At 44.7% G+C, this 144,179-nt stretch overlaps 3 protein-coding genes and 1 long non-coding RNA gene across 4 annotated transcripts; 3 read left to right on the top strand and 1 right to left on the bottom strand.

The window, feature by feature from the left end:
* The first annotated feature begins 40,193 nt into the window (after window positions 1-40,193).
* Window positions 40,194-71,434, top strand: LOC116977985 (adseverin-like). Its single transcript, XM_033028933.1, is given in 18 exon segments — window positions 40,194-40,349; window positions 45,960-46,172; window positions 46,252-46,406; window positions 50,095-50,256; window positions 51,680-51,829; window positions 51,930-52,019; window positions 52,988-53,120; window positions 56,252-56,340; window positions 60,105-60,320; window positions 60,416-60,549; window positions 60,674-60,764; window positions 61,627-61,797; window positions 65,079-65,253; window positions 67,075-67,196; window positions 67,313-67,390; window positions 67,724-67,784; window positions 70,170-70,292; window positions 70,295-71,434. Coding segments are annotated over 17 exon segments (2,178 nt in total). The 5' UTR covers window positions 40,194-40,349; window positions 45,960-45,991; the 3' UTR covers window positions 70,342-71,434.
* A 1,305-nt stretch (window positions 71,435-72,739) lies between these two features.
* On the top strand, window positions 72,740-91,557 carry LOC116977986 (retinol dehydrogenase 8-like). The gene is made up of 6 exons (XM_033028934.1): window positions 72,740-73,117; window positions 76,632-76,793; window positions 84,551-84,730; window positions 85,352-85,445; window positions 89,875-90,058; window positions 91,187-91,557. Exons 1-6 carry the CDS (start codon window positions 72,958-72,960, stop codon window positions 91,424-91,426), a joined length of 1,020 nt encoding a protein of 339 aa, XP_032884825.1. The 5' UTR covers window positions 72,740-72,957; the 3' UTR covers window positions 91,427-91,557.
* A 7,258-nt stretch (window positions 91,558-98,815) lies between these two features.
* LOC116977984 lies at window positions 98,816-108,536 on the bottom strand. Its single transcript, XR_004413347.1, has 3 exons — window positions 108,449-108,536; window positions 105,124-105,187; window positions 98,816-100,282 (listed from the first exon to the last, which is right to left on the bottom strand). It is a non-coding gene; the product is annotated as an uncharacterized LOC116977984 (long non-coding RNA).
* A 49-nt stretch (window positions 108,537-108,585) lies between these two features.
* dr1 (down-regulator of transcription 1) lies at window positions 108,586-135,617 on the top strand. Its single transcript, XM_033028932.1, has 3 exons — window positions 108,586-109,126; window positions 125,713-125,876; window positions 134,437-135,617. Exons 1-3 carry the CDS (start codon window positions 108,907-108,909, stop codon window positions 134,584-134,586), a joined length of 534 nt encoding a protein of 177 aa, XP_032884823.1. The 5' UTR covers window positions 108,586-108,906; the 3' UTR covers window positions 134,587-135,617.
* The last annotated feature ends 8,562 nt before the right edge of the window (window positions 135,618-144,179 follow it).

The raw sequence follows: 144,179 nt of genomic DNA, 5'->3' as shown, positions 1-144,179 counted from the left end.
ACAGCACCCGAGACCAGGATCGAACCCGGGTCTCTGGCGCTGTGGGGCATTAATTGTAATGCGAATATTTGGGCATCCGCTGATATACCGGGATGATTACCCAATATTACTGATTACTAAACCATTGTATTATTGATTATATATGTTGCGCCCGTTCTCCTTTATCTGTACATTGTGAGCGGCTTGCTTGCTTTTACCGGATAGCACGCAATGAAAGCTTTTCCCTGTACCTCGCTACAGGTGGCAATAGTAAATCGATCTATTTACATGTATCTGTGTGTTGTTGCTTTAACCGGTCTGTTAAGGTGCAGCAACTGTGAATGTCATTGTTCTGATGTCGCTGCACGCGACAACTAAATACTCTTGTCTTCATTCTACACTTGAAATTACCACAATGACATTTAAACGGCATTTGGACAGGTACACGTGTAGGAAGGAACTGCAGATGCTGGTTTAAACCGATAGACACAAAGTGCTGGAGTAACTCAGCGGGTCAGGCAGCATCTCTGGAGGGAAGGAATGGGTGACGTTTCGGGTTGAGACTCTTCTTCAGACTGTAATCTGTAATCTGTAATCGGTATAAGTGTAAATTGTCCCCAGTGTGTGTATGATAGTGTCAATGTGCAGGGATTGCTGGTCGGTGTGGACTCGATGGGTCGAAGGGCCTGTTTTCGCACTGTATCTCTAAACTGAACCGTGTCCGGCAAACAGGGCTGTGTAGGGCCGAGTGCCGGGACACGGTGACATCTGGCTCTGATCTCCACAAAGCCAATCACGTATCGAGCATCGCTGCAGATCAATGGGCCTCTGGTGCTTGGAGTCGGTCCACAGACACTGAGAGGAAATTGGCTGTTACTCCGGCTTTTTGTGTCTATCAGTGACTTGCAGAGTGGGCTGGACAATGAGTGATGCAGCTGGTCGCGGCTCCCCTGATCTACGCTATTCCCACCACGTATGGACCTGTCCCACTGAAGCGACTCTTTAGGCAACCATCAGGGACTAGTTTTACTAGCATCACCTACGACACCTCCGGACAACCTACGACAACCTCCGACAGCAAAAATTGTTGCCACTGTCACTTGTAGTCGCCCAAAAGATCACCTAAGTGGGACAGGCCCTTCAGGCTGCTGCTCGGTGCATCCTGGAGGACAACCAGTGGCTGCTGGAAGTAAGTACCAAGCACTGGGTAAAAACGGTGGAAGATAGTGGCCTTCAAATGGGGGTGGTTGGAGAAAGCATCCTGCTTGCCTGCTAGATTTTAACTTACTGTAACTGCAGGAAAAAATGTTCCCAATGTTGGGGGAGTTCAGAACCAGGGGTCACAGATTAAGAATAAAGGATAGACCAGTTAGGACTGAGATGAGGACAAACTTTCTTCATCCAGAGAGTTGTGAATCTGTGGAATTCTCTGCTACAGAAGGCAGTGCAGGCCAATTCACTGGATGTTTTCAAGAGAGTTACATTTAGCTCTCGGGGCTGGTGAAATCAAGGGATATGGGGAAAAACAGGAAAGAGGTACTGATTTTAGATGAACAGCCATGATCATATTGAATGGCAGTGTTGGCTCGAATGGCCGAATGGCCTATTCCTGCATCAATTTTCTATGTTTCTATGTTTGAGTATATGGCAATAAAACTCGACCACTTGATTGTGAAGATTCATGCATGGTGGAGGTATAATGTAGTCATAGAGTGATACAGTGTGAAAACAGACCCTTTGGCCCAACTTGCCCACACCCGCCAACATGTCCCAGCTAGTCTACCTGCTTTTGGTCCAAACCTGTCCTATTCATGTATCAGTCTAACTGTTTCTTAAATATTGGGATTGTCCCTGCCTCAACTACCTCCTCTGGCAGCTTGTTCCATATACCCACTACTCTTTGTGTGAAAAAAGTTACCCCTTAAAGAGTTACCTCTTAAAAATACTTCAAACAAAAAACATTGATATCATACTTCTACAATCCACTAAAACATGATTTTAATACATCAAATTAAAAAAAGTCCCTACTCTGGGAGAATATCCAGGGGGATGGGATAAGTGTAATATTAAAATAACAAGCAAGCAACATACAGACCCGATAACCCATTATTTCCTTCAGTTAAATATTGGGAAGGTAGCACTATTGTCATTTGCCTCAATTAATATGTTTGTTTACCTCACTGACTATTTCTAAACCCCCCCCCCCCCCTCCCGCAAATTCCTTTGACAGGTTGAATAGAAATGTCCACAATCTTGTTGTTTTATTAATTGAACACGTAGATGAACATCCTCAAGGAGTGTAATCAGATAGAAACTGATTCAGATGTGATGCTTAAGAGCTTGTTCAAAGAAGGGGCATATTGGAGTGACAGAGATACTTGCAGGGGAATGTGTGAGGAGGTTATTATTTGTCTTTAGTTTTAGCTTGAACTAGGACCTCTGAAGATTCAAAGTTTAATATACTAATTATGCTGATACTGACTCCAACCAACCATGTAATGAATACCATCCATTCCGGAGATTTTATTTTTCTGATGCCATTTAAACTTCACTTGGATTTCAATCACTGCAATGTAAAAGTAATTGGGAATGGGGAGCATTGGAACAAAAATTTGCCCTCGGTACATATTAATTGTAATATAATAATGCATGCATGTTGGTAGGTGCAATCAAAACAAAGATCTTTTTATCATTGTGGTTATGAATACCACAGAAAATATGATGTACTCTCAAGATCACATTTAATAGAATAATATTGCTTAAATGTATAGTAAATGGACTTTGCATTTTGGAAAAGTCCCAGCTGAGAGGAAAACAGCAATATACTGAAAATATTGGGGCTGAAAATGACTTCAGGACATTTGTTAGGAAAATGAAGGAAATGGTAACAGAATACTTGTACAGCTGAGTGAGTATAATTTTATGGATGAGAAATTGTGTTCAACCAATTGATGATTTATTTGACAAAGTAACTATCATGTTAGATAACAAGGAAGCCTTGTTATCTAACATACAAAATTTGGTCCGTGAAGTGCCCCATAAAAGATTACCGCATTAGATAAGCACCTGTGGACCTGAACGTAATAGGTTAAATCCAGGGGGTCAGATATGGGGCTTTATATGTGGGCCAGATATATTGTCAGTGCAGAGGGGCTAGGAGCAAGGCCAAGTGTGCATCCAGAGTCAAGGTCTAGAATAGTACTAGGTGTGCAGTCAAAGCTGGGACAATGCGTGTGTTCAGCACTGGGAACCTAAGCAGGTAAGCAGCAATGATCAGGGTGGAATAGGGGGCCAGGTGTAAGGCTGGACTCAGGGTCAGGAATGAGAGAAGGTATGCAACTGGAGTCAGGGTCAGGAGTAGTATCAGGTGTGCAGTGAGACCCAGGTTGGTCAACATGGGCCAAGTGTTTGATTATAATCTGATTTCCTTACATGAATATACTAAGATCATTCATGTGCTGCACCTGTTGATCAGAGCCTGGCTTTACTGTGGAATGTAATAGGAATGTAATTTAGCCTAACCTTATTCATAGCTAATCCAATTTAAAGCATAAATATTGCATTCAAGTGTAAGTTAAAAGACTCGCTACAGTATGCACCAGATTGTACAATTTCAAGCTGATAAATGCAAAAGCTCCGTACCTCCCCCCCCCCACACCCTCCCCCCCCCCCCCCCCCCCCATGTCGGGCTTGGTCTCTTGCAATTTCTTACCCGACTCTCACCCAAGATTGGCAGCCCTGCTATACCTTAATTGATGCACGTGACAATAAATGTAAACATTGGACTTCCTCTATGGAACTAATGTGCTACAATGCTGAGAACTATATCCTGTATCTTCCCCTATGTATCTTCCCCTATATTTCTTCCCCTATGCTCTACCTATTGTACTTGAGTTTGTCTTGATTCTATTTACGTGTGATATTATCTGATCAGATTGGATAGCATGCACAATAAGCATTTCACTGTATCTTGGTACACATGAGGGGCAGCACAGAGTTACTGCCTAATTCGCCAGAGACCCAGATTTTATCCTGACTACAGGCGGTGTCTGGACGTCTGCATGTGCTTGCACGTTCTCCCTGTGACTATGTGGGTTTTCTCCAGGAGCTCCGGTTTCCTCCCACACTCCAAAGACGTACAGGTTGGTTGGTTAATTGGCTTCGGGTAAATTGTCGCCAGTGTGTAGGACAGTACTAGTGTACAGGGTGATCGCTAGTCAACGATCTGTTTCCATGCTGTATCTCTACAGTCGAAAGGAACGTCGAAAGTCTAAACCTGTTCTCATCAATCACCAGCACCACACAAAATAAAGAACCTAATAATAGGAATGAAAACCTGGGGAACTGGTTCCTTGACATCTCTCTTCAATGACTCAAAGCAAATGTCAAAATTCAAAGCAATAATACAGGGAGGTTTACCGAATTCAGTAATTCGGAGGGTTTGACAAAATAAGCTAACATTTGGATAATGCCTTTGACAAACTCCGGATATTCTAAAGGGCTGGGAATCCTTTCTGGTGATGCGGGAAAAACAGCAGCCAAATGATCCCGCAAAAAAGTGAAGGTAGACAAAAATGCTGGAGAAACTCAGCGGGTGAGGCAGCATCTATGGAGCGAAGGAAATAGGCAACGTTTCAGGTCGAGACCCTTCTTCAGACTGTAAATCTGAGAATCTGCTTTTCACTGGTGTGAGTCAATCATTGATTGGACATGGCACCATGGGCTTCCTTGTCGAACAAGCCCATCAGGTAGGACTTCAGCTTCACAGTTCACCTGACAGGGCAGCATCTCTGCAAGGTGGACCTCCCCTGTCACTGCATGGAAATGTCTGCCTGGATCCTCTTCAGCTTGTGTGAAGGGATTTGTAGGGAACTAAGCACATTTAACCCCGAGGTAGAATGGACGCCCATGGAACAATGTCTGAGGAGAGTAGGGGCTTGTCCTTCTACCCCCAAAGGCTTACCACAACCTTCTCCATAAACCCCCCCCCCCCCCCACAAAGTGCTGGAGTAGCTCAGCGGGTCAGGCTGCATCTCTGGAGAACATGGACAGGCGACTCCAGAGATGCTCCCAGACCCGCTGAGTTACTCCAGCACTTGTGTCTTTTTTTGTAGTTGTAAATCAGCATCTGCAGTTCCTTGTTATTACAACCTTCTCGGTGGTTGTCATGTTGACAATGGTAAATGAAGTGAATTGGTGAGAAACCCATTGCTATAGAGGCTGACACTCACACCCCCAGATCACCACCATGGCTATTGCACATGGGGTGGAGAGTGAGAGACTTCTTCTTCTTGTGAATGAAACATAAATAAACCATAGGAATAGTTAGATCTCAAGCCAGTTGTTGAGCAGCCAGGTTGTTGTCTCTGCATCAACGTCTGCCAGGCCCTGAGCTCCATTTGGTGGGTGGTAGAGCGGGCACCCAGAGATGACATGGTTGGTTGTCTGGTGTTCTGCTCCGCATTCACAGGCTGGGCTCTGGCGGAGCCTCCATCTCCACATGCTGGCATTGAAACGCTCGACTCCAGTATGATGAGTGAGAGACCATTTGCTGTTTCTCAGCGACTGAAGCAGATAGGTCTAGTGCAGATGACGAGGCAGCATTGTCCCTGCTGCCTGAACCTTCTACATTCTGCATCACAACCACAACCAAATTCCAAAGTCAACAATGGGGGAATTGTGTGCAGTAAGGAACTGCAGATGCTGGCTTGGACCGAAGATGGGCACAAAGTGCTGGAGTAACTCGCCTGGTCAGGCAGCATCTTCGGAGAAAAATGATGGGTGATATTTCGGCCCAGAGCCCTTCTTCAAAGTTAAGTGGAGGGAACTAGAGGAAGGAAAAGGCCAGAGCAGATCAGGGTCGGCAACAGATGACTAAGGAAGGGTGGAGCCTATAATGGCCCTTCGTTTAGAGATACAGCGTGGAAACAGGCCCTTCGGCCCAGCCAGTCCATGCCGACCAATGATCCCCGCACATTAATACTATCCTACACTCACTAGGGACAATTTTTACATTTACAAGCCAATTAACCTACAGACCTTGGAGTCTTTGGAGTGTGGGAGGAAAGCGGAGCACCCGGAGAAAACCGACGCAGGTCACGGGGAGAACGTACAAACTCCGTACAGACAGAACCCGTAGTCAGGATCGAACCCGGGTCTCCGGCGCTGCATTCGCTGTAAGGCAGCAACTCTACCGCTGCGCCACGGTGACCGCCCTGGGGAAGACTGGATAATTAAGGGATACAAGGATGCGAACAGTGGAACTAGTAGGATGATTTAGGGTGGGGGAGGGGGGGAGAGAAGGGATGCAAGGGTCACTTGAAATTAGAGAAATCAACGTTCATACCGCTGGGTTGTAAGCTGCCCAAGCGAAATATGAGATGTGTTGCTACAATTGACGTGTAGCCTCACTGGGGGAATTGCAATTCCTCCCTCCCCACTCCAAATCCAGGAGGTAGGAAGGGTCTCGACTGAAACGCCACCCATTCTTTTTCTCCAGAGATGCTGCCTGTCCCGCTGAGTTACTCCAGCATTCTGTGTCTATCTTCTGTCTAAACCAGCATCTGCAGTTCCTTCCTACAAAGCTATGAAGGGATCTTTCATCAAGGCACTGCCTTTATCACAAGGCCTTCAGGGAGTCCAACATGTTTTTCGATAGCATTTAGCAGGTAAACAATTATTCCCCTGAAGTAGTGCGTAACAAGCATGTGTTTCTGTTGACAGACTTTTTGTTTAACCATGAATCGATTGATTGTATTATGCGATGGAAGTCAGCTCATCTTACAAAGAGCAAATCTCAAATCGCTTGGCCTGCTGCCAATGTTGAACTGGTGCATGGTGTATGGTTACACTCATGTGTCAAGTCAAGTCAAGTCACATTTATTTATATAGCACATTTAAAAAACAACCCTCGTTGGCCAAAGTGCTTTACATTTGTTATAAGAATAGTATAAACAAACAAACTACATACATATATACATATAGCCCTCGCTCAGTGGACGTCAGAAAAGGCTTGGGAGTATAGATAAGATCTTAGTCTTGACTTAAAGGAGTCGATGGAGGGGGCAGTTCTGATGGGAAGGGGGATGCTGTTCCAGTCTAGGAGCTGCAACCGCAAAGGCGCGGTCGCCCCTGAGCTTATGCCTAGACCGCAGGATATTCAGCAGCCCCAAGTCGGCCGATCTGAGGGACCTGGAGGTGGAGTAGTGGGTGAGAAGACTTTTAATGTAGGAGGGGGCAAGCCCATTGAGGGCTTTGTAGACATAGAGGAGGGTCTTGAAATGTATACGGAACCGCACAGGGAGCCAGTGGAGAGAGACCAGGATCGGGGTGATGTGGTCCCTTTTTCGGGTGCCCGTCAGGAGTCTCGCTGCGGCGTTTTGGACCAGTTGCAGGCAGGACAGGGAAGATTGGCTGATGCCAATGTAAAGGGAGTTGCAGTAATCTAGGCGGGAGGAGATAAATGTGTGGATGATCTTTTCGAGGTCATCAAAGTGGAGGAATTGTTTTATTTTAGCTATCGTCCGAAGCTGAAAGAAGCTAGCTTTGTGTGGCAGGATTTGCTGGGGAGAACAGGCAAAACAAAATGTTACACAGTATCTCAACACACGTAACAATAATAAACCAAATAGCAATGATCATGGCGCAGTGATCACTGTGGTGGATCTTTATGTTAAGTTCTCTCCTTCTTTTTAGTTGTGTTGTGTTCTTTTAATTATATGGCTGCATGGTAACTCAAATATCACTGTACCTATCACGGCCAGAGTGAGCAACACCGGAAATTGGAGGAACAGCACCTCATATTCCGCTTGGGGAGTCTGCATCCTGGTGGCATGAACATTGAATTCTCACAATTCTGTTAACCCTTGTTGTCTCCTCTCCTTCCCACCTCAGCCCTCGGGCTCCTCCTCCTCCTTTTTCCTTTCCTCTCCCCGCCTCCCCCTCCACCCCCTATCAGTCTGAAGAAGGGTTTCGGCCCGAAACGTTGCCTATCTCCTTCGCTCCAGAGATGCTGCTGCACCCGCTGAGTTTCTCCAGCATTTTTGTGTACCTTCGATTTTCCAGCATCTGCAGTTCCTTTTTAAACTCTTTATCACTGTACCTTAATTGGTGCATGTGACAATAAATGTGAATCTGAATCTGAATCTGAATCATTCAGGAATAGCTTCCTCCTCGCTATCAAACTATTGAACGATCCTCCCACCAGCAGTTCCGATCTTCCAACCTATCTCAGGGTGGATCTGGCACTTTTTTCTTACCTGCACTATCTCTGTATCAGTACTGGTTTTTTTGGTCACTAACACTAACATGCTGTAACCTTGTTTTCTGCCCTCTGATATTTGAGTCTTTCTACCACATGTTGTACTTGTGCATGGCGGTTATACCCATGGACAGTAAGCAAACAGACTGTAAGCAAACAGACTTTTCACTGTATCTCGGTATATGTGACAATAATGAAGCAATAACAATATTAGCTTGACATTCCGCAGCATTCGTTCTTCTGGGTCATCCTCATCGAGTCAACGGTTCGGTCAGTATCGGAGCCCTTCACCTTAGAGACAGGGAACATTGGTGCCTAAATGTCAGTGGTACTGACCCACGCTGCTCGACAAGAACAGATATGCTGCTGTAAAGCAACACAGAGCAATACGATCCTTTATTGTCACGTGTGCCTAGGTACAGTGAAATTCTTAGTTTTTCATAAGATCATAAGTGATAGGAGTGGAATTGGGCCATTCGGGCAATCAAGTCATTCAATCATGGCTGATCTATCTCTCCCTCCTAACCCCATTCTCTTGCCTTCTCCCCATAACTCCTGTCACTCGTACTAATCAAGAATCTATCGATCTCTGCCTTAAATATATCCACTTACTTGGCCTCCACAGCCCTCGAAGAATTCTGCAGATTCACCACCCTCTGATTAAAGAAATTCCTCCTCATCTCCTTCCTAAAAGAACATCCTGTAATTCTGAGGCTATGACCTCTCGTCCTAGACTCTCCCACTGCCGGAAACATAATCTGTACATCTTCTCCATCCGAGCCTTTCACTATTCTGTACGTTTCAATGAGGTCCCTCCTCATTAATTCCAGCGAGTACATGCCCAGTGCTGTCAAACGCTCATCCTATGTTATATAATGCATATAGACAATAGACAATAGGTATAATCTGGTAAAATCCTACAGCAGATTTCACCTCGGCAGTACACAAGTCGACATGTTTCTGGCGTTGACCAAGTTACAAAGCTTCTTAGTATTGTTTAAGAAAGAACTGCAGTTGCTGGAAAAATTGGTAGACAAAAATGCTGGAGAAGTCAATAGACAATAGACATTAGGTGCAGGAGTCGGCCATTCAGCCCTTCGAGCCAGCACCGCCATTCAATGTGATCATGGCTGATCATCCCCAATCGGTACCTCGTTCCTGCCTTCTCCCCATATCCCCCGACTCCGCTATTTTTAAGTGCCCTATCTAGCTCTCTCTTGAAAGCATCCAGAGAACCGGCCTCCACCGCCCTCTGAGGCAGAGAATTCCACACTCACCACTCTCTGTGAGATAAAGTGTTTCCTCGTCTTCATTCTAAATGGTTTACTCCTTATTCTTAAACTGTGGCCCCTGGTTCTGGACTCCCCCAACATCGGGAACATGTTTCCTGCCTCTAGCGTGTCCAAACTCTTAACAATCTTATATGTTTCAATCCTTCTAAACTACAGAGTGTACAAGCCCAGCTGCTCCATTGTCTCAGCATATGACAGTCCCGCCATCCCGGGAATTAACCTTGTAAGCCTACGCTGCACTCCCTCAATAGCTAGAATGTCCTCCCTCAAATTAGGGGACCAAAACTGCACACAATACTCCAAGGTGTGGTCTCACTAGGGCTCTGTACAACTGCAGAAGGACCTCTTTGCTCCTATATTCGATTCCTCTTGTTATAAAGGCAAACATGCCATTTGCTTTCTTCACTGCCTGCTGCACCTGCATACTTACTTTCATAGACTGATGTACAAGGACCCCCAGATCCCGTTGTACTTCCCCTTTTCCCAATTTGACGCCATTTAGATAGTAATCTGCCTTCCTGTTTTTGCTACCAAAGTGAATAACCTCACATTTATCCGCATTAAACTTCATCAGCCATGCATCTGCCCACTCCCCCAATCTGTCCAAGTCACCCTGCATTCTCATAGCATCCTCCTCACAGTTCACACTGCCACCCAGCTTTGTGTCATCTGCAAATTTTCTAATGCTACAGCTAAAGTCAGCGGGTGAGGCAGCATCTATGGAACGAAGGAATAGGTGACGTTTCGGATCGAAACCCTTCTTCAGACTGTGGAGCAGCAGAACAGGATTAGGCAGCAAAAAGACACAAAGTGCTGGAGTAACTCTATAATTAAGGCAGCATCTCTGGAGAACATGGATAGGTGACATTTCAGATCGGGACCCTTCTTCAGACCGTTCTTGTGACTGAAGAAAGATCCCAACCCGAGATGTCACTTACCCATGTTCTGCAGAGATGCTGCCTGACCCGCTGAGTTACTCCAGCACTTTGTGTATTTTTGTGTAAACCAGCATCTGCATTTCCTTGCTGATACGGTTTGGCAGCAATGCGGATTTGGAAGAACTGGGAAGCGGGTTGGGAGATACTTGGAGAAGAAGAGATCGGAAAATGAAGATAAGGGAGATCTTAAAAGAATGACACTGAGGTGCAGAGCATGAGAGAACCTTTGTAACGAGAGGAGCAATGGAGGTAAAAAGCCTTGGCCTCATTGAATACCCTAGATCTCCACTATTAGACGGGAGGCACGGTGGCGCAGCGGTAGATTTGCTGCCTTACAGCGCCAGAGACCTGGGTTCGATCCTGACCACGGGTGCTGTCTGTACGGAGTTTTACGTTCTCCCTGTGACAACGTGGGATTTCTCCGGTTGCTCCGGTTTCCTTCCACGCTCCAAAGACGCACAGGTTTGTAGGTTAATTGGCTTCAGTATAAATTGTAAATTCTCCCGAGTGTGTATGATGGTGCTCGGGTACAGGGATCGCTGGTCGGCGTGGACTCAGTGGGCCGAACGGCCTGTTTCCCCACTGTATCTATAAAGTAAACTAAACGAGACCTGTGTACACAAAAATGCTGGAGAAACTCAGCGGGTGCAGCAGCATCTATGGAGCGAAGGAAATAGGCAACGTTTCGGGCCGAAACCCTTCTTCCCGAAACGTTGCCTATTTCCTTCGCTCCATAGATGCTGCTGCACCCGCTGAGTTTCTCCAGCAATTTTGTGTACCTGGGATTTTCCAGCATCTGCAGTTCCTTCTTAAACTAGACCTGTGACCTTTCACAACAAATTAATAACTTTCCACCAAACCAGACCAGGCGGTTTACTGCAACACCATTCAAAACTGGTTTAGGGCAGGGTTAGAGAAACAGAGAAAAAAAAAGATGCAAATGATATTCTGTTTCCAAGTCCCGACAATAATTCCTGTTTGTGCGTGCTTGTTTCACATATATGTTTAATGTACTAACTAGTTTACTCCTGTGTCTGAGCCTTTCTTGCTACAGAAGTGGAAGCCGAATGTTTGGCAACAGGGATTGCATTTTGTTTCTCTCCTTCAGCTCCATTACTTTAAGAGCATTTATTTTGGGAATATCAGGCTTTAGTCATGGATATGGGGAGAAGGCAGGAACGGGGTACTGATTGGGGATGATCAGCCATGATCACATTGAATGGCGGTGCTGGCTCAAAGGGCCGAATGGCCTACTCCTGCACTTATTGTCTATTGTCTATTGACTCCAATCCTTACAGTGTGCCCATCTATGTCCAAGGAGAGGAGGGAGGGATTTAACTTGGGATTCTTTCATAATAATAAAGACAACACAAATCCAAATTGTTAACGTGAGCTTTATCTTTCTGCACAACATGTGGCCTTGCTTTACATTTGCCCTTGCTGTCCTGCCTCTGTAGGGAGATAAAGAAGGCGTACGGCATGCTTGCCTTTATCGGTCGGATGTACTGGGTATAAACGGAGGCTGCTCCCTCTTCTCCCCTCTCCCAACAGGCATGAGGTACAGAAGTTTGAAAACGCACACCTCCAGATTCAGGGACAGATTCTTATCAGCTGTTATCAGGCAACTGAACCAACGAGAAAGCGGTCCTGACCTACCATCTACTTCATTGGAGACCCTCGGACTATCTTTAAATGGACTTAATTTTGCACTGAACATTATTCAGGTTATTCTTTTTATCATGTATCTGCACACTGCGGATGCCTCGATTGTAACCATGTCTTTCTGCTGACTAGTTAGCATGCAACAAAAGCTTTTGCTGTTCCTTGGCACACGTGACAATAAAGGACACTAAACTAAACTAGGTTGCAGCTGTATAAAACTTTGGTTAGCCCACATTTGGAGTATTCCGGTCATCACACAATGGGAAGCATGTAGAGGCTTTGGAAAGGGTGCAGGCACGATTCCTCTGGATGTTGGAGTATCCTAGTGAAAGGAAAGGTCGGAGTAATAGAGTGATACATCATGGACACTTGCCCACACGAGCTAACATGTCCCAGCTAACCTAGTCCCACCTATAGACAATGGACAATAGGTGCAGGAGTAGGCCAAACGGCCCTTCAAGCCAGCACTGCCATTCAATGTCACTGCCACCACAATCAGTACCTGCCTCCACTGCCCTATGAGGCAGAGAATTCCACCAGAAATCCACCAGAAATCTCCTTCCACTCCCCATAAAACTATCCCATTTACTTTTAGGCACCTCTACCATAGGATACAGACATTGACTATCTATCCCATCAATGCATCTCATAATTCTATATATCTTTGTTTGATATATTTCATATATTTTATATATCAAACTCAGCCGATTCAATCTCTCCTGATAACTCAAGCCCTCCGATCCTGGCAACATCCTTGTGAATCTTTTCTGCACCCGATCTAACTGAACCACATCTTTCCTATAGTGTGTAGTGACCAGAACCGCACAGAATAGTCCGCACTTTAGACATTAGACTACAAGTGCTGTCTGTACAGTGTTTGTGCACTCTCCCTGCGACCATGTGGGTTTTCTCCGGGTGCTCCGTTTTCCATCCACACTCAAAAACGTGCAGGTTTGTAGGTTAATCGGCTTTGGTAGTTTCGTTTAGTTTAGCGATACAGCGCGGAAACAGGCCCTTCGGCCCACCGTGTCCGCGCCGACCAGCGATCCCCGCACATTAACACTACCCTACACACACTAAGGACAGTTTACACATACACCTAGCCAATTAACCTACAAACCTGCACGTCTTTGGAGTGTGGGAGGAAACCGAAGATCTCGGGGAGAACGTACAAACTCCGTACAGACAGCGGCGGTAGTCGGGATCGAACCCGGGTCTCCGGCGCTGGAAGCGCTGTAAGGCAGCAGCTTTACCATCGTGACCGTGGTAAAATTGTAAATTGTCCCTAGTGTGTGTAGGATAGTGATAGTGTATGGGGTGAACGCTGGTCGGCATGGACTCGGTGGGCCGAAGGGCCTGTTTCCACACTGTATCTCTAAAGTAAAGTCTAAAATGAAGCAAAGTCCAAAGATCAATCTGAAGAAGGGTCTCGTCCCGAAACGTCACCGATTCCTTCTCTCCAGAGATGCTGCCTGTCCCGCTGAGTTACTCCAGCATTTTGTGTCTATCTTTGATTTAAACCAGCATCTGCAGTTCCTTCCTACACATAAAGTCTAAAGACTTGACGAAAGGTCCTGACCTGAAATGTTATCTGTGCATTTTGCTTCACAGATGCTGCCTGACCCGCTGAGTTTCTCTTGGAGATTGTTCTTTGCATAAAAAGGAGAATTATGTGTTGAAGCATTTGAAGCACCTAGCCGCAGCCACAGCCGCACCCTGGTGGGTGTTAACCAGTGCTGTCTGGAGGAGTCTCTTCAGCACGCAATGCTCTAGTATCTCTTTGATACGATGGTTTCCCTCTTGGGTCTGCTGCAGGAAATAGAAAGAAGCTGACATTTACAATGCAGAGCAGTACAGTACAGGAACAGGCCCATTACTATACATGTACTGAACATGATGCTAAGTTAAACTCAGCCTAGCTCCCTACACATGATCTATATCTATACTACCATCGTAGAGTCTGTCCTCACCTTCTCCATCATGGTCTGGTTCGGCTCAGCCACCAAGCACGACATCCGGAGGCTGCAGCGAATCGTCCGATGAGCTGAGAAGGATGTTGGCTGCATCCTTCCCTCCCATTGACGAACTGTACACTGCAAGGGCCAGGGAGCGAGCGGGCAAGATCATCTCTGACCCCTCTCACCCTGGCCACAAACTCTTTGAATCACTTCCCTCTGAAAGGCGACTCCGGACTGTCAAAGCTGGTCGACACGGACTCAGTGGGCCGAAGGGGGCCATTTCTCAAAAGTCTTAAGTCTAAAGCCATTCCATGCAGGTATCTATCAGGTGCCTCTCTCAAAGCCTGCTGGACACCACTATCCAATCTGCTTCCACCACAACCTCTGGCAGCGAGTTCCAGGAACCCGTTGCTCTCTGCGTAAAAAAACTTGTCCCGTTCATCTCTGTTAAACTTTCCACTCTAACTTTAAATCTATGGGCCATCACAGTAGCACTATGGTGGAGCTGCAGTCCTTACAGCGCAAAACACCCGGATTTGACCCAGATTGCAGGTACTGTCCGTACGGAGTTTGCACATTCTCCCCCAGACCTGCGTGGGTTTTCTTCAGGAGCTCCAGGTTCCCCCACACTACAATGACGTTCAGGTTTGCAGGTTAATTGGCTTGGTTGAGTTGCAAATTGTCCCTAGTGTGTGTCGGATAGTGTTAGTGTGCGGAGATCGCAGGTCGTCGCGAACCCCGTGGGCCAAGGGCGCTGTTTCTCTAAACTAAACTAAACTCCACCAACGTTTGTGCCGTCTGCAAACTTACGTACCAATCCATCTACATTTTCAGCCAACTGTAGATAGATATAGATGTATATCTATAGATTTTTATAGATATTTGTATATATATTTATTGATCTATCCTTGCAGAAACCCACTGGTCATAGACCTCCAGGCAGAATAATATCCTTTAACCACCCCTATGTCCTCCATCTATTGTACGTGAATCTGACGATTTTATTTATGTGGATTATCTGATCTGTTTGGATAACACAAAAAAATGGAAGCTTTTCACTGTACCTCGGTACATGTGCCAATATTAAATTAAAACATGCTTTGACCATGCCGATGAGGAGGAAGTCTTCAACAAGAAGGAAAATGGGCACCACAGTGGCACAGCTGGTAGAGCTGCTGCCTTACAGCACCAAAGACCCGGGTTCATAGAAACATAGAAAATAGGTGCAGGAGTAGGCCATTCGGCCCTTCGAGCCTGCACCGCCATTCAATATGATAATGGCTGATCATCCAACTCAGTATCCTGTAACTGCCTTCTCTCCATACCCCCTGATCCCTTTAGCCACAAGGGCCACATCTAATTCCCTCTTAAATATAGCCAATGAACTGGCCTCAACTACCTTCTGTTGCAGAGAATTCCAGAGATTCACCATTCTCTGTGTGAAAAATGTTTTTCTCATCTCGGTCCTAAAAGATTTCCCTCTTATCCTTAAACTGTGGCCCCTTGTTCGATCCTGACCGCGGGTGCGGTCTATGTGGAGTTTGCACGTTCTCCCTGTGACCGCGTGGGTTTCCTCTCACATCCCAAAGATGCGCGGATTTGCAGGCAATTAATTGGCCTCTGCAAAAATTGCCCCAGTGGACGAGAGAGTGAGATATCATGGAACTAATGTGATGGGTGGCATGGACTTGCTGGGCTGATGGTCTTGTCTTTCGTATCTCTAAACTGAACTATGTATTTATGGCTAATGGAATCAAGGGATATGGGGGGAGAAGGCAGGAACGGGGTACTGATTTTGGATGATCAGCCATGATCATATTGCTGGCTCGAAGGGGCGAATGGCCTACTCCGGCACCTATTTTCTATGTTTCTACGTCTATGTTTCTAAAATGGAATCCAATTTCAACTTGTATTGCATTTGGGAACGTCAAGCAAGACAAGCGAATGCAGAATAAGTGGTCTGGTAATGAGAAGTGTGAAGGAACAGAGGGGCCTGGAGAGCAAACATGCAGATCCCAGCGGGTAATGGGATGGAGGGATGAGGTGGCTGCGAAGATTTACAGGATTCTTGTCTTTGTTCGCCAAAGCAGAGAGTATAAGAGTAAGGAGGACATATCAGCTTTGCATAAATGACAGAACTAGATGATTGCGTGCAGTTCTAATTACCTCATTGCAGGAAGGATGTGGGTATATTGGAGAAGCGGCGGAATACATTTAGAAATATGTTTCCACGAATTATAGCTGAGTCAGACGATTGGACATTCTGTGGTATTAACCTTTTCAAACGGAGCATGTTCAAGGGAGATTTACCTTAGCATTGTGGGAGGCCTGGAAGTATCGATTTTGTTTAACAGGGTTTAAACAAACAAGCATGGAATTAATCGATGGAAGATTTAGAGTAGTTGAGTATTAAGTTCACCCTTCAGATTGTGAGGGTATTTAACTTATTGCAATAAAGGATGCCAGAGAGAGAACCCTTCATTGCCTTTGGCCCAGAAATGCTGTGGCATTCTAGCTAACATTTAATAGACAATAGACAATAGGTGCCGGAGTAGGCATGTCGGCCCTTCGAACCAGCACAGCCATTCAATGTGATCATGGCTGATCATCCACAATCAGTACCCCGTTCTCCTTATCCCTTAACTCTGCTATCCCTAAGAGCTCTAATGCCCCTGTCCCACTTAGGAAACCTGAACGGAAACCTCTGGAGACTTTGCGCCCCACCCAACGTTTCCGTGCGATTCCCGGAGATTGCAGGTGGTTGCCTGAGGTTGCAGGTAGTGGAAGCAGGTAGGGAGACTGACAAAAACCTCCGGGAACCGCACGGAAACCTTGCGTGGGGCGCAAAGTCTCCAGAGGTTTCCGTTCAGGTTTCCTAAGTGGGACAGGGGCATAACTCCCTCTTGAAAGTATCCAGAGAACCAGCCTCCACCACCCTCTGAGGCAGAGAATTCCACACACTCACAACTCTCTGTGCGAAAAAGTTTTTCCTCATCTCCGTTCTGGAAAGTGCTGGGTCTCTCTTCTTCAGCCAGCACGAATATGATGGCTCAAATGGCCTCCTGCTCTGCTGTATTTCTTTACAATTCTGTGATGAATCAGCGGCTGAAAAACCACTGTCCAAAAATGAAACCACCAAAGCTTTGTCACAGATAGCAGTTTTCCTGCCTTGCAGGGCCAGAGATCTGGGTTCTGTCCAGAGTATGGGTGCAAGTCTGTACGGAGCTCGTACATTCTACCTGTGACCCACGTGGGATTTCTCCGGGCGCTCCAGCTTCCTGCAAGTTTGTAGGTTGTGTAAGAAGGAACTGCAGATGCTGCTTTAAACCAAAGATAGACACAAAAATCTAGAGTAACTCAGCAGGACAGGCAGCATCACTGGAGAGAAGGAATGGGTGACATTTCAGGTCGAGACCCTTCTTCAGAATTGGCTACGGTAAAATTGTAATTTGTTCCTGAGTATGTAGGATAGTGCTAGTCTACGGGGTGATCGCTGATTGTGGGCTGAAAGGCCTGTTTCCGCGCTGTATCTCTAAAGTAAAAAAGAGTTCTATTCAACAAGAGCATCGAAAGAAGCAGTCTGCAAATGACTCGAGTTCCTGTGGTGAGGCTGCAGAACATTAACAGACAAGGCGTACATTGCAGGTTAGCTGTAGCAAAGGGCTTGGAATCTCAAGCATTCAACTCATTCCGCTTTGAAAGCACTTCCATTCCTTAAACCCAACACAGCTTTGGATTTCAGTCCAGGCCAGATGTATTCTGCTCACAAGCAAAACAAATAAGTTACAGATAGGAAGAAACTGTATTACAAACCACAATGAGTATGTGGCCCATGTGATGTGTCTTCACTGCTAAGTACTTAAACCCATGAAATCTGCAATCTTCCTGCACAGTACTGTCAATGTAACATTTTAATGGCTAGGAAAAGTTTTGGGTCGGGACCCTTCTTCAGACTACTTTTCAAAGTTAGCATTACTTGAGGAGATTTAGCAGTGGAGCAGTAAAATGTAAACACAACGAACTGCTGGTAAGATCAGAAGTTCACAAGTGATATGGGCAGAATTAGGCCATTCGGCCCATCAAGTTTACTCCACCATGGCTGATCTATCTTTCCCACTCAACGCCATTCTCCTGCCTTCTCCCCATAACCCCAGACACCTGTAGTAATCAATCTCTGCCTGAAAAATATCCATTGACTTGGCCTCCACAGTTTTCTGCAATATTGCATAGAACACAAGTGCTGCAGTTGACCCATTGATTTATTCCAGTACTGTGTGTTCACCACAAGATTCCAACATTTGCAATTTCTTGTGATTGCACAGAACTTGCTGTGCAGGAGCATACATTACAAACTAAAACACAAAGTACTTAGACAGTAGACAATAGGTGCAGGAGTAGGTCATTTGGCCCTTCGAGCCATTCAATGTGATCATGGCTGATCATCCACAATCAGTATCCCGTTCCTGCCTTCTCCCCATATCCCCTGACTCCGCTATTTTTAAGAGCCCTATAGAAACATAGAAACATAGAAATTAGGTGCAGGAGTAGGCCATTCAGCCCTTCGAGCCTGCACCGCCATTCAATATGATCATGGCTGATCATCCAACTCAGTATCCCGTACCTGCCTTCTCTCCATACCCCCTGATCCCTTTAGCCACAAGGGCCACATCTAACTCCCTCTTAAATATAGCCAATGAACTGGCCTCAACTACCTTCTATGGCAGAGAATTCAGAGATTCACCACTCTCTGTGTGAAAAATGTTTTTCTCATCTCAGTCCTAAAATATTTCCCCCTTACCCTTAAACTGTGACCCCTTGTTCTGGACTTCCCCAACATCGGGAACAATCTTCCTGCATCTAGCCTGTCCAACCCCTTAAGAATGTTGTGATCTATCTAGCTCTCTCTTGAAAGCATCCAGAGAACCTGCCTCCACCGCCCTCTGAGGCAGAGAATTCCACAGACTCACCACTCTCTGTGAGAAAAAGTGTTTCCTCGTCTCCGTTCTAAATGGCTTACCCCTTATTCTTAAACTGTGGCCCCTGGTTCTGGACTCCCCCAACATCGGGAACATGTTTCCTGCCTCTAGCGTGTCCAAGCCCTTAACAATCTTACATGTTTCAACGAGATTCCCTCTCATCCTTCTAAACTCCAGAGTGTACAAGCCCAGCTGCTCCATTGTCTCAGCATATGACAGTCCCGCCATCCCGGGAATTAATCTTGTAAACCTACGCTGCACTCCCTCATTAGCAAGAATGTCCTTCCTCAAATTAGGGGACCAAAACTGCACACAATTTATTTGTGCTATAACTCCAGGATGAGCACCCAACTAAGAAAACCAGGCCCAAAACCAAAGTATTATCTAACACCAACTTACAATAAATGACTCCATATGCACACAAAAAAAACACAAAACAGCTACCCTCTTATTAATTAGCTCTTAAACAAAAACTAATCCTGTAGATGCAAGGATATCATTGGGTTATCAAGTGGGCACCTCCCTTCATTGGTGTTTCATTGAGTTAAGCCCACAACACCTCTTGAAGCATCAACAGTTGATTCTAACATCCCAGAGCAACCACTTCAATACCTACTCTCATCACCTATGTTACCAGTGTCTAGTAAATAAAGGAAACTGCATCCAATTAGCCTACGCTAACAAATGCTAAACACCTGCATGCTACCTTCCACTAATCCTAGCCCATCATTAAGCTTGTATCACCACAAATATCACCCTTGCACAAGACCAGGATACACTTACACAGTGTTTAAGAAGGAACTGCAGATGCTGGAAAATTAAAGGTACACAAAAATGCTGGAGAAACTCAGAGGGTGCAGCAGCATCTATGGAGCGAAGGAGATAGGCAACGTTTCGGGCCGAAACCCTTCCGGGTTTCGGCCCGAAACGTTGCCTATCTCCTTCGCTCCATAGATGCTGCTGCACCCTCTGAGTTTCTCCAGCATTTTTATCTACCTACACTTACGCAGTCTACAATTACAAAGAAATACACATACTGCACGTCATACTTTTCTGCCCCCAACTGACACTATTTCTCCTCCACCAAATCCACCTACTGCCTTGCTCAGCTGCCTCTGACGCTTGTTTCAGCCTGACGCAAACTCTGTCCGCGAATTCCTAAAAGGGATGTGGTTGATCTCGCTATGAAACCTCTACAACCCACCTCTCGCTCACCATCCTCGCTGATCCACTTCTGCTGCCAACTCTACATATCTAAGCCTTTTCCTTTCATGTGACTCATCCACTAAGTTCTCCCAAGGCACCGTCAGTTTTATAATATATATACTATCCGCTGACTAACCAACACTATATCAGGCCTGAGACTAGTACTCATCATTTCCTGCGGAACAACCAGCTTTCCTGCCAAATCTACCCGCGTCTCCCAATCATTGGCTTCCCCGTATCTGGCCTGACTCATCCTTATCTGCAAACATCCCTCCTCCGCCTTTCTCTCCCTCACGGACAGAACGAATCGCTACACTCCCAGTCCTGATGCCTACTGGATTCACCTGTGCTCTCCTCCTCTTCGATGCCCTTCAATACCCGGTTATGCAGCCAAATATACCCACCCTGAGAAAGACGAGCCCTACATCCTGATAAAACATGCCTCAACCTTGATTTGATTTGATTTGATTTGATTCAACTTTATTGTCATTGCACAAATACGAGTACAGGTACAACGAAATGCAGTTTAGCGTCTGGTCAGAGTGCAAGATAGTAGAAATAAAAATACTGGTTAAACAATATGTGCACTGTGGATGAATTAAACTGGTACATAGGCAAATAAATGTATACAGATGGGAGAGTATAAAAGATAGCTAGCGACGGGACTGTGAGTTCAGCAGTGTAATGGTGTTATTGAAAAAGCTGTTCCTCAGCCTGCTTGTGCGAGACCTGAGGCTCCTGTACCGCCTCCCTGATGGGAGGAGGGCAAATAGTCCATGGTTAGGGTGAGAGGGGTCCTTGATGATTTTCCTGGCCCGTCTCAGACACCGTTTGTGGTGGAGGGCATCCATGGCAGGGAGCGGGGCACCGATGATGTGCTGAGCGGTTTTCACCACCCGTTGCAGTGCCTTCCTATCAGCTGTGGTGCAGCTGCTGTACCACACCGTGAAGCAACCTCTGAACACAAGGGACACGCTGGAGTCCCCACCTACCCAATGTGGCACAGATCCAAACGCAAACGCCTTTGCCAGGTCCAAAAACACCACATGCAAATCTCTTCTCTCAAGCTTGGCTGTCTGCATCTGGTGTCATATTACGCTAACGTGTGCTAAGCAAACTGCGAAAACTGGGATTACTGCTTTCTGCACCGTGTTATCTGTTAACCAGTTCCTTTCCAATTAACTTGCCAGCCTCTGTGCCACTATGCTAAAGAAAATCTTGCCTTCTACATTTAGGAGACATATAGGCTTAAACTGACTTAACTCTAAAGACTCTTTATCCCTGGGAATGAAAATTCCCTCTGCTCTACACTAAACCCTTGGTATGACCTGCTTCTCCCAAACTATAGGCAGGAGCCTCCTCAAGAACCAGGTGGGCTTTTATATACCCAGTAAGGGACTCCATTCTGCCTTTGCCCACCTTATTACGGCTTCCACTTCCTTCCCCTTTGGTGGCAAAACATCAAACTTATTATTTCTCCGAAGGGTGGCATATCTGGTGGGAATTCCATTTCCCTTTTCTTTTCCTGATCCGAGTATGTCCGAGAAATGATCAATCTGAAGAAGGGTCCTGACCCGAAATATTATCTGTCCATTTCCCTCCTCAGATGCTGCCTGACCCGTTGAGTTCCTCCAGCACTTGGCATCTTTTGCTGAAAATGATGCCAGTGGTTAGGTCATACATGTCCCACGTACACTTTTTCATCATTGGCCATTCGCCTGTCGAGTTGAGGCTGATGGGAGAGGCCTTAATGAATGGAAATCTGAAAACTGCAGAGGCTGGAAATAAATCAAACCTGAAGATGGTGAAAGCAGTCAGTGGGTCAGGCAGCTTCTGAGGAAAGTGAATCATACTTTAGGGCAGCCGAGTTGCACAGCAGTAGAGTTGCTGCCTTATACCCCTGTCCCACTTAGGAAACCTGAACGGAAACCTCTGGAGACTTTGCGCCCCACCCAAGGTTTCCGTGTGGTTCCCGGAGGTTTTTGTCAGTCTCCCTACCTGCTTCCACTACCTGCAACCTCCGGCAACCACCTGCAACCTCCGGGAACCGCACGGAAACCTTGGGTGGGGCGCAAAGTCTCCAGAGGTTTCCGTTCAGGTTTCCTGGAGGTTGCAGGTGGTTGCCGGAGGTTGCAGGTAGTGGAAGCAGGTGGGGAGACTGACAAAAACCTCCGGGAACCTCACGGAAACCTTGGGTGGGGCACAAAGTCTCCAGAGGTTTCCATTTGGGTTTCCTAAGTGGGACAGGGGCATTAGAGTGTAAGTCACCCGGGTTCGATCCTGACTACGGGTGCTGTCTGTACGGAGTTTGTACGTTCTCCCCGTGTCTGCTTGGGTTTTCTCCAGGTGCTCCGGTTTCCTCCCACACTCCTACGACGTACAGGATTGTAGATTAATTGGCTTCTGTAAATTGTTCCTCATGTGTAAGATAGTACTAGTGTACAGGGTGTTCGCTGGTCGGCACGGACTCGGTGGGCTGAAGGGCCTGCTTCTGTGCTGTATCTCTATACTAAACTAAACCGAACTAAACAAAAATTGTCTCGACCCGAATCGTCACCCATCCCTTCACTCCAGAGATGCTGCCAGTCCCGCTGAGTTACTCCAGCTTTTTGTGTCTATCTCAGCTAAACTAAGCCTTTTCCTATCTTGCCGTGTTGATCGTGGTGAGCTGGGTCATGAGTAGACCCAAAGAGCTGGAGTAACTCGGCGGGACAGGCAGCATCTCTGGAGAGAAGGAACGGGTGACGTTTCGGGTAGGGACCCTTCTTCAGAGGTAGCTCTGCTTCTCTGAGCAGAGTTGGTGTGACCAACCTCTTACAGTACATACGAATGCACCAAAGGCAGCACTAATTAGTTTTAGCACTGCATGCTGGTCTTTACCAGGGTCGCAGACACAATCAAAAGCGTGGGTTTTAATGGTTTGCGATCGCAGCAGCCTAGGCAGGTCTCCTGTGCCAGATAAATGGGCGTGGTGCATCCTATTTTGTAGGCCAACTTCTTTTTCTCAATCCGAAGCAGTCAGTTAAGTGCTTCTTCCATCAAATAAGAATATAACAAGTCAGGACAGAAGGAGCCCAATCCCCCCTGGGTATAGTGCACAGAGTGAGCACTAAAGTGACTGACACTAACAAAACCGCTGATCATTTTTCCAGTCTGCAATTCCACCTCAGAGAACCTCTAATTATTGCTAAATACCTGGCTCTTGCCAAATATTTTCGGTGAGCTTTGTAGCAGGAGCAGCGGCTCTTGTGCAGCTGGTAGAGCTGCTGCCTCGCAGCGCCAGAGAGCCGGGGTCGATCCTGACCTCGGGTGCTGTCGTAGAGTTGTAGAATCACACAGTGTGGAAACAGGCACTTCGGCCCAACTTGCCCACACCGACCAACATGCCCCATCTACTCTAGTCCCACCTGCCTGCGTTTGGCCCATATCCCTCTATACCTGGCCTATTCATGTACCTGTCTAAATATTTCTTAAACATTGCAATAGTATCTGCCTCAACTATCACCTCTGGCAGCCCATTCCATACACACACCCCCCCTCACCTTAAACCTATATTCTCTGGTTCTCGATTGCCCTACTCTGGGTTAGAGACTCTGTGTGTTTACTCAAACTATTCCTCTCATGATTTTGTACACCTCTATTTAGCTCACCCCTCATTCTCCTTCTCTCCAAGGAATAAAGTACTAGCTTGCTCAACCTCTCTCTATAGATCAGTCCCTCGAGTCCTAGTAACATCCTTGTAAATCTTCGCTGCGCTCTTTCCAGCTAAACAACATCTTACCTATAGCACGGCTTCCAAAACTGAGCGCGATACTCTAAATGTGGCCTCATTCGTCTGTGTGGAGTTTGCATGTTCTCCCTGTGAACGCATCAGTTTCCTCTGGGTGCTCTGATTTCCTTCCATATCCCAAAGACGTGCGGGTTTATGGGTTAAATGGGGGGGGGGAGGGTCTGTAAAAATGCCCCCAATGTGTAAAAGTGGATTCAAATATGGGACAACATAGAACTAGTGGCAACAGATGGTTGAATAGACTCAGTGGGCCGAAGGGCCTGATTCCATGCTGTCCCTTTTAATCAATCAATTTCAATCAAGAGTAACCTGAAAAGAATGAATTTCGGGTTCAGCAGCTTTCGTGCTTTAAAGGGGAGAGAGGGCAGGAGGGTGAGATCGCAGAGTGAGTTTGTAAAAAAGCTAAAGGAGACATCTGTAAAGAAATTGGAGGGGAGGATCACACAATGGTTTGTGTTTCATAATGGTACAGCACAGGAACAGGCCATTCGGCCCACAGAGTCTGTGCTGAACATGGTGCTAAGTTAAACCATTCTCCTGCCTGCCTGCCTGCATGTGCTCCATACCCCTCCCTGCCTTAATGCCACCATCGTACCTGCCTCCACCACCACCCCTAGCAGTGAGATCCCGCAATGTCTGTGCCAAACATGATGCCAAGTTAAACTATTCTCCATAGCCCGCATGTGATCAATATCCCTCCCCTCCCTGCCCTAAACACCGCTATCGTATCTGCCACCTCTCTCTGTGCAAAAACGAAATTGCCCCTGTACCTCTCCTTTAATCACACCTATTCCAAAGGGCGAGGAGAGAATCGGGTCGCTAAAGGAAAAGCGACAGAGGTAAAAAAAACCTCTGTTTTTACTATTTCCAAAACCGGAGCTAAAAATCAAAATGGACGGACGGTACAGTCCCAATAATTGGAAAGAAACCACATCTGGGCTCTGAAATATAGTGCCGATCGTTTGATTAATTCGTGGCAAAGTATGTTTAGGATAGCGTGCCATGCTCATGCATTTAGCAAGTCAAGCACTGGGCCTGATTAAAGGCTTTAATTACTCCAGGTCAGTTGCCAAATATCTACAACAGCCCACAACCGTGATTGCCAACAGGCAAATTCTCCCGCTTGTCAACGCTCATTATTTTTCCCATGGTTACACAGTACCCTCCTTAATTACACTGACGTGCCCAGTGAAGTGTAAAGTAAAGGAGTCTGTACCAGTCAGGTGTGGAGTCAGCACAGGAGACATTATTAGTATTGTTGTCAAAGAAAATACTTGGAGTTTCCGACCAACGTTCCATGCTTTCTCTCAATAGATTTTTTACGGTATAATTCAGTTGGTTGGAATACAAATTATATATCTGGCTAGAGAAAGACACAAAATGTTGGAGTAACTCAACAGGTCAGGCAGTATCTCTGGAGACCATAGATAGGCGACGTTTTAGTTAGCACCCTTCTTCAGAAGGGCTAGATTCCTTTATATCCCCCTTATTCAATTCACTGAATTGAGGATTCAATTCAATTCAATGATTCAATCTCTCCAACGCGAGCATGATTCACAGAAGGATTGGGAAGTTGCCAATTATGTGGAGTGAGCCAGAGTAACCCAAGTGGTTGGTTGGGGGCAGAAGCCTATAGTCCTCTCCTCCCTCTCCGTGGTCTTTGTCCATTAGCTGCTATAGATAAGGCTGGTAGGTTGTCGCCATTGTAAGATACTGTGCTGTGTGGCTGTATTCTGCACGGTTGCTTGTTCCCAAGCTTGCAGTTCAGAGCTTGCAGCTTACTGAGTGGGCGGCACAGTGGCGCAGAGGTAGAGTTACAGCCTTACAGCACTTATCGCACCAAAGACCCCGGTTCGATCCTGGCATCGGCTGCTCGTCTGTACGGTGTTTATACATTCTCTCCGTGACCTGCGTAGGTTTTCACTGAGAACTTCGGTTTCCTCCCACACTCTAAAGGCATACAGGTTTGCAGGTTAATAGGCTTGGTATTTAATGTGAATTGTCCCTAAAGTGTGCAGGATAGTGTTAGTGTGCAGGGATCGCTGGTCGGTGCGGACTCGGTGGGGCGAAGGGCCTGTTTCTGCGCTGTATCTCTAAGCTAAACTCAGTGGAAGACCACGAGCAAGGATTGTGCTTACTCAATGCTTTGCTTCCAACTGAGCGACACTGAGAGAAACCAGCTCATAAAGCACCACGCATTCCATCTGGACAAAAGCATTCAGATTGTTATTTGTGCCTCTACCCTTTTGTTCCAGTAATCTGCAGATGACTGGTACAATTACTGTGGAGCAGTCCAATCCCATAACATTCCTTCATCGCCAGCTGACAGCAGGCATTAACTGTGTGACGTTTCGGATCGAGACTCTTCTTCAGACCTGTCCCGCTAAGTTACCCCAGCACTTTGTGTCTGTCGTCAGTTTAAACCAGCGTCTGCAGTTCCTTCCTACGCAGCAGGCTTTATCTGATTCACTTCCACCGCCAAGGTCAGCAAACACAGCGGAGAAGGAGAAGAAGAAAAATAGGAAGAAGGTAGAAACCAGGAACTGCAAATGGTGGTCTACTAAAAAAGCCACAGAGTGCTGGAGTAACTCAGCGGGTCAGGCAGCACCTCTGGGAAACATGTATAGGTGATGTCTCGGGTAAGGACCCTTCTTCAGACAAAGAGAAGACATGTAAATGCCTTCTGAGGACTGAAGAAGGAGATAGGCAACGTTTCGGGCCCGAAACCCGGAAGGGTTTCGGCCCGAAACGTTGCCTGTCTCCTTCGCTCCATAGATGCTGCTGCACCCGCTGAGTTTCCCCAGCATTTTTGTGTACCTTCTGGGTACATTATCACCCGTTGAGATAATTTACGTACAGAGAAGATGATGGCTTCCGAGAGATGACTCTTTGGAAGTTCACAATGTGGGCAGAGCTGGAGGTCTCATGTCCCATTTTGTTGTCTCTTGCCCTGAGGTTTTGGTCAGTAATTCTGTCCCTGTCACAGAGGTTGCTTTGGCTGCAGCAATCCTTCCTTCCTCTGTGGCTGAGCAGCTAAAGTGTCTTCTGGCTCCAGGTTATGTCCGACTTAAGAGAAGCATTGGGTCCAAGCTGCCATTATAGGAGTGCTACGCTTGTTGTACCCAGTGCCAGCCAGTCAGGCAAAGACAATAGACTCTGCAAACATGGATCAGCCCCAGGCTTCATAGAGCCAATGCCACACCCAGTTCCAAAATACCTGGGTTCCCAACACTACAGAGCCTGTAGCTTGGATCCTCCAAAGTTGCATTAATTGAAAATGAAATGGCCCAGGGCATTGAACACCGCCCAATATACTGCTGGTGCAGCACTGCTCAGTGTGGTAGGACATCGTTCTTAACAAAGATCTTATAGCAGAGCAAGATGGCCTACTCCTACGCAAAACACGTAGTACGGTCATGGGCAGATTCATGGGTGATTATAGGACCCATGTTAGCAACCAGCCTCCGCCATCTTGTTCCGCCATCTTGTTCCGCCATCTTGCTCCGCCATCTTGCTCCGCCATCTTGCTCCGCCATCTTGCTTCCGGCCAAAGATCGGATCTTTGCTTCCGCCTCCGCTCCCGTAGCTCCGCTATAGGATCTTTGGTTCTTAGTGTAAGCCAGGGTGGCTGTTAAATGCTCAGAGAGGCTAAAATATAACCACTCTAGAAGGGTCCCGACCCGAATCGTCACCTACATCTACGTTCTCCAAAGATGCTGCCTGACCGGCTGAGTTACTCCAGCACTTTGTGTGTGTGGTTTTTTTTTTTTTTCATCTGCAGTTCCTTGTTTCTTTTTATTTATTTATTTATTTATTAGAAGTAGACATATTATAAAATGTAGTTACATATTATAGTAAAAAAAAAAACTTTTCATATACATCAGTCATACATTATTAAAATTTTCCATTATCAATTACTTCTGCTTCTAGTATTTTTATTTTTTATAGAAAGCGAGAAAAAGAGAGGGTAGAAAGTTACAAAATAAAAAAGAAAGCAAAAAAAAAAAAAAAAAAAAAAAACAAGAAACAACACAACAGAAAAACAAGGGAGGTGGAATGGGTTACCTGTGATACATCAATGGAGATAGGTTCATAGGTTATAAAGTATAGAGTATAGTTTTTCATCTGTTCCTGAGTTCAAGTTTCAGCTGGGTCCTCGTGCTGTGCCAATCTATCCCTTCAGATAGTTAATGAATGGAGCCCAAATTTTATGGAAAAGATCTTGTTTGTCCATTAAGACAAGTCTAATTCTTTCTAAGTATAGGGTCTCCGACATTTCCGTAATCCACATTTTAATTGTGGGGGTTGTAGGGCCTTTCCAAAATTTTAATATTAATTTTTTTCCAGTTATTATACTGTAATTGAGGAAGTTTCTTTGGTTTGTTGTGAGTGTTAAGCTTTGTTCTGATAAGTTCCTTGTTTCTAACACATAACCACAATGAGTTGTGGATTAATGTGGAAAGGTGAGCTGTCAACTAATATTTGAACACACTGGAAAGAAATGATAATGTCGTAAAAAACAAGACTTTGCTTCCAAATAAAACACACGTTTTGGATGTGTTGGCTGAGAAAATCCAATGTATTCTGCTCCCATCCTCTCCCACGGTGAAAATTCTGGGCTGCCACTGGCTAATCCCACAGAGCAGACTCAACACTTGGACACTGTGAATACAGGCTCTTTGGCCCATCAAATCCATGCCGACCAATATGCACCCATTAATCATTGATCATTAACACTATCCATGTACTCCGGAAATGCTTGTGTTTAAGAAGGAACTGCAGATGCTGGAAAATCCTAGGTACACAAAAATGCTGGAGAAACTCAGCGGGTGCCAGAGATGCTGCCTGACCTGCTGAGTTCATATGTTCTTAAGATGTAGGAGTAGAATTAGGCCATTCGGCCCATCAAGTCTACTCCGCCATTTAATCATGGCTGATCTATCTCTCCCACTCAACCCCATTCTCCTGCCTTCTCCCCATAACCCCTGACACCCGTACTAATCAATCTCCACCTCAACAATATCAATTGACTTGGCCTCCACAGTCTTCTGCGCCAATGAAATCCACAGATTCACCACCCTCTGACTAAAGAGTTACTCCAGCACTTTGCGTCTTTTTTTTGTTGTAAACTAGCATCTGCATTTCCTTATTCCAGCAATGATCCTACAGTAATCCTGTTTTTTTCTACACATTCCCATCACTTTCCCCAAGATCCTATCACTCGCTCACCTACACCCTTGGGAGAATTTGCAATGACCAACCCTCATATATCTGATCGTGGATGCAGCCTGACCTACTGTGGAATGGGACGATGTGGATCATGTGCTATCAGAGGAGATTAGTTTAACTTGCGTGAACATTGTGGGCTGAAGGGCCTGTTCCTGTGCTGTCCTGTTCTATATATCCCTCAGTGTGTAACAATCTTCAGTAGCAGAAAGGGTTTTCCACGCTGCTATTTAAAGCATCGCCAAGCATGTTGGATTGGTGCTGCCTGTTGCTATGGATCCACAACGCATTGCCAAGTGTGTCAGTGCTGAGGGATTTCTAGGTCTTGTTGAATCTGGTTGCTGCTTTGGTTGCTGGTTCCCCTTAGAATACGGCGTGACAGGGAGCACAAACAGAAGGCATGTGGAGAGCAACAGTTGTTGAAGTGGAGAGATCAGTATTGCGTACAGTTTTGGTCTCCTAATCTGAGGAAAGACATTCTTGCCATAGAGGGAGTACAGAGAAGGTTCACCAGACTGATTTCTGGGATGTCAGGACTTTCATATGAAGAAAGACTGGATAGACTCGGCTTGTACTCGCTAGAATTTAGAAGATTGAGGGGGGATCTTATAGAAACTTACAAAATTCTTAAGGGGTTGGACAGGCTAGATGCAGGAAGATTGTTCCCGATGTTGGGGAAGTCCAGAACAAGGGGTCACAGTTTAAGGATAAGGGGGAAATCTTTTAGGACCGAGATGAGGAAAACATTTTTCACACAGAGAGTGGTGAATCTCTGGAATACTCTGCCACAGAAGGTAGTTGAGGCCAGTTCATTGGCTATATTTCAGAGGGAGTTAGATGTGGCCCTTGTGGCTAAAGGGATCAGGGGGTATGGAGAGAAGGCAGGTACAGGATACTGAGTTGGATGATCAGCCATGATCATATTGAATGGCGGTGCAGGCTCGAAGGGCCGAATGGCCTACTCCTGCACCTATTTTCTATGTTTCTATGAGAGAGTGGGGCCCACAACAGGAGGACATGTCTTGGTCTGAACAGTGTGTGACATTTCTGCACTCCAGTCTCATCAACCCCTTGCATCAGTCACTGCCACAGCCTCAAATCAATGAAGGGTCTTCAATCTAAAACGTTAACTCTGTTCCTCTTCCCACAGGTGCTGCCTGACCTGCTGAGTGTTTCCAGCATTTCCTAGTTTTATTTGAGATTTCCAGTCAATGCGATTTAAAAAAATGTTTCAACTAGTCCCAAAAGGAACTGCAGATGCTGGTTTTCAGCCAAAGGTAGATACAAAATGCTGGAGTAACTCAGCGGGACAGGCGGCATCTCTGGAGAGAAGGAATGGGTGACGTTTCGGGTCGAGACCCTTCTTCAGACTCCAGTCGCAAAATCTTCTAGGACCACTGCAGTCTTCCTGAGAAGATGGTCCCGCAGTACAGGAAGGTGGGGACTTCCGGCATTTAGATCCAGCGAGGAAGAAGGATTGACAATGATCTTTTAACATATCTGATTGAATCTTCCAGGTTGGAGTTTAAGATATTTGCAACATCTCACAGTCCACTGTTGCATTACTGGTGGCCACTGATGCATTACTGGTGGCCGCTGATGCATTACTGGTGGCCGCTGATGCATTACTGGTGGCCACTGATGCATTATTCTCCAAGCTGAGTGTATTGGATCTTCCTTGCCAGGAACAAGCGGTGGACTGCTCTGGTGTAGAGGAAGCCTTTGACTGATTGCCATCAATTCTAAGGCTCATGGTGGTTTGTGGCATTAACCGGTGGTGGTGGCGGTGGTATCAATAGGTGGTGGGCAGTGCCATCTTCTTCTCTGTCGTGTGCTGGGGCAGCAGCAGGGCGAAGGCTGGGGACGGCAACAGAATTAACAAGCTCGTCGGGAAGGCTGGCTCCGTCCTGGGAGTGGTGTTGGGTTCTCTGGAGGTGGTCTTGGAGGGGAGGATGCTCCTCAAACTGCGGAGCATCTTGGACAATACAGCTCACCCCCTCCACGACACACTGGTCAACCTGAGGAGCACCTTCAGCAACAGACTGGTTCCACCAAGATGCAGCACAGAACGCCACAGGAGATCCTTCTTCCCTGTGGCTATCAAACTGTACAACTCCTCTCCCTTCTTTCGTGGGGTAGACTGACTCCCCTTCCCCCCCTCACCAATCTTCATACATCCCCAATCCTGGACTTTCCCACTCGTCATTTTAATTTCATGTTTCATGGATCTTGTTGTGTGTTACGACTGTTGGCAAACCGATTTCCCTCCTGAGATAAATAAAGTTATATCATATCGTATTGTATCGTATCTAATCTACTTTGTGGACATGATGGAGACGAAGAGATTGAGTGTGTAGGAAGGAACTGCCGATGCTGGTTTAAACCGAAGATAGACACAAAAAGCTGGAGTAACTCAGCGGGACAGGCAGCATCTCTGGAGAGAAGGAATTCTGAAGAAGGGTCTCGACCCGAAACGTCACCCATTCCTTCTGTCCAGAAATGCTGCCAGTCCCGCTGAGTTACTCCAACTTTTTGTGTCGATCTACAAAGAGATTGAAGGTGTGCCAGCTGAATAGTCTACTCCTGCTCCTAGTTTGTATGCCTGTGTATGTGTGTGCTTTCTGGCCGTCCTAGAGCCCTGGGTATACTTGCCTGCTGGTCTTATGGGAGTATACAGAAGAATGTATGTGCCATCGTACAACCCCCAAAGAGAGCCTAACTTTCAAAATATGTTCAACTGGCCTTGGGATCTCGGCTTAAGGAGTCAGATATTTATCCGAGCCCTCATTTCCTTTTCCAGTATTTTCTGGGTTTCAATTTGCTTCTCTGTGGAAAAGAATGTGGTCAATTTATCATTGTGGGATTAAAGGCTCAGGGTGTTCAAATACGACCGACCTCATGTGTTTAGGCCACTGGATGAGGAACATTACAATGAATTACAAAACCCAAAGCTGCAATTCCTTGATGGGGGGGCACATCGCTTTTCAGCCTTTTGATTAAGATCATGTACAGTTTCTGCTCTTGTCAGTTTCATATATCGGCACGTCCCTTGTCTAGAATGATACAAAATCATGAGAGGAATAGATTGGGTAAACGCACAGAGTCTTTTGCCTAGACTAGGGGAAATCTAGAACCAGAGGACATCGATTTAAGGTGAGGGGAGAAAGATTTAATGGGGTAACCTTTTCACACATAGGATGGTGGATGTATGGAATGAGCTGCCGGAGGAGGTAGTTGAGGCAAGTACTTTCGCAACATTTAAGAAACATTCATACAGTACACGGATAGGATAGGTTTAGAGGGATATGGGCCAAACGCAGGCAGGTAGGACTAGTGTTGGGGCATGTAGGTCGGCATGGGCAATTTGGGCCGAAGGGCCTGTTTCCATGCTGTATGACTCTATGACACAGCCAAGTCACAGGGCAGGCTCCGTATACTCTACGCATGCCAGTTCAGTTCCACTTGTCCATGGAGTCAGGGACGTCTGTAAATATCAATGGCCCCATGTGTATTACTGTTGCATGCAAGATTTGCTCTGTACCTGTACCTGTACCTCATTGTACTTGTGCAGGTGAAAATAACCTTCACTGAAACTGGTGCTGGCTCATTTATGGCTTTCTCTGATGTGTTGTAAACCAGGAGCAGAGGCAAGCGTTGACCTCCTCAGAGCCAAGGCAACATTTGTTAGCTGACATAACCATGGCACCGTGCACTCTCTTAAACTGAAAGCATCGTAGATTTAGACACATGTTTCCACTTGGTGCAAAATGAGAATTGACAATTGGGGAGGAGATAGCTTGGGAAGCTGGAAGCTACAAAATGGTCCGGTGATGTGATGTGATGTGATGGGGAAACACGATAGTGAGTGGGATTCAAATTGTCCATGTGGGGAGAGTAAAGGGCCTGTCCCACGAGCATGCGACCGCATGCGGCAAGCGTGACCTAACGTGATCGCTTGAGCCGTACAGCCTCGCGGGGCCGGTCCCACTTCGATCGCCGGAACCGTATGTAGTTGTGCGGAGCTGGTCCCGACATCGCGCGGGGCTCCGAAAAACTGACAATGTTCAAAATTCCGCGCCGCATACTCAGCGTCTTGACGCCGTACATCACGCGCGAACTTCCCGCGGACTTCGCTCGAACTTCACGTCACTCACTCGACCTCCGCGCGGCTCCCGCTTCCGGTTTGGTCGCGCTTGCCGCATGCTGTCGCATGCTGGTGGGACAGGCCCTTAAGAGAACAGGTGAGGTTTCGGGTCGGGACCCTTCTTCAAACTGATTGTGAGAGGAGGAAACTGGAAGCAAGAAAAGACCAGGAGAGATCAGGGCCAGTTACAGATTACCTGAATCAGGGAGATTCCCTGATAAGCCGATTGCAGGCAGGGAATGGTGTTAGAGGGATGCATGGATATGGACTGTGGAACTGGTTCACTGACTTTTAATATAGGATGTGGAGGGGGCGGTGGGAGAAGAGCTGGGGGAAGAAGAAGGGGAGGGGAAAGGGTAGTGTTGGTAGAAGTATTTTCTTGCTTGCACCCCCCCCCCAACCATAATCCGTCTAAAGAAGGGTCCCGACCCGAAACGTCACCTATCTGTTTTCTCCAGAGATGCTGCCTGTCCCGATGAGATACTCCAGCATTTTGTGTCTGTCTTTGGTATAAACCAACATCTGCAGTTCCTTTTTATTACACAAAGTAAGAGAACAATTGGTCACATTAGTAGTTGATGAATGTTGTTGCGATAACGAGGGGAGATGAGTTGAAAGGAAGCTTGGTATTGCGCAGTGATTGCTCAGTGCGCTTAGAAGTGAGCCAACAGTTACAGCACGTAAATAGAATGTAGAATACAGCTCGACCAGCAGATTACAGGACAGAGAATGGTTAAACTGCATTAGACAACTATTTAAACTCTCAAGCATTGTTCATTCGTCTTTCCCATGTCGGCCTCCTTCTAAATTATTTTTAATTCCAAATCTTATTTTATGCAATGACATTGCACATGCATCAAATGCAGTAAAGAATATGTCGCAATTTTTAGCATTGACCAATGCATCATGTAGAAACAAGGAACTGTAGTTGCTGGTTTAGACATAAACACACACAAAGTCCAGGAGCAACTCAGCGGGTCAGGCAGCATCTCCTGGCAAACATGGATAGGTGACATTTCGGGTCGGTTGGGACCCTTCTTCAGACTGAAAGGTCCCAACTTGAAACGTCACCTATCCATGTTCTCCAGAGATGCTGCCCGACCCGCTGAGTTGCTCCTGGACTTTGTGTCTAACCAGCATCTACAGTTCCTTATTTTGACACTTATCCCATAGTTATCCTGTTTTGTTTTCCCGACATTCCCATCACCTTCTCCCAGATCCTATCACTCACCCACTAACCCACACACTTGGGAGAACTTACAGCACTTTGTGTCTCACATGTATCATTTTCCCTCATTTCCCTCATTCCCTCAGTGGGAGGGTCTAGGACCAGAGGTCGTAGCCTCAAAATTAAAGGACGTTCTTTTAGGAAAGAGATGAGGAGAAATTTCTTCAGCCGGATGGTGGTGAATCTGAGGAATTCTTTGCCACGGAAGGCTGCGGAGGCCAAGTCAGTGGATATTTTTAAGGCTGAGATAGATAGATTCTTGATTAGTACAGGTGTCAGAGGTTGTGGGGAGAAGGCAGGAGAATGGGGTTGGGTGGGAGAGATAGATCAGCCATGGTTGAATGGCGGAGTAGACTTCATGGGCCGAATGGCCTAATTCTACTCCTATTCCTTATGACGAGCAAACAGACCAACGCACAAGGCTTAGCCATCAGTGCACAATGATGGGGCTGTGGTGGGGGGGGGGGGGTGCAGTTGCATCATGTCCCTCAGCACATCATCCTGAACCTCAAAGTGCAATCAGTAGCATTTGATAACGGACAGCTCCCTGTGTGGAAGGACAGTCATCTTCAGTCAGATTGAGGGTAACTTCATCAATAACCTACCTGCAGCAGCTGCAGCAGTTGACGTTTGTTTCTGCGAGCAGTACACGGAGCAAAACACACTACCTCTCCTGACGTAGGCTGTTTGTCATTTCAATGTCCTACTTGCTCTCTTTGGACTCAGCTTTCAACGCCATAACCTCCTAGTCACAAGAAAACACAAAGTGCTGGAGTAGCTCAGTGGGCCAGGCAGCATCGGTGGAGAACATGGATAAAAGCACGTTTCAAATCAGGACCATTCTTCAGTCACCCATTTACGTGCTCCAGAGGTATCACCTGACCAGCTGAATTACTCCAACTCCTTGTGTTTTTTTAAAACCAGCATCTGCATTACCTTGTGTATCCCTCTCAATCACAAACAGCTGCAAGAAAGTCACAGTGCAGTCAACATCTCCATTGTAAGTTATCTGATAAATCTGGCACAAAAATAATAGATAGTGAAAAAAAATTATATTTGGAATCAGAGACAACTTGCAACTGCATGGAAGGAGGCCATTGGGTCCATCAAATCCGTGCTGGCTTATGGTCAAACAATCTCTCTGTCCTGCACCCACACTTTCTCCCTTTAGCCCTTCAAATTATTTTCTCTACACCCGACCCGTTTCTAAGCTCAGTTCAGTTTAGCTTAGTTTATCGTCACATGCATCGAGGCACAATGAAAAGCTTTTTGTTATCCATGCATGCTAACCATTCAGCAGAAAGACTTCCAACACTCTTCCAACATGTCCAGTCACCCAAGAGGTTAAAATCCAGAAATAGCTTCCTACATGCAGTTCATCCCCTGCATGATAACGCCCGCACCTGCAGGATAAGGTGACGCACCTACAACCAAAACCCCACACACTGACACTATACCCTGAGGAGTCCCTTCCATTGGGAGCGACAGAGACACGGCCAGTCTGGCTCTGCCTTAAACGCCTCAGAACACGGGTCGGTCGGTGTAAAGCCCTCACGCAGAAGTGGGGGTTCAACAACGACGGTCCAACTGAATGTGACTGTGGGGAAGCAACCCAAACTATGGAGCACTTACTTACCCGGCCCCTCCTCCCAGAGCCCTGAACACCAGAAGATCTCAGGTCTTCAACCCATGTGCCAGAGCCAGCGTTACGCTGCGGCTTGGAAAGGTGTAGCAACATGAGAAGAAGAAGAAAGACAAGACATGGTTACAATCGAGCCGTCCACAGTGTACAGACACATGATAAAGAGAATAACGTCTGGTGCGGGATAAAGTCCGATTAATGATGGTCCTGTGAGGTAGATCAGGACCACTCTCCGGAACTTTTAAGAATTTCCTATTTTTAAATTCCCTTTTGAAAGCCCTGATTACTCTGTTTATAGCACCATCATGTGCTTGAATTCCACATCAAGTCTACTCTCTGACTAAAAATATATTTTTTCTCTTCCTCCCACCCCCTTCCCTCCCCATGTTTTGTCTTCTACCCAAATGTTGAAATCTGAAATAAAAACAAAACAAAACAGTGAGATGTAGCAGGTCAGCCAGCAGGCTAGGGTCCTTCTGTCAGTGGACATAGAAATGGTTAGTGTTTCAGGCTTCATCAGAGCTGGGAAACGGAGAGGACAAGTTGGCCTTAGGTAGTGGACAAGATGAGAGGGAAGGGTGGTGCTGCAAATTTAGACCCACGTCTCCTGTAATAATTATCGATGTGATCGTCATCCCTCTACCAACCATGTCCAAGCTAGCCATGATATTGTCCATCAAGTTCAAAAGAATTTTGGACAGGTAGGTGATAGGAAAGACTGAGAGAGATGTGGGACAAACACAGGCAAATGGGACTCGCTCAGGAAGGCAGCTTGGTAAGCATTGATGAGTTCAAAAGGCCAACTCCCGAGCTGCGTAACACCATGACTCTAACTCTCTTGTGGACCCTCTTTGCTCCAAGGAGCACACACTGCCAGCTTCTCCATTCTAACCTTACACCTGAAATATTTTAAGGATATAAAGAGAAAATGTTTACCATCCAGGTCGAAACAATGGTCTGACCAGCAATGAACAAAGAGTGGATCAACAAGCAAATTGATGCCATTTAAACCAGTCGCCGAATTGAATGATTCAAATCTAAAATCCTCTCTACCTTCGTTTCACTGTCACCCTCAGTCCCACAAATTCTCACCCCAGCTGTTAGTTCCATTGATTGTAGCTGCAAATGCATTTCATCCATCTTGCTTCAGGAGTGTTTGTTTTTGTTATTTCAAAAAGTGACTTTCTTCATAAGACAGGTATAAAAAACATGAATGTTTTTACACTCGTGGGGTTGTTCAGTCTTATCAATGTTACCGGTTCTACACATTGGTGGTGTTTGCACATTCTGTTTCAGTGTAGACACGAGGAACTGCAGATGTTGGAATCTAGTGCAGAAAACAGGAAAGTGCTGGAGAACTTTAACTGAAGACGTTTCCGACCAGAAATGTCATCTGTCCATATCCTCGAGAGATGCTGCCTGACCCGCTGAGTTACTCCAGCTCTTTGTGTTTTACGCAAGATTCCAGCATCTGAAGTTCCTTATAATTGCATAGAACGTGCTGTAAAAGGAGCAGGGAAATAATTAATCTAAAGAATTAACCATGTGAAATGATGCAAACGTCAAGTGGTTTGAGAGGCTTCTGCATTGGGCTTAGCCCCGCAATGTCTACTGACAGAAGGACCTTAGACCACTGTACTTCCCCATCACACCCTTGCAGTAGCTTCATTGCATCACTTCATTCGGAGTGTCCCAGGGAGCCACGCGGGCCCGATCCACCCGCCGAACAACTGCGCGCTGACGACCAGAACGACAATCGAAGACCGGAACGTGCCCCGGTAGGCCTGACTCACCCCACAGGCCTCCTGGAGGACTGCGGTGAAGCCAGGCGGTGAGGACTGTCTGGGCCGAAGGAGCCTCAGTGGTGGCGGTGATGGGAGCTTCGCCAGCTGCAGCGGGAAACTCGGCAACGGCAGCGGGTGCCTCGACAGCAGCAGGAGCCTCGACAGCAGTGGGAGCCTCGGCAGCAGCAGTGGGAGCCTCGGCAGCAATGGGGCTTCGGTGGTGGCAGCATGGCCCTCAGTAGCAACGGGAGCCTTGGTGGGCAGTGGGGCCTCGCAGTCGATGAGTGTGAGGGGGGAGGGGAAGACAATGGGGACCCGGTGTGGGGGGACCGCTGTGAGGAACGGTGGGAGAACCAAGGGGGACCCGATGTGTGTGGGGGGGGGGCACTCTAGTTTAGAATCCTCTGCCCAGGCGAAAAGTCTGTGTTTGTTTGTTTGTTTGTTCATTTGTTCCGGTGAAGGCGCTGTGCATACAGGGGAAGCCATTTAAGACTGAGGTGAGAAAAAACTTTTTCACCTAGAGAGTTGTGAATTTGTGGAATTCCCTGCCACAAAGGACAGTGGAGGCCAAGTCACTGGATGGATTTAAGAGAGAGTTCGATAGAGCTCTAGGGGCTAGTGGAGTCAGGGTTATTGATTGGGGATGATGTGGAAAGCATCTTGTCCGGGAACATTACCATCTAGTTTGGGAATTGCTCTGCCCAGGACAAGAAGGCTCTACAGAGAGTAGTGCGTTCGGCCGAACGCACTATGGGAACTTCACTCGCCCTCCTGCAGGAACTATACATCAGGAGGTGCAACTCCAGAGCCAATAAAATCATGGGAGACCCCTTCCACCCATGCAACGGACTGTTCCAGCTGCTACGGTCAGGCAAACGCCTCCATTGCCATGCTGTGAGAACGGAGAGGTTGAGAAGGAGTTTCTTCCCAGAGGCCATTAGGACTGTAAACTCCTATCTCACCAGGGACTAACTTTTACTGGACCACTCTACTGCTTTTTTTAAAAGTGCTGTTTTTTCCCCTTTTTCCTTCTGCCCACAATATTTAATACGTAAAATAAAATGTGATTCTGTTCCATTCTGTTTGTAGTTTGTTTGGTTGTTTGTTTGTCTTTTTGCACAAAGTCCGTGAGCATTGCCACTTTTCATTTCACTGCACATCTCGCATGTGAATGTGATGAATAAACTTGACTTGACTTGACTTGATCAGCCATGATCACAATGAATGGCGGTGCTGGCTCGAAGGGCCGAATGGCCACCTCCTGCACCGGTTTTCTATGTTTCCAACATAGAGGGGATGATGGGTGCCAGGAACATGCTGCCACCGGTGGTGGTGAAGGCAGATACGATAGTGATGTGTAAGAGGTTTTAGGATAGGCACGTGTATATGCAGGGAATGACGGGATATGGATTGTGTGCAGGTGGAGGACACTGTTTGGCTTGGCATCATGTTCGGCATGGAAATTGTGGGCTGAAGGGCCTGTGCAGTACTGTCCAATGTCCTAAGTCATCTTGCATCCTTTCCTCCACACCTTCTTTGCGAATACACAGTCCGCAAACGGATAGGCGATCAGTACCGACTACTGCCTCTGCAGCCCATCCCAGCCTAAATCAAGGTCTTGTGAAGATTAGAGATACAGTGCCCACCGGCCTATCCCGTACACTACCACTCTCCCACACACTAGGGACGATTTACAATTCTTACCGAAATCAATTAACCTACATATCTGTACGTCTTTGGAGTGTGGGACGAAACCGGAGCACCCGGAGAAAACCCCACGCGATCTCGGGGAGAACGTACAAACACTTTACAGACGGCACCGGTAGTCAGGATCGAACCCGGGTTCTCTGGCTCTGTAAAGGCAGCAGCTCCACCGAGCCGCCCTGCTATTTAAATCGGGACCAGCAACCTCTTCCATTTAGCTTCACCCCCCCCCCCCAACATGGCTTACAATTGAATTAAAGAGCAAATAGATCGGAAGCTTTAATATTTCATGTATATTTTTCTTTTTTTGTACATATTTGCCCTGGTTCTCGCCATTTGGATGATGGGTGATGTGAGGAATGGATTCAGGGCTGAGTGACGAGCAACAGGCAGATGTTTAAAAAAAAGCTACAGGTTGGCCAATGGGATGGCAGTGCGGTTTCCACTCCCTTCTCGGTTTAAAGGCTGAGGGGAGTGGAGCCCAGTTGTGTGCGAACACAATCTAGCATCTGCACTTGATAACGCCACTGGAACCCGATCCAGACTTCGCTTCATTCTTAGTAAGTTTCTACACTTTCCCTTGCAGTCTTCCCTCCCCCCCCTCCTCCCTCCCTCTCCGCTGTGCTCGGTGTTGCATCGCTTCAAGGGTCCGCTTTTATTCCTCTTTAGGAATGGATCATATCAGCCCTTACGTTTCCGGACGGGCCAACACCCACTCAAATATCTGGGGAGGACGAGGAGTGAGGGAGGATGAGGAGAGGGGGTGGGGGGTGTACGCATTTGATAAATTAAGTGGGACAGCGGGCGAAGTGTGCAGGAACGAGCGAAATCACCGCTTTTTGTTTCAAAGAAGAAATGTTGCAATTCATTGCAGACTGCACACACAACCTTTGTTCAGATGTAATATTCGCAGTACTTGGAAAATGGCTACCTTTGTACTTTTTTGGTTGCATTTGTCAGCTAACAGCATCTAAAATGTCAATGTGGTGTGGGAGGGCGGGGGGTCGGTTCCAGCAGCGACCGCAACGGGCTGTGATCAATTTCGGTGCAAGTTTGCTACATTTTGAAGGAATTGGGAAGATTTGGGAAATTTCCTGCAGACGCGGAGAGAAACAAACCCAGTAGATTAGTGCCAGGGATTTTGTATAGGGAAGATTGCATTTAGGTTGCAAACTTAAAAAAAAAAAAGAATGCATGTTAGTTTTGTAAAATGCAGCCGGCCCCGCCTGTCAGAGCGGTTGGGATCGGGTTGTCTGTGGATAACCGAGTTACATGATGTACCGCTGGTAGCTGTGACTTGTTTCCTCTGCACCAGGCGGGCGTCCGGAACACCGCTGGTACAAAGTTGCGTAACTGTTCAGGGAGAGCCATTCGGCCCATCCAGGCGGTGGCGGCTCTCGCCTTACCAGCCTTACGACTCGAGCCTGAAATCCTGCCCTGGTTTCTTGCCGTGGCTGATCCAACCCCCAGCTGAAAATCTGCCTTCCTTGCTTGGCTGAGGATTCCTAAGTCATAACAATTTATTTAAAAAAAGAATCGTTTGCCTAATATCGTCTTTGTTTCTTTTCGCTATTCGCCCTTAAATGTGTCGTTACTTCACGGTCCCTTGTAAGTGTATCTGCGTCGGATGCCCTTATTATTTCCAGCTCTCCCATCGCACCTACTCCGCTAACGAGCCTTTACCTAAACCATCATCAAAAGTAGCAAGAGCGACCCCGGGAGCCTCCTGTGTAGATTGTCACAAATTAAATCGCTACATTATTGTAACAGAATGAACTAGTTGGTGCAAGCCGCCTTCTTCCCAGCCGTGATGCGCGATCTATCGGTGCCCTCCCTGATTTTTGAAGAAGTCAGAAGTCGTTCACCACGGAGAGACTTGTTGCATTTTATGGCAGCAGCGCTGAGAAAGCGTTTAGAATCAAAATATGCAGCCGTATTGAATGTCTATAGTTAAACAGCGGGGGGGGGAATAAGACTCAATCGGGAGTAGACACAAAATGCTGGAGTAACTCGATACGATAGGATTTTATTTATCCCGGGAGGGAAATTAATTGATGTGACGTTTTGGGTCGAGACCCTTCTTCAGACGTTCGGCTGCCAGGGGTTATGGAGAGAAGGCAGGAGATTGGGGTTGGTAGGAGGGAGATATAGATCAGCCATGATTAAATGGCAGAGTAGGCTTGATGGGCCAAATGACCTAATTCTGCTCCTATCACTTATGAACTCCTTCCCGTAACCCCAGACACTCTTTGACTAATCAAGAATCTGTTAATCTCCGCCTTAAAAATACCCAATGACTTGGCCTCCACAGCCGTCTGTGGCAATACACCGGTCTCTGGTGAGGAAGAGCCGATCCTGGACTGACTCTGGACTCTGGTCCTGACCACGGGGGGGAAATGGAGGAGGACTGGCCAAATTTTGTGCCTTCCACCACAGTGATGAATGCTGTGGTGGATGTTTGTGTTACAGTTTTATTGTGGTTGTGTGTTCTTTATTATTGTATCGCTGCAGACAACCCAAATTTCCACCAGCCTGGCTGTGTGGCAATAAATTATATGTAATCTAATAAACCTTTGTGTGTCTGACGACCTCTACCAGGCCATTTGGCAGAATGTCTCCTGGAGTCCTAATGAAGTCATCTGTTCTATACGTAAACCTAATTTTTTTAGCAACATCCTAGTGAACCCGCATTGCGATTAAATGATGTCCCTGGGGTAATGTGCCCAAAGCAATCCTCCAGATGTATGTTTTCAGAGTTAATTTGTTGCTGTTGTGTTCAACACTTTTTTGAAAGGCGCCCATAAATAAAAATTATTATTATTATTATTATTAACACTTCAATATACGATGATCTGGATTCCCCTTGGAGACACACGGTACTGCAGATGTTGGTTAACCAAAAAAAACCCCACAAAGCTCTGGAGTAATTCTCAACATCTGTGGAACCAAAATAAAAGGAATCCATGTGACCTAGGCTATATATGGTCATGTTGAAAATATGAATTGAATGTAAAAGGCCCACAAACCTGAAACGTTAACTGTTTCTCCTTCCACAGATCCTGCCTGACTTGTTTGAGTTTTTTCCAGCTGATTATGTTTTTTGTTTCAGATTTCCAGCATCTGCAGTTTAGATTTAGATTTTCTCTAACAAAGTGGCTCTGGTTAAATAATCTTATTGTCTTGTAATAGTATAGGGTGTGTGTACCTCCTTGTCCTGTTTCATTTACAACATACATTTTGGAAAGAAAAAAAACATTGATAGGTCTAATATAAGACCAACAATTTTACCTCAATTTTCAAACCCCCCAAAAATTGGATAAATAAAACCTCCAGGTTCAGGAATGGCTTCTTCCCAACAGCCATCATGCTCTTGAACATGACAAACACCAAGTAAACTGCAAACTTGTCTGTACTAGATACTTCTGCATTTGCTTTGCACTAATTATGGGTTTTAAAACAATTATTGAACCTTGTTCACTATGTTATCTATGAGTAGTGTGTTTACAAACCTGATTTTCCATTCTCGGTACATGTGACAATATAACACTTGTATCTCCTCCAACCTCATCTATTGCATCCGCTGCTCTAGGTGTCAGCTGATCTACATCGGTGAGACTAAGCGGAGGCTGGGCGATCGTTTCGCCGAACACCTCCGCTCGGTCCGTAAGAACCTACCAAACCTCCCGGGGGCTCAGCACTTCAACTCCCCCTCCCATTCCCCGTCCAACCTCTCTGTCCTGGGTCTTCTCCATGGCCAGAGCGAGCAACACTGGAAATTGGAGGAACAACACCGGAAATTGGAGGAACAACACCTCATATTCCGCTTGGGGAGCCTGCATCCTGCGGGCATGAACATTGAATCCTCCCAATTTTGTTAGCCCTTGCTGCCTCCTCCCCTTCCCCAGCCCTCGGGCTGTCTCCTCCCATCCCTCCGCCTCCTCCCCCTTTTTCCTTTCTTCTCCCCGCCACCCCCCATCAGTCTGAAGAAGGGTTTCGGCCCGAAACGTTGCCTATTTCCTTTGCTCCATAGATGCTGCTGCACCCGCTGAGTTTCTCCAGCATTTTTGTGTACCTTCGATTTTCCAGCATCTGCAGTTCCTTCTTAATAACCTAACATAACACTTAAACGCTCTTGACTTTTGACGTGAATCTATTAATGTTGTTTAATGTACCAGTGTTATGGAGCTTTTTAGTAAAGTCTCACATTTACCAATGGACATGGTTTAGTTTGGTGTTAGAGACACAGAGTGGAGGCAGGCCCTATGGTTCCCCGAGTCCGCACCAACCATAGATCACCCATACTCTCGTTCCATCCTACACACAAGGAACACATTTTATAGAAGCCAATTGACCTACAAACCCACACGTTTTTAGAATGTGTTAAGAAACGGGGACACCCGGAGAAAACTCAGAGAGAACGTACAAACTCCATACAGACAACACCCGTAGTCAGGTTTGAACCCGGGTCTCTGGTGCTATAAGGCAGCAACTTTACCGCTGCGCCCCCGTGCTGCCGACTTCCCCGTGAGTCGCCCACCTCCTTAAGAGCAGAGTATAAATTGGGGTTGTCTTATTTCTGATGGCATTCACAGCCCATTGCTTTGTTTTCCCCTACTGTGTGGAGAGTGAGATTTACAATGGTGTGTTGGAAAATGACCTTTCTCCTCATTCATCACAGGAAACAGTTTCTGAATCCAAGTGTTGCCGCAGTAAAATATTTATAGCTTGGATTCTACTTAGTGGGAAGCCTCCAAACATTTAAAGAATTTTCTGCAGACATTGAACTCGAGTCTAAAATCTGGCAGAGCAATGATGGGTGGGGCATTTATTTCGGGAATAAACGTAGAAATTGTGTTCCAACTGTCTAATTCGGTTTTCTGTGCTTGGTGCTGTTGAGAAGTTCAGTACTTAGCATTTAATATTGTTCTCAAGTCGATGAATCGGCACGTTTCACCTCAAAGTCGAGAACATAAATTTTGCAGAAGTTTCCAGTTTCAGCGGTATTGTTAGGTACTTCTTGTGGGTGAGTTGCTGTCTTTTACTGAGCACCTGGAATGCATCAGGATGTCTCTAACGTGGAACAGTTTGTGAAGTAACTGTGTACAAAATCATGAGAGGAGTAGATCGGGTAAATGCGCAGTGTGCGTAGGAAGGAACTGCAGATGCTGGTTTAGAACTAAAGTTAGGCACAAAAAGCTGGAGAAATGTTACTCCAGCTTTTTGGGTAAATGCACAGTTTTTTTTTTACCAGAGTAGGGAAATTGAGAACCAGAGGACATGGGTTTATGGCGTGGGAGGAAAGATTTTATAGCAACCTGAGGGCTAACTTGCGTTACACAGAAGGTGGTGGGTGTATGGAATGAGCTGCTGGGGGAGGCAGTTGAGGCAGGTACTATCATAACATTTAAGAAACATTTCAGTAGGTAGATGAATAGGATGGGTTTGGAGGGTTAAGGGCCAAGTGGGGGCAAGCGGGACTAGAATAGATTGGGGCATTGTGGTTAGCATGGTCAAATCAGGCCAAAGGGCCTGATTCCACTTTGTACGACTCTATCAAATATATTAAAAAAATTAGAAGTAGTGTACATTACAGTGATATAAGCCAAAAATAACATAATACATTTCCTGTACCACTTCATATTTTAAACTTTAAAAAAGAGGAAAAGGAAAGAGAATTAGATAGGATAGTGAGTGCGTGAGAGAGTGATCAAGAGAGACCCTTAGAAACGTAAAACTCGAAAAAGAGGTAAGGAGAAAGCCAAAGAAAAAAGAAAGAGAGAAAAAGAAAACTGAAGATGTATAAAGGTAAAAAAAAGAAGAAGAAAAAGAGAAATAAAGAGAAATAAAAGGGATGTGCCTACTTCGTATTTTTACTCCCCCCTCACCAGGTCCTGAAACCATTTATTTTCAAAATTATGTTGCACCCTGTACTTGTAATAAGTCGATAAATGGAGACCAGATCTATTGGAAATGGTCTGGTTTACCTGCTAGGAGGAATCTCATGTCTTCCGACTCTATCAAATATGCTTTAGACATTCATCAGATGCAAATCTGTCCAGTTAAATTACTGATTTTTTGGCTTTGAAACGATCGCAGTTGGCAGACAACAAAGAAATGAAACTTTGCGGCTCAGCGTTATGTTGTGCTAATTGTCTTTTGTCTATCTCCAGTTTCCCATTGTCCAGCTTCCCATCTACAGACAATGACTGTTCACGCGGCATTTGAAAATGCTGGCAAAAAGCCAGGCCTTGCCGTATGGAGGATCGAGAAAATGAACCCCGTACCAGTTCCTGAAACACTGCACGGGAATTTCTACACTGGTGATGTCTACATCCTACTCCACACCAGTCCCGACTTTGCTCATAGTATCCATATGTGGCTGGGTATGTCCACGTTCATATTTTTAAGACGATGCACTTTCCATTTTTGGAGGGCGGTCTTTTGATCCATGTTTTCTTTCAGGAAAACTTTGCAGTAATGATGAATCTGGGTCTGCTGCCATTTTCTGTGTCCAACTTGATGACAGCCTCAGTGGTGCTCCCGTGCAGCACAGGGAAGCACAAGGCAATGAGACGAGCAAGTTCTTGGGCTACTTTAAGAATGGAGTTATATACAAGGTAATGTGGACACTAGAAGGGACATTGTTGAACAGGCTGGTGTGGGGATGGTGGGCAGAGTGCCTGTTTACATGCTATTAAGAGCCTGTCCCACTTGGGGCTTCATTTGCGCGTCACGTAGATGGCGCGCAAAGACTTTGCACATCCCATAATCCTGGGGCGCCGCGCGTGACCGCACGTCACTGCCTACATCACCACGCACAGTGCGCGCGTAATGCCCAGCATGCGCGCGTCACGTGCACGGCACGTCTTGACGCTTAAATGATGTCGCGTAAATTACGCGCAAATGACGCCCAAGTGGGACGGGCCCTTGAGACTCTATGGCTCTAAGCTTGGAACTTTATAATATGAATGAATGAATGAATGAATAAGTTTATTGGCCAAGTATTCACATACAAGGAATTTGCCTTGGTGCTCCTCCCGCAAGTGACAACATGACATACAGTGATAGCTAGAAATGACACATAAAACATTAAACATTAATAATAAAACATTATTGATTAAACATGCGAATTAAATGTTTATGAATATGTCCAGATGTCCGAGGTACTCAATATTGATGAAATCTTGTTGCACTTCGAGTGCAAAGTTGACTTTCCTCATTTAATGATTTGGGAGTCACTTCCCTATTGAGCTCAGTTCAGTTTATTATTGTCAAGTAGGTCATGGAGGTACAGTAAAGAAAAGTAGAATGGCGAGTGAAGAGTCGGGGCATTGGAAGATCAGGGCGACCTCTTTGGGTTTAAAAGTCGCCTAATTCCCAATTCCCTTCCACAATGCACATAAAGCGGATGCACTCTCTATTTTACCATGTCCTCTTCCTCCATGAGAGGAATAGATCGTGCTAGATGTACATAGTTTCTTGCGCAGAGTACGGGAATCTAGGACCAGAGGACATAGGTTTAAGATGAAGGGGAAAAGATTTAATAGGAATCTGAGCGGTAACGTTTTTCACACAAAGGGTGGTGGGTGCATGGAACAAGCTGTCGGAGGAGGTAGTTGTGGCTGGGACTATCCCAACATTTAAGAAACAATTACACAAGTACATGGATAGGGCAGGTTTAGAGGGATATGGACCAGGCGCAGGCAGGTGGGACTAGTGTAGCTGGGACATATGGGCCGAAGGGCCTGTTTCCACACTATCACTCTATGACTATGACTCTTGTTTACATTCATTCTCATTGTTTCACCGAAAATCACATCTCAGTATTGAATTTCAGCTGCTACCTATCCACCAGCCTGTCTGTATCTCCATGTTCTTTTAATATACTCCACAGTTCAGTCAACATGTCAAAGAATACGGAACGACGACAGTCCCTTCAGCCCATTGAGCCAGCACTGACCATCAATCGCCCCATTACACTAATGCTACGTTAATCCTACATTTTTTTTAATTGCACCCGCAATCTCATCACTCCCTCTCACTCACATTCCATAACTCACCAAAAAACTGGAGGCAATTAGCAAAGACCAATGAACCTATTAACCAGCATCTCTTTGGGACATTTTGGGAAACCAGTGCGGACATGGAGAGAACGTGCAAACTCCGCGCAGACGGCAACCAAAGTCAGGATTTAACCTGGGCCACTGGAGTTATGAGTCCAAAGTTCGCCATCCCTCCAAGTTTCACAGTGTCTGCAAACAGTGTCTGTTTTTGCTTCCACATCTCTGCCTTAACATTCCAAAATTAGACCTGCATCATCAGTTGAGGTCTGTGGACTACTGGTGCAGTACTGGGACTGCTCAGTGCATGTGCATGTGCGTGTGTTGCGAGTGTTTGCAGTGGTGGGTTTGGGGTCAGTGAGACATCTCTGGGCTCAACATGGCGGTGTTTAAGTCTCGGAGTTGTCATCGTGATTCATTGTCACCCGTATTAACACTTCATCTGTCCGAACGTCAGATGTAAAGTGTGAAATACTGATTTTATTTTCCGGGAGCTCTCTGATTCTGAAAATAATGTAATGAAATTCGGTCTCGTTAAATTAAAAAATGGAACCTGCAAGAGGGTTGGTAGTTTAATTAACTTTGCGTTTGGTTGCTTACATGGTGTCCGTGCTGTCTATCCTTTGTTTTTCAAATTGGTAATGATGGAAAATAAATCTGGTTTTAATTTTCATATTTGATTGATTGAAAGACACAGGCCCTTTGGCCCACACCGACCATCGATCACCCTTTCATACTAATTCTATGTTCTCCCACTTTTTCATCCACTCCCTACACATTGGGGACAAATTCCAAAGGTCTTACCACCTTTGGGGTATGTGGTGGAAACCAGAGCACCTGGAGGAAACCCACGTGGAGAACGTGCAAACTCCACACAGACAGAACCCGAGGTCACAATTGAGCCCGGACCTCTGGAGCCATGAGGCAGCAGCTCTACCAGCTGTGCCACTGTGCCATCTGTAGCGTATTTTCTATCGAACCCTTTTCTATGAAAAGTGTTGCCCGCTGCCTGAAGCTAAACTAAGCAAATGGGGCCTCACAGGAGCGGTAATGAGGCTGAAACCTGGATTATCCCAACAGCATGGGTTAAGTGCAGAGCTTTTCCCAATGTGATCTGTTGAGAGAAAGAGGAAATAACTGTACTTGGCTTCCCCATGCACTTTGCCATTATACGCGACGTTGGGAGCTGATTAAATGTTCCATTCCCCTCAAAGGTTCCATGTTGGAAGCTATAATTTGTATTTGGAAAATTGATTAACGTCTGTGTATTTAACATTTTCAAATGTCCCCAGTGTTGTTGCCGGAATCTCCAGGCCTGACTAGCTTTGGGTGAATAAAAGATCAAAGCAGCCGTGATTGCACCAGTGTGTTGTCTCTCTGTGAAACTGTCTCTTTGCCTCCGATCTGAGTTGATGCATTTCGGTTGAGAATAGTTTATCTCAAGACCCTGAAAGCCACGAATTTGAATTGGGTTGCATCCCGAATTGGATCCATCTTAAATTCTCAGACTTAGATTCACCAACCCCTTTAATTCAGACGGCGGTGGAGGCCAAGTCATGAGGTATTTTTAAGGCAGAGATTGACAGATTCTTGATTTGTAAAGGGCCTGTCCCACGAGCATGCGACTCCATGCGGCAAGCGCGACCTAACGTGGTCGCTTGAGCCGTACGGCTCGCGGGGCCGGTCCCACTTCAATCGCCGGAGCCGTCTGGAGTTGTGCGGAGCTGGTCCCGACATCGCGCGGGGCTCCGAAAAACTGACCGTGTTCAAAAATTCCATGCGGCAACGGCCTGCCCGCCCGCAGCCGCCTCGACGCCATACGCACCATCTCGACGCCGTACGTCATGTGCGAACTTCCCGCGGACTTCGCTCGAACTTCATGTCACTCACTCGACCTCCGCGCGGCCCCCGCTTCTGGTTTGGTCGCGCTTGCCGCATGCAGTCGCATTCTCGTGGGACAAGCCCTTTTAGGTCGTGCTTGCTGCATGGAGTCGCATGCTCGTGGGACAGGCCCTTTAGGGTGTCAAGGGTTACGGGGTGAACGCAGGAGAATGGGGTTGAGAGGGAAAGGTAGATCAGCCATGACTGAATGGTGGAGTAGAATGTTGGCTTATGAACGTGAAACTTACAGATGAACATTTTTGCTGCATCATATGGTTCTCTTTCTGAACTGAGATATGTTTTTTGTCTATTTTTACGAGCGAGTGGTATTTTTGCGTCACGCCGTGCATGTTTCCTCTTGCAGGAAGGAGGAGTCGCGTCTGGGTTCAACCATGCCGTCACCAACGATGTCAGCGCGAAAAGACTGCTGCACGTGAAAGGCAGACGGAATATACGAGCCGTTGAAGTGGACTTTGACTGGTCCAGCTTCAACAATGAAGACTGCTTTATCATTGACTCCGGAGCAGTGAGTATAAGAGCAGTAGCTAGACACACAATGCTGCAGTAACTCAGCGGGTCAGGCAGCATCTCTGGAGAGTGAAAAAAAGGATGGGTGAGGTTTCGGGGAGGGACCCTTCTTCAGACTCTGTCTCAGACTTAACTCTTGTTAAATTTAGATTAGTTTAGAGATACAGCGTGGAAGCAGGCCCTTCAGCCCTCTGAATCCACACAGACCAGCAATCCACGCACCTTAAATCTATCCTACAAGCATTGGGGACAATTTACATTTATACCAAGCAATTTGACTTACGTCTTTGGAGCGTGGGAGGAGCGAAGATCTCGGAGAGAACCCACCCGATCACAGGGAGAACGTACAAACTCCGTACAGACTGCACCCATAGTTGGGATCGAACCGGGGTATCTGGTATTGTAAGCTGGTTTAAACCATAAGGTGGCACAGCAGTAAAGTCGCTGCCTTGCAGTGCCAGAGTCCTGGGTTCGATCCTGACTATGGGTGCTCTCTGTATGGAGTTTGTACGTTCTCGCTGAGACCTATGTGGGTTTTCTCCGGGAAGCTCTGGTTTCCGCCCACACTCAAAGACATATGGGTTTGTCAGCTAATTGGCTTGGTATACATGTAAATCGTCCTTGTGTGTAGGATAGTGCTCGTGAGCGGGTATCGCTGCTCGGCACGGACTCGGTGGGCCGAAGGGCCTGTTTCTGTGCTGCAGCTCTCAATTAAACTCGAATAAATTCACCCTCCCTATCCATACCTAAATGTAAGGGTCCAGAACCATTACATACACCACAACGCTTTGACTTGGTTCAGAAACCTCTGCAAAACCTTGTTAGTGAGGGGGTGGAATGAAGGTCAAAATTCTGAACAAGATTAGTAGAAGGTCCTTTATAAGGTCGTAAGGGATAGGAGTATCTCTGCCTCCTAACTCCATTCTCCTGCCCTCTTCCCATAACCTCTGCCACCTGTACTAATCAAGAATCTATCTATGAGAGGAAACTGGAGCACTCGGAGAAAACCCACGCGATCACTGGGAAAACATACAAACTCCATACTGACAGCAGCCGTAGTCGGGTTCGAACCTGGGTCTCTGGCGCTGTAAGGCAGCAACTCTGCATTTAGCATGGAAATAATGTGGCACCTGTAGTGCTGAAATGATCCTATCAGAACAATGTTTTAGTACGATGGGCTTGGCGGGTTGAAGGGCCTGTTTCAGTTCTGTTTCACCCATCTCTCCACTAGAGAGGAACAGATTATTCTCTGTGTGGTGGGGAGGCAATTCTGTTTTCATTTTCATTTCGAAGCTAAAACCGAAGATCTGCAGGAATTGACAGTGTACGCAGGTATCCAGTTATGCTCAATATGGCAAGTCATCTGCTCAATTCTGTACAGAGTTTAACTCAGACCATGGTGATTACATTTGCAATTGCAGATCATCTATCAGTGGAATGGATCAAAATGCAATGGTCTGGAGAAGATTAAAAGCTGTCAGCTTGCTAATGGTATCCGTGATAATGAGAGGGCAGGACGATCCAAGGTGCAAGTGGTGGAAGAAGGATCTGAGCCTCCGGAGCTCATCGAGGTACGTTTGAAGAAGTCACGTGAAGATTCATTGTAACGTTTATTTATTTTGCTCAGGAAGAATGCTCTTTGATTTAACACTTCCTCTTTTTAAACGCCAGTTACTGGGCCCCAAACCAACCATTCCACCTGCAAAGGTTGATGATAAAGCTGCTGATGACATCAGCGTGAAAAAAGCCAAACTCTACATGGTAACAATTTTCTTTTTAAGATGATGTGTGAATTAATAATTCAGCCTTAATAATGCAGTACAGTAAACCCTCGTTATTGCTGACCTCTTTATAATGGATTTTGGTTGAAACGGCTGTCTCTTTAAGAACACAGGCATTGAAATTGACAACATTTGCTTCCATTGAAACAATGAAACAAACAGCCTTTAAGGGGCTGCCCCACTGCGGCGACCTAATCCGCGAGTTCTGGTGAGTTTGCCCTCGACTCATACTCGCAGCATGGTCGACACGAGGTCCTAGGAGGTCTTTGTAACTCTCCTTCATGCTCGAGTGTAGTCCCTGCGCACTCGAGGCCTCAGCTAGGTCGCGGCGTATTTTTCAACACGTTGAAAATGCCCGCGAGTAAAAAAGGTCGCCATGGAAAAAAATCGATACTTTTTTTACTCGTAGGTTTAGTCGAAGTAGGTCGTAGTAGGTCGGCATGTTAATCGAGGGTAGTCGTAGTCTTCAACATAGTCAAAGGAGGTCGAAGGAGGTCATCTTCACTCTCCACTATTCACTCTCCACTATTCACTCTCCACTATTCGGTGTCTAATTTTCCCGTAGCTAGTCGAAGCTGTTCTTCAACATAGTCGAAGGAGGTCTTCAACATGGCATTTTTTCAAACTCTTCTAAACTCACCAATTAGGTTGCCGCAGTGGGACAGCCCCTTTAGCATTTTTAGCTTGCAGTAATAAAAACAAAAATTTAACTGTTAAAAAGAACTTTGTATTTGAAAACTAGTCATTGTGTTACAGAGTGACCACGAGGTGATTGAAGCGAATCTCTTACTCAGTTGTAGCGCACAATCTCCAATAACGGATGCCATTTCCCCCACCCTCCCGTGGTCCGTTATAACGAGGGTTTATCGTGTTGTCGATCAACTGCACTGCTTTCATCAAGACAATGCCATACTTTGTAGCCAACCTGGTTGTTATGATTACTCTTAGGTCTCTGACGCTTCTGGGGAGTTGACTTTGACCGAGGTGGCTTCCGAAAACCCATTTAAAATGGCCATACTGTCCACTGATGAATGTTACATCCTGGACCATGCATTAGGTGGCTATATATTTCTGTGGAAAGGTGAGAGAGCTGGAGTTTAACTGTGTGGATGCTTCCAAATTTGTGAGTTCTTGTTTTCCTTAATCACAGTAGAGTTGCTGCCTTACAGCGACAGGGACCCAGGTTCGATCCTGACTACGGGTGTTGTATGTACGGAGTTTGTAGGTTTTCCCCGTGACCTGAGTGGGGTGTCTTTGAGCTCCGGTTTCCTCCCGCATTCCAAAGATGTACAGATCTGCGGACCAATTGGCTTCGTTAAAAATTGAAAATTGTCCCTAATGTGTGATGGATAGTGCTGGTGTATGGGGATCGCTGGTTGGCGCGGACTTGATGGGCCGAAGGGTCTTTTGGCAGGCTGTATCACTAAACTAAACGTAGACATAAGCCAACAGTTTATTGCTTTGATCATAACATTTGCTGCCACGTCCAGTCCTTGAGCTATCTGTGGTTCTTTCCCTTCAGGGAGCTAATCTATCTATACATAACTAAAACTCTGATCTTGTGCTCTACCGGTTTGCGCATTTTTTAAATTTGCGCATAAACGGTACGGGATAGCGCTCAAATTTTTCGGCTACTTACTCACCTTTCTCCAGTGCTGCGAGTGCAACAAGTTTCTTTCAGATCAATGGTATATTGTTAAAGGCATTAAGGTTTAAAAATCGTAAAAACCGCGCGTGCACAGAATGCTGTCAGTCACCACCACGCGGATTGGTCTCCTCTCCTGTCAATCAGGAAGGGGCGTCGCCGGGACCATGGCACCACTGATTGGCCGCGACCGCTGTCGGGGCCTGGACTGGACCCCAGTTGGCGGCCGAGCTGAGGGCTGGATTCGGGCCCAAGCACGGGGCCCGGGTCAAGGTGTACCTGCGCCTCGGGGGCTGCCATCCCGGTGCACAACCTTCGCTTCCTGCTCTGCGGGCAGCTCTGGCTCGGCCGCCCGACACCCTCACCCTGTCCCCGGCACAGCAAGCACGGCTCCGTGTCCTCGAGTGCTTTGGCCGCCATACAGCCAGGGCCAGGCCCAGTATGAGAAACAGGCCGAGCTCCAGGCCTTGGCACTGCTCTACGACCTGGGTAGGTGCTGCGGCAGGAAATGGGAGTGAGGGGAGGAGGATGTGGGAAATGGGGAGGAGGGTGAGAAAGATGGGGGGGGGAGGGGGGCAGAGCCAAGCCCCGCTATCTACCCACTGGTGAGGGACATCACGGGTCCCGGGACGTTCACCACTCCTGTGGGTGGGCATTAGTTTAGTTGAGTGCATTGTTATGTGCACCGTGGTGTATGACCTCAGTTATCTCCTTTCCCATTTAATTTTTAAATCAGAATGGATACGGATTTTTGGATGAAAGCAAGAATAATTTTGCCCATCCATAGTGCGAGTTGCCGTGGGCACTGTACCAATCAGTCCCTAGTATTTAACGTTTGGTTCTTGTGTTACACCAAAGCCCCAGGGACTGCTCGTGTATCAGTTCACCATTCTTCAAAGCTTGTACTCTGGTTTCCCAGCGGGGTAACTCCATTCAGTGTCATCCTTGGCTCCTCTACAGGCGATGTTTCTAATCGCCTCTCTTTAACGGTGTTAGCTGACATCCTCAATCCCAAGGGTCTGCCTAAGAAAAAGAGAGCTGAGAATAAGTGCTTTTGACCCCTGCTATAATTTACATGGGTTAATTGTGTTCAGGCAGCCTCCACTTCAGTGCAACTTTGCAGCATAATTGTCTCTCTCCGGGTACAGTGCAAGTGAAAAGCTTTACTTGCTTATACACATACGATAAGACGCTCTGCTTATTGCTCCCTTCTGAAGTGCCAGTGTAAACTGATACTATGGTTAAACACTGAGGATGAGGAGCGGTCACCTAGTTAGAGTCATAGAGTCACACAGCGCGGAAACAAACTCTTCTGTCCAACTTGTCCGCGCTGACCAACGTCTACACTAGTCCCACCTGCTTGTATTTGGCCCATATCCCTCTCAACCAAGGGTTCCTAACCAGGGGGTAAATTTCACCTACCCAGGAGGTAAATTTGTTGATTCTGGATTGATGTGTTCTCATTGACTGAACTGTGTTTGGTCCTGGCGTATCAGTATCTGTTCATCATTAGTTGCTCATAATTAAGTTAAATAACTTTGTTAAGTGCTATTATTATTGCTATTTGAACAAAATAATAATGATAAAAACAGTATTTTTTAAATGTCCCCTTTGTCGACTGCTTTATTAGGGTAGAAGCGTAAACTCAAATTACTGAACAAAACAGGGTGGGGGTAAATTTACTTTCGAAAAGTTGCCAGGGGTAAACGGGACGAAAAAGGTTGAGAACCCCTGCTCTAAACCTATCCTATCCATGTACTTATCCAAATGCTTTTTAAACATTGTAATAATACATAGATACATAGAAAATAGGTGCAGGAGTAGGCCATCCGGCCCTTCGAGCCTGCACCGCCATTCAATATGATCATGGCTGATCATCCAACTCAGTATCCCGTACCTGCATTCTCTCCATACCCCCTGATCCCTTTAGCCACAAGGGCCACATCTAACTCCCTCTTAAATATAGCCAATGAACTGGCCTCAACTACCTTCTGTGGCAGAAAATTCCACAGATTCACCACTCTCTGTGTAAAAAATGATTTTCTCATCTCGGTCCTAAAAGATTTCCCCTTTATCCTTAAACTGTGACCCCTTGTTCTGGACTTCCCCAATACCTGCCTCAACTACCTCCTCCAGCAGCTCGTTCCATAAATCTCCCGACCTTTGTGTGTTTTAAAAAAAAAGTTGCACCTCAGGTTCCCAAAATATTTTTTCTCCCCTAACCCTTAAACCTATGTCCTCTTGTTCTTGTCCCTCCAGCTATTTGTTCCTTCTCTGGTTATAAGATGTGCAATGTCTAACAAGATGCAGCAAAAGTAACTTTAACTTGCATTCATTTTCACTGAGTTAATTCTGATCTGTTCGTGCAAAATATGTGGAGGTTCCTTTTTGACTTCTTTGGCTCATGCTTGAGCAAGCGATGTTGGAGGGATGCGTTGCGTTGTGCTGGTCCTCACTGGTGCAAGATTGCACACGTCTAGACTAAGACGTCTGATAGCGTTAATTACCGCCTCTGTCGGATTGAATGACCAAAGTTTTGAAACAAATATTTATTATTATCTCTTCAGGAAAAGGTGCCAGCAAGTCTGAAAGGAAGTATGGATTTACAACGTGCGAATTCTTCATAAACACATACAATTATTCCAAAGATGTAAAGGTAAATGGCAACCTTCCAGCATTTCACTAGTCACCATGAAGGGGCTACAAACGGGTAGCAGAGGGCATGGAAATGTACCCGCGCATGTCTGGTGCCAAATCAACAACAAGCCACTTATGAATTGCAAGAGAATTGTTGGCGTATCATTTCAAACAAAATGATACAGCGTGGAGACAGGCCCTTGGGCCACAGAATCCTTGCCAACCGGCAATCGCCCAAACACTAGTTCGATCCTACACACTAGAGACAATTTACCAAAGCCAATCAATCTATAAACCTGTGCATCTTTGGAGTGTGGGAGGAACCTGGAGCACTCAGAGAAAACCCTCTGATCACGGGGAGAATGTACAAACTCCGTACAGACAGCACCCGTAGTCAGGATCGAACCCGGGTCTCTGGCGCTGTAATGCGGCAACTCTACCGCTGCGCTACTGTGCCGCCCCTTGTCTCAACTAGTTTTTGATCATATTTCTGTGGCTTTAGATGGACATCAGTGACTCCAATTCAATTTTTGAAAAAACACACATTTGATTAGAAAATCAGCACAATTTTTATAAATGACATTTTCCCTTATTTGCATGCCTAACAGGACAATAACAATTGATTAAACTGATTGAAAGATATACCTTGGAAACAGGCCCATCGACCCACCAAGTCCATGCTGACCATCAATCATCCATTCGCATTAGTTCTATTTTATCCCACTTCCGCATCCACTCCCTACACACGAGGGGAAATCTACAGTGGCTAATTGATCTTTGGACCCACGCATATTTGAGATGTGGGAAGAAATTTGTGTTGTGTGTGTGTGTTTTGCATTGTGTGCAGTTTTGGTCCCCTAATTTGAGGAAGGACATTCTTGCTATTGAGGGAGTGCAGCGTAGGTTTACAAGGTTAATTCCCGGGATGGCGGGACTGTCATATGCTGAGAGAATGGAGCAGCTGGGCCTGTACACTCTGGAGTTTAGAAGGATGAGAGGGAATCTCATTGAAACATATAAGATTGTTAAGGGCTTGGACACACTAGAGGCAGGAAACATGTTCCTGATGTTGGGGGAGTCCAGAACCAGGGGCCACAGTTTAAGAATAAGGAGTAAGCCATTTAGAACAGAGACGAGGAAACACTTTTTCTCACAGAGAGTGGTGAATCCTGAGGGAGTGAGGGAAGGAAAAGCTTGCAAACGTTGCTATTACTTTCCCAGTCATTTCCACAGCATCACCACGGGGCTAAGGCAGATGAGCAGGGAAAACTTGCAAGGAAACTCCTCCATCAACAGAGGGCGGTGAAGGCAGGTTCTCTGGATGCTTTCAAGAGAGAGGGCTCTTAAAAATAGCGGAGTCGGGGGATATGGGGAGAAGGCAGGAACGAACGAGGTACTGATTGGGGATGATCAGCCATGATCACATTGAATGGCGGTGCTGGCTCGAAGGGCCAAATGGCCTGCTCCTGCACCTATTGTCTATTGTCATAAATCGGAGCCCCGGGAGGAAACCCACGCAGCCACAGGGAGAACGTGCAAACTCCACACACAGACAGCACCCGAGGTCAGGATTGAATCAGGGTCTCGACCTGTGAGGCGGGAGGTGGCTACACCAGCGGTGCAGCACTGTGCTGCATTATTGATGGAGGAGTTTCCTTGCACGATTTCCCTGCTCATCTGCTTTAGCCCCGTGGTGATGCTGTGGAAATGACTGGGAAAGTAATAGCAACGTTTGCGAGCTCTTCCTCCCATCACTCCCTCAGGGTTTCTGTGCCATTTTCTACCAAAGTTTCAGTTTAGTTTGTTGTCACGTGTACCGAGGTACAGTGACAAGTCAGTGGAAAGACAATACATGATTACAATTGAGCCATTTACAGTATACAGATACCAGATCAGGGAATAACGTTTAGTGCAAGGTAAAGTCCGATCAAAGATTGTCCAAGGGTCACCAATGAGGTAGATAGTAGTTCAGGACTGCTCTCTAGTTGTGATAAGATGATTTAGTTGCCTGATGGTGGGTGATCAAGAGAACCCCTTGGAAAATTCGACTTGTGAACCTTCAAACGATTCGAGATGGACAGGCTTCATGCAGCCATTGCTGGTTTAGATTACTTGGGTGGGTAGAGGGTGGGGCAAATCTGTCCTCTCCCATGTCGAGGCCATGCATTATATCTAAAATCTGGTGACTTCCAAGTTGAATCTTGCAGTCTCACTTCTTTGTGCTGGAATTGTTGTGGCCATCGGTTTCAGTCCAGTTTCCCATTTCTACTTGCATTGGAAATCTGCATGGGCACAATTCCTCTTTCATTGGAAACTGAAGTGCTCCATTTCCATAAAACCGTGGTTATCTGGTGGGACGTGTGAGTCAGTGAGCACGATATCAGACCGCACGTGAACTTTTGCCTGCTTACTGATTGCATTCTTCCAGAGGTTTTGACATTGAGCAGGTATGCAGACCTCATAGGAACTGTATGTTGCATTGCTTCCATGGTGTGTTCAGACATGTAGTTCTTGCGATGGCCATATTAGCCCAGTGACGGAACCATTAAGTTTAGATTAATTGCCATTGTAAATTGCCCGTGGTGTGTGTGTGGGGGGGGGGGGGGCGACTGGATGATGATAAAATAGAATTGATCTGAATGGGACCGATGGTTGGCCTGGATTCGGTGGGCCGTAGGGCCTGTTACCACGCTGTATCTTTCAATGATTTTATAAAGCTGCCCAACTTCGAGACTGTAGACACAAAATGCTGGAGTAACAGCGGGTGAGTCTGTATCTCTGGAGAGAGGGAATGGCGGCGTTTGGGGTCTCGAGCTTTGCTTGAGGCAGCCCATGCCACCGCAGTGCAAGGAGTTGCACGAGTATCTTCTTCTCGATCAACCTCCATCATCGCGAGAGGATTTGAGTTTAGGAGCAAGGAGGTCCTACTGCAGTTGTACAGGGCCCTGGTGAGACCGCACCTGGAATATTGTGTGCAGTTTTGGTCTCCTAATTTGAGGAAGGATAGTATGGCTATTGAGGGAGTACAGCATAGGTTCACCAGGATGGCGGGACTGACATATGATGAAAGAATGAGTCGATTGGGGTTATATTCACTGGAATTTAGAAGGATGCGAGGGAATCTTCTAGAAACATATAAAACATATAAACATCGGGCTAGATGCAGGAAAAATGTTCCCGATGTTGGGGAGCCCAGAACCAGGGGACACAGTATAAAAATAAGGAGTAGGCCATTTAGGACTGAGATGAGAAAAATGTTTTCACCCATAGAGTTGTGAATCTGTGGAATTCTCTGCCACAGAAGGCAGTGGAGAGTTAGATTTAGCTAAAGGAATCCAGGGAAAAAGCAGGAACGGGGTACTGATCTTAGATGATTAGCCATGATCATATTGAATGGCAATGCTGACTCGAAGGGCCGAATGGCCTACTCCTGCACCTATTTTTCTGTTTCCATTTATAACTCGGGACCTGATTCAATATTGGAGAGAGTTAGAGTTCAACATTGTCCTTCCCTGTGTGCTCTTTGTCTCCCTTGAGTTGAAGGTCACCAGTATAACCCACATCTCTACTGTGATGTGTGTGAATGATAGGGGCAGCAATGATTCTGCCCTTGGGATGGTCAGCTCCAAACACTGCTCTGCAGGGTGTGGGAGGACAAAGCTGTAAATACCTGATGCACCTCATCTGTCCCAGTGGAAGAGTCACTTGTTTGTGTCGTTTTATTTGGTGTTGATTGGATCGGTGTGGGAAGGACAGAAACGTAATTCTTGCCTCATTTTACAGACTCAAATATTTGCAGAAAATGGCGAGTCGCCAATGTTCACTCAGTTCTTTTCGGACTGGAAGACTGTTGGCCAAACTGAAGGCCTCGGAAAGGTATATACCATTGGCACTGTTGCCAAAATCGAGTACGTTCCCTTCGATGTCAAAGCACTTCACAAGACCCCAGCCATGGCGGCTCAACACAACATGGTGGACGATGGGTCGGGCAATGTCAAGGTAACGAGCCACTAGCTATCAGTGCACAATTCCAGCGTCTCCACTTGCAAGGTTGTGAATGGTGGATGAGCCTGTCTTCCAATGTCTCCCTGCAGATCTGGCGGATTGAGGGGGGCGCGAAAGTGCAAGTTGACTCTAAATCCTATGGACAGTTCTATGGTGGAGACTGCTACATTATCCTGTACTCCTACAAATTGGGTAGTAAACAGCAGCAGGTCATTTACACTTGGTAAGCCTCCTCTCACCTACATTTAAAAAAAAAGCAACATTGGTCTGGCAGCCAGAACGACCACTGAAAAGCAAGCAAGGATTATATTAAAAAAAAATAATGCATTGTTTGTTTACTTTCGAAGGCAAGGCACCAAAGCCACACAAGACGAGCTGGGAACATCGGCCATCCTCACAGTTGCCCTTGACCAAGAAATGAACGATTTGCCCGTCCAGGTACACATTGACCCTTATTGTTTCAAGCAATCGCTTCCTGCACTGTTCGGTTCAGTTTGATTTAGAGATACTGCACGGAAACAGGCCCTTCGGCCGACTGAGTCTGCGCCGACCACCGATCCCCGCACAACCACCACTACCTTACGCTAGGGACAATTTACACTTGTAGCGAGCCAATTAAACTACAAACATGTACGTCTTTGGAGTGTGGGAGGAAAGCGAATATCTTGGAGGAAAGCAATGTGGTCACGGGGAGACCGTACAAACCCCGTCCGGACGGCACCCGTAGTCGGGATCCAACCCGGGTCTCTGGAGCCGTAAGCGCTGTAAGGCAGCAACTCTACTATCGTGCCACCGTGCGGCACTTCTGCGTTCATTTATGGATTTATAGAGGGGGGATAGCACGGAAACAGGCCCTTCACCCCAACTCGTCCATGCCGACCAAGGTATCTAAGCGAGTCCCATTTGCCCTACTAGTGTAGATGTGGAGCTTTGGTTGGCATGGGCAGGTTAGGTTGAATTTTCCATGCTGTATGACATGACTCCTCTGCTCGGTGCCATGGAGCTGTGCAACAATACATCCGGGGAAAGATCAATCAAGTTCCTTCTCACTGACAATGTCTCTTTGCTTCTTTTAGCTTTTTTCCCTTAGTTTAGTTTTTAGAGATAGAGTGTGAAAACAGGCCCTTCGGCCCACCAAGTCCGCACCGACCAGCGATCCCCGCATACTAACACTATCCTCACACACACACACACTAGGGGCAATTTACACATACACCAAGCCAATCGACCTACAAACCTGTAACTGGCAACTGAAACTATTTTTATCGTGACTGGAAAGGGCTTGCTCTGTCTCTTGTAGGTGCGGGTGAGCCAGGGTCAGGAGCCTCCTCATCTGATGAGCCTGTTTAAAGAGAAACCGCTAATTGTGCACCTTGGAGGAACATCCAGGAAGGGAGCTCAGACCGCCGCTGCGGACATTCGGCTTTTCCACATCAGGATTAGCTCAACAGGGGCTACCAGAGCTGTCGAGGTAAGTGAAGCCAAAAGAACGACTTCCTGGCATTGCTGTGGGAAGGAACTGCAGCTGCTGGTTTCAACCAAAGACCCTTGAGTCTGAAGAAGGGTCTCGACCCGAAACGTCACCCGTTTCTTCTCTCCAGAGATGCTGCCCGTCCCGCTGAGTTACTCCAGCTTTTTGTGTCTATTACTGGTATTTGCTGTCGGTTTAAATATTGTCACGTGTCCAGAGATACACTTGTTGTGCCCTGCCTTGGATTGGCAGCCTGCAGCTGGTTTGCTTGTCCAAAGGGGGTTGACTGGTTGACACCCACTGTGATCTTCCCAGTTGGCAGGTGAGGTTGGGTTGCTGGCAAAGGTGGTGAGGCAACAAACCTGGCAGCTTGCTGCCTTCTCAACCGATGCAGCCCCCGGCTGTTCAGAATAGCAATCAAACCCTACTGGATCTATGGTGGTGTGACTATCTGTCCCATCAAATCATGAGCACAGTTAAACCGTGGACAATTCCAATGGGTTGTGCAGAGAAAAATACCAGCGTGCAGATCATAGCGTAACACCATTCTAGCATAAAGGGCCTGTCCCACGAGCATGCGACTCCATGTGGCAAGCGCGACCTAACGTGGTCGCTTGAGCCGTACGACCTCGCGGGACCGATCCCACTTTGATCGCCGGAGCCGTATGGAGTTGTGCGGAGCTGGCCCCGACATCGCACGGGACTCACAAATTCCGCGCGGCAACGGCCTGCCGGCCCGCAGCCGCCTCGACGGCGTACGTCACGCGCGAACTTCCCGCGGACTTCATGTCACTCACTCGACCTCCGCGCGGTCCCCGCTTCTGGTTTGGTCGTGCTTGCCGCATGGAGTCGCATGCTCGTGGGACAGGCCCTTTACAGTTCCAACAGAAATGCCCAGTGTCTGCACTGTGGTAGCTTGGAAGATCAGGACTACACTAGCTTATGTGGGGACAATCCAGTAGTCTGCAAACAGCAGGGAATAAGCTGTGTAGGAAGGAACTGCAGATGCTGGTTTAAACCGAAGGTAGACACACAATGCTGGAGTAACTCAGCGGGACAGGCAGCATCTCAGGAGCGAAGGAATGGGTGACGTTTTGGATCGAGACCCTTCTTCAGAATAAGCTGCTCCTGATTCTGGTGCTGATGTGCTTTCAAACGTTTGTACCCTCTCCCCAACAATGAGATATTCGCTGTCCCCTAATGGTCTGTACAGTGTCGAATGTCTGAAGGAAGTAAGAATGATTCGACAGAAATAAAATGCCACAGCCGCTGTAAGTCTGCAGTAAATTATGGTATAGCTGGTGTTTGCTGGTTTTGAACTGATGGTTGGGGCAGGGAGGGAGGGAGGGAGAGAGAATGACTGACATGTTGGAGGTCTGGTAGAATAGCACTCGTTCGGCAAACAACAAAAGTACTGGAGGATGGATACAGGCAGCATCTGGAGGATGGATGAGACAGGCAGCATCTCTGGAGAGAATGAGTGGGTGACGTTTCGGGTCGAGACCCTTCTCCAGCACTGGAAGAACTCGGCGGGTCAGGCAGCAGGTGTGTGGAGGGAACGGACAGGAGATGCATCGGGTTGCGATTCTCCTTTGGACCCTGCTCAGAATTCCAAGTTCCTTGTGTCTCCACAACACTTGTTGTGCCCTGCATTGGATTGGCAGCCTGTGGCTGGTGTGTTTGGGGGTTGGCTGGTGACATTGCATGGTGAGTGCCAACCAGTCAACTCCCTTGGGACAGGCACTCCAGCCGCAGGTTGCCGATCCAATGAGGTTGGCAGGTGAGGTTGAGTTGCTTGCTGTCAGAACTGGCAGAAAGCAGGTGAGGCAACAAACCTTCTGGCAGCTTGCTGCCTTCTGAACGGATGCTACCCCTCATTCAGGCTGCTCAGGCCAGCAATCAAACCCTGCTGGGTCTGTGGTGGTGAGACCACCTATCCCCGAAACCAAACAGACACTGGCGAGGGCCAATGGCCCTGGATCCAGATGGTGACAACGTGTATGATGCATGCCATGCTGCAGCTCCAGCAGTGCAGTCTACCGCTGCGGCGTCTGCCACTTTGCAGTCCCATGCAACTAAGTGAGAGAATAGGACTGAAGGGAATGACCGAGATGAGGAAAACATTTTTCACAGAGTGGTGAGTCTCTGGAATTCTCTGCCACAGAAGGTAGTTGAGGCCAGTTCATTGGCTATATTTAAGAGGGAGTTAGATGTGGCCCTTGTGGCTAAAGGGATCAGGGGGTATGGAGAGAAGGCAGGTACAGGATACTGAGTTGGATGATCAGCCATGATCATATTGAATGGCGGTGCAGGCTCGAAGGGCCGAATGGCCTACTCCTGCACCTATTTTCTATGTTTCTATGTCTAAGATTCAGGGTATATCCAATGGGCCTCCTTCGATGTCGGGTGGTGAATTCGTGGAATTCTTTGCCACAGAAGGCAGCGGAGGCCAATGGATATTTTTAAGGCAGATATAGATAGATTCTTGATTAATACGGGTGACGGGGAGAAGGCAGGAGAATGGGATTCAGAGGGAAAGATAGATCAGCCAAGATTGAATGGCGGAGTAGACTTGATGGGCCCGAATGGCCTAATTCTACTCCGAGAACTTATGAACTTGTGAAAAATGTAAAGGCCAGTGCAGTACACCTTTTTATGCCCCTGTCCCACTTAGGAAACCTGAACGGAAACCTCTGGAGACTTTGCGCCCCACCCAAGGTTTCCGTGCGGTTCCCGGAGGTTTTTGTCCGTCTCTCTAATGGTCGAGCGTGGTTTCCGTTTCTTCTATGTTCCGACGATTATTTCAAAAAATTCAAAACCGGCCGCGACTGAAAATAGGTTGCCGTTTTAAAAATCGGTAATTTTTTAGTCGAAGCCGGTTGCGATGCTAGTTGAAGGTGGTTGCCGGAGGTTGCAGGTAGAATTTTTTGAAATAATTGCTTGAAGAAGCGGAAACCGCTTTCGACCATTAGGGAGACTGACAAAAATCTCCGGGAACCGCACGCAAACCTTGGGTGGGGCTCAAAGTCTCCAGAGGTTTCCGTTCAGGTTTCCTAAGTGGGACAGGGGAATAACTAAGTCCAGAGTCAGGGTTCACAAGGTGGCATATGCGTTGTGCTTGTGTGGTTTCCGGGACATTGCTCCTTTCATTTATGAACATGAAGAAATATGCGAATGTTTCGATCTATTTAAGAAGGTTGATGTCTTCATTTGGAGAAAAGGGAAGTTATTGGATTGCTGATGAATGGTGTTTACTCGTCTACACTTTGTGTGGTGTCCAGGTGATCAGCAGCGCCCAGTCCCTGAACAGCAACGATACCTTTGTGCTGAAGACCCCAAAGGAGACCTACATCTGGAAAGGCGTGGGTGCTAGTGATGCTGAACTGAAGACCGCCAAGTACGTGGTCAGCGTTCTGGGGGGCAAGCCAACGGAGATCAAAGAAGGCAAAGAAACAGGTGACCTCTTCAATTCTTTTTAAATCAAAGAATTACTTTATCTGGAACTTTTTATTAATGTGGGTGTAGTTGGAGTGTGGGACCACATTTCCAAAGAGTAATTGATGGCCGTGGGACTTACCATCGCCCGCCTGGGGCTTCGACATCGGGAGAGAAATGGTGCGGGGGAGAGAATTCACTGTGAGGAGATTCACTGTGATGGATGTTTGTGTAAATTGAATTGTTTGTATTTCTTGTAGGAATTGTCTTTGTTTGTATGGCTGTAAGAACGGAGTTTCGTTTGAGCCTCACTGAGGTTCAAATGACATGTAATAAATATTGTATTGTATTGTATTGTCAGTGGCAGAACCTGGGCAGCAGGGAGAAAGGCAGTGGAGGCCAAGGCATTGGGTATTTTTTAAGTGGAGGTTGATGGGTTCTTGGTTAGTAAGGGTACAGGAAGAAAGGCTGGAGAATGTGGTTGGGTGGGGAAAATAGATCAAGTGGCAGACTAGACTCCATGGCCTAAATCTGCACCAATGTCTTATGGACTTATGAATGGATGGGTGGATAAATGGTATCTGGTGAAGTATTGACTTTGGGTAAAGTATGTTGAAAGTAAACCTGATGGGCCAAATGGTTGAAGAAGGGTCCCAACGTGAAACGTCATCTATCCGTGTCCTCCAGAGATGTTGCCTGACCCACTGGGTTACTCCAGCACTTCATACCGTTATTTTGGCCTTGTTGCATGAAAATGCCGACTGGACACTTGGCCTAGCTATGTACCTCTGCCTGCAGTCCAATTAATCCCATTCCCCTGTTCTTACCCCATAGCCTTGTGATGTCTTCCGCCTCGAGTAATGTACAGCAGCTGTACTGTAAATATAACGCTAGGATGGAGTATAAACGGGTGGAGACATGTGGAGTTTACGACCACTGTCCTTGTACATCACGTTCAGACTGAATCCCCCTCTTGTTTCCATGCAGTGTTAGTGTGCTACTTGCCCGCCTGCTAATATATATTGCCATTGGTGTGGCATAGGCGCTTCAGAATCACTACTACACACCTTAGAGTCATAAAGCAGTACAGCACAGGAGCAGGCCCTTCTGCCCAACTCATCCATGCTGCCCCTTTTTTTTTCTTTAAAATTTTTTTTTTTTTAAAATTAGAAGTACAATAAGTTACAGTAATACACACCACATACATCTTATTACATTTGTTGTACCCCTTCATTTTTTGAGCTTTAAGAAAGATAGAACGGCTCACTTACTGCCCATAACTCGTGATTCTCCCAGTGTTTTTATGTCTGCCTCCTTCGCAACTAGTGTGATTTCCTTACAGGCACCGGGGTGCAATTTCTGCAGGGTCAGAATGCAGGGAGTGTGAATAAATGGTGTGAAGGGTCGGAGAGAGGTTTTGGACACTGGGAGGCGGAGTGAGCCCATTTGTACGGTCCATCCTAGGGCGACTACTCTAGGAGGTTGGGGGAGTCCTAGGTTGGGGGAGTCCAGAACCAGGGGCCACAGTTTAAGAATAAGGACTAAGCCATTTAGAACGGAGACGAGGAAACACTTTTTCTCACAGAGAGTGGTGAGTGTGTGGAATTCTCTGCCTCTGAGGGCGGTGGAGGCCGGTTCTCTGGATGCTTTCAAGAGAAAGCTAGATAGGGCTCTTAAAAATAGCGGAGTCAGGGGATATGGGGAGAAGGCAGGAACGGGGTACTGATTGTGGACGATCAGCCATGATCACATTGAATGGCGGTGCTGGCTCGAAGGGCCGAATGGCCTCTTGCGTCTATTGTCTCTTGTCTACTCACTCTCTTGCTTCCTCCCAAAATGCAGATAACTTCTGGAAGGCTCTAGGTGGCAAGAAGGAATACCAGACCTCCAGATTGCTGCAGAGTGAAGTGGCCGCTCACCCTATTCGCTTGTTTGGCTGCTCCAACAAATCTGGGCTGTTTAGGGTGAGTTGAAGCCCTGTGAATTGTGGCATTCACTGCCAGAAACAAAAACCCGTTGCATTTCTAAAGATGAACCCGCTTGTTTACTGATGAGCGCTGTTTAACTTTTCCAAACTTAGATTGAGGAAGTACCAGGGGACTTCACTCAGAGCGATCTGGCAGTCGATGATGTGATGCTGTTGGATGCCTGGGATCAAGTAAGTTGGGGGCTCGTTTTAACTTGCGGTGCGTTGTCGTGAGATGTCCCCTCTGGCATCGAGCAACGCAAACTTTGGTTCCGACACCATGACGATGACACATCATCCGTGCATTCGTCAAAAAACAAGAGTGGGGGAGGGTGGGGGGTGATTATTTATTTACATGTTCTCACATAAATTATTATGCTTCAAATTATTCTGTATCTTAAAAGATTTGGCGAGTGATTTATGAATTTGGTAAGGGCAAATTTCCATTACCTGAATGGCTGTAGCTCAGGCTGCTTGGAGAGTCAGGAGGTGTACGTTTTTAAATCGTGGTTTGTAATTTTGTAGATCTTTCTTTGGCTTGGCAAGGAAGCCAATGACGTGGAGAAGACAGAAGCCACGACATGCGGTGAGTAGCTGGGGAGGGAAATCCAATATGTCATTCTCATACTGTTACTCTCTCTCTCTGTCTCTCTCTCTGTCTCTCTCTCTGTCTCTCTCTCTGTCTCTCTCTCTGTCTCTCTCTCTGTCTCTCTCTCTGTCTCTCTCTCTGTCTCTCTCTCTGTCTCTCTCTCTGTCTCTCTCTCTGTCTCTCTCTCTGTCTCTCTCTCTGTCTCTCTCTCTGCCTCTCTCTGTCCCTCTCTGTCTCTCTGTCTCTCACTGTCTCTCTCTCTGTCTGTATCTCTTTCTCTCCTCTCTCTCTCTCGGTCTCCCTCTCTCTGTCTGTCTGTCCCTTTCCCCTGACTCTCAGTCTGAAGGAGGATCTTGACCTGAAATGTCATCCATTCCTTATCTGCCTTTCCCACTGAGTTACTCCAACATTGTGTGCTAAATCCAGATTGGCCAGTTGACAGTACAGATGAAGGCCTGTGTGCCAAATGCCCTTTTCGCCACCCTGCCAACGTGTGATGCCAGTTTCAGGAAGTTATGTATTAGTACACCTAGGTCCCTCTATTTTGCATCACTCCTCAGGTCCCCACCGTTCACTATGAATGACCTGCCCTGGTTTCATTTCACAAAATGCAACCGCTCACATCTAAATTAAACTCCATTTGCCATTCCTCAGCCCAGTTGCTCAGCTGATTAAAATCTCTCTGTAACTGTTGAAGGTACAACCTATTTTAGTGTTATCCCCAACCCCATTGCGGACATTAGACTTTGTCAATGAAACTGATGCGCTACTCTGCTGGGAACTACAGTCTGCACTCTGTATCTTCCCCTTTGCTCTGCCTATGGTACTTGAGTTTGTACTGATTGCATCTGTATATGGTATATCTGATCTGTTTTGATAGCTTGCAAAACACTAAACTCAACTCAACTAAACTAAACGATCTCTGGCAGCTCATTACCTATACCCATCATCATCTGAGTGAAAAGGTTGCCCCTCAGGTTTCTAATAAATCTTGCTTCTCTCACCCTCAACCTATGTTCTTTGGTTCTTGATTCACATACCCTGAGTAAAAGACTCTGTGCATTTACTCTATCAATTCCATTCATGATTTTATGCGCCTCGAAAAGATCACTCTAAGGAATAGAGTCCTAGCTTGCCCAACCTCTCCCCATAGCTCAGGCCCTTGAGTCCTGGCAACATCCAACTTGTCTGCACTCTCTCCAGCTTCCAGACTTGTTGGAGTTGCTGTTGCCCAAGATCTGTACATGAATCTGCACGAGGCCAGTGTGCTCTCTCCAGAGTGAAACGTTTGGGCAACAAGCTTCTATGTTTCCCGTGCTGTGAAGCCCCTCTCTCACACATCCTTAAGGGCCTGTCCCACTTACGCCACCTTGGCTCGCAAATTACGCGACCTCGTGGTTGCTTGAGGCGTACGGGCACCGTATGGCTGCGCGGGGCCGGTCCCACTTAGAAGCACGGAGAGGTATGGAGTTGTGCGGGGGTGGTCCAGACATCGCGGGGGCCCCGAAATTCTTGCAGCGACCAAAATTTTCGCGCGCCAACGGCCTGTCGGCCCACGTATGCATGCAGGCGCATTTCGGTCGTACGCAGCGTCTTGACATCATACGCAACGTCTTGAAGGCGTACGCAGCGTCTTGACGGCGTACGCCTAGCACGTGGCATTGCGTGATGATGTCATCGCCGACGCCGTGCGACTCCCAAATTCAGTCGGCCCACCTCCTGACCAGCTGATTTGTAAGCATGACGTAAATGACGTCACGCGCAAACTTAGCGCGAACTCCGCTTCCAGTTGGTCGCGCCAAATGCATGCTGTCGCATGCAAGTGGGACAGGCCCTTACAGGTCTTCACCAAGAGAATGACACGGTTGGATCACCTCATTGTAAAATCGACTGCAGGTTTTCATTAAATCATTTTTCTCGTGCCAACTGAACTTTGGGAGCAAAGCAAAAAAATATCAAAGGCTGGCTTCAAAGCAAAATTGCAAATAAATCTTTCCTATCCATGTACCCACCCAAGTGATCGAAGTCTGCAGCGACCAGCGATTCGTGCACATTAACACTATCCTACACACACTTGGGGCAATTGACACATACACCAAGCCAATTTACCTACATACCTGTACTTCTTTGGAGTGTGGGAGGAAACCGAAGATCTCTGAGAAAACCCACGTAGGTCACGGGGAGAACGCACAAATTCGGTACAGACAGCACCCGTAGTTGGGATCGATCCCGGGTCTCCAGCGCTGTAAGGCAGCAACTCTACCGCTGCGCCACCGTGCCAACAATGATCAGAGACGGGGAAAGCAATGAATGTAAAACTGAATGAATGCGGTTGCTCGCATCGACTTCCCAAATAACTACTTTCATTTGCTTTCTTTACAGCAACAAAATACTTGGAAGCTGATCCAGCGGGAAGAGACACTGGGACTCCCATTGTTACGGTGAAACAAGGACACGAGCCGCCAACATTCACTGGCTGGTTCCTCGCTTGGGACCAAAACATGTGGGCATGAGCCCTGTGCATGAGGCTTTGGCTAAGATCCTGGTGCAGTGATGAGAGGCGATTATATCGACCCTCACTCATTTAAAAAAAAAAAATTATTCGCATGTCCTAGCTGCACCGCATTGAAGCATTGGGTTTTCTAGTACCAGTAGAAATTCTGCAACTTATTCCGCAATTTCAGGATACGTGGGTGAATTAATATTTGTTCATTCGATTCAGCTTCAACACAATTTTGAATAATGTTGATAATACTCACAGTAATGCACTTTCAAGTTGCCCCTGCTGTTGGTTGGAGCTTGTTTTAAAATCTACATCATGCACACCAAAAATCATCTGCTGAAGAACTAGCAACTGATTCATCCAGTACACTCGATCTTTCCAGCGTTGCTGTATGTCTAACTCTGTCCTTTACAGGACAAAGTCCTTTTAGATTCACCTTCATAAGTCATAGGAGCAGGGTTAGGCCCATCAGCCTATCTCTAATATCTGAACAGTCTACTCTGCCATTCAATCATGGCTGATCTATCTTTCCCTCTTAATACCATTCTCCTGCCTTCTCCCCATAATCTTTGAAAGCCTTACTAAACGAGAATCTGTCACGCTCAGCTTTAAAGATACCCCAATGACTTGGCTCCCACAGCCGCCTGTGGCAATGATGACCACAGATTCACCACCCACTGGCTATTAACTCTAGGTGTACCTGAGATACAGTCGAGCACTTGGTATCAATATCAGGTGCATGTTTGTGGATGGCTTGGTTGCATGCTAAATATTGAAGTTGGAGGGGATGCAACATTGACAAGTAGTTGCTTTTGCACAAATGAATATAACTTTGCACTGCATTATAAAATCCCAAAGACTACTCTGAACCCAGAATTGTGGCCTTGTGTGTTGAAACCAAATTTCTTACCTTATGTGGGAGGGAGGGTCGTGCTTGAGTGATGAGATGGTGTTGGAGTGTCTGTTGCCTCCTTCACTGAGGTGATGTTACGGCCAACTGGCTTTCACGTTTTTGTTGCATTTTCAGTTTTTTGCAGAAAGCAGGGACATTATCGGGTTGAATTTTATGTGAAAATGCTTGGCTCAGATTAAATACTTGGTTTATTCTTGCATTGGAGTCTTAATAAAATCTTTTTATTTGGAACATTTTGAACCATTTTTGTCTCTCGTTTTGTACAACTTTCTCCGTTCAGTTGCGAAACTTCCCAGTCTTGGATCTGCCAGGGCGCCGCTAATCGAAATGCATTTATAGAGAACCTGGAAATGTAACCCACTTGGTACCAGAGAATACATGCAAACTCCACACAGGCAGCACCGGAGGTCGGGATTGAACCCAGGTTTCAGGTGCTGTGAAGCAGCAGCTGTGTCACTGCGTCACTGCCTAATTTATAGATCCCAGTGAAGAGAGGTGGAGCTTATGTACAGGACATCCAGGATGGGTTTATTGGACTGAAAGGAGAGAATGAATATGCAACTTGATCTTGGCAGACGCCTGCAAAGGGACATCAGTTTGGGGTTAAAAACATTTCTGGTAAAGGAACAACAGCTGCTTTGGTTGGGCATTAGGCTGTGGCTGTTACTTAAGCTCAAATAAACTCAGTGAAAGTACTAAATAGGTCACTATTATCCAATGTATATGAGGAAATGGCCTCAACCTTAGTCATCACCCTCACACATTGAAGTGCCCGTCTCAAAGCCACACAGTGGCTCCTGAACACTTCCCAGTGATGTAGTTGTACATCTGTAAAACATCATTTTAATATTCAAACATTGTGCTTGATTGTTTGAAACAAACATCGACTTTTATAAGAAGGAATAGGTGACATTTAGGTTCGAGACCCTTCTTCAGTCTGAAACGTCACCTATTCCTTTTCTCCAGAGATGCTGCCCGACCCACTGAGTTACTCCAGCATTTCGTGTCTATCTTTGGTGTAAACCAGCATCTGAAGCTCCTCCCTACACATATATTTTATGATATTAATTAACTGAATGGTCCACAGGACACAGACGTGTGTGCATAGTCAGTGTGCTGGAGTAACTCAGTGTGTCAGGTAGCATCTCCGGAGGACATGGATAGGTGACGTTTCGATCTGGAACCCTTCATCAGTCTGCAGAGAGGTGCCGACCTGAAACGTCACCTATCCATGTCCTTCGCGGGTGATGCCTGGCCTGCTGAGTTACTCCAGCACTTTGTGGGTTTTTTTGTTGGTAAAACTGCACCTGCAGTTCCTGGTGTATATTCCGTTTTTGACAAGTTTTGTTCTATTTTAATGTATTAATTCAAGCCATGTTTACTGTCATATGCACACGTTTGGCGAGGTATAAGTGCAATGAAAATCTTGCTTGCAGCAGCATCACTGGGACCAGGACACAAACAAACAAACAAACAAACGCACAAAAACATAAATTACACATACGTGTTACAAGACAGTGAAAAAAAGACATTAGTGCACAGTTAGAAAACAAGTCCCTGGTAGTGCAAGAGATAGCTCACCGAGCTCCGTAGCTGAGGGAGGATTAGGGTTGTGTTGGGGTGTTCAGCCGATTGCGTGTACCAGGCTTATGTAGTTAAGCTTTCTGTGCTGGCCATCTGCCCATGGGAGATTATCCCTCTGATCCGAGGGATGTGAATTTCGGGAAGCGCAGAGTCAACCCTGCTGCTGATAAATGGGTGGTGGGCTGTCTCGAAGCCGCATCATTTCTCATCAGCTTGCAACTTCAACCTCCAGGATGGCCCAGAAAACAGTCTTGGTCACCGGCTGTTCCTCTGGGATTGGCTTGGCCATCGCAAACAAACTGGCCAAGGACCATGAGAAACGATTTATGGGTGAGTTGCAAACGTTGCCTGAGGGGGAGATTGTCACTGGGATGTGAACAGGGAAATGATGGAAAATTGTAAAGTATCAATGCACTGGGAAGGAGTTCATAATGAATTTATCCCTAACCAGTCTGAGGAAGAGTCTCGACCTGAAACGTCACCCATTCCTTCGCTCCAGAGATGCTGCCTGTCCGCTGAGTTACTCCAGCTTTTTTGCGTCTATGTCTGGGTTCATGATGAAGGTGCGATGGAGGCACAGTGTCTGGCAGGGTTGATGCATGGGGCATACTTAAAGGCAAGCATGATCTTTGGAGGGTAGAGACGGTGACAGTGGGTGGAGCGGTGGAAAAAAATGACAGAAATAGAATATGATTAGATAATCACGTTAAGCAAAGAGGGAAAAACGTGAACTAGAGTGGGAGAAAGAAGGGAGATAAAGACGAGACAACATGGAGCAGAAGTAGTGAAAACCAAGGATAGAGGAAAACGAAGATCAGAAAGACAAGAAGACAGACACAAAAAGCTGGAGTAACTCAGTGGGACAGGCAGCATCTAGGGGAGAGAAGGAATGGGTGACGTTTCGGATTGAGACCCTGGTTAGGGATAAGGGAAAGAGAGATATAGACAGTGATGCGGAGAGATAAAGAACAATGAATGAAATATATGCAAAAATGTGATGATGATAAAGGAACCAGGCCATTGTTAGCTGTTTGTTGGGTGAAAACGAGGAGCTGGTGCAACTTGGATGGGAGAAGGATAGAGAGAGAGGGAATGCCGGGGCTACCTGAAGTGAGAGAAATCAATATTCATACCACTGGGCTGTAAGCTGCCCGAGCGAAATATGAGATGCTGTTCCTCCAATTAGCGTTTGGCCTCACTCTGACATGGGAAAGACAATGTAATTTGTGTGAAGCTGAACAGAAAATAAATGAAGGACAAAAGGATAAACACTGGATGGATGCAGTGAAGAATCTTTCCAGTGCTGCTCAACAATATCTCCAACGTGGTGATACAAAAACTCAAATGCAATTGAATAACATTTTGGGAATGAGATTTTCCTGCCACATTTTGAAATTCGTACAAAATTAATTAATTAACTACAATTAAATTTGGGATATTCTTTTTTATGGTATAACATAAAAGATCAGTGGACACTAATGTGGACCTAACAAAATAAAATTGCTGCTGCTGGAAGAAAAAAAAAAAAAAATATTGGAAACACTCATCAGGTCAGGCTGAAACAATGAAAAGAGACTGGGTGTTAATGTTTCAGGTGGCCATCTTTCATCAGAACTAACCTGAATGTAATGATTTTAAATGTGAAAATCTCGCACATAGAGAGTTAATATAGATTTATTGCCCTGGATTTGAATAAATATTGTTAATACAATTTAGTCATTAATTTGGGTAAATGGGAATGAGTAACAGGAGATGTGTCTCATATCAATATTGGCAGCTTTTAGAAAAATAAGGCAGTGAAACACAAAACTACTGCAGATGCTGGAAGCCTGAGATAAAAACGGCACACGCTGCAAATACTCAGCTGATCAGGCCGCATCTGTGGAAAGAGAAACAGAACTAATATTTTAGAATGAAGACCTTTTGTCAGATAAAGCGTTTCCAGCCTGAAACATTAGCTCTGTAGACACAAAATGCTGGAGTAACTCAGCGGGTCAGGCAGCATCCCTGGAGAGAAGGAATGGGTGACGTTTCGGGTCGAGACCCTTCTTCAGACTCAGCCCTGTTCCTCTTTCCGCAGATGCTGCTTGGCATGCTGAGTGATCCCATGATTTTCTCATTTATTTACGAGTAGCTGTTTTGTTCAACTTTTCAATGTTAAAGCAGATTAATTGTGCGGAAGGTAGACAAAAATGCTGGATAAACTCAGCGGGTGCAGCAGCATCTATGGAGCGAAGGAAATAGGCGACGTTTCGGGTCGAGATCCTTCTTCAGACTGATGTGAGGGTGGGAGGGGGGAAGAAGAAAGGAAGAGGAGGAGCCAGAGGGCTGAGGGAGAGCTGAGAAGTGGAGGAGAAAGTAGGGACTACCTGAAATTAGATAAGTCAATGTTCATAACGCTGGGATGCAGACTGCCCAAGCGAAATATGAGGTGCTGTTCCTCCAATTTACGGTGGTCCTCACTCTGGCCAAGGAGGAGGCCCAGGACAGAAAGGTCGGATTCAGAATGGGAGGGGGATTTGAAGTGCTGAGCCATCGGGAGATCAGGTTGGTTATTGCGAACCGAGCGGAGGTGTTGGGCGAAGCGATCGCCAAGCCTACGCTTGGTCTCACCGATGTAGAGCAGCTGACACCTAGAGCAGCGGATGCAATAGATGAGGTTGGAGGAGGTGCAGGTGAACCTCTGCCGCACCTGGAAAGACTGCTTGGGTCCTTGAATGGAATCAAGGGGGGAGGTAAAGTGACAAGTGTAGCATTTCCTGCGGTTGCAATGGAAAGTGCCCGGACAGGGCGTGGTTCGGGTGGGAAGGGACGAATTGACCAGGGAGTTACAGAGGGAGCGGTCTTTGATTACATTCTGATTACAACCTAGTTATCCACAGTGTACAGATACCTGATCAAGGGAATGAAGTGAATAACATTTAGTGCAAGATAAGGTCCAGTAAAGTCTGATCAAAGATAGTCCGAGAGTCTCTAATGAGGTAATTAGTAGCTCAGGACTGCTTTCTGGTTGTTGGTAGGGTGGTTCAGTTGCCTAATAATTATCTTTTAGATGGAGATAGATAAATATTTTACAGATCAAGGAATTGGGGTTACATGGAACGGGCAGAGACAATGAGGCCAGCAGAAATCAGCCATGATCATTTTAAATCACCTGGAGTATTGCGTACAGTTTTGGTCTCCAAATCTGAGGAAAGACATTGTTGCCATAGAGGGAGTACAGAGAAGGTTCGCCAGACTGATTCCTGGGATGTCAGGACTTTCATATGAAGAAAGACTGGATAGACTCGGCTTGTACTCGCTGGGATTTAGAAGATTGAGGGGGGATCTTATAGAAACTTACAGAATTCTTAAGGGGTTGGACAGGCTAGATGCAGGAAGATTGTTTCTATGTTGGGGGAGTCCAGGACAAGGGGTCACAGTTTAAGGATAAAGGGGAAATCCTATAGGACCGAGATGAGAAAAACATTTTTACACAGAGAGTGGTGAATCTCTGGAACTCTCTGCCACAGAAGGTAGTTGAGGCCAGTTCATTGGCTATATATAAGAGGGAGTTAGATGTGGCCCTTGTGGCTAAAGGGATCAGGGGGTATGGAGAGAAGGCAGGGATGGGATACTGAGTTGGATGATCAGCCATGATCATGTCAAATGGCGGTGCAGGCTCGAAGGGCCGAATGGCCTACTCCTGCACCTATTTTCTATGTTTCTATGTTTCTATGAAAGACACCCATTATCTTGAGTAATTGTTAATGCTCTGATACTTGTCAGAGTTTCTGGGATATTTGACTGTGGAGAAAGCTATGATAATTTAGCTGTAATTCTGAACATGTTGCCTCCTCCGTAGTCATTGCCACCATGAGGAATTTGGACAAAAGGAGAGACCTTGTGGATATTGCGGGGACTGCACTGGGAAAAACGCTGGAAATTAAACAGCTGGATGTTTGCAGTGAAAAATCAATCCACGACTGCATCAACAGCATTCCCAACAGGAGGATCGACATACTCAGTAAGGCTATCCCAGCACAAAAAATGAGTTTGCTCGTAAATGTATATGTTTTGCAACCTATCGAGAAGACCAGGAGCAGGCTTTTCTCCCGCTATCCCATTGTTTTTCATCTGGATCATAGCTAATCTGAACCTTAACACTACTTGTGTAGGAAGGAGCTGCAGATGCAGGTTTACACCAAAGATAGACACAAAACGCTGGAGTAACTCAGCGGGAACAGGCAGCGTCTCTGGAGAGAAGGAATGGGTGACGTTTCGGGGTCTACAACCTTCTTCGGGAAAAATGTTCCTAATGTTGGGCGAGTCCAGAACCAGGGGCCACAGTCTTAGAATAAAGCGGAGGTCATTTAAGACTGAGGTGAGAAAAAAACTTTTTCACCCAGAGAGTTGTGAATTTGTGGAATTCCCTGCCACAGAGGGCAGTGGAGGCCAAATCACTGGATGGATTTAAGAGAGAGTTAGATAGAGCTCAAGGGGCTAGTGGAGTCAAGGGATTATGGGGAGAAGGCAGGCACGGGTTATTGATAGGGGATGATCAGCCATGATCACAATGAATGGCGGTGCTGGCTTGAAGGGCTGAATGGCCTCCTCCTGCACCTATTTTCTATGTTTCTATGTTTCAGACTGGTCTTCGGAAACGTCACCTGAGTTACTCCTTCATTTAACACTAACACTACTTTTAACCCTTAACCACTACTTTTAACACCTTAACACTACTTTTATTTGCTTGGTTCCACATTCCTTTACCTCACTCAAGCCTCAGATTTGACATTTTCAGCGGACACCATGCCTCTCCAGCTGGAGAGATAGCCATCCTCTTCTCCACCAGCCTCATGAGGAGGCATGTTTTCCAAACATACCCCTGAAAGGAATGGCTCCAATTTGAGTTATTTACTCTTTTCCTGGTAGATTTCCCACACGGAGAAGAATGTTTTTCTCTCTAAATAGACTATCAAATCCTTTAATCGTCTTAACTCTCTCGATTATAATCATAATTTAATCTTCTACTGTCAGAGGGGTACAAACCGAGACAGTGCAGTCTGTCCCCACAATTTAGCCCCTTGTGGCCTTGGTGGTGTCAGTGTTGTTGACACTTTTTCATGAATTTTGGTAGATGATTCCTTACCACACGCTCGGCTGTAGAGTTTCTGCCTTCCTACGCCAAAAACCCGGGTTCGATCCTAACTACGGGTGTTGTCTGAGCGGAGTTTTTACTTTCTCCCTGTGACCTGTGAGTTTTCTCCGAGATCTTCGGTTTCCTCCCACACTCAAAGGCCTACAGGTTTATAGGTTAATTGGCTTGGTTTAATAATAATAATAATAATAATAATAATAATAATAATAATAATAATAATAATAATAATAATAATAATAATAATAATAATAATAATAATAATAAATACTTTATTGATCCCCTCAGGGAAATTCAGATGTCCAGAAGCCCCCAACCAACAAACCCACAGATTCAAAACGAACGCAGACAGAAAATACATAGAATACAATGTGGACACTACCTGAGAGCAATAAATACTTAAAAAGACCAATATTTAACAATTAAAAATTAAAAATAGCAAAATGCATCCCCCTACAGCCTAGTGGTCCGAATTATAAAATTTAATGGCTGCAGGGGTGAAGGATCTCCTGAACCGCTCCGTTCTACAGGGCAGGGAGAGGAGCCGGTTGTTGTTCCGAGTGCTCTTTAGACTCTCCAGAATTACATGGAGGGGATGCCCGGGGCTTTTCAGGATGGCCTGCACCTTGTGCCTCATACGCCTCTCAAGCACATCCATCCCAGAGTCTACTCTCCCCTCCAGCACCGAGCTAGCTCGTTTAACCAGTTTGACCAGCTTCTTGTTGTTTTTTGCACTAATGCTGTTGCCCCAGCAGACAACAGCGTAGAAAATAACACTTGCAACCACAGTGTTGTAAAACATGTGCAGCATCTCATTACACACATTGAAGGATTTGAGCCTTCTGAGGAAAAAGAGTCTGCTCTGGCCTTTTTTGTAGAGGGAGTCAGAGTTGACAGACCAGTCCAGTTTGTTATCAAGGTGCACTCCAAGGTATTTATATGTCTGCACCACCTCAATGTCAGCGCCTGCAGCGTTGACCGGCTGTAGGGGCTGACATGTAAATTTACCCTAGTGCTTATCTATTTATTTATTTATTTATCCGTTTATTTATTTGTTTGTTTGTTTGTTTTATTATTTATTTCGAACAGAATAAAAGAATAAAAAGCAAGTGAAACAGCATACATAAAACAAAACAAAAATATTTATAAAGTGTCATAAACAATATCTATAAATAAATGAAATCGTATGTGTCCGAAAAGGAGCAGGAAGAAGCCAAAGCTTATTAATTCCCACCCCTTATTCAACTGCTTGTACAAATCTTATACACATTTAGCAGCTATATGTACACCATATGTACACCAGCCACTATATGTACACCAAATCATTTACATTTATACACTAATCAACTATTTACAAAGCCATACAAAAAAGAAAAAAAGAAAAAGAAAAGAAAAAACCCTCATATACTATACAGTATCTTAGTCATATATACAACCCATCACTCTATAATCACCCTTCCCAATACAATCAGTATAACAAATATCCCACTCACAATCACCTATCCTCATCCTTTTAAACAAGTGTTTTTGTACATCTTTTTAAACTGAATTATGCTTGTGCTAAGTTTTATCTCCTGTTCCAGACCATTCCACAAATTCACACCACAGATTGCTATGCACATACTTTTAACAGTTGTTCTGACATTGAGTTTTTTTAAATTATGTTCCCCTCTCAAATTATACCCACCCTGTCTTTCCATAAACAGTTTTTGTATATTTCTTGAAAGTAAATTATTTCTTGCTTTGTACATGATTTGCGCAGTCTTAAATTTAACCAGATCAGTGAACATCAGTGTATGTGACTTTAAGAATAATAAATTGGTATGTTCAAGATATCCAACGTTATTGATAATTCATATTGCTCTTTTTTGTAATGTGCATAACGGCTGTAGGTTGGTTTTGTAGGTGTTACCCCATATATCCACACAATAACTCAGATATGGCAATATGAGTGTATTACACAAAGTATGTAATGATTTGTGGGCCAGAATGTGTCTTGATTTTCCCAATATTGCTATAGACTTTGCCAGTTTTGCTTTGACGTGGTTTATATGTGGTTTCCAGCAGATTTAGTGGTCTAAGATCACACCAAGTGTGTGTAGGTTTGTGTTAATGTGTGGGGATCACTGCGGACTCGGTGGACCAAAGGGCCTGTTTCCACGCTGTATCTCTAAACTAAACTCTAAACTAACCTAAACTAAGCAAGTTCCCAACTCATGATCTAGAACCTCTTCCTGCACTTTCAAGCTCTCCCTCTCTCCCTCTCCCTCTACCTCCTCTCTGTCTCTCTCTCTCTTTCTCTCTCATATACTTACCAATTTTTGTAGCCTTGAACCAAGAACTAGCAGAAGACATCTGTGAGTTAATGGGGAATTGTGTTCCATTGAACCTCCCAGTTTTACAACAGAGCACTGCCACGCCTATCATTTTACCTCGAGGCAAGCTCAATAATGCGTAGACCATAGGCTAACATTCAGACCTTTGGTTTTCAAACTGATCGATTTATAGTGAATCCACACAGTGGACAGAATACAATAATTTATGCAATAAGGTTCCTTCAATGCATTGGCGAGTTTTTAAATATGTGTACATTTTTAAACAAAATAAAAACAAAGCCTTAAGTTTACAGCTCCGAAAGCTGTAAATGATTTAACCACTGATCCAATTATGAAGTAGGGTCAAAGGTTTCCTTGATATTTTTGTCATGGTTAAGGGCCTGTCCCACTTTCACGACCTAATTCACGACCTCTGCCGAGTTTGCCCTTGACTCATACTCGCAGCCTGGTCGTCTCGAGGTCGTAGGAGGTCGTAGGTAGGTCGTAGGTAGGTCGTGATGCTAGTTGTAGGTACTCGTGGCATCAAGTAGGTCGGGGCGTTTTTCTAGCCTGATGAAAAATGTCTATGAGTAAAAAAGATCGTGAATTAGGTCGTGGAAGTGGGGCAGGCCCTTTAATTTAAGTTGGAAGATGCAGAGGGCACTTCAGGATCTGACAACCACAATGCCCACCAATAAAGACAAATTAACATTTTAAAGTAAATGTGGGAGGGAACCAGAGAATCTTTGGACCTTGAGCATAATTGAAACCAAGCATACCTTTCATTCATTTGCTCTCTGTAACTTTTCATATCTCTCGTTATCCCCTCCCCTGACTCTCAGTCTGAAGAAGGGTCTCGACCCGAAACGTCACCTATTCCTTTTCTCCGGAGATGCTGCCTGACCCGCTGAGTTACTCCAGCTTTTTGTGCCTATCAATAAGGACTAGCAGCTGAAATCAATAGGATTTAGGGTTAGGATCTAGTTTTAAGCGTCACTTCAAATGGTGGGAATTGTACTTTTGTTGTCAAATTTGGGCTCAGCAAAAACAAACCCGGTTCAATACTGACCTCAGGCACCAACCATCTGTTTGGAGTTTGCACGTTCTCCCTGTGACTACGTTGGGTTTCCTGCGGGTGCTCCGGTTTCCTCCCACATCACAAAGATATGAGAGGCATAGAGACGGTAGTCAATCAGAACCTTTTTCCCAGGATGGAAATGCCCAACACTGGGGGGCATAGATGAGAGGGGGAAAGTTTAATGGATATGTGCTGGGTAGGTTTTTCACACGGAAAGTGGTGGGAGCCTGAAACACGCTGTCAGGAGTGGGATAGAGGCAGATACGATAGTGGCATTTAAGAGGCTTTTGGATAGGCACATGGAAGTAACTGAAATAGAGGGATAGGGATCATGTACAGGCAGATAAGATCAGGTTAACGGCATCATGTTTGGCACAAACATCGTGGGTCGAAGGGCCTGTTCCTGTGCTGTACTGTTCCATGTTCTATGTTTTATGACATGTGTGTTTGTAGCTTAATTGGCCTCTGTAAATTGTCCGCAGTGAGTAGGGAGTGGGAGAAAGTGATGTAGAAGATAGAACTAGTGTTGATGGGTGATTGATAGTTGCTGTGGACTTGGTAGGCTGAAGGGCCTGTTTCCATGCTGTACCTCTCTAATAACTCTTCCATCTTCTTTGGCAACGTATCCACATCACCACACGCCACATATGAAAAAAATGCCTCTTTGGTCCCCTTTTAAATGCCTCTTTGGTCCCCTCTCATCTTAAACCTATGTCATTTACTTTTAGACTCCCCTACCATGGACAAAGGCTGTGAATATTTACCCTATCTCTGCCCATTAATAAACCTTTATATTTAAGAGGGAGTTAGATGTGGCCCTTGTGGTTAAAGGGATCAGGGGGTATGGAGAGAAGGCAGGTACGGGATACTGAGTTGGATGATCAGCCATGATCATATTGAATGGCGGTGCAGGCTCGAAGGGCCTAATGGCCTACGCCTGCACCTATGTTTCTATGTTTATTAGGTCACACCCTCAACCTCCTTAACGCCAGGAAAACAGTCCTAGTCTATCTAATGCAACAAAAAAAACCAAAGTGCTGGAGATACTCAGCGGGTCAGGCAGCATCTATGGAGGAAATGGACAGGTGACATTTCAGGTTGGGTCCCTTCTTCAGATTGGGTTTTTGCTTTATTTGTGTATCTTTAGTTCCCGTTTGAACCATGGTGTCACTGGGGAAGGTAGTCAATATCCACTGGGTTAAGAGAAGAAAGACGCAAATTGTTTGTCAAACCCACTCCCACCATCTCTCCACAACGTCTACCGCAGTGAAATTCAAACAGACTGTTTCAATAGACTTCGGGCAAATTTAGTTGGTGCACTACACTTCACATAATTAGGGGAATACTGCCAATGAGTTTATGAGTTGAATTTCATCATGGGCTTGGAGTCATCCAGAAATAGGAATAGAGATGGTATATTATTATTTTTGAAAGTGCAAATTCATGTTTCTTCAATCATGCAAAGACATTTCTAGGCACCTTACCATGGTCTTGGTCTTCCTATTCCTGGAATATAGAACAGTACAGCACAAGAACAGGCCCTTCGGCCCACCATGTCTGTGCCGAACATGACGTCAAGACCAACCCTGCACATAATCCATATCCCTCCATTCTCTGCATATCCATATGTCTATCCAAAAGTCTCTTAAATGCCACTATTGTATTTGCCTCAACCTTTACCCCTGAAACTGCGCTCCAGGCACTCACCATCTTCTCTGTAAAAAACCTTGATCCAAACATCTCCTTTAAACGTTACCTCTCTCACCTTAAAGCTCTGCCATCTAGCATTTGATGTTTCCATCTTCGGAGAAAGGTTCTGACTATCTGCCCTAACTATGCCCCTCGTAATTTTATATACTTCCATCAGGTCGCCCTACAACTTCCGGCTTTCCAGAGAAAACAATCCAAGTCTGTCCAATCTCTCCCTGTAGCTTATATTCTTTCATACAGGCATGATTCTAGTAAACCTCCTCTGCATCATTTCCAAAGCTTCCACATCATTTGTATAAAGGTGTGACCTGAATTGCAAACAATACTCCAACTGTAGCCAAACCTACTCCAGCCTTCCAATGCATGAGATGCCAAAGAAGATACAAACTGCTGAAGTAATTCAGTGAGTCAGGCAGCATCACTGGAGAACATGGAGAACTCATAGTCTGAAGATAAGCTCCTACTTAAAACCACACCTACCCATGTTCTCCAGAGATGCTGCCTGACCTGCTGAGTTACTACAGCACTTTGTGTCTTTTTTGATAAACCAGCAGCTGCAGTTCCTTGTTTCTCCATTGAAGCTCGATACCAAATAAGCCGCATTTGACCAAAGAAACAAAGAGAAAGGTGCCTGTAAATATATAGTGACATGTACAAGCATATACTGCTAACTAATGGAAGGTACACAAAAAAGCTGGAGAAACTCAGCGGGTGCAGCAGCATCTATGGAGCGAAGGAAATAGGCAACGTTTCGGCCCGAAACGTCGCCTATTTCCTTCGCTCCATAGATGCTGCTGCACCCGCTGAGTTTCTCCAGCTTTTTTGTGTACCTTCGATTTTCCAGCATCTGCAGCTCCTTCTTAAACACTGCTGCTAACTAATAGTTGTCTGAAAATTGAGCAATGTAATATTAAATTAGTGGTTTTCTTTGATGGCTTGGTGAAGTACAGTAACATTTTGATAATCCACTATCCTTAATGGGTTTAGCTTAGTTTAGTTTAGAGATACAACACGGAAACAGGCCCTTCGGACCACCGGGTCCGCTCCGACCAGCGATCCCCGCACATTAACACTATCCTACACACACTAGGGACAATTTTTACATTTACCAAGCCAATTCACCTACAAACCTGTACGTCTTTGGAATGTGGGAGGAAACCAAAGATCTCAGAGAAAACCCACGCAGGTCACGGGGAGAACGTACAAACTCCGTACAGACAGTACCCGTAGTCGGGATCGAACCCGGGTCTCCGGCGCTGCATTCGCTGCAAGGCAGCAACTCAACCATGACAGCTGTTTGATGTTACAGCGTAAACACAAAAAAATGAAAGGGTTCACACATTACGGAAGGAAAATTATCGAGCTGGGTTGTCCAAGAAAATCGAGTGCTAATTTTGTGAGATTTGGGTGTAATAAGTACATTAAAATATAGATAATCACTGTCAGAGACTTAGCCGTTCCGCAGAATTAAAAACCAGGAGACATTCTGTATTTGTCTAAAATCTGTGCCCATTTTATCCCAGTTAGCAATGCGGGGATGGGGATGATTGGACCCATCGAATGCCAGTCGTTGGATGAGATGCAGAGAGTTATGGACACTAATTTCTTTGGACTTGTTAGACTGCTTAAAGAAGTCTTGCCAGACATGAAGAGGAGGAAGAGAGGCCACATTGTGGTGATCAGCAGTGTCATGGGTATTCAAGGTATGGTGTACATTCAATCTTGTTGCTATGTGATGATCCATGTGCACATGTTTGCATTTTTCCCCAAACTGTTTGGGTTCAATTTGAAGAAAGCGGTGAATAAATTACTCTCTCGTCTTTTTTTATTTAATTTATTTATTTATTAGAAGTACAATAAATTACAATAGTACAAGCCAGATATATCTTATTACATTTATTGTACCCCTTCATTTTTTAAGCTTTAAGGAAAGATATAGGTAAAGAAAGTAGAGAAAGTGAGAGAAAGAAAGTCGTGTTCTTGTAAAAGAGTGATCAATGAGAGGGAAAAAAAGAGACCCATTGGTTAGAGAAAAGAATTAAGAAATAGACCCTAGAAAACAAAGGAGGAAAAAGGAAAAAAAAAACCCAAAGCTCTATTATAAAAACCGCGCAAAAGGGATATACCAACTTCATATTTCTCCTCCCCCCTTACCAGATCCTGACACCATTTCTGTTTTGAAGTACTGATGCACCTTATTCTTGTAGTAAGTCGATAAATGTTTAAAACTTTTTTTTTCTTTGTTTAATTACTCTCTCTTCGACCACCTAGATATTATCTTGTGTGGGAAATTCCAACTATTTGTCTATTGCTGTCTTTTTCAGGGATATTATTCAATGACATATATTCTGCTTCGAAATTTGCAGTGGAGGGATTTTGTGAAAGTTTGGCGATCCAGGCCTTAAAATTCAAGTTAAAGTAAGTAACAATTTTGTTTACTTTGAAAACAATATCTTGTGTTGTTTCTTGTGCAATTCAGTTTATTATTTTGTCTCAAATGATCGGTGTGGAGGAAAGAACTGTAGACGCTGGTTTACACCAAAGATAGACACAAAGTGCTGGAGTAACTCAGCAAGTCATGCAACATCTCTGGAGAGAAGGAATTATGTTGGAATACTTCCAAATTATTGCACAATAACAGGTGGTGTGCATCTTTGGTGATTAATATGGTCAACAATTGTGGATCACAAATATTTATTTAAGAAAGATTATGATGCAACACATTAATTTAATCAGTTGCCTGTTCGTGTCTTAGTTGCTAATGTAAGCATCCTGGTTCTCTGGATGCTTTCAAGAGAGAGCTAGATAGGTCTCTTAAAAATAGCGGAGTCAGGGGATATGGGGAGAAGGCCGGAACGGGGTACTGATTGGGCATGATTAGCCATGATCACATTGAATGGCGGTGCTGGCTCGAAGGGCCAAATGGCCTGCTCCTGCACCTATTGTCTATTGTCTATTGTAAGTCCAGTTGACCGAACAGTTTGGACGTGATCCGACTGTGCTGACTTCTATCTGAGCTCTGGTTCAAGGTGCCCAAGTGACTACACGCAAGCTCCGACCGTGGGTAGACTGAGTGCCCCACATGGCCACCGACATGGAACGTGTCAGCTGGAGGAGCTCCTGATCAGACCACCAGAGCAGCAAGGAAATCACAGCAGGAATAGGCCACTCGGCCCCTTACGGCTCTCCCGACATTCAACGTAGGATCACAGCTGATCTGCCTGAGGACGCATCTCCGTTGATGTGCCAGATCCATTGAGGGCGGCACATCGGCGCAGGGGTAGTGTTGCTGCCTTACAGCGCCAGAGATCCAGGTTCGATCCTGGCTATGAGTGGCTGTTCGTGCGGAGTTTGTACGTTCTCTCTGTGACCGCGTGGGTTTTTTCCGGGTTCTCCGGATTCCTCCCACATTCCAAAGACGTGCGGGTCTATAGGTTAATTGGTCTCTGTAAATCCCCCCCCCCCCCCAGTGTGTAGGAAGTGGATACAAAAGTGGGATAACATAACACAAGTGTACAAGTGACCAATAGTTGGCGCAGACACGGTGGGCCAAAGGGCCTATTTCCACGCTGCATCTCTAAAGTAAATTAAATACATGTTGACCATGTCACTGGAGAAAACATACTTACTCTTCTTCATAACTGTGGCAGGATATCCGTAAAGTCTCTTCTCCATCTCTTCCAAAAGATCGAATTGCACGGCACTCTCTCGGCCCACACTGGAGTATCAGCCTGGGTGTGTAGGAAGGAACTGCAGATGCTGGTTTACACTGAAGATGGACACAAAATTCTGGAGTAACGTAGCGGGGCAGGCAGCATCTCTGGAGAGAAGGAATGGGTAACGTTTCGGGTTGAGACCCTTCTCCAGACTGGCGACTTTGTAGTTTGAAGAAGAGTCCCATCTTAAAACGTCCTCCTGATTAATTTTACTGTTTGTCTGCCTTGTTGTCACCTTCCCCTCAGCCAACAATGAACCTTTCTACACTTCCTTGATCATCGTCTTCTTTGATCTATCGTTTTCACACCTTACATTCTCTTCGTACCCGTCCATATCTCTAGTCTCCCTCTCCCCTCACTCAGTCTGAAGGAGGATCTCGACCCGAAACGTCACCCATTCCTTCTTTCCAGAGATGTCATTTATTGAGTCTTAAAATCGTACAACTATCAGGTTCATGAACCAACCAGTGCACCCTGATCCACCTCAACAACGGAGCACGGCAGTCCACTTCTTGCACTGCCAGATTTGTTTTATCCTCAATGTATGTTGTTGCACTAATGATCATTTTTTGCAGTCTTTCTTTTAAAACTATGTTTGTGTGATTTATCGAGAATTTATGTTTGTGCGTTTGTCTGGGCCTACGTACAGTTTAGTTTAGTTTATTATTATCACGTGTACCGAGGTACAGTGAAAAGCTTTTATTTGCATGCAATCCAGTCATAGAAATGATTACAATGAAGGCGTCCACGGTGCACGGATACAAGAGTGGAGTGATTGTAATGGATGATAGCAGAGCCCCTTCTGGGACCAGCATACAAAGAGTCCCCTAGCTCTGGCGCCATCCTTGAGAATGATGTGATACTGTTGCAATCACTTGTATTCGTACAAGTGCCACTGCACTTGTGCACTTGTACACTGTACTTGTGCACTTGTACACTGCACTTGTGCAGATGACAATAAACCGAGGTAGACTTGACCACGGAGTCATAGCTAAAACAGAGCAAATGAGCAAGTGGCCCTGGAACAGAGGGGTGGGGGCTGAAGATATGCCCCTCTGGCAAAGGCAAGTGGTGAGCTGGTTGTGAAATATGCCTTGGTAGACAACAGATCTTGTACTGGATTGCAGCATTGGTACTGTGAGATTGACATTAGAAACATAGAAAATAGGTGCAGGAGGCCATTCGGCCCTTTGAGCCATTCATTGTGATCATGGCTGATCATCCCCTATCAATAACCCGTGCCTGCCTTCTCCCCATATCCCTTGACTCCACTAGCCCCTAGAGCTCTATCTAACTCTCTTAAATCCATCCAGTGACTTGGCCTCCACTGCCATCTGTGGCAGGGAATTCCATAAATTCACAACTCTCTGGGTGAAAACGTTTTTTCTCACCTCAGTCTTAAATGACCTCCCCTTTATTCTAAGACTGTGGCCCCTGGTTCTGGACTCGCCCAACATTGGGAACATTTTTCCTGCATCTAGCTTGTCCAGTCCTTTTATAATTTTATATATTTCCATAAGAGACCCCCTCATCCTTCTAAACTCCAGTGAATACAAGCCTAGTCTTTTCAATCTTTCCTCATATGACAGTCCCGCCATCCCAGGGATTAATCTCATGAACCTACGCTGCACTGCCTCAATCACAAGGATGTCCTTCCTCAAATTAGGAGACCAAAACAGTACACAATACTCCAGATGTGGTCTCACCAGAGCCCTATACAACTGCAGAAGAACCTCTTTACTCCTATACTGAAATCCTCTTGTCACGAAGGCCAACATTCCATTAACTTTCTTCACTGCCTGCTGTACCTGTAAGCCAACTTTCAATGACCGGTGTACAAGGACGCCCAGGTCTCGCTGCACCTTCCCCTTACCAAACCTAACCCCATTGAGATAATAATCTGCCCCCTTGTTTTTGCTGCCAAAGTGGATAACCTCACATTTATCTATATTATACTGCATCTGCCACGCATCTGCCCACTCACTCAACCTGCCCAGGTCACCCTGCAACCTCCTAACATCCTCTTCACAGTTCACACTGACACCCAGCTTTATGTCATCCGCAAACTTTCTAGTGTTGCTCCTAATTCCCTCTTCCAAATCATTAATATATATGGTAAACAGTTGCGGCCCCAACACCGAGCCTTGCGGCACTCCATTCACCACTGCCTGCCATTCTGAAAAGGACCCGTTCACTCCTACTCTTTGCTTCCGGTCTGCCATACAATTTTCTATCCATGTCAACACCCTACCCCCAATACCATGTGTCTAATTTTAGTCACCAGAAGCCTTTATTACGGAATTTATGACATTGTTACGGCAAGCTGATAATCAATGCCTAATCATTGTTTCCAAAAATAAGATAAGGTAGTAACGTAATCAGATTTGACAGCTAGATTACCTACAGCAGATAGAAAATGATTGACTGGCAAGGTAATCTGATGTTGGTGATTATCAGAAGTGTCTCCGAAGTAAAAGATGAACAGTTTCTCTAAACACGGATACTGCCCGACCTGCTGAGTGTTTCCAGCATGTTGTGGATTCTCAATGATGGGGAATTGACGCAGGCACTGTCAGGGGTCCCCCATGGCCATTTTTGCATTCAGGCCACTTGGCAGTCTGTTGAAACCTCGTTCTATATGTAATCTGCCACCCTTGGCAATGCTCCAATCCCTTTGTACAGAACTGAAATATCAGCCCAGAATTTTTTTTTGCAGTACATAGTCCACGATGCAATTAAACCACAACCTTCTTACTGAGAGTGTGTAAACAGATGTTATTTGGAATGAAAGATTAAAAAAATTAATTTTTTTTCTGCTGTGCGGGAGCTGACAGTGTGTAAACAGATGCATTTGCAACAAAAGAGATCTTTTTTTTCTCAGCAAACTCATTTTCGCACACACATGAGTTGTTTAAAATAGACGCCTTAAAATAATGATGTACGTGTTCGTAACAGGATGTTATGAAGACCTTTACTTAGAATTTGATTTCAAAGATAATGCTGATCAGGCTTGCACGGTCAGTGGGCATGGTTAAAAAGGATAAGTTGATTCAATGAGAAACCTTCCTGCAGGAATTGCAACCAAAATTAACCCCGCATCTGATAAATAAACTGTCCTTTTTATTCAACAGCATAACTCTAATCGAGCCTGGCCCTGTTGTCACGGAGTTTGAAAAGAAGGTTTATGAAGAAGGAACAAAAATTGATTTGTCTGCTGCAGACCAGGAAACAAGAGACATTTTCACAAACATTTACTTGCGCAACCACAAGGAAATATTCTCAAGCCTGGGACAAAGTGCAGATGAAGTGGCAGAGGTACAAATATTAAAGAGGATTTATTGAATTTTAGTGTGCATGGCAACAGCGATTAAGTCAAACGGATGCAAATCTATTCAAAAGGAATGGGTTTGGCGAATGTAAACAGAAGTTTAACTCTTCTGTCTTCAATGTTCCCATCTGTTAGATTATTCTTAATTACTCGTTCAGGAGATGTGGGTGACATTCCCAGTTGCCCTTGAGCAGGCGAAGATGAGACAACTTCTTAACCTGCTGCATTTCATGTGGTGAAGCAGGATGTTCCAGGATTATGAGCCAGCAACAATAAATATTTCCAGAATCAGAATGGTCTCGGGTGATATTACTGAAAAGGATAGTTGTTTAAACCAAATGGAGACGTGGGGGTATAGATGCACAGTTCCCTCAAAGTCATAAGTGATAGGAGCAGAATTAGGTAATTCAGCCCATCAAGTCTACTGCGCCATTCAATCATGGCTATCTATCTCTCCCTCCTAACCCCATTCTCCTGCCTTCTCCCCATAACCCCTGACACCTGTACTAATCAAAAGTCTATCTATCTCTGCCTTGACAATATCCATTGACAGCCTCTACAGCTTTCTTTGGCAAAGAATTCCACAGAATCACCAACAAAGTGCCAACACAAGTAGACACTTCATGATAAAGGTGTGGGCACACATGCCTTCTTTGGTCAGGGCACCGAGTACAGGAGTTGGGGCATCATCTCTCAACCACATAAATTGTTAGTGAGACCATGCTTGGAGTATCGTGAGCGTTCTGGTTGCCTGGCTAAAGGAAGCATGTCATTAAGCTGGAAAGTGTGCAGAGAAGACTCACAAGGATGCTACCAAGACCAGGAGGGCTTGTGTTATAAGGAAAGACTGAACAGACTTGGGGTTTTTTTCCCCCTGGAGTATATAGGTAGCTGTGGGATGACCTTATAGAGGTTTATAAAATCACCATCACCAAGAGCCAAAAGAAAAGGTGAATGTCACAATCCAAAGAGAATTGGGGGGGGGGGGGGGGGGGGGGGGGGGGGGGGGGGGGGAGATGTAGCACTGGGAAAGATTCTACAGCTAATTCTTTTGGATGCTAAACTCAATGTGTGGCTGCAATCTTACTTGGTTTTCTCTTTGCTTTTATAATTAGCATACAATGAAGATCATCCTGTCAGACAAACCTCCATTCCGTCATCAAACAAACACGCTTTACACCCCCATGACTACGCTGAAGTACGTGGATCCTAATGGAGATCTTCCCATTGACACCTTCTACAAGATGGTCTTCCATCACGACAAAGTCTTCCATGCCAGCCTCAATTTTATCAAATTGCTAAGATGGAGAAGCAGGAAGAATTTTAATCTAGGGAGACCAAACAGTAAGGAGTAGCTTTATTCATCACAGCAGTGGAAAAACGAGCAGTCATCTCTTGTTAATCTTATTTCTTAATGGACTGTTAGCATTTTTTTTGAAGCATCTCTCATCGTTTCTCATGATCTAAAACATCTGATGCCGCTCTTTAAACATATTCAGGTAAATTGAGGAAAGCCTTTTGGCTCCTCACCTGCACGGTTAGAAGTCCTGCACCTCAATTAGGTAGGAGCCCTGAATTAAGAGGTTTGGATCTCATCATGATGTGGATGGTATTGAGGGATAAGCCTAGAGAAAAGGGCGCTCCAATTTCTAAGTGGTCATTTGAATGGGATCACAGAGTTTGGGGAAGGAACTAATGCACCCAAAATCATTACAGCTCTTCATTTAAAGGAGTTAGCAGGCCTTGGGGATGTCCTGGTGCAGGTTTAGGAGTGACGTGCACAAGGTCTCGGAACCTTGAATTGGAATGATTATTGTCAGAGGTCAACTGGCACTGGAATTGGCTGCCTCAAGACAAACCAAAATGGTAGCCAGGACTCAAACCATGCATGAGACCTTTTAGTTGCAAATTCAGATACTCTAAAAGCATGCAACAATGGATAACATGTGCCTCTTCATAACCCTTCACCAAATATGGGACGTAGACAAAATATGCTGGAGAAACTCAGCAGGTGAGGCAGCATCTATGGAGAAAAGGAGTAGGCAACATTTTGGGTCTGCAAAGGCTACTGGGGAGACTTTAAACTAGAATGGTTGGGGGGAGGGACTCAAATAGAGAAAGCTATTAGACAGTGTGTGAGGCAGGAGGCAGAGAAGGAAAGCATTCAGACCCAACATGTAGGGGGGAAAGAAGAAAACAATAATAAACAATAATAAACAGAGAATAAGAGGTGGTGGGGTTCTTAAATGGGTGAGCAGAGAAACAGAGGGGTGTAAAATGCGGGCGGAAGCAATAGGTAGCAAGGTGAAAAGTAAAAGTGGCAGGCAGACAAATCCAGGGCAAAAATCAAAAAGGGCCACTTTTCAACATAATTGTATAAGGGGTAAGAGCGTTGTAATAACAAGCCTGAAGGCTTTGTGTCTCAATGCAAGGAGCATTCGTAATAAGGTGGATGAGTTGAACGTGCAGATAGCTATTAATGATTATGATATAGTCGGGATCACGGAGACATGGCTCCAGGGTGACCAAGGCTGGGAGCTGAACATCCAGGGATATTCAATATTCAGGAGGGATAGAGAGAAAGGAAAAGGTGGTGGAGTAGCGTTGCTGGTTAGAGAGGAGATTAACGCAGTGGAAAGGAAGGACATTAGCTTGGAGGATGTGGAATCGGTATGGGTAGAACTGCAAAACACTAAGGGGCAGAAAACGCTGGTGGGTGTTGTGTACAGGCCACCTAGCAGTAGTAGTGAAGTTGGGGGATGGCATCAAACAGGAAATTAGAAATGCGTGCAACAAAGGCAAAACAGTTATAATGGGTGACTTCAATCTACATATAGATTGGGTGAATCAAATTGGCAGGGGTGCTGAGGAAGAGGATTTCTTGGAATGTATGCGGGATAGTTATCTAAACCAACATGTAGAGGAACCAACGAGAGAGCAGGCTATTCTAGACTGGGTATTGAGTAATGAGGAAGGGTTAGTTAGCAGTCTTGTTGTGCGTGCCCCCTTGGGCAAGAGTGACCATAATATGGTTGAGTTCTTCATTAGGATGGAGAGTGACATTGTTAATTCAGAAACAACGGTTCTGAACTTAAAGAAAGGTAACTTTGAGGGTATGAGACGTGAATTGGCCAAGATTGACTGGCAATTAGTTCTAAAAGGGTTGACGGTGGATATGCAATGGAAGGTATTTAAAGACTGCATGGATGAACTACAAAAATTGTTCATCCCAGTTTGGCAAAAGAATAAATCAGGGAAGGTAGTGCATCCGTGGATAACAAGGGAAATCAGGGATGGTATCAAAGCAAAAGATGATGCGTACAAATTAGCCAGAAAAAGCAGCATACCAGAGGACTGGGAGAAATTCAGAGACCAGCAGAGGAGGACAAAGGGCTTAATTAGGAAAGGGAAAATAGATTATGAAAGAAAACTGGCAGGGAACATAAAAACTGACTGCAAAAGTTTTTATAGATATGTGAAGAGAAAGAGATTAGTTAAAACAAATGTAGGTCCCTTGCAGTCAGAAACAGGTGAGTTGATCATGGGGAACAAGGATATGGCGGACCAATTGAATAACTACTTTGGTTCTTTCTTCACTAAGGCAGACATAAATAATCTGCCGGAAATAGCAGGGGACCGCGGGTCAAAGGGGATAGAGGAACTGAGTGAAATCCAGGTTAGTCGGGAAGTGGTGTTGGGTAAATTGAATGGATTAAAGGCCGATAAATCACCAGAGCCAGATAGGCTGCATCCCAGAGTACTTAAGGAAGTAGCTCCAGAAATAGTGGATGCATTAGTGATAATTTTTCAAAACTCTTTAGATTCTGGAGTAGTTCCTGAGGATTGGAGGGTAGCAAACCTAACCCCACTTTTTAAGAAGGGAGGGAGAGAGAAAACGGGGAATTACAGACCAGTTAGTCTAACATCGGTAGTGGGGAAACTGCTAGAGTCAGTTATTAAAGATGGGATAGCAGCACAGTTGGAAAGTGGTGAAATCATTGGACAAAGTCAGCATGGATTTACGAAAGGTAAATCATGTCTGACGAATCTTATAGAATTTTTCGAGGATGTAACTAGTAGAGTGGATAGGGGAGAACCGGTGGATGTGTTGTATCTGGACTTTCAGAAGGCTTTCGACAAGGTCCCACATAAGAGATTAGTATACAAACTTAAAGCACACGGTATTGGGGGTTCAGTATTGATGTGGATAGAGAACTGGCTGGCAAACAGGAAGCAAAGAGTAGGAGTAAACGGGTCCTTTTCACAATGGCAGGCAGTGACTAGTGGGGTACCGCAAGGCTCAGTGCTGGGACCCCAGCTATTTACAATTTATATTAATGATCTGGATGAGGGAATTGAAGGCAACATCTCCAAGTTTGCGGATGACACTAAGCTGGGGGGCAGTGTTAGCTGTGAGGAGGATGCTAGGAGACTGCAAGGTGACTTGGATAGGCTGGGTGAGTGGGCAAATGTTTGGCAGATGCAGTATAATGTGGATAAATGTGAGGTTATCCACTTTGGTGGCAAAAACAGGAAAGCAGACTATTATCTAAATACAATACAATACAAAACCTTTTATTTGTCATTTGAACCTCACATGAGGTTCAAACGAAATTTTGTTTCTGCAGCCATACAAAAAAAGAACCAAGACACACACCAACACAATTCAATTCACATAAACATCCATCACAGTGAGTCTCCTCCTCACTGTGATGTAAGGCAAAACTTGTCTCTCCCCTGCTCTCCATTCCTCTCCCGAAGTCGAGGTCAAAGCCCCCGGCGGGTGCTAGCAAGTCCGCGGCCACTCAAAGCCACGCCGGGCGATGTAGGGCCCCGGGTCTTGATGTTGGAGCCCCCGGCGGGCGCTAGCAAGTCCGCGGCAATTTACAGCCGCGCCGGGCGTTGTAAGGCCCCCCTCCAGCAGTCTCCCACCGGGGACCAGCGATCTCCCGGTGTCACCATCCACCTGAGTCGGGTCGCAGCAGCGCGCCACCGCAGCTCTCCACGCTCTGAAGCTGGCTAGCTCCACGGAGGTAGGTCCGCAGCACCACAGCTCCACCACAGCTCCACAGCTCCCCAGCTCCCCAGCTCCACAGCTCCCCAGCTCCACAGGCTCCGTGACTTCAGCCCCCAGGTCGCTCCGGTTCGAGGCCGCTCCACGGCGCTAGGCCCCAACGGCAACGGAGACCCGACAGGGAAAAGGTCGGGTCTCCATGCAGGGAAGAGATTTAAAAGTTCCCCCCACCCCCCCACACATACACATTTAAAAACCCACTACAAACTAAACCCTCAACAGGACAAAAAAATAAAAAATACACAGACAGACTGCAGAGGCCACTGCGACGTCGGTCGCGCCGCCCACCAAATGGTGGCCGATTAGGAAAAGGGGAGATGCAGCGAGACCTGGGTGTCATGGTACACCAGTCATTGAAAGTAGGCATGCAGGTGCAGCAGGCAGTGAAGAAAGCGAATGGTATGTTAGCTTTCATAGCAAAAGGATTTGAGTATAGGAGCAGGGAGGTTCTACTGCAGTTGTACAGGGTCTTGGTGAGACCACACCTGGAGTATTGCGTACAGTTTTGGTCTCCAAATCTGAGGAAGGACATTATAGCCATAGAGGGAGTGCAGAGAAGGTTCACCAGACTGATTCCTGGGATGTCAGGACTTTCATATGAAGAAAGACTGGATAGACTTGGCTTATACTCGCTAGAATTTAGGAGATTGAGAGGGGATCTTATAGAAACGTACAAAATTCTTATGGGGTTGGACAGGCTAGATGCAGGAAGATTGTTCCCGATGTTGGGGAAGTCCAGGACAAGGGGTCACAGCTTAAGGATAAGGGGGAAATCCTTTAGGACCGAGATGAGAAGAAACTTTTTCACACAGAGAGTGGTGAATCTCTGGAACTCTCTGCCACAGAGGGTAGTTGAGGCCAGTTCATTGGCTATATTTAAGAGGGAGTTAGATGTGGCCCTTGTGGCTAAAGGGATCAGGGGGTATGGAGAGAAGGCAGGTACGGGATACTGAGTTGGATGATCAGCCATGATCATATTGAATGGCGGTGCAGGCTCGAAGGGCCGAATGGCCTACTCCTGCACCTATTTTCTATGTATCTATGAGACCCTTCTTCAGTCTGAAGAAGGGTCTCGACCCGAAACATCGCCTACTCCTTTTCTCCATAGATGATGCCTCACCCACTGAGTTTCTCCAGCATTTTTTGTCTACGTCCCACATTGAGTCTGGTCTCGACCCGAAACGTCGCCTACTCCTTTCCGCCATAGATGCTGCCTCACCCACTGAGTTTCTCCAGCATTTTTTGTCTACTTTCGATTTTTCCAGCATCTGCAGTTCCTTCTTAACCAAATATGGGACATTGAGTATGTCCCATTGGAAACCATCAACATACCATATGCCATGTTCAACCTGATATGCCATAGTAGTTCCGAAAAGATTATGGTACGCAGCCCAAGGTAATTCCAAAGTATTACTTTCTCAAAACAATTCATCATCACCTGTATAGAACTTTCTGTTGGCGTAAGAAATTCTTAAACCATCTGCTATGTGTTATATTAACAACTTTTATGCATGTATGCATGGTCCATATGTGTGTCTATTTAACAATATTATTAAAACATTATTCAGACAGGCTTAAACATTGATTGTAGACCAGAAAACATGCAAGATGGAAGGATAATCAGTCACAAATGCAATGTTAGCTGCTCCCTACCATGATGGCAGAGTTTTACAATTGACCTTAGTAACAAAGAATATTGATAATGTAATCTAATATCACTATTTGTAAAAAAAATAATTCAAAGATATGGAAGGAGCCTATGCTGAAAAATTCCTGTTTCTGATGATTTAATCTGCTGATCACTTATTTTCCCTGAATAGTATCTGGAACTAGGTCTGAGTTCTTAGAATAAGGGATTGTCCATTTCATGGAGATGGGAAGGAATTTCTCCTCTGAAATGGATGTGAACCGTGGGAATTTCCTAGCCCAGGAATTGTTGATGCGGAATCAATGAAGATGTTTAAGGCTGCGAAAGACAGATGTTTGGTCAAGGGGTAGATAGGGAAATGGAGCTGGGGACAAGATCAGACCAACCATGACGTTACTGTAAAGTGGACGTGTTTGAGGGGCCAAATAGCTTATTCATGCTCCTCCTCTCATGTGTTAACGTTCTTTTGTTGTTACTGCCTGGTTGTATTTTGGATTTATTAAATGGTGACGTGTTGATGATAATTCCTACATATTGTAAATGTGAGACATTGTATTTATGTTCTGTAATATTCAAAATATATTCGATAAAATAAATGTTCACTTTGATCAACTGAACAAAGAAACAATTGAGGATTGAGAAGCCCTTTAAGGCAGAGATAGACCAATTTTTGATTAGAACGGGTGTCAAGGGTTATGGGGAGAAGGGAGGAAAATGGGATTAGGAAGCAGAGATCAGCCATGATTGAATGGCGGAGTAGACTCGATGGGCCGAATGGTCTAGTTCTACTCCTATAACTTGTGAACTATTCTGTGTCGGGTATCAGAGGTTATGGGGAGAAGGCAGGTGAATGGATTTAGGAGGGAGAGATAGATCAGCCATCTGGTGTTAAACTATGCCGTCTGTCAGACAGAATATACTTCAGTTGTGAAAAACTTCTTTCTACCTCAGCTGAGGTCACTGGTGCATACCTGAAACAAGCTACCAACTCTATATTCATGTCGATATCTTGTGCATTGCAACTACCTTTGAGAACTTTAGGTATGTTTTGTATTTCTTCAAGATCTTTGTTAGCTAAAATCACTCTCACATTTTCCTTGTATATCTTTACCTACATCGCCAGGAATTTCACGGATATTGTCAGTTACTTTGTTGAAAACGTGCAAGTTATTCACTAATGTTTCGCTACGTTTCTCAAGGGAAGTGATAGCTTGTGGGAAGTTTGCAAAATTGGCAGCAATAAACACAAGATTGCGGTGGAGGGAGTTTTTCTGCATGATTTCACTGACGATCCTGACTGCAGCAGATTCTTCTTCTTCAAAACAGTTGACCATTTATTTTATCTTTTCAAAATTTGCAGCATAGAGCCATGTACCCCACCTAGTCAAAACGGGCTGAGGAGGTAGCGGAATCTCGGGTGCCATTTCTTTGAACAACTGCACACGTGACGGTGCTTTGAGGAAGATTTTCTTGACATTGGAAACTAGGCGATCGACATTTGGAAACAAGCTACGTATGTGCTTGACAATTCTATGAAGTCCTTGAGCTAAGCATGTCAAATGCAACATTTTGGGGAATAAAACTTTAAGAGCTCTAGGGGCTAGTGGAATCAAGGGGTATGGGGAGAAAGCAGGCACGGGTTATTGATTGGGGACGATCAGCCATGATCACAATGAATGACGGTGTTGGCTCGAAGGGCCGAATGGCCTCCTCCTGCACCTATTTTCTATGTTTCTATATTCATACCACTGGGTAAGCTGCCCAAGCAAAATATGAGATGCTGTTTCTCCAATTTGCGTTTAGCCTCACTCTGACAATGGAGGAGACCGAGGACAGACAGGTCTGTGTAGGAATGGGAAGAAGAATTAAAGTGTCCAGTAACTGGGAGATCAGGTTGGTTCACGCGGGCTGCGCAAAGGTGTTCTGCGAAACGATTGCCCAGTTTGAAACTGAACGGAATACGTACAAAGTGTATGCCATGGTCTCTCATGCAATGGAACCAAGTCACTCGGAGGCTGAAGCTGATTGATAAAAAAGTCTTTATTCATTAAGAGAAATAGATACACTTTTGCAGAACCGATTAATAGAAACTCTCAAACTCAAAGTGCATCACATTTTATACTGAGATCAAAGATAACAGCAGGTGATTCGATACAATTTCAATAGCTACAACATTGATTAGGTTGATACTTTGAGTCTGATAAAAGGTTTCATTGATTTACCCATTTACAATGTCAGCACACTGCAGCAGACAAGACACCTCTGAATGTTCAAATATCTTTGTTGGGTCAAAGTAATTAATATGTGTGGTCTAAAAGCTTCTGAGGACAGGGAACCCAAACACTCAAAATTAGTGTTGTGAGAGCTGACTCTCTTGATGACTCCAATTATTGATGTGTATACAAATATGCTTATGACCATGCTCGATGTGCCAAGTTACAAAATAACTCTAGCCTGGAAGCTTCCTTCACCTCAAGTTTCGCTTATAGATGCAGCAAGGAAAAGGGCTCTTCAACCTACTGGTGGTGGCTAATGTTGAGGAAACAGGCACTTCAGCCCAACCCTTCCACGCTGGCCAAGATGCTCCATCTAAGCTGGTCCTATTTGCCAGCATTTAGCCCATACCCTTCTATCTGATCATCCAGGCATTCCTGTTACACTTATAACCATATAACAATTACAGCACGGAAACGGGCCATCTCGGCCCTTCAAGTCCGTGCCGAAAACATATTTTCCCCTAGTCCCATCTACCTGCACTCAGACAATAACCCTCCATTCCTTTCCCGTCCATATACCTATCCAATTTATTTTTAAATGATAAAATCGAACCTGCCTCCACCACTTCCACTGGAAGCTCATTGCACACAGCTACCACTCTCTGAGTAAAGAAGTTCCCCCTCATGTTACCCCTAAACTTCTGTCCCTTAATTCTCAAGTCATGTCCTCTTGTTTGACTTCATCAAGGATGATCATTGTTCCAACTCGGATGTCATGCTTTCTGTAATAACCTCAGAATGCTGACGGAAATGTATTTTTAAGATCTGGATTACCTAGGATAGTGACCATGGGTTGTAAATGTGAATAGATTATTGCATTAGGCATGTTATTCAAAGGATCCAATCAGGGATATGATGTCCTTTAATCCTTTCATGGTTACAAAAGCATTTTTGCGGCAGAAATAAAAATAATGTTTTTGTTTGCCTGCTTGGAGATAGGTTTTATAATATTCAGATATGGAAACTGAAATTCATTACTGAACATTTATCAGAGTGAGGTGAATCCCACTGACTGAATGTAACAGGCAGCAACTAAAATCAGTCCAATCAGGCGACTTGAAAAGAAAACGAGTGGAAACAGACAGACAGTTGCAGGGAAATTAGACTTTGTTAAAATTCACTCCATTTTGAAAAGCAAAAGAACCTGCAGTTTTACTGGAAATCTGTTCCAAAAGCAGAAAATGATGGGGATACTCGACAGGTTAGGCAGCATCTGTGGAGGGAGAGATACAATTAATATTCCATGTCAATGAAGCTTCACCAAAGGTAGAAAGGTGAGAAAGCAAGTGAGAATTAATTTGCAGGGACGGGGAAGGATTGAGACACAGGATGGAATACCTGTGATGGGATAGAAACTAAGCTGGTCCAGGTGACGCAGTTGCTTTTGGTGTAGTCTAAGAGGTGGCTTTAATGATAACCACAAAAGAAATAGAAATTGTAACAACTGTAGTTTTTTTGCTAATCTTCCCCAATCCGCCAGTCCATGACATCGTGGCTGCCATTTTACCTCAGCACCACCTTCCTGCAATAACTCCATCACCCTTGATCTCCTTGATTCCCTATACATCTCTCCATCTCTATCTAGAATATACCCAGTGAATGACTCTCCATAGATGCTTGGGTAGACAATTCCAAAGGTTCATCCTTAGCGAGAAGAAACTCCTTCACACTTTTGTCCTGAATGGCCAAGGCCTAATGATCCCTGATCTATGATCCCTGGTCCCAGAACTTGAGCCTGGGGAAACATTACTCTTGTATCTGCCGCGTCAAGCACTCTTAAGAATTTTAAGAAGGATCTCGACCTGAAACATCACCTCTTCCTTCTCTGCAGTGAGACTGCTTGACCTGCAGTTACTCCAGCATTTTACAATACAATACAATACAATTTATTTGTTGTCATTTGAACCCAGCGGTTCAAACGAAATTTGGTTTCTGCAGTCATACGCACAATAAGAAGAACTAAGACACAACACAATTTACACAAACATCCATCACAGTGAATCTCCTCCTCACTGTGATGGAAGGCAAAGTCTTATCTCTCCCCTGCACTCCTCATTCTCCTCCCGATGTCAGAGTCAAAGCCCCCAGCGGGCGATGGTAAATAAGTCCCGCGGCAATTATAAAGCAGGGTGATGCAAGGCCCTGCTCCGGGTCTTGGTGTTGGAGCTCCCGGCGTGCGCTAGCAAATCCCGCAGCCATTTAAAGCCGCGCCAGGTGATGCAAGGCCGCGCTCCAGGTAATTTTCAACCCCGCAACTCGGGCGGGAGAAGTCGCCGTTGCGGAAGCCCCGTTGCGGAAGTCTCCCAGCAGGGACCCACGGGCTCCCGGTGTCACTGTCCACCAGACCTGCGGTTGGAGCCTCCGAATCTCCAGGGTCAGGCTGCAGCAGCGCGCCACCACAGCTCCTCCCGCTCCGAACTCGGCCAGCTCCACGATGGTGGGTAAGTCCGCAGCTCTGCGACTGGAGCCCCAGGTCGTTCCGGTTGGAGGCCGCTCCACGGTGCTAGGCCCCAACGACAACGGTGACCCGACAGAGAAAAGGTCGGGTTCTCCGTGCAGGGGAAAGATTTAAAAGTTTCCCCCACCGCCCCCCTACCCCCCGCCCCCCACACACATACCCAGTTAAAAATAAATAAAAACTACATTCAAACGAGACAAAAAAAAAAAAAAAAGACAGACGGACTGCAGAGGCCGCTGCGACGTGAGTCGCGCCGCCCACCCGTTGACTTTTTGTGCCAGTGTTCGGTTTAAACTAGCATCCGTGGTTCCCCCTACACTCTAAGAATTCTGTACGTTTCAGTGAGATCACACCTGATTCTTATAAATACAAGGCTACAGAGGCCCAAACTGGTTAACCTCCTCATACAACAAACCGGCCACCTCACGTGCCATTCTGGTGAACTCTCACTGCATCCCTGTTTAATAGTAACGTAGTAATTAGCAGTGGTGACTACAATACTACCAGACGTAAAATCCCATCTGATTCACTTCAGTGAAGGAAATCTGCTATTCTAACCTATTACACGACTATATTACTCCTTGTGACTCTAGACCCACTAATGTGGTTGAATATAAAACCACTCCGTTCAAACATAGAGTAATAAATGTTTACTTTGTGTCAAGATAAATAAAACCTTAATGAAAGCATTCTGAATGTCTAACTATAGCAAATTAACAGGCACCCCATATCTATTCCACTAGTTATAGCCTCAAAAAATTATTTCCCTTTTACAAAACAATGCTGAATGCTATCAATTTTTAAAAAGTTCCCTATTAATACTTAGGTTTTAGTTTAGTTTAGAGATACAGCATGGAAACAGGCCCTTTTGGCCCCCCCGGATCCTAGCGACATCCATCCATCCATCCATCTACCTATCTATCCTTCTTCTATAGTAGTACTAAAACTCTCATCATGACTCTCATCTTGTCTGCGTTGTTTTTAAATTTGCGCAAAAACGCTACCCTATATCACTAGGATTACTCGCCATCTTACTCACCGTTCTCCTCTGCTCCAAGCCACCAGGTTTTGTTCGGATCGGTGGAAGATTATAAAAGTTATGAAGGTTTAAAAAATCATGAGATCAGCATATTGGTCTTCTCGCCTGTCAGTCACCATGAAGGTAACGCCCCTTCCGGCACCCACTGGAGAATAAATCCCCGGAGGCGGGGCCGAGTCCGTGAGCATATCCAGAAGCCGCCCGTCCAGAAGCCGCTGAGAATAAAGGTGAAATAGCGGAGTATGTGCTGTTTTCCGCGGGTTGGGGCGGGCTGTGTTCCCCGCAGGCGGGAGTGGGCTGTGTTCCGCGGGCTGTGTTCGCAGGCGAGGCTGTGAGCGCGACGGGCGCTGGGGACGGGAGCAGCTGAGTGAGCCCAGAGCCGGGTCCTGGAGACAGGAGTGCGGTCGGAACCGGGACCCGGTGAGCCCACACACCCCCCCTCCTCTCCACCTCCTCTCCCCTACACCCCCTCCCCACACTCCTCCTCCACAACCCCCCCTCGCCCACAACCTCCCCTCCCCCCCCCCACACAGTAACGCTATCCTATACTCACTAGGGACAATTTTTACATTTACCAAGCCAATTAACCTTCAAACCTGTATGTCTTTGGAGTGTGGGAGGAAACTGAAGATTTCGGGGGAAGCCCACGCAGGTCACGGGGAGAATGTACAAACTCCGTACAGACAGCATCCGTAGTCAGGATCGAACCTGGGTCTCCGGCGCTGCATTCGCTGTAAGGCAGCAACTCTACCGCTGATCCACCGTGCTGCCAATAATAGACACTAACATGATTGATGCAAGGCCATCTGATCTATACTTCCTTGTTTTCTTTAGCCTTTTGAAATACAGCGCAGAACCAGGCCCTTCGGCCCACCTAGTCCGCGCCGACCGGAGATCACCCCGTACACTAGCACCATCCTATACACTAAGGACAATTTACAATTTTACCAAAGTCAATTAACCTATAAAGCTGTATGTCTTTGGAGTGTGGGATGAAACTGGAGCACCCGGAGAAAACCTATGCGGTCACAGAGAGAATGTACAAACTCCGTACAGACAGCACCTGTCGTTAGTCTCTGGCGCTGTAAAGCAGCAACTCCACCACTGTGCCACCCCTTTCTCTTTCCTTTCTTGATCATCTTGCATCGGGGAAGAATCTGATGTCTCTCTGTAATTTACTGCAGGGACGCAGCTGAGACAGAGCTCGGCATTTGAGGAACTGAAAGTGCAAACTCCACCATCTGAGCAAAGCAGGATTCTGGGTGATGGTGGTTACTCCATCTACGCAATGAATTCGGCCACATCAATAGTGTGAGAATCTGAAGAGAGCACATGGCTTGATGATATTCTCGGTTTACAGGCGAAACCATTTGTTGCTGAAAGTCATTTGCCTGCATTCAGATCTGCTCAGAAATTGCCTCAGAGGATATTTTTAGGCATAATTGTGCTGGCTGGACATGAAATGGCACCGCATCTGGCAGGTGCATAAATGAACAGTTTATCAGACGTCTGGCACCCTCTCCCTACTGGTAATTATCTAGAAATAATACTTGGGTGTATGCTAGATGACTGACTACTGACGAGCCATGTTGTCACGTCTGTGGCCATTTAAACAAATGCACATTGAACATCATCAGGGGGGGGGGGGGGGGGGGGGTCACATGCAGACAGCTATACTTTCAAGATCAACAAAAACTATGATTAAAGGGCAAAATAGCTGCTTTATATTAAACGATTTCACCAGTCATTCACCTCTGTCAATATTAATTCATGATTCAGTTACTGTTTCCCTATCATTATTCTTCCAAATAATATGCTTGCCACTGTTGAATGCTCAAAGCTCACAGCAAAATGTGATCGGCAAGCAGTGAGATTTCTGTGTTGTTGGGCTCAGGCCGTTAACTGATTCCTTGTGACTGGATTTACACAACTACATTCTGGAATTACACAGCTGTAAAGTTGAAGAATGTGCTGAAGATCAGATGCAGGGACATCATAAATCTTGCTCCTGTAAACTGTCCCTAGAGTGTAGGCTAGAACTAGTGTTTGCGCTGATTGTTGGTCGGCACAGACTTGGTGGTCCGATGGACCTGCTTCCACGCTGTATCGCTGAACAAAAGAAAAGTCCTTTTTAAAAAAATCTTAAAGAAGTTAAGTTTTTAACTCCCGCAGCTGACCCTGGAATCTCCAAAGCCACTCCCAAGGGCTTGGGAGTTGAAGCCACAACCCGCTCCCCAGCACCAATTCTCCCCTCTGTCCACTGCTGTCACCGCTATCTGGAAGGTCAATTTCTCTCATTACCCCCGTCACCCTGTTCCTTTCCTGCCTCCTTCAGCTCAACTCCCAATCCTCCTTATTCAAAGCCCCCTTTGTACCTTTTTATACCCCTCTTTTCTCTCCCCCCTGATCCCTTCCACCTACATTCCTCCCTCCCTCTGGCTTTACATTTCAGTCCTCCTCACCTTTCCTTATCTAATCACAATCTATATTACTAAAAGTCTGATCATGACCACTTCCTGTTCTGTATATTGATTTTAGAAAAAACGCTGCCACTTACGGCTGTGATTTTTGGTCATCTTACTCAGAGTCCCCCTCCACTGCGCAGGGCAAGCGGATTTTTCCTATCAATGAAAAATAAAAGAGTTATTAGTGTTTAAAAAATGTTGAGATTCTCTCTCCTGAAGGCCACGCCCCTTCCGGAGGGGCTATAAAACCCGGAAGTGTTGAGTGCCTCAGTCAGTCTCTGCAAGATGGGAGAAAACAGAGGGTCACGTCGCTCAGTCTGAGCTGTGAATAACACTGAGCACATGTCTACTAAACTGTGAGTGGTTTTACTGACCCGTCAGTACCCTTAATGTGGTTTGAAAATATAGTTTGGAAATGCTACAGTGTGTTGCCTTTGGTTTGGAAATGGTAAAGCTGTGTTGCCTTTGGTTGGGAAATGCTAAAGCTGTGTTGCCTTTGGTTTGGAAATGCTAAAGCTGTGTTGCCTAATGAAAGTTGCCTTGCCTAATGAAAGTTGCCTTGCCTAATGAAAGTTGCCTTGCCTAATTAAAGTTACCTTGCCTAATTAAAGTTGCCTTGCCTTGTATATAATTAAAAGTCTAATCTTGACCACTTCCTGTTTGCACTTTATATTGAATTTAGAAAAAATGCTACAACGTATGGCTGTGATTTTTGGCCATCTTACTCAGAGTCCCCCTCCACTCATCAGGTGCCGAGGATTTTTCCCATCGATGAAAAATAAAAGAGTTATTAATGTTTTAAAAATGTTGAGATTCTCTCTCCTGTCAATCATGCCATGAAGGCCACGCCCCTTGAGGGGGAGGGACTATAAAACCCAGACGTGTGGGCGTGGCTCAGTCAGCAAGATGGAGGAGGGAGAGGTCACGACTCGCTGTCTTTAGTGGCCTTGCACCCTGCTTGAAATGGTATGAAACTACACTTGAATTTGGTGGCCTTGCACCCTGCTTGAAATGGAATTTCAAGGAATAGCCGTGAGTCAACTGCCAGCCCACCAGCCGTGAATGAGTGAGCTGCCAGCACAACAGGCTTGAGTGACTGAGCCGCCAGCCCAAAAATCCATTCGGTCCACAATGTCCATACTAGCCCTCTGGTAAACCAGTCCCATCAGCCCACAACACCCATAATAGCGCTCCAGAAAGCACCCCCCCCCCCACTGGTCACCAATATTGGAATTGGTGGAGAGGTGGAATATTGCATTTGGGGACCAGCCCTCCCGTGTAATGCTGGGACCCAATGGGTCCCACTTAGTCTAGTAAGATATAAAGCACAAATGAAAAGAGTAAAAACTCTTATCTTAAAACAGCAATAGTTTCTTTCTGTGGAAAATTGCCACATGAAACGAGCAAGGAATAGTATCTATGAGGGAAGCAATTTGAATTACAATGGTCCACCAGCGCCACACATTGGTGACTGGAAGCACAACAAATGCTTCTAAAATTGCACATGCACAGAAAACAAAGCAGAAATCTTCATTACCAGATATCTGAAAAACAAATCTAGTAAATGACAGAAAAGGTAAAAATTAAATTCTGGGGAAGCTTCGACATGTTTTTGTCATGTTTTTGTGTGAAGAAGTGTTGAACTAGAATTACTCCAGCACTTCTGCTGCCTAACCGGCTGAGTTAGACATAAAATGCTGGAGTAACTCGGTGAGACAGGCAGCATCTCTGGAGAGAAGGAATGGGAGACGTTTTGAGTCGAGACCCCTCTTCAGTCTGAAGAAGGGTCTCGAGCCGAAACGTCACCCATTTCTTCTCTCCAGAGATGCTGCCTGTCCCGCTGAGTTACTCCAGCATTTTCAATTTAAACCAACATCTGCAGTCTCTTCCTACACATAACCTGCTGAGTTGCTCTAGGACTGTGTCATTTTTTGTCCAACTAGGGAGTGTAGTCTCAGGTTAAAAGATTGTCTGTGATAGACAGAATTCTTCTCTCAAATGGCTCAGAATCTTTGGAATTCTCCACCTCAAAGAGCTGTGTATGCTGAACCATTGCATATTCGAGGCCCATGCAGATTTCTGGACAACAGAGTATTCAAGGGTTTAGTTTTAGTTTTAGAGATACAGCGCGGAAACAGGCCTTTCGGCTCACCGAGTCCACGCCGACCAGCAATCCCTGCACATCAGCACTTCAACTCCCCCTCCGTATACGACCTCTCTGCCCTGGGTCTCCTCCATAGCCAGAGCGAGCAACACCGGAAATTGGAGGAACAGCACCTCATATTCCGCTTGGGGAGTCTGCATCCTAGGGGCATGAACATCAAATTCTCCCAATTTTGTTAGTCCTTGCTGTCTCCTCCCATCCCTCAGCCCTCAGGCTCCTCCTCCTTTTTCCTTTCTTCTCCCCGCCCCCCCATCATTCTGAAGAAGGGTTTCGGCCCGAAACGTTGCCTATTTCCTTCGCTCCATAGATGCTGCTGCAGCTGCTCTTGAAACTTTAAGAGTAGGGAAATCTAAAGCTCGTCCTGACATTCTAAATGAAATCTTGAGTGTGTTTTCTAGAATTGGGTTTGCGTGTAACATCACTTTTTGCTGGGTTCCCGGGCATGCTGGGGTGAGGGGGAATGAGCAGGTGGACCTCATAGCAAAGGAGAGTTTAAGAAGAGAAATAGATATCCATGTATCATTGGGGAGAGTGGAACTGAGAGAAATAATTAAAGAGGGCTTAACAAAAGAATGGCAGAGAGGGTGGGAAATGGAAGTCAGGGGTAGACACTACTTTTCTATACAATCTGAAGTTAGGAAAATATGTTTCTGTACATCTCTGTCCCGTAGGGACTCAGTTAAACTGTGTAGATTGAGGTTGGGACAATGTGGGTTAAATTACTATTTGTGCATTGTAGGGAAACATGTTTCTGGCTTGTGTGAATGTGGGAGTAATGAGACAGTTAAACATGTTTTCCTAGAATGTAAAAAGTATAGGGTAGAAAGAAAAGTATTGTTTGTTAGACTGACAGGACTTGGAGTTGAGGCTTTTTCTGTTTCATCTTTGTTTGGACACAGTGAGAAACATCAACTGGTATCCAGGGCTGTTCTTCAATTCCTGCAAGTTACAGGACTGTATGTAAGAATTTAGTTCAAACTTTAACCTGTGGAGGGCAGTAATACGCTTAGCAGCAAAGATAGCTATAGGATCTTTGCTTAGCAGCGTCTACACTGCCGGAATCCTACAAGAAGAAGAAGTAGATGCTGCTGCACCCGCTGAGTTTCTCCAGCACTTTTTGTGTACCTTCGATTTTCCAGCATCTGCAGTTCCTTCTTAAACACATTCCCTACACATTAACGCTATGCTACACACACACACACACACACTAGGGACAATTTACACACACACACACACCAAGCCAATGAACCTACATTCCTGTAAGTCTTCGGAGTGTGGGAGCAGATGGAGGGAGACCCGCTGGGCCGCAGCGCCGAGGCTTTGGTGGCCCAGGGCCCGGGCAAAGATCCTATAGCGGAGGTCCCAGGCCCAGGGGCGGGGACAGGCCGGAAGCGCGGGCCGTTTCCGCCGAGCGATTGAAGATGGCGCCGCGGCCGGGAGCGGGGTAACGAGGACGGACGGGGCTCGGCTCGGCGACCGGCTTGAAACCCTCCTCCCGCTCGGAGCTTTCATGCGATTTAACGGACCCCTGAAACACCCCGAGCGAGCGGACAGAAGGATATAGGGGGGTTTAAACCACAAAGGGGGCGCTGCTTCACCCCCTTGAAGAGTGTGCGGGGGCGCTTCCTCCAAGGGGGTGGGGGGGCGGGAGAGGTTTTATTGTTTTGTTTTTATTTTATTGACCGGGGGAAGAAAGTAGATAAAGCCTGTCATGGCTTCGGCGTCGGGCAACGACGACGACCTGACCATTCCCCGGGCGGCCATCAACAAAATGATCAAAGAGACGCTGCCCAACGTGCGGGTGGCGAACGAAGCCCGGGAGCTGGTGGTGAGCTGCTGCACCGAGTTCATTCACCTCATCTCATCCGAGGCCAACGAGATCTGCAACAAGTCGGAGAAGAAGACCATCTCCCCGGAGCACGTTATCCAAGGTGAGGGGAACCTGGGGACCGGCCTGGGTTTAAGAAGAGAGCTTCATACCCTGTGTTTCCCCCACTGGATCTCTTTACCTCTCAGTTAGCAGCTGCTTAAATCCACTCGCATAAGTTGGGATGGGAACTGTTTTAGGAAGTCAGTTTCTATACCAGCGTGCTCGAATTAATACTGAAAGCAGTTCTGAGGTTTCTATTTCTCCCACTGGTGATAGAAAACCTACATTGGGCAATGTCAGCCTCTGCCTGAGTTACGAAAGTATTTTCTTCGTGATCTACTGAGTCGTTATATTTTTGGTTATCACATGCGGCACCAAGACATTTGCGTAAATAAATAGTAATATTTATCAGCATGAATAAAGAAAATCGTAACTATTTGCATTAGCATATGATGCTTGGTATGTTGACGTTATTTAATTTAATCGTGTCATTCTTTAAGTGCTGCTGTAAATGAACACGTTAAAATTGATTTGATGTGTCAAACATGTTTAAACAATAACTAGTATCTTCCACGTTTTCATTAGCAGCACGAGTAAATCTTTTGTACATGAACTGGGTACTTTGTTGAAGTAGGAAAGTTAACCAAAAAATATCACTTGTTTGATAGATGAGAATGAAAATGTCTTTTGTAGAAACCATTTAAGTGGGTTGTTGGCCCAGTGAATTATAAGGATGTAAGTACATATTTCAAATTGGCCAGGTGCAGGAGTTGGTAAGAAGTGTTGATGCACCTTAATCCAGTGAAATTATATTGTTTTGATATTAAATACATTTGAATCTTTGCCAATTGTATTCTACAACCCACACATATGATGTAGCTAAAATGCGAAGTATTTTTATGTGCCTCTAGTTTAATGTAAAATAGGAGCTCTTTGCTTGGAGATAAATACACAGTTCAGTGCTCTTTGATCTGACTAGAAAATTAATTCCATGTTTAGTAAATCATTTGAAGATTTTCCCAATAGGTTGATACATATCTTCCTAAGTAGGCCATCGCTGTGGCACTTTGCGTGGTTGTAATTACCTTGCAGGTATGACTTTTGTGATGGACCAGATATTGGTCTTTATAGAACTACTTTAATAAAGGACTTTTGGTAATTATATTGGTGGCTGGGCTCATCATATTTTTTTTGAAGTACTTTCTTAGATTGTAGGTTGTAACCAAATATGCAAATAGGACAAATTTAATTATACAGAGGAAGTTAGTCACTTATTAAAATATATGGCAGTTCAAAATATTTAGCAAAATTCAGTTCTCTACCATTTGTATTTATCACATTTTAACCTACACACATGGTATTGGTTTTGCTGCAGGATATGTTCTAGGCATGTTGTTTAGTGATTGGAGACTTAAAATAACCTGCTAACCATTTCTGCTCTTTCGGCAGCTTATAATACCGTTTTAGAAGTGGCGACGTTTACTGGTGGCCAAGATTTTTGATGTGTACCTAAATGCCAGTTCTGTTTTCTAGTGTTGTCAGGGTGTTCCTGGCATAGGTTTTATCCATCTTTTACAAACTTCCACGTAAGAAAGTAAATCATTGAACATCTTTTGTAGTTTAAAAAAAAAACATTTGCAAATCGGTTGTCTTTAGACATCTTAAGTATTTAAACATTGAAGGTGGTTTCAGGTTTCCGGTGGGCATATGAGCACAGCTGAAGAGCAAATTACATGATTTTCACAGATTGTTTCTTTTTCAGCTGCTTTTAAGCTGAAAGTTGTTGAATATACCAAAGACCATGGAAATCGTCCTATATAAAGACACGGTGTGAGCAAATGCAGCGTTCGTTTGTGATGAAAACAGAAAGTTTGGGTAGGTTTTAAGAAAAACTGCCAAATTGTTTGGTTCTAGAAGGCAAGGTTTTAAGGAAATGTTTGACTGGTAAAATGCAGGCTTTCATTTGTTTATAAATATTAGTGATTCAACTAATATGTTTATGATGAATGCATCAGAAACAACATTGTTACTAAGATACAACTGTTTTCTGAGCAGAAAATGAACAATATAACTGAGATTTTTCAATCTTGACTGCCATGTAAAAATTGCAGTTTTGAATTTGTGACAATGATTGTCTACAAAATGAAAGTCAGTCCTGCAGTAGCTTGAAGTCAGCATTCACCTTTTTGACTAAAATGCCAGATATTGCTAAGCACAGTTTATGTTGCTTGTTTGAATTTTTTTAATTTATTTTTTGCAATTTGGCTAAATGCTCAAAACTTCTCTGCCTCTATGTGCAATGGCACATTTAACAAATCAATTTATGTAATTGCATGAAATGTTGCAAGACCAATGGCCTTGCATACATTCTTTTAATCACTTGGTACTGATGATTTTTTGGGAGTAGTTCTAGTAAGCCGAACAGTAATAGATGGCCTTCCAGTAGAAATATGTTGTTAAATCTCTGCAAACGTCCCCAGAAGTCTGACACACCAACTACATGTATAGCAGGTTTGAGCTTGCCTGCTTTTGAATGAATTGATAATACTTTTCATTTTGAAAGCTTATGGGGAAATCAAATACTTTCATCCACGTCCACGTTCCTGTAATGCCTCAGATCAGAAACTATTCATATGTATGTAATATTTTAACATATCTATGATCAGTTTTCTCATCTGGATTTACTGTTACTGAATATGTGACTGAAGTATCTGATATTGAGCTTGATAGACGATGACAGGCCCTCTACACCTTACAAACACTCTAGTTATGTACAGCCCTTGCATAAGAGTAAGCGTTTGGGAGACAGGTAGGACGGTTCCTTGCATACGTATTGCAAGGTTATTATAAGGTTATGCAAAGAGAAAAATTCCAGAGTGTAGAATATAATATTTTTGTTTGGGGTACACCGTGGAAATAGGCTCTTCGGCCCACTGAGTCCACATCGACCATCGATCACTCGTACTGGTTCCATGTTATCCCACTTTTGCATCCTACGCAGTTGGACGAATTTACAGAAGCCAATTAATCTATAAATCTGCATGTCTTTGATGTGGGAGGAAAACGGAGCACCCGGAGGAAAACCACACAGTCACAGAGAGAATGCACAAACAGCATTCTTGCCGGGATCAAACCCAAATCTCTGGCACTGTGAGACGATAGACAATAGGTGCTGGAGTAGGCCAGTCGGCCCTTCGAGCCAGCGCCGTCATTCACTGTAATCATGGCTGATCATCCACAATCAGTACCCCGTTCCTGCCTTTTCTCCCCATATACCTTGTCTCTGCTATCTTTAAGAGCTCTATCTAACTCTCTCTTGAAAGCATCCAGAGAATTGGCCCCCACTGCCTTCTGAGGCAGAGAATTCCACTGATTCACAACTCTCTGGGTGAAAAAGTTTTTCCTCATCTCCGTTCTAAATGGCCTACCCCTTATTCTTAAACTGTGACCCCCTGGTTCAGGACTCCCCCGACATGGGGAACATGTTTCCTGCCTCTAGCGTGTCCAATCCCTTAATAACCTTATGTATAAATAAGATAACCTCTCATCCTTCTAAATTCCAGTGTATAGATGCCCAGTCGATCTATTCTTTCAAATATGACAGTCCTGCCATCCTGGGAATTAACCTTGTGAGTCTATGCTGCATTCCATCAATAACAAGAATGTCCTTCCTCAAATTTGGAGACCAAAACTGCACACAATACTCCAGGTGTGGTCTCACTTAGGCCCTGTTCAACTGTCGAAGGACCTCTTTGCTCCTATACTCAACTCGTCTTGTTATGAAGGTCAACATACCATTAACTTCCTTCACTGCCTGCTGCACCTGCATGCTTACTTTCAGTGACTGATAAACAAGGGCATCCAGATCTTGTTGTACTTCCCCTTTTCCTAACTTGACACCATTCCAATAATAATCTGCCTTCCTGTTCTTGCCACCAAAGTGGATAACCTCACATTTATCCACATTAAACTGCATCTGCCTACTCACCCAACCTGTCGCCCTCCTCACAGTTCACACTATCACCCAGCTTTGTGTTATTTACAAATTTGCTAAATGCTACTCTTAATCCCTTCATCTAAATCATTAATGTATATTGTAAATAGCTGCGGTCCCAGCACCGAGGCTTGCGGTACCCCACTAGTCACTGCCTGCCATTCTGAAAGGAACCCGTTAATCCCTACTCTTTGTTTCCTGTCTGCCAACCAATTTTCTACCCATGTCAGCACCCTACCCCCAATAATAATAATAATAATATCTTTTATTGTCATTGCACATATGTGCAATGAGATTTGGTATGCAGCTTCCATCTGATGTCATAACTTAAACAACTAATACAATTTAGATTTAGATACCCCGAGAACATGGTTTATAAAAAGAACAGTAAAACAGTCAAAACAGTCTAAAGTGCAAATGTGTCTGTGCGACGTGACCATACGAGGGAGACAGTTCATGGGGGTGTGGGGCACTCAGCAGGGCTGGTTCAGAGCCGCAATAGCTCTGGGGATGAAGCTGTTCCTGAGTCTGGAGGTGCGGGCGTAGAAGGCCTTGTAACGTCTGCCGGAAGGTAGGAGTTCGAACAGTCCATTACAAGGGTGAGAGGAGTCTTTATGGATGCTGACGGCCTTCCTGAGGCACCGTGTGTGGTAGATGCCCTCCAAGGCCGGTAGCTGTGTCCCAATAATTTTCTGCAAAATACCATGTGCTCTAATTTTGCCCACTAATCTCCAATGTGGGACCTTATCAAAGGCTTTCTGAAAGTCCAGGTAGACTATATCCACTGGCTTTCCCTTGTCCATTTTCCTAGTTACATCCTCAAAAAATTCCAGAAGATTAGTCAAACATGATTGCCTCTTCGTAAATCCATGCTGACATGGACCGATGTTACTGCTATCCAATTGTGCCGCCATTTCATCTTTTATAATTGACTCCAGCATCTTCCCCACCACCGATGTCAGGCTAACTGGTCTATAATTCCCAGATCCAAAGTACCTGTTCACTCATTTGCCATTTCCTTGTTCCCCATAATAAATTCACCTGTTTCTGTCTTCAAAGGACCCACATTTGACTTAACTAATTTTTTTGCTCTTCACATACCTAAATAAGCTTTTACTATCCTTTATATTCTTGGCTAGCTTACCTTCGTACCTCATCTTTTCTCCCCGTATTGCCTTTTTAGTTATCTTCTGTTGCTCTTTAAAAGTTTCCCAATCCTCTTGCTTTCCGCTCATCTTTGTTATGTTATACTTCTCTTTTATTTTTATACTGTCCTTGACTTCCCTTGTCAGCCATGGTCGCCTCTTACTCCCCATAGAATATTTCTTCCTCTTTGGAATGCACTGAACCTGCACCTTCTGTGTATGTATGGCAGGTATTCCCAGAAATACCTGCCATTGTTGTTCCACTGTCATTCCTGCGAGGGTCTCTTTCCAGTCAACTTTGGCCAGCTCCTTCCCTCATGCCACTATAGTCCCCTTTGCTCAACTGTAATACTGACACTTCCGATTTTCCCTTCTCCCACTCAAATTGTAGATTAAACTTATCATATTATGGTCGCTACCTCCTAATGGCTCCTGTACCTTAAGCTCTGCCGCTGCGCCACTGTGCCACCTATGTTGGTGTTATAGTGTTATAGTTACAGAGAGTGCAGATAAAGAGAGTGCGGGTGTCAGTGGTTACAGGGAGAAGGCAGGAGAATGGGGTTGAAAGGAAAAGATTGATCCGTCATGATTGAATGGTGGAGTAGACTTGATGGGCCGAATGGCCTAATTCTACTCGTATAACCTATGAACTTTAGTGCAATGAGCCAAGTTGAGAGATCACAACTACACCATTTGTTTATGAGAGGACAGTTCAGTAGTCTGGTAACAGAGGAGATGATCTGTTGCTGAATCTGTCAGCATGTGTTTTCAAGCTTTTAATCTTTTGCCTGATGGGAGAAGAGGATATGCTCCTTGATAATGTTGGCTGCTTTTTCAAAGTAGCTCAAAGTGTAGATAATGGGAGAGGAGGCTGGTTTGTATGATAGACTGGAATACATCCACAACTTGCTGCAATTTCCTGCAGTCCTGAACAAAGCTATTGCCAATCTGAGCTATGATGGCGCAGATGTTGAGAGCTGTTGGAGACGCACCAAACTTCCTTTGTCTTAAAAGGTAGAGGCATCAGTGTGCTTACTTGGCTGCAAAGAGACATTGTTGGTGATATTTACATCCAGGTGCCTGAAGCTCTTGGCCATCTCCACCTCAACACCATTGATACTGACCTGCGACATGCACACCACCTTGTTTCCTGAAGTTTCATTCTGCCGTGGGAACTTGGTGCATAGCCGCATTTCCGACTTGTGATTTGTTTATGTTACAATAGTTCTGAGCCACGGAACCCAGCAGTGATGTGGGGAGGACCTGTATGTGTTTATGATGGGGGATGGCGGCTTGTGTTAGCTGCACCATCCAGAATAGAAGCTATGTTTGTTCATAGTCTCCTACTTAGAATTCTTATTTTGTCCAAACTGTTACTTAGAAACTGTATTATTCCTTTAATAGGCATGCACAGTAGGAAAAGATACTGCCATATTAAGGGTTTCAAAGGGTGTTGTGAAAGCTGGATAGTTTAATCTATTCAAGACATAGCTGATCTGTACAGTGCAAATCCACTTGAAAGGCCTTGCATTAGTCAATTTACTGTGGAATACATTTGGTTTCTAATGTAGAGAGAAATTTGGCATCCAAGGAAAAATACATACGAGTGCAGGTGTATGTTGACAATTTGGTGTTAATTTCTAGCTGCTGTACATTTCCACGGAAAGCTACACTCAAGTGCAATGCAGGGTAATGAATGCGGAACTGGTGGTTGTCAGAGGAAAAATTGTCAGCAGCTAATTGTGTTCTGTACCAGCTCCTGGTTATGGAGCCGACTAAAAATTCATCTTGTGTCTTCAATTGGGTTGCATAGAATTATTTTATCCTTGCGTACATGGCATTGAGAGCGATGGACCTGGCTTGCTGTAATGGGGGATTAGGTGGAACTGAAGAGTTTAGGAATGTTTTGTTTATCCATATTAGGTGAATCTTCTGAATATGATAATTTAGACACTGGGTTGTTCAGAGAGAGACAGGGAAATTATTATCATTAGTGAACACGTACAATGACTTCAGAAACATAGAAAATAGGTGCCAGCTCTGAAATTCAATATGATCATGGCTGATCATCCAAATCAGTATCCCTGTTCCTGCTTTTCGCCCATATCCCTTGATTCTGTTAGCCCTAAGAGCTAAATCTAACTCTCTTGAAAACATCCAGTGAATTGGCCTCCACTGCCTTCTGTGGCAGAGAATTCCACAGATTCTCAATTCTCTGGGTGAAAACTTTTTTTGTCATCCCAAGTCCTAAATGGCCTACCCCTTATTCTTAAACTGTGACCCCTGGTTCTGGACTCACTAAACATCGGGAACATTTCCCTGCAACTTTACTAAAATATGTGTATATTTTAATGGCTAACATGAAGAAGGGGCAAGACAATTGAAGTCTTCTAACAACACTTGCCGTACCTCCATATTAGAACAACAGATAGCAAAGAAGAACAAAGGCATTGATTCCCTCGTATTTACATGAGTACTTTAGGATTATCTGTATATTTCAATCTGCATCAAAGTATATTACGGAAGAGAGACACAAAGTGCTGCATTAACTCAGTGGGTCTGGCAGCATCTCTGGAGAAAAAGGGTGGGTGAGGTTTCGGGTCGGGACGCTTCACAGAAGTGTCCCGACCCGAAATATCACCCTTTTTCTCCAGGGATGCTGCCTGACCTGCTGAGTTGCTCCAGCACTTTGTGTCTATCTTCGGTATATACCAGCATCTGTGTTCCTTTCTACACCGTATTTTATGTAAGGGTGTGATCTCTACGCTCAACCACAACCAGCATCAGCAACATAGGACAAGAACCTACTGTGGGAGCACAGCATCTGAAACCTTAATTATATTTGTTGATGGCAAATATTCTGGGTTCATTTTGAATCCTATCACTGAATCTGGTCCTATCAGCATTGGAGAATAGTACAGTCAACAGTTCAATTGGAAACGATAGGCCTTTGGTGCCAGCGATGGCTACTTGAAATGGAATGTGTTCATTTTTTCTTCAGTAAAAAGTTATGAATCTTGAAAATATCAGTAAAATCTGCATCCTTTGGAAGAATACGGGCAGTCGCAGAATTCCACTAATTTGTGAAGGGGAAATGTATATTTTGCGATTTCCCTCCTAACTTGCCCAGGAATAATTCTGGAATTGAAAAGCGAAACCACCTGTGTGATGATCCCCAGATTACATGGACCGTGAGCACCTTGACACAAGTTGAATAGGGTTTAGAGATAAATATGTGGCTCAAATTGTGATATGGTCTAAGCAGGTTCCATTTCATGGGACACTGGCACCAGTGCTGAGGAAGAAGCTGTTCCGTTGGGATAGTCAGGATAGATATAGATTGAGCAATTGAGATAAAATATAGCCATTTGAGTTGAATGTAGGGAAGTGGATTATTATCTAAATGGAGAAAGACAAAGCGAGTAAAGTTTAGAGGGATCTCGATGTTCTGGTGCACGAATCACAAAAATCAGCAGTCGGCTCCAATAAATATTGGTGACAGCACGTGGCACATTGGCCCTATCGGGAAGGGCATAGGTTTGATTAGGTAGGTTTTGTTACCGCTGCATGGGGTCATGGGGAAGATGCCCATACACAAGATGTTTCAGAGATTAAGTTTCTTCCATTAACTTCTCTATCTCTTTTAACATGTTGACATGGTAAATGCCAATACGGGCGGCCCTCTTTCTTGTCAGGTCTATCCAGGTATTAGAAATTTGCTCTCATGGAATTTGCCGGGGGTGGGGGCGGGAGGAGATAAGTACAATGTGTTGTTTTGGAATGCTAAACTTGTGCATGAGCAAATAATGGAACTTCATGTCACAGAAATCATGATATGGATTGTTTTCTACGAATGCAATCCCTTGTTATGCAGGGATCAACTGTATGTATTCTTCGTCAAAACTTTGTATTAATATGTAACATTCTAGATTGCCCAAGGGCACCTTTCAGGCATTCTCGAGTAACATTTGACAAGTGTTACATGTACAGATATAAGAATTAAAAAATAAATGAACCAATAGATCAGTTGTATAGAGCATCTTACTAGAGGAAAGAATCACAAACAGGCTTAAAGAAGCCTTTTTTGTTTGGTGTCAATTTCATTTCGCTGGGGGGGGGGGGGGGGGGGGGGGGAGAGAATTGGGCATTGATGGCAAGGGCAACATTATTGCCACCCTTAAGTATATCTGAGGAAGTGGTGTGCCATTCTGATTGTTGCAGTTCTTTGGGGTCCTTCATTCAACACAATGAACCTGCTCCTACACTGCTGTTGGATAGGGAGTTCTTGGATTTAGTGATAAAGGAACAGTGATATATTTCCAGGTCGGACTAGTGTTTGACTTTGCGTTGAGTGGAGGGATTTGCAGGTGATTGTGTTTCCTTTTGTATGCTCAACTTGTTCTTGGTGGCAGAGCTTGCTGGTAAGGCAGATGCTGTCAGATCAGCTTGGGTAAGTAACCGCCATTAAATTTGTACAGGGCACTGACTGCAACCGTTCGCACTGATGTGGAGGAGGGAGGATAAATTAATGTCTAGGGTGGATGGAGTGGCAGTCAACCGGTCTGCTTTATCCTAACTAGCGTTGCACTGGAGTTTTGTTGAAGCTGTGCCTTTTCAGGCAGTTGGAGAATGTTCTTTCACACTTCTGACATATGACTTGTAGATGGTGGATTGGCTCTGGGGAGTTGGGTAAGTTTGTCAATAATGCTGACTCCTCAGAATGTTAATGACCAGTAACATGACAAAGGCACTTCCATTGAGTGTTGTGTTGTAAGTTGACTCTAGTTTGTTGCAGATGGTCATTGCTCAGCATCTTAGTTGAAAAACCTAACGTCATCCAAATCTTGTTGAATGCAGGCATGGCTTGTTTTATTTTCTGATGAATGGAGTATTGTGCATACATCCCAATTTCTGACCTTGTGATGGAGGGCGAAAGTCTTTAAGACTAAAGCTATGTTGTCTCATCCTAAAGGATTTGTTGCATCCTGTGTTTGCAAACCTTTCCTGATATTGCATGGAAATAATCCAATTGACTGGTTTCTATGAGAGTTGGGATCTTGGGAAGAAGCCGAGTTGTGGATAACCAGCTCTGTATCCCCTGACATTTCCCTACCGGTTAGCACTCAAATTCACCTGGACCATCTCTGACATCTCCCTACCGTTTACTGCGAAATCACATGACTAAATGTTTTGGCCTTTAGCACCCAAATGCTAGCTAGGTCCTGCTATCATTGACAATAGCTTGTTTGAGTCAGTCCAATAAACATATAACAATAATTTTGTACTGATTTCAATACACAGATATATTTGTAATTGTATCTAGTAGTCTGTTCGAATTGGCAGAAATACTTCATCGTCAGTAACAATCAGTATGGGAGCACCTCAAGGCTGCGTGCTCAGCCCCCTGCTCTACTCACTCTATACTCATGCCAATGTAGCCGGACACAGTGCGAACTCCATCGTCAAGTTCGCCGACGACACCACCGTTGTGGGATGAATTACATATGGTGATGAGCCAGAATATAGAAGTAAGATCGACCTATTGACCAAATGGTGCCAGCACAACAACCTGGCTCTCAATATCAGCAAAACCAAATACTGATTGTAGACTTTGGAAGAGGAAGGTTGAGGACCCCCAATCCCATTTATATCAATGGGACAATGGTGGAGAGAGACAAAAACTTCAACTTCCTGGGTGTGTATATTTCCGATCTTTCCTGGACCCAGCACACTGATGCAATTATAAAGAAAGCACATCAGCGCCTCTATTTCCTGAGAAGATTACGGAGATTCGGTATGTCAAAAAGGATTCTCTTGAACTTCTACAGGTGCACAGTAGAGAGCATATTGACTGGTTGCATCATGGCCTGGTTCGGCAACTTGAACGTCCAGGAGTGAAAAAGACTGCAAAAGGTTGTGACCACTGCCCGGTCCATCAATGGCTCTGACCTCCCCACCATCGAAGGGATCTATCGAAGTCGCTGCCTCAAAAAGGCAGCCAACATCATCAGAGACCCACACCATCCTGGCCACACACTCATCTCACCACTGCCATTGGGAAGAAGGTACAGGAGCCTGAGGACTGTAACGTCCAGTTTCAGGAACAGCTTCTTCCCTCCAGCCATCAGGCTACAGGCAAACATTACAACCTCATATAAGCTCTGAACTACAATAGACTTATTATTATTGCACTATTATTGTTTGATATGTGAGTGTGTGTGTATATATACACTGAACTTTTTCTCTCTCTCGTTTATCATATTACTTACAGTGTACGATGTTTACATATTCTGTGCTGCAGTATGTAAGAATTTCATTGTTCTATCTGGGACATATGACAATAAACCACTCTTGATTAGTCAGGATTAATATTCTTTAATCCAACCATTGATTTGATGTTATAAATGTAGTACTAATCATTTATTTTAAAAGTCTGTGACCTGTGAAGCTTGCTGGTATCTTTTTGAAGTCTCAACCTGTTTTGATTTGATGTACTATAACATACTGGCAGTGATAAGAATCCAACACATATTTGACTCGTTTCAATTTTATGGAAAGCTGGTTTCAATCTGCGGGCTTTAAACGGGTCTACTGAAACCTAACTGGTCTTTGCTCTGCATAAGCCTGTTTAGAATCATTCCCAACCAACTGTGCCCAACAAATATACTTAGAATCCATGTTCTATCTTTCAAATCGCTCCGTGGCCTCTGTACCGTCATTCTCTGTCCCCCAAAAAACTTTGTATCATCATTCTCCGTCAGCCATCCATACAAATTCCAGCATATGTAGTTCCTTGTGTGTACATTACGCTATTTAGATAAAAGCAAGGGCGTTTTCAATTGACCTTGAAGCAACACTGCTTAATAACGGCTAATTAGTTCATTATCTAGTTGTTATCACATTGTTGGGTAAATTAGTTGTCATGTTTGTCAACAAACAAAACTGCTGTTAATTAACTGATTGCTTGGAATGTCCTATGGGTGCATAGGCCTCCCTTAGTCCCTTTAGAGGCTGATCATTTAGTCACTACATTCCTTGCCCGAGTTCTTTCCAAGCTCTTCACTTCGTGCCTGTTTTCAGAAACTTCCTAAATCAACCATTAATTGTCTTTTTGCTATCCCTTTCACCACTCCTCATTTCATGTTGTATTTTCTTTAACATGCTAAATAACACACATTCAGTCTTAACAGACAACTTGCCTGCAAAATTTAGCATTATGAAAAAAATATCTGGTGCCAGACCAAACATCTTAAATAAGATCTAGAGTTGGAGAATGAATTTTAGTTCCAGGGCCAGGCACTTTAAGACGATAGTTACAATGCTGGAATGATTGAAACTGGGAAATTGCTGAGGTCAGAAATTGAGAGTTTTAGGGACGGGTTGAAAACAAAGATTACAATTTTGAAAAGTATACATTAGACCAGGGGTCGGCAACCTTTTCTGCCTAAGGGCCAGGCCAATAGACAATTACTGCTGTTACTGCTTATTACTGCTTAGTTGGCACTATTTGGTTTTAGTGACTTTATAGTGAAATATATATTTTGCAAATCAATTTGGGGCCATAAAGGATGACATGAAGCAGGCCTATACAGCTTTAGAATGTGATCAAGGAATAGGCGAAGGAACTAAACATGGTAACTTTGGACTTCTTGATGTTTAGTTAATGAAATTCTGCTCATTCAGCAGCAATGATATGTGAGGAAGTGTCCCACTAGGCCTGTCCCACTAGGCTGTCATTCGCGCGGCATTTACCCGACCTGCTAGCGTGTGGGTAGCGAGTGTGGAGTGGCGTGGAGGAGTGTAGACTTCGTCTTGAACGAAATCTTCGCACACCACCGGCCTGTCGCGTAACTGATGGCCAAAGTGGGATAGGCCCATTAGTTAGTTGTGGAACCTGACGTTCTAGATATTGCCTGTAATTATGCAATAAAATGATGCAATGTTCTCCCAATTGTTGCAAATGAAAATCGTTACTTTCTAATTATTTGAATCTCAATGTTCAAATTCCTTTAACTTTTTCAAGACTCTGATCCTGAGCATTCCTCCAGTATCAGAACCATGTTATAATGCTATTTGTTCTTGGTTCTTCAATGATCCATGGCAGCTAAACTAACAATTTCATTCTGAAATAGTATGATAGGGAGTTTTGAAACTTGACTTTGATAACATTGTTTGATTATTATCCTCTTTGGCTTAAATTGCTGATCCTTTAGGGTATTGAAGGCCAATTGTCTTTGAGGGTAAGATTTTTAAACTTTACAGGCACCTTTTGTAAATAATAGCCTTTTTGGGCACTGAAGTTGCGTAATGTAGTTTTATCACAAACTAGAAAAATGGTCACCGTTTTAAATTGGCACTTAAACCACATCAAAGTTGGCCTGGTTGTGCCTGATGCAGTCATGTCCATCCTTTGACTTGGTCTGAATTGTCTGGGAAGCCATATGTTAGGGCTAGTTCTACATATAGTATGATGGAAGAACTGGGACATTCAAGAAACAGGTAAGTGAGGTATTTAAATAATAACTGTAAGAAATGATAAGATGTAAACAAAGTAGTGAAATGTACATGAACATTCTATGTTAATGCATGATTGGTAAGTACAGGGACTTACTGGGATTTAATTAAGTACTTTATTATTTTTAACCTTGAATGGTTTATATGGATTCCACCAAATACCTGAAGCTAAAGCGGCCAACAAGAGCTGGTTTTAAGAGGGTGTTACATTTTATCATTGTGTGGCTCGAATACAAATTTATTTTTATTTCCATCTCAACACCCCCATACCCAGGCTAGTACCATAGAACTTAAAAAAAAAAACTGAGTGTGAGACCAAGTGATTATTCTGGTCAGTACAGAGTGCTTTTAGAAAAATATATACAGCTACAGAATCATGAAATTTTCACTAGAAAATTACGGGCTGATTTCTCATTGCTCAAGCTGCCTGTTTGTGCTTGGGAGGGGATGTATTTGGTGTTTAATCCACATATATGCACCATACCAGTAGAAAATGGTATTGTTCTTATTGAGCCCTATGTTCAACTATTTTAAATTGCTCAATTGCATCAATGCATCATTGTCTAATAGTCAAGTACTGAAGTCCATGGCTGATTTGCTTTACTTTCTGTTTTTGTCCTGTCAACCAGATCACTCATCTGTTGAATTATCTCCAGTTTTGCTGCAGTTGAGAACACAACATGGTATCCAATCCAGTGGGTCATGGTTGTTTAGATCATGTTTCCTTGCAGCAGTGGTGAAGGCTTTTAGCATTCATCAGTCAGGGAATTGAGCATAGAAGTTGGGACATTATGTTACGGTAGTGTACCAGTGAGGCCGCACTTGGAGTATTGTGTTCGATTTTGGTCACCCTGCTATGGAAAGATGTTATTAAGCTGGAAAGAATAGTGAAGAGAAGATTTATGAGGATGTTGCCAGGACTTGAGGGCTGAGCTAGATGAAGGGGATGGGCAGGATAGAACCTTATTCGGGGTGACCTTAAGAAGGTCTGTGCAATCATTACGGGAATAGATGTGGTGCATGCACAGTCTTTTTCCCTGAGTCGGGGAATCAAGAACTGTAGAGGGCTTGGATTTAAAGTGAGAGGGGAAAGATTTAATAGGAACCTGAGGGGCAACTTTTTCCACACAGGGGATGGTGGATATATGGAACGAGCTGTCAGAGGCTGGTACAATGACATTTAAAAAAAACAACAACAAAAACATTTGGACAAGTAGGATAGGAAAGGTTGAGGGAAATGGCCAATTGCAGGGAAATGGGAGTACCTTAGAATGGGCATATTGGTTGGCATCGGAGCCAAAGTGCTTGTTTGCATGCTATATGATTCTATGATTAAGTGTTGCAAATGAATCCTCGGATCCCATAACATTTAAATCCATTATCGTTTTATCTACATAGATTAGATGTTATTGTTTATGGAAAAGTGATTTATTGCAATGAGATATCATCTCAGAGTGGTCCTCTCTGATTCTCCGTCAACTAGAAAAAGCGACAATGTTTCAGTCTATTGTAATATGGGAACTTAGAGCAATGTCGACCAAGAGAGCAAGACCATCAGGTGAATGACCTGAGTGTTGAGAAACAGTTTCAAAAATTGAAGTGTTTTCTATCTGTAAAGATATTGCCCATTATGTAGCATTCACATGAACTTTGTGTTAGAGTGATACAGTCTGGAAACAGGCCCTTCGGCCCAACTTGCCCACACCGGCCAACAATGTACCAGCTACACTAGTCCCACTTGGTCCATATTCCCCAACCTATCCTATCCATGTACCTGTCTAACTGTTTCTTAAACGATGGGATAGTCCCAGCCTCAACTACCTCATCTGGCAGCTTGTTCCATACACCCACCAGCCTTTGTGTGAAAAGGTTACCCCTCGGATTCCTATGAAATCTTTTTCCCTTCATGGTGAACCTATGTCTGGTCCTTCGATTCCCCTACTCTGGGCAAAAGAATCTGTGCATCTACCCGATCTATTCCTCTCATGATTTTGTATCTATAATATCTTCCCTCTTCCTCCTGCCCACCTTATCTACCTGCAAATCGACCTTCAAGGAACCATGCATCTGTACTCTTAGATCCCTCTGCTCTACAACACTACCCAGAGGCCTACCATTTACCGTGCAAGTCCTGCCATTGCTGACATGCAACACATCACACTTTTCTGTATTAAATTCCATCAACCATTCCTCTGCTCACCGGGCCAATCGAGCCAGATCCTGCTACAATCGTTCACAACCATCTTAACTATCTGCAAAACCACTAACTTTTGTAGCATCAGCAAACTTGCTAATCATGCCCTGTATGTTCTCATCCAAATCATTGATGTTCTTGTATGTATTGTGTTTGTGGCAGATTTTTTTATTTGGCTGATAGTTTGTATAAATATAATTTTTTATCGAAATGCAAATGTTCTTTGCTTGCATTTCTTGTCACGTAAATATATTGCATTCATATTTTATTTTGTGACTTTAATGTTTGGAAGAAAGAAGCAATTTGTAATGGTTTAAATATGAAACAAATTTGTGAACTGGAAGAGTTTGCATCTTTTCATAAGTCTGTTTTGGAACTGATTGAATAGCCATGCACCAAGAAAGGTATGGGTAGAGACAACATTATGAAATGCGTAGGAAGAAACTGCAGATGCACATCTGAAGAAGGGTCTCGACCAGAAACGTCACCCATTTCGTCTCTCCAGAGATACTGCTTGTCCCGCTGAGTTACTCCACCATTTTGTGTCTATCTTCATTATAAAATAAGTACTTCAAATTTACAAACGTGAGGTTTATTGACTAATAAAAAGTTTTCTCGAACATTTGGCTGAAATAAGAAAGTTCACAAGGATGGAAAAAGTAAAAAGATGCAACTTTATTATAGATCCCTTCTCATTGCTGTATATTTCTTATTTCAGATTTCAATTCTTCTGCCGTTTTAATTTTCATTTTGATTGCACAAAAACTAATGTAATTGTATAACTTTCTCTTTCTCTTTAGCCCTGGACAGTCTTGGCTTTTGCTCGTACATTAGTGAAGTAAAGGAAGTCTTGCAAGAATGCAAAACAGTAGCACTAAAGAGGAGAAAAGCGAGCTCACGACTAGAGAACCTTGGCATACCAGAAGAAGAATTATTGAGGCAGCAACAGGAGCTATTTGCAAAAGTAAGTGACTTGTGGGAGCATTTAGATGTCATTTAGAAAGGGTTATTACTATATTTCGTTTTTAGATCAAGTATGTGAGTTTTAATTGTGATCTTTTAGTAAAGTTATAATAAAATTATATTAAATCTGGTAGGGATAGGGCCTTGGGCTTCCCACAGACAGCAAAAAATGCAGATACCTCAAAGGCCCTCTCCTTTGAACCCACGTAAATATAAGTATACCCCATAATGCTCAAAAAGCAATTACATGCGTTAATAAGCACATTATGGGTAAATACCTAAAGGCAATTAATATTAGCAAACCGCTTTCAGTGAAACTCAAACATGAATCTGTTTTGAAATCTCAAGGTACTGCTGTGTAAATAAAGATTGCTTTCTATTAGAGCAGTACACATTAAGGAGCCATTTGACACAAGTGGTCTAAAAACCGCTTGTATACTGTATTTATACCACACTAATTGGTTCCCCAATGTGCAGCTAAGTAGATTAGCTGTGGGGAAAAATTAAGACGGGGCTTGAGGCCAACTTCATGAGTGCACGGATCACAAATCAGTGGAGAACGAGGCCTGTAGTGTATAACTCAAGGTTGAGTTTAGAGATAGTGCGGAAACGGGCCTGTTGCTCCACCAGTGATCTCCACACGCTAACATTATCCCACACACACTAGGGACAATGTACAATTTTACCAATTAGCCTACAAACCTGTATGTCTTTGGAGTTTGGGAGGAAACTGGAGCACCCGGAGTAAGCCCACGCAGGCCACAGGGAGAACATACAAACTCCATACAGACAGTACAGTGGGCAGGGTCAAACTCTGATCTCTGGTGCTGTAGGCAGCAACTCTACTGCTGCGCCACTATGTGAATCTACTGCGAAGCATTATTCTGACTTGAGGTTATTTTTGGTCATGTTTCTTTTTACACCACCATGTGAGGTTTTCCACTTTGGTAGCAAAAACAGGAAGGAAGATTAATATCTAAATGGTGTCAAGTTGGGGGGGAAAAGGGAAAGTACAACGGGATCTGGGGGTCCTTGTTCATCAGTCAATTAAAGTAAGCATGCAGGTACAGCAGGCAGTGAAGAAAGTGAATGGCATGTTGGCCTTCATAACAAGAGGAGTTGAGTAAGGGAGCAAAGAGGTCCTTCTGCAGTTGTACAGGGCCCTAGTGAGACCGCACCTGGAGTATTGTGTGCAGTTTTGATCTCCAAATTTGAGGAAGGACATTCTTGCTATTGAGGGAGTGCAGCGTAGGTTCACAAGGTTAATTCCCGGGATGGCGGGACTGTCATATGCTGAGAGTGGAACGGATGGGCTGTATACTCTGGAATTTAGAAGGTTGAGTATGGATCCTATTGAAATATGTAAAATTATTAAGGGTTTGGACATGCTAGAGGCTGGAAACATGTTCCCGATGTTGGGGGAGTCCGGAAGCAGGGGCCACAGCTTAAGAATAGGGGTAAGCTATTTCGAACGGAGATGAGGATACACATTTTCACACTGAGCTGTGAGTGTGGAATTCTCTGCCTCAGAGGATGGTGGAGGCCGGCTCTCTGGATACTTGAGAGAACTAGATAGGGCTCTTGAAGATAGCGGAGTAAGGGGAAGGGGGAGAAGGCAGGAACGGGGTACTGATTGTGGATGATCAACCATGATCACATTGAATGGCGGTGCTACCTTGAAGGGCTGAATGGCCGACTCCTGCACCTATTGTCTATTGTCACTCAAGATTTTCTAATAGTTCAGACCTTCTACTTATAATTATTGAGAGCGATGGTGAATACGGGTGATTGCTTGCATCAGTTGTTTCCAATTAACATGGCAGCTGTAACCAATTAGATGGTTGTACAAAATAGCTAGAACTATAGAGAAAAGGAGCCAGGTAATTAACTTCCATGGACATTCAGATTAATAATGTCATTCTGGAAATATAATCTGATAAGATTTTGGAGAATTAAATGAAAAAAGCCAATTAATTCAGTTATTAAAGCAATGTCTATGTTATTTCCATTTGAACAACACATGGAGGAGGGTACATTTATGGATTTTCTATGAATAGATAGAAAGGAACTCAAGAATTACAAATTTACTTGACTCTGTCATCATTTGGACAGTGTGGTTATGCACTTAATAAAAACTGATTTAAGTGGAGCTCTGTTTGGTTTGCCCTTGCCAAACCATTCAATTTCCACACAACACCATGAAGATGACGCAGCTACATTGGAGAGATAAGCACCAAAATTGTACTGTGTGCAAATAATTACCGTGAAAGGAGATCAGAGAAGATAAAAGTTCTCCAATCTAGTTAGAAAGTTAAAGCACATTTGAGTTGTACAAAATGTATTGAATCCATATCATTTTACTGAACAGTAAATTTCTAAATTATTTTGACTTCTAATAAACACAATAAATACTTGAAATCAAATGCAGTAGGGAAGCTAGAAGTTGGATGCATGACCAAAAACATGTGAGCAATAAATGAAATCTCCTGGGTTCCCTGTGGCCTAAGAGTAGAATGTTCTTTTTCCCCCTGTAAGAAGTCTGTACCTTTGGCTTAATATATTGAGATAGAATCCCTGTGTGCGAGACCTTGGATCACACTTTTAGTGTGTTTTGATCAGTCTTGCTTCCAATGTGTGTGTCCCACTTAAAGTAATGTTTTAGTCTTTTAATAGGCGCAGCTAGTATCTGTTGCAACATGCCTCGCGTGAATGTATTTCAAGGTACTACTGTAAGGTCAGAATTGCTTTTAATTGGCCATAAGAAACCAGGGAAAACCTTGAGTCATCTTGTCCAAGCATAAAATGAAGGAATACTACTCGGGTTGCTTCAATATTCAATTCAATTCAATTCAACTTTAATGTCATTGCACAAATACTAAGTATGGGTACAACGAAATGCAGTTTTGCGTCAGTCCGTAGTAGTAGTGCATATAGAAATTAAAAAAAAAAAAGAAGATACAGAATAATTAAAAATACAGAATAATTAAACAATGGGGACGGAGGGACCGGAGAAATTCTATCGGCGGGACTCCGAGTTCAGCAATGTGATGGTATAATTGTAGAAGCTGTTCCTCATCCTGCTGGTACGAGACCTGAGGCTCCCGTACCGTCTCCCTGATGGGAGGAGGGCAAACAGTCCATGGTTGGGGTGGGAGGGGTCTTTAATGATCTTCCCAGCCCGTCTCAGACACCGTTTTCGGTGGAGGGCATCCATGGCAGGGAGCGGGGCACCGATGATATGCTGCGCGGTTTTCACCACCCGTTGTAGTGCCTTCCTGTCCGCAACAGTGCAGCTGCTGTACCATACCGTGAAGCAGGTGGTCAGGATGCTCTCGATGGTACAGCGGTAGAAGTTGGTCAGGATCTGGGGGGACAGGTGGGCTTTCTTGAGCCTCCTCAGGAAGTAAAGGCGCTGCTGTGCCTTTTTGATCAGCTTTGAGGTGTTGAGGGACCAGGACAAATCCTCCGAGATATGTACCCCGAGGAATTTGTAGCTGGAGACGCGCTCCACCTCAGTCCCGTTTATATGGATGGGGGTATGACTGCCTCCTCTGACCTTCCTGAAGTCGACAATAATTTCCTTCGTCTTCTTGGAGTTGAGGACGAGGTTATTGTTGGCACACCAGGTTGTCAGGTGCTGGACGTCCTCTCTGTAGCTGACTCATCGTTGTCACTGATCAGTCCTACCACCGTGGTGTCGTCAGCAAACTTAATGATGGCGTTGGATCCGTACTTAGGGATGCAGTCGTGGGTGAAGAGGGAGTAGAGGAGAGGGCTGAGCACACAGCCCTGTGGCATGCCGGTGTTCAGTGTTATAGTGGAGGAGGTGAGGTTGTTGACCCTGACAGACTGGTCTGTTGGTGAGGAAATCCAGTGTCCAGTGCAGAGGGAGGTGGAGATGCCAAGTCCGCTGAGTTTGGTGATCAAGCTGGTGGGGATGACAGTGTTAAAGGCAGAGCTGAAATCAATGAATAGCAACCTGATGTAGGAGTTGTTGTTGTCCAGGTGGGTCAGGGCAGAGTGTAGGGCCGCCGATATGGCGTCCTCTGTAGACCTGTTGGCCCAGTAGGCAAACTGATGGGGGTCCAGTGTGAGGGGGAGGCTGGCTTTGAGGTGAGCCAAGATCAGCCGCTCAAAGCACTTAGCAATGACAAGGGTGAGTGTCACTGGGCGGAAATCGTTGAGACTCCCTGTGGCTGACTGTTTGGGCACTGGCACGATGGTTGATGTCTTGAGGCAAGTGGGGACAACACCCTGGACCAGTGAGAGATTGAAAATATACCATTGAATCACTAGTGTAGCTATTACCAAAATAAATATAAATCATAAAACCACATGGGATAGGCCAGGTTTAGAGATTTATCATTTTATTTATTCATGTGTGTGTATATATTTATATTATAGTATATGGACACATTGATCTGTTTTGTAATAAATGCCTACTATGTTCTGTGTGCTGAAGCAAAGCAAGAATTTCATTGTCCTATCAGGGACACATGACAATAAACTCATTTGAACTTGATATGGGCCAAACGCAGGCAGGTGGGACTGGTGTAGATGGGACATGTAGGTCGATGTGGGCAAGATGGGCTGGAGGGCCTGTTTCCACACTGTATGACTCTATGGGTGTGACAGTCTTGTGGTTAAATTACTCATTTAGCAACCCAAAAGTCAGGATGATCTGACAACATTAGTTCAAATCCTATCATCAAAGTAACTCAACCACTATACTGCTCTCACATCCAAGATTCTTGAAATAAGCTGCATCTTCATTTAAAAAATAGTTGTTTGTGGTGCTTTTAAGGATTTAAAACCTTTTAAGGCCAGAGTTCTGAATCATTGATCTAGAGCCACTGGGATCGTGGAATTTCAATGCCTGTAACCTAAAGTAAATCCAGTTTCCGTATTAGTAACCACAAAACTGCTGGATTTATATGAAAGCCCAGCTGGTTAATTGATGTTCTTCGGTGAAGGAAATTTGGCATCTTAATGCTTTTCATACATAGAAACATAGAAAATAGGTGCAGGAGTAGGCCATTCGGCCCTTCGAGCCTGCACCGCCATTCAATATGACAATGGCTGATCATCCAACTCAGTATCCTGTACCTGCCTTCTCTCCATACCCCCTGGTCCCTTTAGCCACAAGGGCCACATCTAACTCCCTCTTAAATATAGCCAATGAACTGGCCTCAACTTTCTTCTGTGGCAGAGAATTCCACAGATTCACCACTCTCTGTGTGAAAAATGTTTTTCTCATCCCGGTCCTAAAAGATTTCCCCCTTATCCTTAAACTGTGACCCCAGGTCGTGTTTGGGTTGCCATTTTACTGCTTGATTTTTCTTCAACGTTACTTCAAACCTGTTATCACTAAAATACAATTTTGCCAGCTTGCATCAAATTTTGTTTTGTTTTATTCCAATTGCTATCATTAGAGAAATTGCCAATCTGACTATACTGCTTTCAACACCTGTCTTCAGAACCTTTATTTGCTCCTACCTCTAATCCACCAAATTCAAATCTTTGACCTGTGCCTCTTTACCACCAACCCCTGCCTATACATGCAGCTTCATCGGGTTCCTGAAACTATTGTGCCTTCCATTGTTTTAATTCTGGCTTTTACACGTCCCTTTCCCATGCCACCCTGTCCCAACAAGCACATGCTCTCCATTTATAATTATAGAATCTCACATCATTGGTTATGCTTCTCAATCTCTGAATTTGGCAACCTAGCAAGATTTATGTATTTTTCGGCCACCTTCTCAACGCTTCCCCAGAAAGTTACCCTCCTTTACCAAGTCATGGTGGCACAGAGGTAGAGTAGCTGCCTTGCAGCGCCAGAGACCCAGGTTCGATCGTGACTGAGTGCTGTCTGTACGAAATTTGTATGTTCTTCCTGTGACTGCATGGGGAGTTTTTCCCGGCTGATTGGCGTGGCCGAAGGGCCTATTTCTGCATCGTATCTCTAAAGTCTGAGCTGCTTTGGCAAGTTGCATTGAAAGCTTACTTTCAAGTTGCTTTGATAGCCGAGGCAAGAACACAGTGATTTCAATAAATTGCTTCTCACGTTTTGATTAATTATGGATAATCCATTCATTATTAACCTACAAAAGATTTCTTCCCCTGTTTCTTGTTCTTTTCACCCACGCCTCTTTCAACCTTGTCGATCTTGAGTTCTTGTTTGGACTTGCATTTATTTGTATTCATCTGTGTCTCTGTGATGTTGGGCAATAGCCCAAACGACATGACCTTCATACTTGTTCGGTGTGTTCAATGGCCTCCTGTTTCTGCGTTTCTATGTTTCTTTGACCTAGATCATGTAACAAGTGGAGCAGTTTTCTAAAAGTACACATTTCTGGTACATTGCAGGAACTGTTTCTTTAAATCATTCTCGATTCTTGCCATACAGTTTCCACCTGCAGATTAAATTTAATTTGAAGCAAAATTGAAGAGCAAGTTATATAGGGGTGTTTGTAAACATTGCCCTAATATTCATAATTGTAGTTTCCTGATCCCTATTTTGTACATTTTCCTATCCTGGCCCCTTCTGCCGCCCCATTTCTGCCTGACCGCCCTTGTTGCTTTGTTCCCATATAATAATAATAATAATGTTTTGTTTATAGGGACAGTGTATATTAATGAACATTTGCATGTAAATATGCGAGATTGTAGCCAATCAGTAGCTAATTTCCGTCTCTAGTATGTATGGAAATCTGATCAGCTGGATCATTGTGGGATTATTACGTTGTCCTTCTGTCAATGTGACCTTCAGAGTCATTTGGCAGATCACCAGGTTTCTACTGCAAGTATTTACAGATGTCCTTTAATCTTCTGGAATTTTTTGAGTATGTGACACGTAAAAAGAATGAAGGAGAGCCAGTGGATGTAGTGCATCTGGACTTTCAGAAAGCCTTTGATAAGGTCCCACACCGGGGATTAGTGGGCAAAATTAGAGTACGCGGTATTGGAGGTAGGGTATTGACAAGTATAGAGAATTGGCTGGCACACAGGAAACAATAGGAATAAACGGGCCCCTGTCAGAATGGCAGGCAGTGGCGAGTGGAGTCCCGCAAGGCTCGGAGCTGGGGCCGCAACTATTTGCAATATATATTAATGATTTAGATGATCGGATTAAAAGTAACACTGGCAAATTTGCAGATGACACAAAACTGGGTGGACGTTGCAGGGTGACTTGAACAGGTTGAGTGAGTGGGCAGATGCACTGCAGATGCAGTATAATGTAGATAAATGTGAGGTAATCCACTTTGGCGGCAAGAACAAGGAGGCAGATAATTATCTCAAGGGTGTCAGATTAGGAAAAAGGGAAGTGCAACAAGACCTGGGTGTCCTTGTACACCAGTCACTGAAAGTAAACATGCAGGTACAGCAGGCAGTGAAGAAAGCTAATGGCATGTTGGCCTTCATAACAAGAGAATTTGAGTACAGGAGTAAAAGGATCCTTCTGCAGTTGTGCAGGGCCCTGGTGAGACCACAGCTGGAGTATTGTGTTTAGTTGTGCTCTCCTAATTTGAGGAAGGACATCCTTGCTATTGAGGCAGTTCAGCGTAGGTTCAGGAGGTTAATTCCCAGGATGGCGGGACTGTCATATGAGGAAGGATTGGAAAGACTAGGCTTGTATTCACTGGAATTTAGAATGAGAGGGGATCTTATAGAAACTGATAAAAGGACTGGACAAGCTAAATAGGCTGTGGGCCGAGATGCTTTTTCGTTTAAATTCGTGACCCAAATCACGTAACTACCTGAATTTTTAACATATGTTGTAAAAATATTATAGAAATCATACCTTTATACGCGTCAAGACCAAAACTTGCACATATTTTAAAAATATGAGAAAAACCTCAAATTTTCCGAGTAGTAATTGTCCAATCAATGCACGTTTGACATTGCGTCGGACGCCAATTGACAAATCACGCGCTTTGTTTCATGGTAGCTAGGCAGCGAGCACTCTGGGATCATGGTTGCCTCCTAGTTACATCAAAACAATAGCAAGGTTTCGAAAAAATAAAGGTAATGCTAACCTTGCTGATAATTTTGTTTTACAATTGATTTATATTTGTAAAGTTATGATGTGAACTGTTAAATAAAAATGTTGAGCTTGGGTTAGGGTCGGTCCGTCAGTTGATCGGGCTGGCGGGAGGCCGGTGAGTGCTGTGAAGGGTCGGTCAGGCTGGCGGGAGGCTGGTGAGTGCTGTGAAGGGTCGACCGGGCTGGACTCCCCCATTGTTGGGGGAGTCCAGAACCAGGGGCCACAGTCTAAGAATAAAGGGGAGACCATTTAAAACTGAGATGAGAAACAACTTTTTCACCCAGAGTTGTGAATTTATGGAATTCTCTGCCACAGAAGGCAGTGGAGGCCAATTCACTGGATGAATTTAAAAGAGAGTTAGATAGAGCTCGAGTTGGGGAGAAGGCAGGCACGAGTTACTGATTGTGGATTAGCCATGATCACAATAAATGGCGGTGCAGGCTCGAAGGACCAAATGGCCGCCTCCTGCACCTATTTTCTATGTTTTTATGTTTCCATGTAATTTGCTTTATTACAGGCCAGACAACAGCAGGCAGAATTAGCCCAGCAGGAGTGGTTACAGATGCAACAAGCTGCCCATCAAGCACAGTTAGCAGCATCAGCCACATCCAATCCACTCAATAAAGCTGGATCATCACAAGATGAAGATGAAGAGGATGATGTTTAAATTTAACCAGCAAATTTACTTTTACACAGATGTCCTTTTACCGCACATTAACAGTGACCTGGCCCGTCTGCAACTTTCAGCTTCATTCACAACTTTGCAGGCTGGCTATTGGTGTCAGGGGGTCATTGGGCAAGTTAAAACTGTCATGAGTTTTCAGGTGTAACAACCAATCACTTATATGTGGAAATGCAGAGGATTGGAAGTTATTAGAATATTACATTTATATACGACGGGCAGCCAGAGATGGGAGCATCAAATCAATGCAGTACTTTAACGCTCCACAGCCTGTTTCTTGCATCTTTCTGAAAATCAGTATTGTTAATGCTCGTGAATCTGAGAATTAATGCTTCAGTTTGTGTAACCGTTTGCTCCCTTACTGTTTAATACTGAAAGCAAATTTATTGTGGCTTATTTAAGTTTGCAATCGAAATGGGGTTTTTTTTTAATGAGCAACTTGTAACATGGGTGAAACTGACTTTAAAAAAAAAAGTCAACCTGCCCTTGCTTGACGGAGTTCACAGAATTTTAAAGAGTAACATTATTATTAACTTTGATAAAACCAGATAGCCAGATCTATAGTTGGCTATTTAGTCTTAATTTTACATGGCATATGTCCTGCTTCATGGTTAGTTTTAACCCCTAGGTGTAATGTAAGTCTATTTCCAGAAGTAAGGGTTGAAAGCAAAGCACATTTTTGTCAGCAGTTTCAGTACCAAAGAGTGAATTCAGCATTGGAAAAAATGGCAAATGAAGTGGGCTCTTCAGGAAGCCTGTTAAACTGCTGCTTAAATGTTTCTGTACTGTAATGTTTCATGTTCTTTAACAAATATGCATTACTGTTGATGATTTTGGGATTGGCAAATGTCATCTGTGGAAGATTTCATTGTGGAGCAAATGTTTTTTTTTAAATCTGCATTGCAGGGTTGATTGTGCTGGTTAATACATAACTCTTCCATGGTGCTTATTGTTCTTACATTTTTCATGTGCTGGTTCTCTTAGCAATAAAAAGACAGGTTTTTATTAAAAAAAAAGTAAAATATTTTGTATTTATTTTGTCTACTTCAAAACTCGGAGGTTATTGTAAAATGGATGCTTGATGGTCAACATAGACTTGGGCTGATGGGCCTGTTTCTACACAGTATGGCTTTGACTTGGTTTTCATCTGAGAGAGCCTTCAACTTATAGTTTGGTGATTTTTGGCCAGTGGAGAAACATAACCAATGGCATACAAATCCTTATTGCTTCTGTAATATTAGCAAAGCATTGATAGAATCATGTAAAATGTTTTGTACTTTCCTCCTTTGCCGTTTATTAGTTAATGTTCAGATTTGTATCCATTGGTATATTTGTTCATTTAGAGCTCCAGTATGTGTGGTGTTTACAACAGGGTTACTGGTGTGGTTGCAAAGCAACTGTTCCCATTTATTTTTGTGAAATAAGAATTATCAAGCATGAACTGAAAATAGAATAATTTCTGTCTTTCCTGTTGTTTGGGCTTCTGCCTAAGGCCACACTTCTCAAGAATTCTGCAAGCGGGTATTTTAAGGATGTAATTTTGTGATTTTTATTTTGTTTCAATATTACCTATACAAACATTTAAAGGCAATCCATTCCCCTTTTTAACATGTGGAATATATTTTGGGGGGAAATAGATCTTGCCTCTTCAAGTTCAAGTTTATTGTCATGTGTCCCTGATAGGACAATGAAATTCTTGCTTTGCTTCAGCACACAGAACATAGTAGGCATTTACTATAAAACACATGAATAAATAAACTGATAAAGTGCAAATAACAAATAGTGGGTTATTAATGTTCAGAGTTTTATCCGAGCCAGGTTTAATAGCCTGATGGCCGTGGGGAAGTAGCTATTCCTGAACCTGGTCGTTGCAGTCTTCAGGCTCATGTACCTTCTATCTGAAGGTAGCAGGGAGATGAGTGTGTGGCCAGGATGGTGTGGGTCTTTGATGATACTGCCAGCCTTTTTGAGGCAGCGACTTCGATAAATCCCCTCGATGGAAGGAAGGTCAGAGCCGATGATGGACTGGGCAGTGTTTACTACTTTTTGTAGTCTCTTGTTGATAATGCAGTGAGTTTTGTATGACAAATAGGATATCAACCATTTATTTAGCAAAAAAAGTATTCATCAGTTAGTTCCAGTTTTAGAGATACAGCATGGAAACGGGCCATTTGGCCCACTGAGACCGGACCGCCAGCAAACACTGGTCCAGCGGTTTGATCTTTAGCTCATCCAATGCCATTTCTGACATCCCTTATAAGATACCAATACTCCTCTGGGTGTTGAGGATAGAACTATTCCTTTAGACTTGCAGAATGGATTAAGGAAAAATGTAGATACAAGGAACTGCAGATGCTGGTTTATAAAAGACGGTGCTGGAGTAACTCAGCGGGTCAGGCAAGATATCCAAGATGGATAGGTTTAAGAAGGAACTGCAGATGCTGGAAAATCGAAGGTAGACAAAAATGCTGGAGAAACACAGCGGATGAGGCAGCATCTATGGAGCGAAAGAAATAGGCAACATTTCGAGTCGAGACCCTTCTTCAGACCCTCAGATGGATAGGTGATACTTTGGGTTGGAACCCTTCTTCAGAAGAAGTGATTCTGCCTGACCTGCTGTGTTACTCCAGCACTTTGTCTTATTTTGTAAGCCAGCATCTGCAGTTCCTTGTATCTACTTCCTCTTCCCTCTGACAAGGGCGGTCACGGTAGTGCAGCGGTAGAGTTGCTGCCTTACAGCTCTTGCAGCACCGGAGACCCGGGTTCGATCCCGACTACGGGTGCTGTCTGTACGGAGTTTGTACGTTCTCCCCGAGACCTGCGTGGGTTTTCTCCGAGATCTTCGGTTTCCTCCCACACTCCAACGACGTACAAGTTTGTAGGTTAATTGGCTTGGTAAATGTAAAAATTGGCCCCAGTGGGTGTAAGATCGTTTTAATATGCAGGGATCGCAGGTTGGCGGGGAACCGGTGGGCCGAAGGGCCTGTTTCCGCGCTGTATCTCCAAAAGTAAAATCTAAAACTTCTTTGTGGATGCAGCACCTGCCCTTTATCTTCTCTCCATATATCAGGGCTCCAAACCAGTCTTTCTGGTTGAAATTGCAATTTCCTTCTATTATTTATTTGTGAAAGCACTACTTTCAGTTTGGGATGCTCTTTGCTGTTCGTCATGCAGCCTTTACTACACTGGGGAGACCAACTGCATAATGGTAATACCTCAGTTTAATCCATATGCATGCCCGCATGTTTTCAATTCTGTCTTTAATTTTCTATGCCCCTTTACTCACTCCGTGCCAGCGACATCTCCCCAATGGAAAGTTATTTCTCCCTCTGTAGATGCTGCCAAGACCTGTTGTAATTAAATTTTAAAACCTGTTTTTAATTTGAAGAAAAATGTTAAACATTTTGTTTGAGTATGTGATGGAAAGATTTTTAGTGGCTATGTATTTATGCCATTAACAGGTCTATGGTTAAGCGTAGGAACGATCCTGCTCTCACCGATAAAATTGAATAGTATAATATACAAGAAGAACCCAATTATTCACAATATAATAAGAATTTGGAAACAAATAAAAGTATCCTTGAAATTAAATAATTTATCAGTACTAACCCCACTATTGAACAACCCCGCATTCAAACCTTCTCTCATCGACAACACATATCAACAATGGGATAGACTGGGGATTAGGAAAGTAGGGGATATGTATGAATTGGGTAAACTGTTATCATTTCAACAATTAAAATTAAAATTTAAATTGAAGGATAGTCAATATTTTAAATATATACAGCTATGTGACTTTATGAAGAAATATATACATAGATTTCAAACTATATTTTTAGACCCTTTAGAAGAAGCAATGAATATTAAGGCTGATTCACAAAAATTAATTTCATACTTTTATAATAATATATTAGATAGAGAATCACCCTCAACAGAAGCACTAAGGGAAGATTGGGAACATGAGCTAATGATAAAGATCTCGAAGGATAGATGGGAAAAGTATTTGATGAATACACATAACTGTTCTATTAATACAAGACATAATTTAATTCAATTCAAATTATTACATAGACTATATTATTCAAAAACGAGGTTGAATAAATTTTATCCAAACGTCTCTCCCAGATGCGATAAATGTTTGTTTCAAAACGCTAATTTAACACATTCATTTGTAGGATGTACAAAGTTGAATAAATTTCGGAGTGATATATTTGATATATTTACAAAGCTCTTCAAGTCGAGAATAGAACCCAAAATGGAATGGATTATATTTGGAATAATAGGAGAAGATACCAATTTAAATAAAGACCAAAATGTTTTTTTTAATTATGGGTTAATAATTGGAAAGAAATTGATACTTAAATTTTGGAAAAATACAACCATACCAACTGTTAAAATGTGGATTAGGAATATGATGGACATAGCACGCCTTGAAGAAATGAGACTCCGACTAATAATAAATATGACCAATTCTTAAGGAGTTGGTCTCCTTTCATCGACTTTTTGGAATCATGTGATGCAGCGGTACCATAAGGATTGCTGATTTCAGTTCATGACGTGGATAGATCTACATCTCCGAATATAGATTTGAAAAATTCTCTTTTAAGGGGCCTTTTCTTCTATTTCTACTTTCCACCTTTTCTTTTTTATTTTATTTTTTTATTTTTATTTTTTATATCCACACTTCACATTTTTCTACTCTCTACCATCTATTTTTCCACTCTTTCCCCTTTCTATTGTTTTCTTTTTCTTGTCTTGCCTACTCATAACATAAAACTAGAGGTTGTACATAGAATGGATTACGGTATGACATAGTTGGCACCTAAAATTAGGTGCCACTGTATTGTTTTGTATTGTATTAACTTCTAATAAAATAAACAAAAAAAAACAAAAAAAAAACAGGTCTATGGTTAAGCGTAGGAAGGAACTGCAGATGCTGGTTTACACCGAAGATAGACACACAATTCTGGAGTTAATTCATCATTTTGTGTGTCTATGGTTAAGTGCTTCACTCTGATCTCTCGCACACTGCTTCAATATAGAAACCCTTGTATCTTTGGTAAAAACTCTTTATTTACCAATGCACATATAAGCTAAAACTAAACCAAATGATTAATTTAATATCTGGACTACACTTCTTCCCACCCTGCTTCCTGTAAGGACTCCATCCCCTACTCCCATTTCCTCTGTCTACGCCGCATCTGCACCCAGGATGAGGTGTTCCAAACCAGGGCATCGGAGATAGCCTCATTCTTTAGGGAACGGGGGTTCCCCTCTTCCACTGTTGATGAGGCCCTCACCAGGGTCTCTTCTATACCCCGTAACTCTGCTCTCACTCCCCACCCCCCCCCCCCCCCCCCCCACACGTAACAAGGGCAGAGTCCCCCTTGTCCTCGCCTTCCACCCTACCAGCCGTCAAAACAAATAATCCTCCAACATTTTCGCCACCTCCAACGGGATCCCACCACTGGCCACATCGTCCCCTTTCGGCTTTCCGCAGAGACCGCTCCCTCAGTAACTCCCTAGTCAATTTGTCCCTTCCCACCCAAACCACCCCCTCTCCTGGTACTTTCCCATGCAACCGCAGGAAATGCTACACTTGTCGCTTTACCTCCCCCCTTGACTCCATCCCAGGACCCAAGCAGTCTTTCCAGGTGCGACAGAGGTCCACCTGCACCTCCTCCAACCTCATCTATTGCATCCGCAGCTCTAGGTGTCAGCTGCTCTGCATCGGTGCGACCAAGCGTTGGCTTGGCGATCGCTTCGTCCAACACCTCCGCTCGGTTTGCAATAACCAACCTGATCTCCCGGTGTATAAGCACTTCAACTCCCCCTCCCATTCCGAAACCGACCTTTCTGTCCTGGGCCTCCTCCATGGCCAGACTGAGGCCCACCGTGAATTGGAGGAGCAGCACCTCGTATTTCGTTTGGGTAGTTTACACCCCAGCGGTATCAACATTGACTTCTCCAATTTCAAGTAGTCCCCTCTCCTTCCCAGCTCTCCCACAGCCCACTGACTCCGCCTCTTCCTTTCTTCTTCCAGCCCCCCTCACCCCCACATCAATTTGAAGAAGGGTCTTGACCTGAAATGTCGCCTATTTCCTTCGCTCAATAGATGCTGCCTCACCTGCTGTGTTTCTCCAGCATTTTTGTCTACCTTCGATTTTCCATCATCTGCAGAACCTTCTTAAAAATGTAATAGCCTGGTTCTTGGTTCTTAAGTTGCATTTTAACTTTCCATTTATTTATCTATTTCAGAAGCATGGAGACAGCCCTTTAAGTGCTTTCCTTCTCCAAGAACCCGCTCTCTACCCATGCAAACAATTATCCTTCATACAAACTCTTCTTTTTGGTCCCTAAACCTGAATTTGTTTCCAAATTACATTCCTCTCTCTTGCAACATATTTGTCAGATTTCAACAGTAACAGATGCTATTCCCTTCAACTGTCAATGGAACATTATCACCCTACTAACTCTGCAACCTTTTGATATGGTTCAACCATAGTCAACTGGTGCTTCTCGTTCACCGTTTGACTCGATGGGAGCACCATTGCTTGATTTTCTTATTAACAATCAAATTTGCTTTATAATCTAATTTGCACACTTTGAAACCATCCCATCCCAAACACAACCATCACCCCTTGTTATCCTCTCAATTGTTGGTTTCCATCTTTCCAACCAAAACCTTGCCATCCTATATCTTCACACTGTGTTTTTGATTTTCTGTTTTTGGATTGAATTCTGTTTTTAATTTGTGTCATTGTGATGTCTTTAATTACTTGTTTTACTCCGATTATATGTTTTTATTCCGATTACTATGTAAGGTGTCCTTGAGATGTATGAAAGGCGCCCATTAAATAAAATTTATTATTATTATTATTATATCGGCATTTCCGTCAACTAAAACCATGTCAGTGGGCATTGGAATAACCTCATCTATCCTAATGTTTTCCTGAATATGTGCGTGTCCACTCTGAACCATTACAACAGGCTGTGTTTACATTTGGGACACTAGCTTCAGTCTCAGGTTTTTCAACCTCTAACCAAATGTGAAATTCTTCCAATGCCACAACCAATCTTTGCTACAATGTCCTTCACTAAGAGCTCATTATTTCAGTCTCATTGCACAATACCAGATCAGACATAGCCTGCTCCTTGACAGGTTCCTCTACACTGCACTCAAACCACTCTTAACCTGTTCTTGAGATGAATAGAGCAGGGAACAGTACAGCACAGGAAAAGGCTCCTTGCTCTTTGGCCCACAATGTCTGTGCCGAACATGATACCAAGATCAACTCTTACCTGCCTGCACATAATCCATATCCTTCCATTCCATGCATATCCACGTGCCTATCCAAAATTATCTTATGGTATCTGTCTGGGCTGGCAGCATGTAGGTGTTTCAGGCATAAGCCACCCTCAGTGTGGTAAAAAAAAAAAAGAAAAGACATGCTCTGTACATCTCCTTTAAAGTTTGCTCCCTCCCCCTTAAAGCTATGCCCTCTAGTATTTGATATTTCCATCCATCCTGGGAAAAAGATTCTGACTGTCTACCCTATCTATGCCAACAATGTTAGCAATCTGATTTGTGTAGTTATAATCGCCCATTATTATTGCAGTACTTTCTTGCACCTTCTCATTAGTCTTGATCTACATTTGGCCTAGATACAGCAACTTCAAGAGGACCTTTATACCAATCCCACTCGCATCTTCTTGCTCTTACTATTTTGTTTTTTCACAAACTGATTCTTGAGTTTCTGAGTCAATATCCTGAAGATGTCGTGAACTCATTCTTTATTAACAGAACTACTCAACCTTTTCCTGTCCGAAACATCAAATGCCCCCTAAATGTTCGGATCCTGACCATGTTCACCATGTATCTGTTATGGCTACCAGACTATATGCCCATTTGTTTCTACTTTTGCCATCACCTTATCTATCTAGATATGAATTCCGCATGCATTCAGATAAAATACGTTTACTTCTCTTGTATAATTTTCCTTACTCTGACTGTTTGCTGGGATACTGTTATGCTTGTGTGATCTGCCCATTAGGGTGACGCAGTTGTAGAGTTACTGCCTTGCAGCACCAGAGATCCAGGTTTGATCCTTGAGTTTGCTTGTTCTCCCTGTCGTCGCATGGATTTCTTCCGGTTGCTTTGGTTTCCTTCCACAATCCAAACATGTATAGGTTTGTAGGTTAATCGGCTTCAGTAAAATTATAAATTGGCTCTAGTGTGTAGGATAGTGCTACTGTATGGGGATCTCTGGTTGGCGCTGACGGGCCTGTTTCCATGCTGTATCTCCATAGTCATTCTCAAAGTACTTTATCAATACCCAATGCATGTCAATGCTCTTAATGCCATATTCTTTTCCTTTCATTTTGCCTTCCTCCTTCCCTTTCATGTGTACCCATATAACAATTACAGCACGGAAAACAGGCCCTCTCGGCCCTTCTAGTCCGTGCCGAACACGTATTCTCCCCTAGTCCCATCTACCTGCACTCAGACCATAACCCTCCATTCCTTTCCCGTCCCATCCAATTTATTTTTAAATGATAAAATAGAACCTGCCTCCACCACCTTCACTGGAAGCTCATTCCACACAGCTACCACTCTCTGAGTAAAGAAGTTCCCCCTCGTGTTACCCCTAAACTTCTGTCATTCTTCAACTTCCATTTTGGCCTATTTTCTGATTCTTCCTTTGGGATCCCATCTCCCTGCCAAGCTTGTTTAAGCCTTTCCAATATCCCTATGGTGGATATTGGTCCTTTTCCTGTCAAGGTGCAATGCGTCTGGCTTGTAGAAGTCCCACTCACTTAGGAATCGGAAGCCTTCCTTCCCACGCTATCTCTTCAGCTATCCTGCACCAATACATTGTTCCCTGAAAGTGGCAACACAGATAGACAGGAATGCGTCTCGCTGGCTTGCCTTCATCGGTCAGGACACCGAGTACAAGAGTTGTGACATTGTGTTACAACTATACAAGACATGGATTAGATCACATTTGCAATCTAGTGCAGTTCTAGTTGCCTCGCTGGCGTTATGCTGAATAGGGTGCAGTGCAAAATTTACCAGGATGTTACTGGATTTGGATGGCATGAGTCGTAAGGAGACTGGATAAGCCGAGGCTTTTTTCCTTGGAGTGTATGAGGCTGTGATGATCTGATAAATCTATAAAATCATGAGGGGCAGAGATAAGGTGATGGTCACAGTCTTCTCGGTAGGGGGGGCTGCACTGGCAGCAGCCTGTCGGCAGCGTGTCCGTCTTTTTTCAACTTTTTTTATTTTTTAAGTATGTTTAAAAGTCTGTTTTTAATGTTTCTTTGTGTGTTATGTGTGGGGGGGGTAAGGGGGAAACCGTTTCGGCCGCCTCTTCCATGGAGAGGCGACTTTTTCAGGTCGCCTCCCCCGTGGCCTAACAGCATGGATCGGCGCCGACTTTCCCGGAGACGCGCCCGGAGCTTCAGCGGCGGGCACAGCGTGGACTCTCGGCGCGGAGCGGGTGAGACCTCGCTGGAGGGGAGCGCTCCGTTACGCTTGCCTTCCTCCTTCCCTTTCATGAGGGACGAATTGACCA

Source organism: Amblyraja radiata, chromosome 10, assembly GCF_010909765.2.
Source record: "Amblyraja radiata isolate CabotCenter1 chromosome 10, sAmbRad1.1.pri, whole genome shotgun sequence".
In the NCBI taxonomy this organism is placed as follows: Eukaryota; Metazoa; Chordata; class Chondrichthyes; order Rajiformes; family Rajidae; genus Amblyraja; species Amblyraja radiata.
Note: the sequence above shows the minus strand (reverse complement) of the source record. Positions and strands in the feature narration are given on the sequence as shown.

Bases quoted from the DNA above. Each gene is read 5' to 3' on its own strand.
- LOC116977986 (XM_033028934.1), top strand. From the start codon at position 72,958: ATGGGTGGTGGGCTGTCTCGAAGCCGCATCATTTCTCATCAGCTTGCA. The intron at 84,731-85,351 runs GTATGGTGTACA...TGTCTTTTTCAG, and splicing joins CAGTGTCATGGGTATTCAAG to GGATATTATTCAATGACATA. The intron at 90,059-91,186 runs GTACAAATATTA...TTTTATAATTAG, and splicing joins GTGCAGATGAAGTGGCAGAG to CATACAATGAAGATCATCCT.
- dr1 (XM_033028932.1), top strand. From the start codon at position 108,907: ATGGCTTCGGCGTCGGGCAACGACGACGACCTGACCATTCCCCGGGCG. The intron at 109,127-125,712 runs GTGAGGGGAACC...CTTTCTCTTTAG, and splicing joins CCCGGAGCACGTTATCCAAG to CCCTGGACAGTCTTGGCTTT. The intron at 125,877-134,436 runs GTAAGTGACTTG...GCTTTATTACAG, and splicing joins AACAGGAGCTATTTGCAAAA to GCCAGACAACAGCAGGCAGA.